This window comes from Melospiza georgiana, chromosome 14 (genome assembly GCF_028018845.1).
Source record: "Melospiza georgiana isolate bMelGeo1 chromosome 14, bMelGeo1.pri, whole genome shotgun sequence".
NCBI lineage: Eukaryota > Metazoa > Chordata > Aves > Passeriformes > Passerellidae > Melospiza > Melospiza georgiana.
The window spans coordinates 19,556,700-19,697,109 of NC_080443.1; the positions used below are offsets into that span (position 1 = coordinate 19,556,700).

Consider the following 140,410-nt stretch of genomic DNA (forward strand, 5'->3'; position numbering starts at 1 on the left):
CCTCCAGCTCCCAGAGACAGAGAGAGAGAGGAAGGTTTTCTTCCAGAGGAGGGTGGTGATGTGTTTCCATGGATGGACAAGAAAATGCATCGAGAGAAGGAAAAAAAAACCCAACTGAGTGGGAAGCCACAGGCTGAAAGTTGCGGGTGGGTGGGCAGGGAGGCAGGTACCGAGCACAGGAGCCTTTCAGAGGGGATGCACTGCCCGAATCCCGCGGGTTTCCATTACCAGCAGTTACACTGCTTGTTTTGTTTGGTTTTGTTTTGTTTTTTTCCTTGGAGTCCTGGCCAAGGTGGGTCTGGCTCAAAACCCCCGCTCCAGTAACGCTGGTGGTGAAATCCGAGATTTTGGGGAAGAGCTGAGTTTTTCCTCCATCTCGCAGGTTTTGCTTTATAAGCACTTGTGAGCATCTTTGAAATCATTCTCCAGCACAGCTCGCCCTTTAACAGTGGTGCGTGAATCCCCTGGTGTATTAACACAAACACATCGATATTTGCAGGCACACGGACCCGCACACGCATCCCGGTGCCAAAAAAGATTTCGGCACGTTCCGATCCAGGGGGATGCGCCAGCGGAGCCGGACCCCGCCTGCTCCGGGGGCACAACGCGAGGATTCCAGGAGAAGGGAAAAAACCCAGGGAGAAAAAACCCGGGGAGAAAAAACCCAGGGAGAAAAATCCCAGGGAGAAAACCCCCGATATCGGGGAGCGGAGCGCGGAGGGGCTCCCGGTGGGCTGGGAGGATCCCGGTGGGATGCGCGGTGCTGGAGGCAGGGGAGCGGCACCCGGCGGATCCGGACCCAGCCCGGAGCGCTGTCCCCAGCCCGGGGCGAAGCACAGCGCGGCCTCTCCATCAATAAACAACCACCGGCCCGTGCTGCAGCTGCGGCGCGCCCGGGCCGCCTCCGAGCGGGCTCTGCCCGGACCCCGGCGCCGCTCGGCCCACGCCCGGTGTCTCCCAGCCGCCCGCCCTCGGGGGATGCCGGCCCCTCTCCGCCCCGCTGGGGAGAGCCGGAGCGATCAATAAAACTGCGGGAGCATCCCGGGAGGCTGCGGGGGGCTGCGGCCCTGCTGGGCTGCGAGGCGAGGGCGACGCAGTTCCTGTCTCTTTAAATCCACCCTGCGCCCGGCGCCGGGAGAAAGCCGAGGCAGAGCAGCGAGCCCGGGATCCTGCTCGCTGTCGAGCGGGATTTGTCCCCGTCGGGAGCGCCGAGCGAGGCCCGGGGAGGCGGCGCGGGCCCCCGATCGGGCCGGGATGCGGGCAGGGCCGGGCGCGGCCCCCCGGCACTGAGCGTTGCGGCGCGGGGGAGGGCGCGGGGCGTGCGCGGTGCGCGGTGCGCGGTGCGGGAGCGGCCGGGAGCCGTGCGGGAGGGCGGCGGAGGAGGCTCCGCATTGCTGCTGCTGCCGCTGCCGCTGCCGCTGCCGTGCCGAGCCCCGCGATGCCGCCGCGCCCGCCGCTGCCCCCGGCCCTGCGCCCCAGCCAGCCCGGCCGGCGGCGGGGGGCTCCGCGGGGGCTCTGAGCATCCTCCCCCCGGGGCTGCCCAGCGCTCGCTTTTTCCCTTTTTTTTTTTTTTTTTTTTTTTTTTTTTTTTTTTACCCTCTTTCCCTTCTCTTGGCATTTGGCCTCCTTTTTTTTTTTTTTTTTCCTTTTTTTTTTTTTTTTTTTTTTTTTCCTCCTTTTCCCCCACCCCCGTTCCCTGCCTTGGATGGTTTTTAGGTGGAGTCGTTTGCACCAAAATCCAATAGCTGCTGCTGTTCTTGCTGCTATTTTTTTTTTTTTTTTAATGATCCTGTTTCCACAGCAGGGGAAGAGAGAACTGATCCTCAACATACTCCCAGAGAATGAATAATCACAAGAAACTGGCTTAAGCAGCTCCCTGGATCTGGTGCATGATTTCAATTGAGTTCGATTTGATTTAATTTTTTTAATTTTTATTTATTTCTTTTTCCCCAAGTCATCGTTCGCATTTTATTTCCTGCATTTCTTCCTATTCTTTTTTTTTTTTTCCTTTTTTTTTTTTTTTTTTTTTTCACCTTTCGGGAGATTTGCAAACCGAATTACATGCATGTCCAGTGGGGGAAGGTTTAATTTTGACGATGGAGGGTCGTACTGTGGAGGCTGGGAGGACGGAAAGGCTCATGGCCATGGAATCTGTACCGGCCCGAAGGGTCAAGGTGAATATTCGGGCTCCTGGAGTCACGGCTTTGAGGTGCTGGGGGTCTACACTTGGCCCAGTGGCAACACTTACCAGGGCACCTGGGCGCAGGGCAAGCGCCATGGCATTGGCATGGAGAGCAAAGGGAAGTGGGTGTACAAAGGAGAGTGGACCCATGGATTTAAGGGACGGTACGGGGTCCGGGAATGCACTGGAAACGGGGCCAAGTACGAAGGCACCTGGAGCAATGGATTACAGGATGGCTACGGGACAGAGACCTACTCGGATGGAGGTAGGTGATGCATTGATCCCTTCCTGGCTGGGGCAGGTGGGGTGGAGGGTGGTGGGGAGATGCTCCCAGAGGGGTTGGGGTTGGACTCTGGGAGTTTGCAACCTGCTGCCTTGGATCAAGGGATGCTCCCACCCTGCAGGGGAGGAGGAACCAGCCCAGCGTGGCACCAGCCCAGCTCTTTGCCACAGGTAGCCCCAAATGTTCCATGGGGTCTCTGGGCGCTGGGTCCTCCCTCCTTGCTCTCCTCAAGCAGGTTTTTGGGATGTGGAAGGGGCTGTGCTGGTGGAGGGATGCCCAGCTCTGGCCCAGAGGGGTCGGAGCACGGGGTGGGCCAGGCCTTGGGGACACAACCCAAGTTGCACATGGGATTGGCACTTCTGACTGCACCACTGGAACCTGTAGGATTTGCATGGGAACAACGCGGGGCAGGATGGAGGCAGTGTGTGTGTGGGGGGGGATCAGGGGTGGAGAGCTCCCAGCCAGGGGTGGGGGGCTCTGCTCCTCCTCCAGCCCCTCCAAAGGCAGCCCCACGCTCAGTGATGCCAGGGAAAAGACTTTAATTCAGACAAGAGTCTTACATTCCTAGTTTACGGCTTAATGCTTAGCGTAGGGGCTCAGAGGGATCACCAGAGCTCTTCTCTGCCGTCAACACGGCTTAACGAGATGCTGAGGGGAAACTGGGATTAGAGGAAAAACAAGAAAACCCAATTGGAGCGATCAAACCCAAAAAAATTGCTGGGCTAACAAGCTTTAGGGCTGAACTGGGAGAAACAGCTGGCGCCGTGCTGGAAGTGGCTGTATCATCCTCTCTCCTGGGCTGGGGCTCCTTCCACAATGGGAATTGCCACCATAATCCGAGGCAGGCCTACCTGCCAGCAGCTGGGGGGCCCTGGGCTCCGCTGGCCCCTGCTTTTCCCGGGAATGGAGGCCTCCTAAAGCAGCTCCCGGGTTATTTTTAGGATGTTATGGTTTTCCATACGGCTCCGGTGGGGAAATTGCAGCGTCGGGAAGCTCCATCGCAGCCCTGCTGAAAGGTGCTGCAAGACCTTGCTCTGGAAAGCCCAGTTTGCTGCTTTGTGGTTGCTCAGGGAGGGGAGGTTGAACCTCACCTGCAGCTGCTTTTTTTCTGTGCTCTCGCAGGGAGAGGTGGAACCGCCTCGGGATTTTTAATGATAATTCGGTGCCGTGTTGTTTTCTCCCCGAGAAAAAGAGAGCTGCAACCTTTTGTTTCAGCTGCCTGGAAGGATGCTGAGGACTGAGCTGGGATGTGTGTTTGGAAGCCATGGATAAATCCCAGCAGTCCTTCAGTCAAAAATAAAGCTTGGGCAGGGAATCGTCGCCGTCTCCCACATCCGAGGCGCTCAGGAGGGGCTGGGGGGGGGTTTCTGCTTGCTCCCAACGTGGGTGCTGTCTCCTCCTGGCACCCAGCCCCTGCCTGGGAGGTTTGAGGGAGGACAGACACAAGTCTGGACCAACTACAGGTCTCTGAGGGCTGGGTGTTGCAGGGCTGGCCCTGTCCCCGGCCACGCACGTGCCCCCGCCCCGGCACGCTCCCCATCCTCTGCAGAGCAGCGTTTTTTAGGGAAACCTGGGCAGCATCCCCACCCTGGGGTGTCTTAGCAGCAGTTTCAGCCTTTTCTGAGAAGCTACCCGAAGGAAACAGCTTTTCCTTCCATCTTGTCAGGCCAGCCCGGCTTCCCGGCGCTCGGGGACCCAAAAGCGACGTCGTTGTCGCGTGTTTGCGATTTGGGGAGGAGGGAAGAGGAGCGGCGCTGGGAAAGGGCAGGGTCTGTGGCAAAATGCTCCCCCTGGGACTCTGCAAACCTTCCAAGGAGGAAGGGATGCCGTGCTGGGGGAATGCAGGGTGCTGGTAACTGTGGATGCTCCTCCACAGCAGCTTCTCCCACCTCAGCTGGGCCACAGCCACCTCCAAGGCCACTTCCACCAACTCAGCTCCCAGCACCCCGAGGCCACGGCCCTTTCCATCTGCCTGGCTCCATTCTGGGTGGAAACCACCAGAGCTGGGCATCTCCAGCCTTTTTGGACAGCAAGCCTCGCTGAACTTTGTGTGTTTGGGTCCCAGAGGCCGCTGTGTGCGGGAGCGGTGGCACCGGGGAGGCAACGGTAGGGAAGGATGTTTCTCATTAATCTATTCCAGTTATTACCTCCAGCAAACTGAAGTACCCAAGAATCCTCGCCCCAGCATCTGTCACTTGCCACCCACAGATAAATATTCATCCCTTGCACATCATTTTTTTTTTAGCTCCCCATCCCTGGCTCGGGGATGGGGCCCTAAATGCGCAGCGATGCCCGGGGAGCCCCAGCACCCAGGGATTTGCTCCAGTTTTCCCATTGCAGGGGGAAGGGCAGCCTGTGCTGGGGTTGCTGTTGGTGTCCCTGCTGGATCCTGGGTGTGCTGGGTGCCGGGGGTGGCACTCGGTGGCCCGGGGGCTCCCGCCAGCCCCGCGGCAGCGCTGCCCCCGCGCGCAGCTCACCGAGCTCACACCTCCCACGCCGCGCCCGCCGCGCGCCCCACGCCCGGCCCCCCACGCCCAGCAGCCCCCCACGCCCTTCCCACTCGCTCCTGACCCCCGGGAGAGCAAACCCCGCTCCCCCAGCCCCGGGGATTGGTGCCCATCCACGCGGCCCTGGCACGGCTGGCACGCGGCCCCTGCGCCGTCCTGCTGTCCCCATGGCCTCATGCGCTCAGACATCCCCACGCTGCTGGTACAGCCTCGTCTTGCTGCCTAAAAAACCTCCTGGGCCCCTCCAGAGCACCTGGTGTTACATAAAGCAGGCTCCCAAGGATTGGGAGCTGGAGTTGAAGCACTTGTCTGATTCAGCCCAGCTGCGGAGTGGGAGCGGGAATTGCTCCCTTGCTCCAGGGAAAGGAGCTGCACCCACCTGGATCTGCAGCTCTGTGGGGCTGGGGATGCTGTCAGTGGGGCTGGGGGAGCTGGGGCAGAAGGCTGGAGACCTTCTAATCAGGTCTGGAGATCAAGAGACATCACAGCTGCTTCTGCCTGGGATGCTGTGGGGATCTCAGTGATTTCACCCTGGGAACAGCTGGAGTTGTAGCTCCAGCCTTCCCATGGGAATCCTCTGCCTTGGGTTTGGGCTGAGCTGCTGAAACCATCATGGCTTTGGTGGGGGTGGATGAGATGGGGTGGCTGAAGGAAGCCTCCCGATCTGTTTTTGCCCTTTCCATCCCTAGCAATGCTGGTTTCCTCCTCCTCCCACCTCTTCCCAGCTGAACAACTGGGATCCTGAACCAGACAGGGCTCTGGGATGGGACCAGCCCCATCCTGGGCACCCACTGCATCCCTGAGGGAACGGGACAGGCTGGGGGTGCCTGCTGTGAACCAGCCTCACCCTGTTGCCATCCTGTCCCCATCCTGAATGTCCCTAAACCCCTGTTTCTCGGGAGGGCTGCCCCGACAGGGCCGCGCGGTCGCACGGTGCTGTTCATCTTGTGTAATCTCCGTGCCCACTCACCTAAAATGAATCATCCTTTGATAGGTGAGGGAAATATAATTAGTGTTTGCATTGTTAGCACTGGCTGAGTAGGCAAGTGGGTTTTCTTGGCCCGGGCTGGGAAATGTTCCTGCCGTGGGGAGAGGGGATCACAGGGAGCTGCTGGGGTGGGGCCCTGCCAGCCTGTCCTGCTCCATGTCCCACTTTCCCAGCCCTGCAGTGCCACTGGTGACACCTCCCTGAGCAGGTGCACCAGGAGCTACCCACCAAATGGCCGGGGAGAGGCTGGGGAGGGGAAAAGCATGGAATATTTCCCAAAAGCCAGCATGAATTGCTGCTCCAGGGGCATGGAGCAGGAATGCTGTGTGAGACCTGCCTGCATGGGAAGGGGCAGCAGCCCCTCACCTGAGCAGAGCCGTGCTTTGGGATGAGCCACCACCAGCCAGGAGGGTTGGAATGGGACACCTTTAATGTCCCTTCCACCCCAAACCATTCCCAGATCCCACGGTGCCAGCAGCCTGGGGCCTCTCCCCAGCCCTGCCTTCCCCTGAGCTCCTGCACAGGGAACCCAGGAGAGAGGGCAAATTTCCCTCAGGAGCTATTCATAGCACGGATGTCAGAATTACCTTAAAAGTACCAGCTCTGCCTTGTTTTGCTGCCGGGAAGGAATTGTTGATGCACTTCAAACAGTGGGCGGAAACAAGCAAATCCAGGAGCGCCCTGATCCTCGATCCTCCCGCTCCTGCAGCACCCAGAGCTGCTCCCAACAGCCCCCCCCCAGACCCTGAAAATCAATTTAAAAAGTCAGGATTTTGGTGATGGAGCTGCTGGCTGTCTGGGTTGGGTCTGGGAGCTGCTTGCAGTGGTTCCAGGAGAGCAAAAGCGGAGACGTCAGGAGCTGCCGAGCGCAGAAAAATGAATCAAAATACTAAATGAAGGTTCTGACCAGCCTCATTAAAAATACATGCTATGAACTCATGGTAATTACTTCTCTCACTGGAACATGCTGCTTAGTTTCAGGTACAGCTCAGGACAGAGGAAGAAGGATTTTGACCTCGGAGAAAAGAACATGAGGCAGAAATTGCCAGACAGGCCTCAGCCCCTCACTCCATCTTCCCGGGTCCTTGATCCAGGCTGGGATTCTCCAGGGAGCTGTGCAGGCTCCCAGCCTTGGGGAGCCCAGCAAACCCCTCTCCCTGCCCACTGCCTCCAGCCCTGAAGCACAGCGCTCATGGCACTGCGCTGGGGTGGGTTCTCATGGCTTTGAATGCAAATCTCAGGGTATTTGCATGTGATTTGATATCCCATGGGGCTCCTCGTGGTTGGGTGACATCTGCTCCTGGAGCTGAACGGGTTTTTTTTCCCCTTTAGAAGCTCCAGCTTGTGGAATCATGTGATTTTGCAAGATTTTCAGCTTCGGTTTGGAAGCAAGGTTTCCACCCAGGCTATTGCAGAAAAGTCATTCTTCCAGGCTGGGGAAGCAGCAGACAAGAGCTAAAAATGCCTTCTGCTTAAAAAATGCCTCGATTTTAAAATGAACCTGATGAATTTTGAATGCTTTGAGTCAGGTAACGCTGACGTAGATGAATGAGCTGTATTAAAGCAGGCATGGCTTGGAGATAGAGGAGCTGGGCAGGCTGAGCTTGGGGATGGTCTCTGAGGGGTGAATTCTGGGGTTTGGCATCTGCCCTGGGAGATTTTTTTGTCTCTTTGGGTCTGGTTTTGGCATTCATTGAACTCCTGAGCAAGAAAGGATTTTTTTGTAGGAGTTTGCAGGAGTTACAAGAGAGTCTTGATGGTTATCTGCCCCTGGATTCAGCTTGTGAGTTGTGTTTAACTCACAATTAAAGTATTTTTAATAAAAAAAAAAAATCAGGAGCTTGCAGGACACAAAACTTGAAAGGCAAATGTTTGTATTTTGGGGCTTGATATTGGCTTTTCAAAGACAGATTCTGGCCTATGCATCAAAAATCCCTAAGAATTGCATTGGATGCATGAGCATTCCCTGAGAGCAGCCACTGCTTCCCCAACATTATTCCCTGAAGAGGTTGCACTCGCTCCCAGCACACAGCAGAGCATCATGAATTTTCATGAATGAGTGAACAGCCAGAGCAAGGCCCCTCATTTTGCTGATTTCCACAAGAAGATGATCACCACAAAGGTATTATTTCCTGCTCAGGGCATCACCTGGGGCCTGCAGGGTGTTTCCCTGGCAGCAATAATGGTCTGGAAGTGTCCAGGGCCAGGCTGGAGGGCTCTGGAGCAATCTGGGACAGTGGAAGGTGTCCCTGCCCGTGGCAGGGGTGGGATGGGATGAGATTTAAGCTCCCTTCCCACCCAAACCTCTGTGTGATTCCATGATTTATTTCACAGGGAATAAATGAAGCTGCTCTTGCCTCTTCCCTCCCGGAGCAGCCCCCAGCCCTGATCCAGGGGGGCTCAGCCTCACCCACCCCTCTGAGCATCTCCCACCCCTCAGGGGGATGCAGCCCCAAAGCCAGCAGTGCCCCCAGGCTGGGAGCAGCCCCTGCTCCTGGATCTCTGCTGGGAACAGGAGACACCCCAGAGTTTGGGGCAGGATTAGAGCAGGGGGGATGAAGGGAACGAGCATTAGCCTGACTCCACTCTGCCTTCTGAGAGAGGCACATTGGCCTTAATGAAGGTGCTGAGCAATATCCTGAAGTGCTTTGCATCCCTGGGAATAAAACCTCATCCTGCTTTGGAGCCCAGCTGAATCTGCAGGGATTCAGCTGCCCTGGGAAAACCCTGGCTCCATTTCACCAGGGGAGGATGGGGATGATGCCTCCCTGACTTTCCCTCTTGACAAACCCACTCCCAGGCCAGACAGTATGAAATGTCTTTCTTTGTTTATTTCCTTTTAAAAGTTGTGTTTCCCCTGACTGCAGGACCTGGAGCTTTTAAGAGGAATTACAACTGGCCTGAGGGGCACCATGAGCCCCATCAGAATCAGTGAAGCCAAGATTTTATTGTCTTTATTGTGGGTTTTTGAAGCCTTTCCTTCAGTTCTGGCTGGGAAAGGCACTTCCCAACAGGTTTGGGGAAGCAGGAGGTGCAGCAGCAGTGAGAAGAGGGAGGGGATGCTCAGGACAGGCTTGGTTCTTCCTGAGGAACAGAGGAAAAGAGGAACAGAGATCTTCCCCTTGAAGCAAATAGCTGAAATCCCTTGGAAAACATTCATTTCCACACAAGATTTATTTTTTTTAATGTTTCCAGTGAGGGAGGAGCCTTCACCTGCTGCTTGCAGAGCATCCTTGGGACAGGCAATGATGACATAAATGTGTCCCTGCATTTGGGATGGGGCTCAAGGACATAAATGTGTCCCCACGTTTGGGATGGGGCCCATACCCCCCTGAGGAACAATTTTGCCACCTGTGATTTTCCCCAAGGAGAAGGGCTCAGCAATCCCCGTTCCATGGGATTTCAGCCAGAAATACTTGTGTTGTTATTTGCATCCAGAGGAGGAGGAGCAGGAGGAGGAGGAGGAGGCGTGAGGCTGTGGAAATCCATCTCCTCCTGCAGCCCCCAGCTCCTGCAGAGCTTCTGGCTGTTCCAAACCCATCCCTGCTCAATCCCTACCCTTTCCAGACCCATCTCCTTCCTCCACACCTCACCCAAACCCAGCAGCTCCACTGCTTGATTCCTTTAGATGGAGGCTCCCTGCCCTTAGATGTACAAGCTGACCATGCTGACACGAGCTGTAATTTTTTTCCTATTTGTTTACATCAGATTTCATTCTGGCAGCCCTCATCCTCCTCATCCTCTCCTCCTTGGCCTGCCTGGCTGCCCAGGCCTGGCTGTGCCCACCCTGTCTGGATGCACCCAGCATTAGCACTATGACTAACACCCATCACGTGCTGCTGCCTGCGGATTCCATTTGCATACTCAAAAATCCATACTTTATTCCTTCCCCCTGTGTAAGCAGTTACCAGAGCATATTTTTGGCAAATTAGCAGCCACAGCAGAAGCATCTGACTGTGTTTTCAGCGTGGAAAGCCTTGGCAGGGCTGGAGGGGATCATTTGCTGTGGGTTCCCAATGCCTGTGGTGCTGGGCACAGGCAGGGTCGCTGATCCCCACGTCCCCAGGTGGGCAGGGCGGGTGGCACCTCCTGCCATCCCTGCCATGCCCGTGGGGGTTTGGGGCAGGCTTGGGGCTGAGGGCGGCAGCTGGGCACGGGGCAGGGCAGGGCATGGCAGTCACACAGCTGGGCACAGTGGGCAGCCCAGGATGGGAGTCCTGGCAGGAAATGTGTCCCCACATCCATGCAGTCACCAGGGGGTTGAGGGAGGGGATCTCCCCCTCTGAAACCCCACCTGAAGTGATTTTCCAGCTCTGGGGCTTCCCTGTGTGAGAAGATGTGGAGCTGCTGGAGCAATTCCAGGGCTGGAGCCAGGCTGGGACACCTGGGGGGGCTCACCTGGACAGGAGAAGCTCCAGGGAAAACTCAGAGCCCCTGAAGGGGCTCCAGGAGAGCTGGAGAGGGACTGGGGACAAGGAATGGAGGGACAGGACACAGGGAATGGCTCCCACTGCCAGAGGGCAGGGATGGATGGGATATTGAGAGTTAGGAATTTTTCCCTGTGAGGGTGGGGAGACCCTGGCACAGGTGCCCAGAGCAGCTGTGGCTGCCCCTGGATCCCTGGCAGTGCCCAAGGCCAGGCTGGACAGGGTTTGGAACAATCTGGGATGGTGGAAGGTGTCCCTGCCATGGCAGGGAGTGGGAACAACAGGAATTTTAAGTTCCCTTCCCACCCAAACCGTTCTGGAATTCTCTGCTCCTGTGCTCAGGAGTCCCCACAGAGTCAGGCAGAACATTTGGGGGCACATTTTCCCCATCAATTCCCTGGGATGGCCAGCAAGGATGTCCCCACTGTCGCAGCATCAGAGCTGAGGCTGGGTGAGCACCCTCCAGCCCTCCGTTCTCTCCTTCTCCCCTTTGGGATGGGTGTTCCTGGGATGATTTGTGTGTGAATCCTCCTGGGCTCTGTGATTCTGAGCAGCTGGAAGGGGATATCTGTAAAACTCCCTCCTCTGGTTGGAATTCAAGAGCCCAGCCTAATTATTGCCATCGGACATCTTTAATTAATGTGCTGCAGAGGCCACAGATAAGAGGGGGGCTGAGCACGCCAGCAAGGATCCTCTGTGAGATAAATCAGCAATTTGTAAAACCTAATTGCTTTGGCTTGGAAAAGTGGAGGGGCACTTTGGACCACGTCCCCCAAACCCCTGGGATTTTGGGGTGCTGGGGATTTTGGGGTGCCCAGCACAGCCGCTGCACCAGGAGGAACTGGCTGGGCCTCAAGGATGGGACAGAGCTCCTGCCCTTTGCAGCCTCCTGCTCCCATTTTCCAGGCAAAGCTGGGAAGCTGCACCCCTTTTCCTGATTATTTTATCTAACCTGGGAATACTGACTCTGCATGCTTGGGTTTTAACTCAGAGTTAGGGATGGAGAAGGAATTCTTTCCAAACTTGTCCAAATTTTTTCCAAATTCGTCTTATTCTGGGTGATTTGTGTTATTTGTGTTATTTGAGAAGAATTATTTGTGAGAATTATTTGTGTTATTAAGAATTTGTCTTATTCTGTGTGATAATGACACAAGTGTGTCCGCTGCCCTCAAAGCACTTCACAACATCCCAAATTCCTGCCTGGGTGTCTCCAGCAGTTATTTCTTCAGCAGTTATTTCTGAAATAGGGTTTTTCTCTCCAATCCATCCTTTGGGATAATTGCAGTTGTTTTCTCCTAGCTCAGGTTGTGCCCTCCCCTTAGCTCTGCTTGGCATGGACGTGGCCACTTCCTCACCTTTATCTTGACTTTCCATGTCCAAGACTTTCCTCTCTCTCTTTGTCCTTTTGGCCCAGTGCAAAAGAACCACCCAGAGGTGGGATGGATATTTGTGCCATCTTGGAGGCATCCACAGGAGTGCCCTGCATGGCTGAGGGAAGAGGTTGGGACATTTTCCTCCCCAGCATTCTCCTCCATCAGGGTGGCTTTGGCTTTTCTCTGGCTTGGGCAGCACAATGGGTTTGTGGCCAGGATTGCCTTGGATTGCTCCCTGCCTCCCATCCCATCCCATCCCATCCCATCCCATCCCATCCCATCCCATCCCATCCCACCCCACCCCATCCCATCCCATCCCGACCCTGTGAGGTGCTCACAACAAAAATCCTTGGAATTCTCCCTTCAGCACCTGAGCAGAAGATTCTATTCTGTCAGAAACTCTCATTCCACCCCTCCCAGCCCCACCATGCCAGATCCCTGCTGCACCTTCCCTTTCCATTCCCCAGCCTGGGGCAGCTGCAGCCGGGGAATAGGGGAATGTTGTGAAATCCTGATTCCTCTGCAGGGACAAGGAGGCTCTGGGCTCCTTGTGAGACCAAGCCTTGTGCAGATATCTGCAGATGTTGGGGCAGAGGTTGAGCTGAGCAGGGCTCATGGAGGAGGCGGCTCATCAGTGCAGATCAGGTGGCTCCAGAGCCTCCCATGATCCATGGCCACATCCTGGAGATCCAGGGTTTGAAACACCATGAGCCAGGGAAGGAAGGAGCTCTGCTGGCTGAGGAAGGGCTCAGATCCCTGACAGGAAGCTCTTTGATCTGCTGGTGGCCATGAAGCTGCCCAGATGTCTTGGTGGCTGTTGGGGACACGAGCGTGGCCTCTGGGGCAATCCCTGGGGATAATCCATGGTGGGGAAGGAATGACACCCCCAAAAACAGAGCTGGGAACTCTGAGGCCATCCCTGGGATAATCCATGGTGGGGAAGGAATGACACCCACAAAAACAGAGCTGGGAACTCTGAGGCCATCCCTGGGGATAATCCATGGTGGGGAAGGAATGACGCCCACAAAAACAGAGCTGGGGATGGGGAGTTGCTCCACGGTGCTGGCACAGGACAAGCAGGATGGAGTGGCTGGAAAATCCACTTTGCCAAGGAGATGCCAAGACTGCTCCTGGCAGCTGTGCCATTCCAGGAGCAGGTTGGGAGCCAGGCAGGGATGGGATGGGATGGGATGGGATGGGATGGGATGGGATGGGATGGGATGGGATGGGATGGGATGGGATGGGATGGGATGGGATGGGATGGCAGCACCCTGAGCACCTCAGTCTGGCTGGGACAGGCACAGCTGCACTGGGACCTGCTGTGACCAATTTTCCACAAGTGCTCCAGCCCCCAGAGCTTTGTTCTGCTCCCTGTCAGTCCCTCAGGTCTCAGCACAGGGCTGTGGTCCTCCAGCTGCTCCAGCTGAATCCAGGGAGGGGTTTCAGCTTCATGTTTGCCAGGAGATGAGGAGGCTGAGGGTCCTGTCAGGGCTGGAGTGAAGGGATTCACCAAGGGAAAGGGAGATCAGGATTTGGGCAGGGTGGGATCTGATGGATCTCATGCACGAACTGTTCTCCCTATGCCCCTGCCCACACTGGCATCTTTCCCTGAAACCCCCTGAATCCATCCCCAGGGAAGCAGGAGCACGGTGTGAGGACATCCTGAGGGCTCCCTGGCAGGGGAATTTGGGGCTCTGGGGGCGAATCTTTCCATTGTCCTGCTGAGATACTCTGGGATGGAGCCAGAAAGGGAGGAGAGGTGCTGCCAGGTGCCCAGGGAATGCAGGGACACCTTGGCAGGCTCTGCCACAGCCACCATCCCAGGCCTGGGGAGAGCTGTGGGTGCATGGCACTGGTTGTTCCCCATTCTTGGGGACACCTCAGGGGACAAGGCAGGCTCACTGCTCAAACCCCACACAGGAAACGTCTGCTGTGTCCCCTGAGCTGCATCTCATAGCTTGTCCCCCATCCTTCTCCCTGTCACCACCTCCTCTCCCTGCCCTGCCAGTGCCTGCCCTAATCCCAGTGCTAATCCTATAAACCCTCAGTAAATCCTGCCTGCCCCTGCCTCCCCACGTCCCCTCTCCAGGGCAGGCTCTGTGGGGCCCCCAGCTTGGGCGTGCTGGTTTTTTGGGGTGCACAAAGCTGCCAGCCCAATAATGTAATGCCATTGGAGCAGAGGGAAGGATGCCCAAATCCTGGGGGATTTGTTCAAAGCACTGGCAGCTAAAAGACAGTTGAAGAACCCCAAAATACACCCCAAAATGCACCCCAGAATGTGGCCAGGTGCTGGTTTCACACTCTGGGGAAGCAGCTCCTGTGCTCAGCATGAGCTGCTCCAGCCCAGATCCCTTCTGCACTTCTGAACCCTAAAACTGGGCAGGGAAATTCCTCAGGGAGTGCTGGGGTTGGACTGGCCCCATTCACACAGGGTTCTTTATTTCAGCAGGTCTGTTTAAAGCTCCCTGGGCTGGCACCAATGAAGGCCCCACTGCTGTGAGGTGCTGAAGTCTGTGCCCATCCCAGCTGTGCCCATCCAGGAATGTGCAGGAATCACAGCATTCCAGCAGCTCCAGGGCCCAGCTCAGAGCCACCCTCAGGGAATCACAGCATTCCAGCAGCTCCAGGGCCCAGCTCAGAGCCACCCTCGGGCTCCTCAGCCTGCCCCAGCAGGGCTCACAGTGCATCACTGCATCTCGAGCTGCTCTGGAGAAGATTAAGCTGACCTAAGAATAAAAACAAGCCCTGCAGTTCAACGGGCTGGGATAAGGCCTGGAACTGTGCCAACCTCTAGGAGGGGATGGGATTAGGAACCCTGAGCAGATTACCACCCACCCCAGCACAGGGAGCGTGCTGAGGTCCAGCTGTGTCCCCCAGGGTGGGTGAGCTCCTTGTCCCCCCGTCCCCAGTGCTGTGGTGGAGCCCTGTGTGTGTTTGGTGCCACCAGCAACCAGTTTAGAAACTCCAGGAAGTGCCCACGCAAACACAGGAGCTCCAACAGGGGCACAATTCCAAGGGGAATATCCAAATGGATCTCTCCCCATGAGGACTTTATTTCCATGGAGCTGCTGCCTTCCCCAGCACAGCGGATGAAGGCTCTGTGTGTATAAATAAATGTATTGTTATACATTATCCATCCACTGTGAGATGCCAGCAGCATGGACGGGATCAGAGTGTGCTCCTGGATAACCATTCCCCCATTCCACAGCTCTGCTCCTTTCCCTTGAGGGATTGATGCAAGGGGCAGTTTCTGGATGGTTTCTAACACCCTCATGCTGCAGCTGGAGTGCAAGCCTGCAATCTGGAATGGCTGCCTGGGGAGGTGGTGGAGTCACCATCCCTGGATGTGTTTAAAACAAGACTGGATGTGGCACTGGGTGCCAGGGTTTAGTTGAGTCAGGGCTGGGTTGGACTCAATGATCTTTAAGGTCCCTTCCAACCTGGTCATTCTGTGAATTCTGTGAATCCAATCAATTTCCCCTCCACAACCTGACATTGCAATCGCCATCCTGGAGCTGGGACTGGCATCCCAGAGCTGCAAAGACCTCCCGGAGGAGTTTGATGCCATGACCTCCCCTTCTGTTTCCTTTTGTCTCCTCCCCGCAGGGACATACCAGGGCCAGTGGGTCGGGGGCATGCGCCAGGGCTACGGCGTCCGGCAGAGCGTTCCCTACGGCATGGCTGCGGTCATCAGGTCACCCCTGAGGACGTCCATCAACTCCCTGCGCAGCGAGCACACCAACGGCACGGCGCTGCACCCCGACGCCTCGCCCGCCGTGGCCGGCAGCCCCGCCGTGTCCCGCGGCGGCTTCGTCCTCATGGCCCACAGCGACGCCGAGATCCTCAAGAGCAAGAAGAAGGGAATCTTCCGGCGCTCGCTGCTGAGCGGGCTCAAGCTCCGCAAGTCCGAGTCCAAGAGCTCCTTGGCCAGCCAGCGGAGCAAGCAGAGCTCGTTCCGCAGCGAGGCCGGCATGAGCACGGTCAGCTCCACCGCCAGCGACATCAACTCCACCATCAGCCTGGGCGAGGGCGAGGCCGAGCTCTCGGTCATCGAGGACGACATCGACGCCACCACCACCGAGATCTACGTGGGCGAGTGGAAGAACGACAAGCGCTCGGGCTCGGGCGTGAGCCAGCGCTCGGACGGGCTCAAGTACGAGGGCGAGTGGGCCAACAACAAGCGCCACGGCTACGGCTGCATGACCTTCCCCGATGGCACCAAGGAGGAGGGCAAGTACAAGCAGAACATCCTGGTCAGCGGCAAGAGGAAGAACCTGATCCCGCTGCGCGCCAGCAAGATCCGGGAGAAGGTGGATCGGGCCGTGGAGGCGGCCGAGAGGGCGGCCACCATCGCCAAGCAGAAAGCGGAGATCGCGGCGTCCAGGTAAGGGGGTTCCTGCCCATCCCGCTGTGTCTGAGATGGGATCCCACCCTGGCCACTTGGGGTAAATGGGGTGAGAGGTTTTGTTGGAGTAGAGAGATTTTTGTAAAGTTTTTTGCTCATGATGGGAATCTGCAGGTTGGTGTTACGTGGATCTCACGGCAGCTTTGGGGTTGCCGAAGCCTTGGAGTGCTGTTCAAAGCAGAGTGGATCCAAGCCCAGTTGTGCCTCTGGTAATTCCCAGTGGGCTGGGGATGCACAACCTCCCCAGGCCACACAGGGCAGCCTGAGCAGGGGGTGGTGGCACCTTGGTGGCTGTCACAGGCTGAGCGCTGTCACTTAGGGGGTGCTGGGTTATTTATCCCATTTTCCCCTCTCCTCTTGGATAAGCAGAAGAGCTCCTGAGTTTGCCCAATTCCTCTGCCTGACTCACAGCCAAGAGGAACCATCCCAGGGCTGGCCTGTGCTGGGAGGATTCCCAGCTATTTCCATTCCCAAAAGGGATTTTTTTGAGTGGAAAATCAGTCAAATATGTGGCTTCAGCCCTGGGGAGGCTCTGCTGGGAAAGAGCAGATCTGGGTGCCCTACAATGCCCCTTCTCCCTGGGCAGCCCTCATGGAACTGCTCAGAGATCCAGAGCCAGAATCTGCTGAAAACCAGCAGGAGGGAAGGGAAAATGAACCATGTCTAATTTAAATTGAAATAAGGTCCCAGCTCAAAGCAGGACCAGCTCAAGCACCCTGTAACTGGCTCCCAAAAGGCACCTGGAGCTCTGTGCCTTGCAGGGAGCTCCCAGACCAGAGGTGAGGCGAGGAGGAAAAGCTCCTCTGGAGAATTCAGGGCTCTTTGTATCACATTTTGGGGTGGTTTATTAGAGCATGTCATTCCTTTCTGTTTTCTGAGCAAGGGCTATATTTAGCTGCCAGGCTGGGAAAAAGGGCTGGGGTTAGGGGAAAAACCCAGGTACCTCCTCAGCCTCCTGTGCTGGATTAATTGTTGGGTCTGGAATATTTGTATGCAGAGTCACACTTGAAATCTTTATCAGCGCGTCTGCCAAGGGCTTATCTGCAATATGAATGAGCCTCCCGGGCCTGCTTTGGGAGCACATTTGGGCTTGATGATGTTTTCGAGCTGATGGTTAGAAAAAAAATGAAAAATCCCACTAGAATGGCAGGTAGGAAGCAGACTGCAGAGCAGTGGGAAGGCCAGATCTTCCCCCTGTGGTCTGGGGATGGATGGGAATGCCTCGAAAGGCTGCAATCCTGGAAATGTGGAGCTTTAGTGAGCAGTGGGATGGGTCCTGGAAATGAGGAGCTCCAGTGAGCTGAGGGATGGATCCTGGAAATGAGGAGCTCCAGTGAGCTGAGGGATGGATCCTGGAAATGAGGAGCTCCAGTGAGCTGAGGGATGGATCCTGGAAACGTGGAGCTCCAATGTGCTGTGGGATGGATGCTGGAAATGTGGAGTTCCAGTGAGCTGAGGGATGGGTCCTGGAAATGTGGAGCTCCAGTGAGCTGAGGGATGGGTCCTGGAAATGTGGAGCTCCAATGTGCTGTGGGATGGATGCTGGAAATGTGGAGCTCCAGTGAGCTGAGGGATGGGTCCTGGAAATGTGGAGCTCCAATGTGCTGTGGGATGGATCCTGGAAATGTGGAGGTACAATGTGCTGTGGGATGGATCCTGGAAATGAGGAGCCCCAGTGAGCTGTGGGATGGATGCTGGAAATGTGGAGGTACAATGTGCTGTGGGATGGATCCTGGAAATGTGGATCTCTAGTGTGCTGTGGGATGGATCCTGGAAATGTGGAGCTCCAGTCTGCCATGGGATGCTGGGTCTGAGAACCTGAGCATCCTCAATCCCCCAGTGGTGATGATCCTGGAATGCCATGAGAGTGGGATTGGAAGAGATGCTTAATGAGCTCTTGACATGTAATATTCCACCTCTAATTATGGGAGAGAAGGGGGGGAAATTGAGTCAGGAATGCCAGTTGTGAGCATCTCCCTGCCCTCCCAAGGAGGCTGGGTAGTGGAGGGTGGAGGATGGAGAGTGGAGATGGATGGGATTAGGTGGGTCCAGGGAAGGATTCCTTCCCAATATCCCATGTAAATCTCTGCTCTTTTACCTTAAACCGCTTTGTCTGAAACCTCCAATCCCTCAGCTCGAGCTCTCCCCCCTCCTGAGGCTTTTGGCAGAGTCCCTGAGCCTGCAGAACCAGAGCAGAGCAAGGTTTTACAGACTGAGATCCAGCTGGAAAAGCTTTCTTATTAATCTTAGTCCGATTTAATTTTAAAGCTTCCTAATGAAGGAAGCCTCCCCTGCAGTGCCCACACCAAACTGCATCGTCCAAATGCCACAAAGCAGAGCTGGGGGAGAATCCTGGTGCTCATTCCTGAGATTTTGGGGCTCAGGGGTGGAATATCCCCCCTCTAGTGACAACAAAAACTCAATTTCCCAGCCCTTGGTGTGGCTCTGTGTGTGTATTCCTTTCTGTCTGAGTTCACTCTGCAGCCTTTCCCTTGGTGGGGGAAAAAAAAAAATATGAAATATGTGCCCACCCACGGCTTTCATTAAATTTGTAGGAATTCAGTATTTTTGAAAACTCTGCCGCTCTGTCAGATTTGGTTGGAATTGGCCAACACGTTCAAAAGTTATTAGTGTGGGAGTGATGGCATATAGATATATAAACAGCACAATCACAGGAGTGAGCCCCATTTCCTGAGGAAAGTAGGCTAAAAACAGTGAGCTGGAGACAAGTTAATTGCTTTCCCAAAGTTGGTGGAGTGTGAGCAGAGCACAGGGATATCTGCACCTTTAAGGGATTTATTTTAGGGTCAAGAGGAGATTCTCCTAAATGTTCTTTGCTGCAATTTAAACGGGAGAGCACAAAATTCCCTTTGATTCTCTGGAATGGTTCAGGTGAAGTGGGCAGGGAGGAAGGGACGTGGATGAGGGTGAGGAAGTGCTGTTGGTAGCAGCTGGCCCATCCCTGGGAGGGTTCCAGGCCAGGAGAAAGTTTGGAGCAGCCCAGGACAGGGAAGGAGTCCCTGCCCATGGCAGGGGTGACATTGGATGAACTTTAAGGTCCCTTCCAACCCGAATCTTTCCACGATTCCATGATATTTTCAGAGGGGGACAAGGAGGGAGCTCTTTCCCAGCTGTTTAAAAGGAATGTTCAGGGTGTTCTCTGAGCGCTCTGGGAGATTTTCATTCCCTCTCCAATCAGCCAAGAGCCTGCACTCTTTCTGCTGCCACCCTGGAAGGGTGAAGGATGCACTGGACACCCCGAGCCCCATCTCATTAGTGCTAATTGACACCTCAGGCAAATTATCTGTAGGCTCTGGTGTGTCATCATGCACTAAAATAAAATATCCAGGCAACAAAGGTGGGCCAGGGAGCTGAGCCCAGCCCCTGGATTTTGGCATGGGAGGGATGGGTGCCCAGGGAATGCCAGGGGAGATCAGGGCTGGCTCCAGCTCTCCAGGATGGGTGATGGCAGCTCAGACAGACCCTACATCTGTCCTGCTTCCATAATTCAGGGGTTTGGAACTAGCATAACCCCATTTCAGGGCTTTGTAACCAGTGTAATCCCATTTCAGGGGTTTGGAACCAGTGTAACCCCATTTCTGTGGTTTGGAACCAGTGTAACCCCATTTCTGTGGTTTGGAACCAGTGTAATCCCATTTCTGGGGTTTGTAACCAGTGTAACCCCATTTCAGGGGTTTGGAACCAGTGTAACCCCATTTCTGGGGTTTGTAACTAATGTAACCCCCATTTCAGGGGTTTGTAACCAATGTAACCCCATTTCTGGGGTTTGGAACCAGTGTAACCCCATTTCTGGGGTTTGTAACCAATGTAACCCCATTTCTGGGGTTTGTAACCAATGTAACCCCATTTCTGGGGTTTGTAACCAATGTAACCCCCATTTCAGGGGTTTGTAACCAATGTAACCCCCATTTCAGGGGTTTGTAACCAATGTAACCCCATTTCTGGGGTTTGTAACTAGTGGCTGGGCTGGTTATGGAAGGAGGAACCATCCCTGGATCAGTCCCAGGGATGGGTGGCACGTGGCAAACACTTCACTCCTGTCCAGCATGGGGGATCTGCTGCCCAGCACGTTAAATGAGAATTCCTGGGAGCAGGCAGTGTCCTGGCTCCCAGAGGGAATGCTGCTCCCAGGTCACTCCTAAGTAATGCTCTCCCTGGCATAATTATAGCCCAGCCTTGCACCAAGCAGGAGAAAAATATAATTAAAGCTCCAGAGTCTCAGGAGGAGCTGGGCCACAAATTAGCACAGTGTCACTCAACTCCAGCCAGGGAAACTGGAGGGAAATGGGAAAAGGAAGGAAATAAAGACAACCTGGCAGTGAGGAGGGGACAAGGGGGATGTTTGCACTCAGCCTGGATGTTCCCTGAGGATGCTGCAGCCAGGGCTGAGGTCGAGCAGCGAAGTGCAGGAGGTTCTTAGAGCCAAGCAGGTATTTTTTGTGAGGAAAATGAGAAAAATGGAAAACACAGCTCGGGCAAACCCAGAGAAAAGCAAAGCTGCTGCAGCCCTGCTCTGAGAGTCACAGGAATCTGTAAAATAATGCATGTGAAAGTGTGCTTGTGTTCAGTAATGTCCCCAGTGGCTCTCCCCAGCCCCGGTAATGTCCCCATCGGCTGTCCCCAGCCCCGGTAATGTCCCCAGCCCCGGTAATGTCCCCAGCGGCTGTCCCCTCCCCGGTGGTGCTGCTGTTTAATGCTGTGCCCGGCCTGAGCCCGCAGCTCTGCCATTGTCTGGGCTGCCTTGGATTTCGGGCTGCTGCTGCTGCTCTTTGGGTGCCTGGGGGTGCTGAGCCCAATCCCGCCTCGTGCTGCCCCAGGGGCTCCTGCTGAGGATGGAGAGGGACAAGGAGGAGGAGGAGGAAGAGGAGGGGTGGGTTTAATGGCCCCAAAAGGGTTTCGTGTCCCTTCCTTGGGTCAGCACAGCAGGGACACACAAAGCCAGGCTGGGGCAGAGCTGAGCTGGATGCGGGGATGGCTGAGCTGATGCCCAGTGGGGCAGGGACTCTCACCAGCCCCTGTCTGGGCAATTCTGAGTCCAGGGAGGATTTCTCTGCTCGTGGCCCTCTGGAGAAGTGCTGCTGCTCCCTGCTGAGGCCCTGCCAGCAGCTGGAGCTGGGGCTGTGCAGGAGTCCCCTCAGCCCATGAGCTGGGCACTGATGGGGCACTGAGGGCATCACCCGGAGCCCCCAGGCCTCGTGTGGGGTGAGTGTGCTCCCTCCATCCCTTCCTGTCTCCCCATCCTCTCCTTGGGGGATGCAAAGGGTCAGGGAGGGAACACTCAGGGCTGGATGGAGGTGACTCCCAGGCTGGCAGCAGCTGGGGCAGGAGCTGATTCTCCTCACAGCACCTTTCCCTTGTCCCCCCAGCCCTCTCTGCCCCAAACCTCCCCTGTGTGACCCAAGAGGAGCAGAGCCTGGGCTGGCAGCCCCCACCGGGCTCTGCTGCTGCTGGGACTGAGCTTTCCCTCCTTCCCTGCCCCTTCCCTGCTCCTGCCAGGGCCCGGGGGATCCCATTAGGATCGGCTGTCGGTGCTGTTGGGGTGTGTCCCCTCAGCCGGGGTGACAAGGACACCTGTGGCTCATTCCCACCTCCAGCCTGGCTCTGCCATCCCGGAGTGTCCCGTTTGTCCCTCCCTGCGGGATGTGATGCGATGTGAGCACCGTGACTATTGACGTGCTCCGGCCATGCCAATTTAATAACTTCCTGCTCAGACGGGATTTGCCTCCTTAAGCCCTTTTGTGGCCGTGTCAGAAGTCAGGAGCAGCCTCTGGGTTTGTGCAGGGCCGGTTCGGTGTGTCCCCAACAGCCACCCCACCCCGGGGTGCAGCCTCCAGGGCAGGGCAGGCTGGACAGTGAATCCCTTTTGTAGGGATGAAGATTTGTGAGGAAAAACCTCATCAGGGTCATTTGTACTCCTGGCAGAGCAGCTCAGTGGGGTTTTGGTTTTCATTGCCCTCCCATCCCTCACCCAGCACCTCTGATCCCAGTTGGGCCATTCACACCCCTTCCTTCTCCAAGGAGCTGAACATGAACCAGACATCCCAAATCCACAGCCCAGGTGTGTCACAAACATCCCCAAAACCATTCCCAGCTTTGCCGGGCTGTGAAGTGGCACAGACACTCCCTCGGATTCTCATTGTCCCCGTGGCTCTGTCCCTGTCCCCGCCAGCAGAGACCTCCCAAACGCGGTGCTCTGTGACGGTGCCACAGCTGGGCACAGCTGGAGGGATGGCTCAGGCAGAGAACGGAGCAGGAGAGGGGATTTGGGATGCAGGAGGGACGTTTGGGATGCAGGAGGGGTGTTTGGGATGCAGGAGGGACATTTGGGATGCAGGAGGGACATTTGGAATGCAGGAGGGACATTTGGGATGCAGGAGGGACATTTGGGATGCAGGAGGGGCATTTGGATGCAGAAGGGACTTTTGGATGCAGGAGGGGTGTTTGGGATGCAGGAGGGGTGTTTGGGATGAAGGAGGGACATTTGGGATGCAGGAGGGACATTTGGGATGCAGGAGGAGTGTTTGGGATGCAGGAGGGGTGTTTGGGATGAAGGAGGGGTGTTTGGGATGAAGGAGGGGTGTTTGGGATGAAGGAGGGACATTTGGGATGCAGGAGGGGTGTTTGGGATGCAGGAGGAACGTTTGGGATGCAGGAGGGGCATTTGGGATGAAGGAGGGGTGTTTGGGATGCAGGAGGGACATTTGGGATGCAGGAGGGGTGTTTGGGATGCAGGAGGGGTGTTTGGGATGCAGGAGGGGTGTTTGGGATGCAGAAGGGGTATTTGGGAAGCAGGAGGGGCATTTGGGATGCAGGAGGGGTGTTTGGGATGCAGGAGGGGTGTTTGACATGCCGGAGGGACATTAGGGAAGCAGGAGGGATGGCTCAGCCAGAGAACGGAGCAGGAAAGGGGGTTTGGGATGCAGGAGGGGCAGAGCGGTGCCAGCAGCGGGGCCAGCAGATGGAGGGGACAGGGAGGGTGGCACGGGCTGGCAGCGAGGCGGGCAGGACGGGAGGTGATTCAGGGCTGGCAGCGCTGCCATGGGAGGGAAGGGGCTGCCCCGGAGCGCCGGGCAGGAGGAGAGAGCAGCGCGGGGAAAAGAGAAACTACCGGCTCCTCTTCCTCCTCCTCCTCCTCTTCCTCCTCCTCATCCCCGGCATCGCACCGCAGCCCATTGCAGATCATGGGAATTCATTCAATCCAGCCCTTCCCGGAGGGGAGCTGGGCCATTCCCGCCTGCCCGGCACAAAGTGATGGAGCCTCTCCCTGTTGCTTTGGGGGGAGCAGCCCTTCATCACCCGGGGAGGGAAAGCAAAATACACCAAAAACAGCAACACAAACCCAGCAGCGCCTGCTTTTCCTTTCTGCTGCTCTTCCTTTTCCTTTCTGCTGCTCTTCCTTTTCCTTCCTGCTGCTTTTCCTTTTCCTTTCTGCTGCTTTTCCTTTTCCTTTCTGCTGTTTCTCCTTTTGCTTTCTGCTGTTTCTCCTTTTCCTTTCTTTTCCTGCTCAACGAAACTGCAGCTCTGCTTTTCCCAGGGATTTTGGGCAGGGAAGGAGAGATCCCTCCCCTGGCAGCTGCTGTCCTCTCCATCCTCATCCTCACCCTCCCCGGGGTGGGGAGGGTGCTGGGATACCCAGTCCCACAGCTGGCCAAGGGCTGGGAGGGGAGATGCTGGCAGCCCCTCCCTCCCCAAAGTGTCCCTGCCATGTCCCAGGGATCCTGCATCCCAAAATGTGAGGGTGGAGAAGAACCCAGGGGAAGGGCTGGGGTCTCTCTGCTGCTTTCCCAGCCTGTGAGAGAGGTCTCTGTGCTTTTATTTTCTTCTCCCAACTCCCATTTTGGGTTTACTGGTTGCTCCCGCCCTCTTCCCTTCAGCAACATCCCCAACATCCCATCCTTGTTCCTCCCCACACCCTTTCCTCCCCAGGGAGAGGCAAAATTAATATCAGGAGGAAAACACAGAGCTGAGCCAAATTATTGAGTATTTTCCTTGCTGGTTTTCCTTCCCCTGAGTTTGGGATGCTGGGGGAGCACAGGGAATGGGCTGGGCTATTCCAGGCTCCCCTCTCTCTTATTCAGGTTTGAAAAGCCCCAGGCAATGAGGTTTCTGTCACCTCCTCCCCACAGGACAAATGACATGCTGTCCTGACTTCCTAATCCAGGAAATTAAAGGATTTGATGTAGACCCTGCTAAGCAAATTTCCCCCCTGAAAATCCCAGGGGGATTTAACCCATGGATCTGACTGATTATCCCTTCAGAGTTGTGACTAAGGAAGTCCCAATTCCTCAGGGTGGGGGTAGGGAAAGTGAGATTTTGTGGGGTGCAGCTGATTTTGGGGCTCAAACCCCATGCAGGCAGCTGGGATGAGGGAAGTGGCTCGTGCTGTGTGGGCTCTGAAGTTTGAGCAGGCAGGAGATGCTCATTGCTGTGGCAAAGGGGAGGATTTATTCCTTTTCTCCCCACAGTCATCAGGGCTGGGGCCACCTCTTGTCCCACAAAGGGGTGACAGAGCCCTGGGGGCACCCCCAGCCCCTCTCCCTCGTGTCTGAGCCCACCAGGGCTGGGCAGGTGAGGGGGATTGGGGGATTTGTGCCCCAGGAAGGCAAAGTGGAGAGAGGCCAGCCCTCAGGGGGGACAGTGGCCTCAAAGCCACCCTTCACCAAGGCCAGTCCTGGTGTTGTCACTCACCTGCCTCCTGCAGAGCTCCACTGCAAGTGACAGATGGCCAGGGATGAGGCTCCCTCTCCAGATGTTGATGTTCTGGCCAGCTGTAGATAACACCCAGGGCATCATCTCCCTGCAGAGCCCATCAGCTCTGTCCTTGCTGGGGGCACAGAGTTAAAAGGAAGGGAAATGCAGGGATCTGCCTGGCCCTGCTTATTCCATGTGCTCCTTGGCCGGGGAGATGCTGGGAGCATCCTGGTGCCAGATGTGCCTCTGGGTACCAGCTCCACCTGGCCCAGCCTTTTAAAGTCGATGGATTTGGATTTCCTTGGCATTTTTTGTTTGGCAAAAACAGAGATAAAATAAATAAATCCTTTTGGGGATGGTGGGAATGAGGTGAGCTGGAGGCAATCCTGGCATTTGATGCTCTCATCTTTCTCCACTGGGAGTGACCCAGCTCTGGGATGTGGTTTGAGCTGTTTCTCCCTGAATTTTGGGGACATGGCACATCCCTGTCCCCCCAATCACTGAGATTTTGCACCTTTCCATGTTGTGAATTCAGTTCTCCAGCAAAACTCCTTTTGGTCACTCCAAGGCAAGGCACAGGACATAAGGACACAGCCTGGGATATTTTTTTTCCCCTTACTTGGATTAAAAAATGAGATTTCAGTGTAAAATGGCAAAGGATTCCTCAGTGAATTCGCTCCCCATTTGTAACTCCAAAAATGTAAAGGTGGGGAAGGCTCTGGCTCAGGTTCCTGGAGCAGTGAGCTAAACAGGACCTGGCTCCAGCCCTGTCCCCATGAATTTGGGACACCTGGAGCATTTCATGTCCCAGCTGTCCACGAGCTCTCCCAGCTGCCTTGGGAATGATTTCCCCCCTCTAAAGTGACATTTCCTGCTGTAAAACTACAGGGAAACTTGGATTTGGCCTCCTGACCACAACATTTTACGTGCTTCTCTCTAATTTGCTTTCTTGGGCAGCAACAAACACATTTGAGGGGATTTTTTTTTTTCCCAGGATTAAAGAGTTTGAGTGTTTATTTTTCCTTAACTCTTTTGAGATGTGACTTCCAGAGCCAGTTTTGCAGAGCGTGCCATCACCATTCCATCCATCCCAGCCATGCCAGAGTCTCCTAATACCTTCCCTGGGAGCTTTCCTGCTCCTCCTCAGAGCCCAGGGGTGATCCGTCCATGCTCCCATCCCCAAATCTCCACCTGGAGCTGCCCAGGCTGCCTCTCTCTTTGCTATGCACAGCACCTGCTCCGTGTCTGGCTGCAAAGAGCCCGAGCAGACGTTCGGGGCTGCATTACGTCATGTCAGAGGTCACATTAAGCAGCTTTTTTTCCCCTTAATTAAGAATTCCAGCCATGGTTAGGGCGGGGGGGGGAGAGGGGGAAACAGAGGGGAAAGCAGACGGAGGGAGCAGGCTGGGAAGAATGCCTGCGCTGAGCAGGTAAATGGGAATTTCTCCACAGCCGGCTAATTGGTGTGGCTAATATCGCACCCCCTGAGGAGCAGCGCGGTGCTGCCGCCTGCACAAATCACAAATCTCAAATCACAAATCCCGGAGAGCCTGCTGCAATAGCAGGGAAGCCGCCAGAGCTGTGGCAAGAGCCAGGCTGGAATTAGGAGCGGGTTTTGATCGGGGTAATAAACGGCAGATAGGGAAAATAACAAGCAGGTTTTTAATTGCTGCCGTCCCCCCGTTCCCTCGGGGCCGTGTCTAGACAGGGCCTGGCCCCGGCCCTCAGGGGATGGATGCGGGATGCGCTGCCCCTGGCATGGCGAAGGGAGGCAGGATGGGCACTGCAGCTGTGCCCTAAATCAGAGAGGCTCCCGCAGAGGTGGAAACCAGACAGTCTGCAGTGGTTATTAATAATTCAGTCCCAATTTGTCCCATCTAGGAGAGCGCGAAGCCCAGCCAAGCCTCCCCTCCTGGCTGCCCGGAGCTGTTGCAGGGTTTGGGAGCTGGGGTCGCCCGTCCTGCCCCATCCCCGAGCGATCCCAAATGCTGGCGGAGCCGCAGCAGCGTCCCCAGGGCTCGGGGCTGGCATCCATCCCCGGGGAGCGGCGCTTTGTGTTCAGAGCTGGATGCGATCAGGGCTGGACCCTGCTGGGCCACAGGGACTGGAAAACAACCCCCGTGGAGCCCACACAGCCCAGGGATTCCCGCTGGGGAGGCTGCACTGAAAATCTCCTTTTCCTCACCTCGTCCAGCCATCCCTGCCCAGCCTCACGCCAGCCTGGGTTTTCCAGAAAATCTCTTTTTTCTCCTTCATCCAGCCATCCCTTCCCAGGACAAGGCATCCCAAGGCTTTCCTGACCCCGGGGGTTGGATGAGAGAGTCTCAAACGCCCTGCAAATGCTCTCTCTGAATTTTTCCTGAAGTATTTCCTTGCAGCTGGCGTGTGTTTTAATTGAATTTTGCCCTTTGAAAAATACATGAAGCTCTGTAATGGAGGGAGAGAAAACATTCTCTCCTATAGGAAGATAAAGATGCATTTAAAGAGGAAAAAAAACCAAAATAAAACCAGCCCCAAAGCTGCCTGATGAAGTATTGACCTGGAGACAAAGTGGATCAGATGGAGCCAACCTGGCCCCTTAGGAAAACTTGAGGCTGTTCATTAGGGATGAGCTCACTGGCAGCTTAACTCCATCCTCACCACTCCCAGAGAAGCCTGTGGGAAATGTGCCAATTTCCAGGTTTTCCATGAAAATAGGGACCACGGGGTCCTTTCATGGGGTGGGAAGGGTTTGGGACTTGTTGCAGCCTCGTGGTGCTCCTGTTGGAGTTGGGATAATGGGAGAGCTCTGGGTGTGGGGTGGAGGAGGGCTGAGCATCCCCATCCCTGCACAGGATCCCAGCAGTAAAGCAGGAATTCCATCCTTCCCTCAGCCAGGCTTTGGGGTCAGGGAAGCGAGAAGTTTGCTTGGAAAAAAGCAGCCAGAGCTGCCAATTCCCATGATTTTTGGGAAACAGACCTTCTTTCCCAGAAATCTTACCCATAGGATGCTTTTTGACATTCCCAATAATGTGGATTTCTCTCTGTGTTCAGCACAGAGCTCCCTTTGACCCCAAGCATGAGTTTGCTCAGTGTCTGCTGCCTGGTTTTTATTGGAATGTATTTTCTGTACAAAAACACTGGGAAAATAGGAATAAAGTGGGGAAATCCCTCCCCTGGATGGATTCAAACAGCAAATGGAGAAGGAATAACCAGTGATCCAGGTTTCTCATGGCTCCAGGTGCCATCCTGGCAATTCCAGGAGTCACATTCCCAGCTCTGAAACATTTCTGGTCTTCTGCAAACCCGTTCTAATTTCCAGCCTAATTTTAAAGCACTTTGTCCCACTTGTTCTCCTGCCAAAGCATTCCTGGAACCAAAACACCTCTCAAGCCTCACCTGGTTTGAATTTTGCTTCCTTCCTTCCTGAATCCCTGAGGGTTTTGCTGGGAGTTCACCCTTTTCTGGCCAAACCATCCCCCAGCAGTGGCTTTGCAGCACAACCCTTGGATCCACTCCTTGCTCACTCCAAGCCAGCCCAGAGTCACTGCTGGAATTCCTAAAAAGCCAAGTTCTTCCTTGCAAATCAGTTGATTCCAGCTTCTTATAGATTAGCTGGAGCTGATAAACTTGGCATTAGGAAGCAGGCCCAGGTATTATCCCTTCCCCTCGCAGCTCTGGCCAAATCACAGGAGATCTGCAAAGATTTTTGGGAATCTGGTTGGTTGGGATTTTTCCCTGCCTCCTGCCAGCTCCCCTTGCCAGTTTGACCACTTGCCCGCTCATCCTCCGAGAAGAGTGAGTCAGCTTGGCAAAAAAATTAATAAATAAAATATTCCAGGCCAGCCCCAGCAGGGACTCTCTGCCCTCAGACCCAAAATGGGGGCTCAAAAGCCACAAACCATCCTGGTCTTCCCCCTCTCTGGCTCTTCCCAATCCCAGTCTTGGCCTGAACACCCTCCCCCAGCTCAGCTTGGATGGTGAAGTGCAGTAAAATCCTGGAACCATGGAATGGTTTGGTTGGAAGGAGTTTAAAGCCCATCCCATTCCCCCCTGCCATGATCAGGGACACCTTCCCCTATCCCAGGCTCCTGGATTCATCCCAGCTGGAGGAGGAGGCTGGGGATGCTCAGAAGTGGGAGGAATTAAACAGCTCCTCTTGCATCACTCTTCCCTCCATCCCCTCATGAGCCCACAGGAACAGGATGATCTTTAAGGTCCCTTCCAACCCAACCATCCCATAATTCTGTTTTATGGGGAAAGCCCCAGCCTTATTTTCACCGTGCTCTCCAGTTTGGCGTCTCCATCCCGGAAAAAAATTTATGGCAGCACTTAGGGAAGGAGGAGCAGAGCGATGAGATCAGGCCCTGTCCATGTGTCAGGGAGGAAAAAACCCCACTTTTCCAGGGAAATAAACTCCAGGCAATTAAGTGGGAATTAAGATTTAGCACACGCCACGAGCAGCAGGCGTGGAGAAAGGAGACAGCTGGTAAATTTAGGATGTGACAAAGTCATGCGAGCACTAACTGGATTACTGGCATTTATTTGGGAATACTTATGGATTTTATTATGCAACGTATGGATCTCCATAATTCTGCTTTTCACTCCTGCCAGCGTCTCAGGGAGCTTTACAAACAATTAATCAGCAGCACTCTGGGGAATCCAGTGTGTTCCCTTTGCTCCAGGGAATCCAGTGTGTCCCATGTCCTTCAGGGAATCCAGTGTGTCCCCTCTGCTCCAGGGAATCCAGTGTGTCCTCCAGGGAATCCAGTGTGTCCCTCTGTTCCAGAGAATCCAGTGTGTCCCCACTGTTCCAGGGCATCCCGTGTGTCCCCCAGGGAATCCAGTGTGTCCCTGTGCCCCAGGGAATCCAGTGCATTCCGTCTCTCCCCGAGTGTATTTAGATCATCCCTTCATTGACGTGATTGATTTTTAACCTTTTCTGAGCCAAATCTCCGAGTTTTCATTTTTTAAATTCCCTGCACTTTCTGGGCTCATCCTGGGAGTCCATGGGGATGAGCAGATCCAGAAGTCTCAGGTGTTTTCCAGAGATGGAAATGCATCCACCCTCCACGGGTGGTGATTTTAATCCATTTAGGTTGGATTTTAGGAGGAATTTCTTCCTGGAAGGAGTGACCAGGCACTGGAACTGCCCAGGGAGGGCTGCAGTGCCCATCCTGGGGGTGTCCCAGCAATTCCTGAGGTGGCACTCAGTGCTCTGGTCTGGGGACAAGGTGGGGATCAGTCACAGGCTGGATTTGGTGACCCTGGAGCTCATTTTCCATGGAATCAATGATCCCATGATTCCATCAAGGGGGTGCTGAGTGCCACAGGGAGGAGCAGAGTGTGGGCCATCCCAGAAGCCCAGCCTGGGGTGGTGGGTCCATGTGGGCTCCTCCAGTGTCGCCTCCTGCTCTGCCACCACCCCCGTGTGACCCCTGGAAGGGCACAGCTGCTGCTCCAGCCCCCTTTCCTGGCAGGCAGAGAGGGCTGAGCGGCTCCAGGCGCCTCTCCAGGGAGAAGCAGAGTGTAATCCTGGCTGCTGAGCACGGGCCAGGCTCTCACAGACACTGTTAATCCTCAGCTGGGCCAGCAGGGACCTGGGAAAGTTCTGCAGAGAGGCAGGGACAGCCCCTGGGGGAGATTCAAATCCACATCCCTGAGAAGCTCCCCTGGAAGATGCCAGAGGTTTAAGGAACTCAGAGAGGCAGAATCTGAATTTTAACCTCTGATGGTTTAATGCACAGGTTTGATGTCCCAGTGTTTCTCACAGAGCACGTTGGTGACAAAAATGTGGCTGGAAAGAGACCTGGAGAGGGACTGCGACAGGACATGGAGGGACAGGACAAGGGGGAATGGCTTGAAGCTGAAAAGGGGTGGATTTAGATGGGATATTGGGAAGAAATTCCCAATATCTGTGAGGGTGGGGATGCCCTGGCACAGGTGCCCAGAGAAGCTGCCTCTGGATCCCTGGCAGTGCCCAAGGCCAGGTTGGAATAGTCTGGACCAGTGGAAGTTGTCCCTGCAGGGATTGGAATGAGATGGACTTAAAAGTATTTTCCAACCCAAACCATTCCATGGTTCCATGAAAAAAGGGAGCAGTCTGGACCTCCCCTCCCAGCAGTTTGCTGCAGCTCCTCCTTGGGGCATCCCTGCTCCTCCTAAAAGAGCAGGGCTGGGATACCTGACAGGGAATGGGCTGTGACAGCTTTGTCCTCTCCTCTGACCCCACCTGAGTGCTGGGCAGGGAGACCACTGAGTAAAAACCCATTTAAACCCAATTTTTGGGTGCATTAATCACAGAGAACCCTCAGGACCTGCAGCAGCACCACCACAGCCACTCTACCACCCCCAATAACTCTGGAAAACAGCTCAGATTCACTTCCAGGGCTACCCCAGAGCAGCCAATGGCTGGGGATAAAGCATTTATTAGAGCAAAGAGAGCTGAGAAGTGTCAGGAGCAAACACAGGTGACAGCACAGCCACACTCACACCCTGTTCCCCAGCCCTTCCTACCAAAGCAGGCACATTCCTGGCCCTGTTTTCCATTTTTAGGAGCCTGTCAGAAATGGCACTCCCTCTCCACACAGATGTCGAGAAATTAGAGGGAATTCAGAGAGGCAGAAAAAAAAATGATTAAAGGAGATGGAGGCCCTGATTTTGGAGGGAAAAGAAATCAGTGGAGTTATTTATAACCCTGCCTGCACCGGGGTGGGAGCAGGAATTTTTGAAAGTGCCTGGATAGCTCGGATAAGGGGAAAAGGGGGAAAAGCAACCTCCGGAGGATGCTCTCAGAGAAGCTGTAAATCCTGAGTGATGGGATGAAATGCCAGCCAAAAAAAGCCTCTGGGGAATCATCAGCGAGTGCAGGGGACAGTTGTTGATCCAGAGGGAAAAAGTGCCCTGATCAAAATGTGTGAAGGGATGGTGGAGGCGGCTCCAGAGCCGAACCCCCCGCTCCTACCTCTGCTCCCAGTATTTATTTACATCCAGCATTTTACGCAAAACGTGGGGGTGGGCGTGGAAATGTTCTTTTTTTTTTTATTATTTCATCCCAAAAAAAACGGGTTTGGTTAAAAAAACAACCAAACCAGCTTTAAATTCAACCCTGGAGGCTCGTGGGAGATGCACGGAGAGGCTGCTGGGACGGGGTGGGAAATGGGATGGAGGGACCCTGGGGGAACAAATCTGAATTTCCTGGGTGATTTCCAGGCTGAGGAGCAGCTCGGGAAGGTGTTGGAAAATCCCCCATTCCCCAGCCAGCCCCAAGCTCTGCTGGCAGCTCCTCCCTCACAGCCAAAGGGTTTTGGAGGAGCCTGTGGGGGAAATGTGGGGTTTCCCGTGGCAGGGAGGAGCTGCCTAACGGGGTGCTGCTGTCTCTGTTGCCTTGCAGGACCTCTCACTCCAGGGCCAAGGCGGAGGCGGCCGTGACGGCGGCGCAGAAAGCGCAGGAGGAAGCGCGGATCGCCAGGATCACTGCCAAAGAGTTCTCACCTTCCTTCCAGCACAGGGAGAACGGTCAGTCCCTGCCAGGCCCTGCCCTCGCAGCCCTGAACGCCCCCAAAGCCCCCAAACTGCCCTGGCTGGAGGCTCAGCCTGTGCCCGCTGCTCCCCATCCCCACCGGAGCTCCTGGAGGGGAAAAGTCCATGGAATACCAGGATTGGGGAGATTTAGGGCAGGTCTGTCAATATCCAGCAGTTCCACCTTGTTCTGTACTGTTTTCCCAGTGTTTCCTCTCTCTCCCCAAGTCTTTAGTTCATAGCCCTTGGTGGTTGCAAAGAAAGAGCCCAACAAGGGCACTGGATGCAAACACAGATGATCCCAGAGGTCACCACTGACTCTACACCCATGGCTGGTGCAGTTCCTGATTGCCTTGGAAAGGTTGGACCCAATGGGACCTGACCCTTCCCTCAGCCGTGCAAATCAGTCACTGGGAAAATCCACATTTGACCGACCTTCCTTCCTTCCTTCCTTCCTTCCTTCCTTCCTTCCTTCCTTCCTTCCTTCCTTCCTTCCTTCCTTCCTTCCTTTTCACCATTCTTTGTTGATTTATTCACATTTTTGGTCACCCAAAGCTCAGGGAGGACAGAGCCAAAGCTGAGCCGGGGTCGGGCCGGGGTCTGCAGCCGGCTGGGAGTGGGGACGCTCCAAGTCCCCCCAGCAATAATTAACATCATAATTAAAGTGTGGCTGGATTTATAGAGAAATTTCCCAGCCCCGAGCCCTCCTCGGGAGGCGGCTGTCATTGTTCTCCCCCTCCCAGCTCAGCGAGGATTACTCACTCACTGTAATTGCTCCAGGGGCTGCTGCGGTGACTCAGGGCTGCTCCCGAGCTCGGGGACAAGGGACCATGGGCTGTGCTGGCCCAGGCCGGCCCGGTGCTCGCCTCACCGAGCTGCGGGGGCGGCCGGGGACATCCCATGGCTCAGCTTTGGGGCTGCAGCAGCCTGAGCCGGGGCGCATCCCCAGGCAGGGCCGGTCCGAGCATCCCCCGCATCCCCCGCATCTCCCGGCCGCGGGAGGAGGCTCAGCCCGCTCCAAGCCCGCCCATCCCCGCTCCTGCCCAGCCCCATCTGTACACGGCAGATCTGAGCTTTCTCTGCGTGCTCCCAGGGGCTTCTCCAGCCCTGAGATGTTCCTCATCTCCATTTCCTCCTGCCAGGAGACTTTGCTGGTTTAAATCACCTCTTGGAAAGATATTTTTAGGTAATACATTTTTTACTAGCTCCTGGACGGGGCCGCGGCGCTTCGCTCGTGCTGGGGTTTGTGTGGTTGGAGCTCTGTCGGGGGGGTTGTGTGAGCCACGGGAGGGGAGGGCAGGGAAGGAAGGCGGTTCCACTCAGAGCGCATTAAAAAACAAACACAGCATCCCAGATGTGCCGGCAGGGCTGGCAGCGCCCGCGGAGCCGCTCGGGCAGGTGATGGGTGTGAGAGGCTGTGTCACCCACAGAGCCGCCACCTCGGGTTGGGGACAGCCAGGTGGGAGCTGCCACCACTCTGCCGGCATTGCAGGGGCTCTGCGTGCCCACCGTGCTCAGGATCGTGGGTGCTGGGTGTGCCTCCATTATTCAAAATTTTGAGTGCTGGATATACCCCCGTTATTCAGAATTATGGGTGCTGGATGTGCCCCCTTATCACAGGATTGTGGGTGCTGGATGTGCCCCCCTATCACAGGATTGTGGGTGCTGGATTTGTCACCCTTGTACAGGATTATGGGTGCTGGATGTGCCCTTCATATTCAGAATTGTGGGTGCTGGATGTGCCCTCCTATCACAGGATCGTGGGTCCTGGATGTGCTCCCCTTAAACAGGATTGTGGGTTCTGGATTTGTCTCCCTGTCACAGGATTGTGGGTGCTGGATGTGCCCCCGTTATTCAGAATTGTGTGTTCTGGATTTGTCTCCCTTTCACGGGATTGTGGGTGCTGGATTTGTCACCCTTGTACAGGATTTTTGGGTGCTGGATGCGCCTCCCATATTCAGAATTATGGTGCTGGATTTGTCACCCTTGTACAGGATTGTGGGTGCTGGATGTGCCCCCCATATTCAGAATTATGGGTTCTGGACGTGCCCTCCTCGTTCAGAACCCTGGGTGCTGGCTGTGCTCCCTTGCAGGGTGCTGCAGGTCCCCAGTGCCACCCACGGCGTGCTGCGGTGGGTGCTGAGTGCCACCCACCCCCTGGGTGCTGGCTGTGCTCCCTTTCCACGGGATGCTGGGTGCTGGATGTGTTCCTGGCAGGGAGGTGGGTGTGGGTACCACCCACCTGGCACAGCGAGTGCCAGGGGTGCTGGGTGCCCCCTCAGAGGGGTTTGTGGGTGCTGTGGGACACCACAGAGGGGTCTGTGCCCACCTCAGCATCAGCCCTGGGCACGCCTGTGCAGCTGCAGCTCCTGGAAGGTAAAGACAAAACTGTCCTGTTTCATATCCTGCCCTCTCACCCATGGTTCCCAAGCCCATCAGCCATGGGCATCTCCAGGTGCCCATCAACCCCAATTCCTGCACACAGCAGGATCACCCAGGCTTGGGTGGTGCTGCAGAACCCAGTGCCCCCGCTCAGAGACAGCAGCACACCGGGCCAGAGGCTCCCAAATCCCAAACGCGGCTCCTCAGCTCTGCCTTTGAAGCCTCGGAGGCCGGGCTCGGCTGCCTCCATCCCTCTGGAAATCCACATTCGGTGCTCTGCATCCTCCTTCGCTCTCACAACCCTTCTTCCAGGAACATCACGTGCCCCGGGGCTAATTTTAGCTCCGGATAATTGTTGCACATCCTCGGGTGCCGAAAGGGCCCCGGTGCATCCGCGGAGTTCCTGCGCAAGGAAATGCCTCCATCCCTGCGGGCTGCGGGGCTGGGGGGCAGCAGGGCCCCAGATGTGCCCCAGATGTGCCCCAGCACCCCCAGTCCTGCCCCTCCCAGAGCCCCAGACCTCGGGGATTAACCCAGGAAACCCCCTGTGGATTGGTGGTAGGGAAGGTTTGGGGTGAGGGGGATTTGGTGCCATCTCCCTGGTGTGGCTGTGGGGAGCATCTCTGGGGTTTCTTGTCCCCTCTCTGGGGCTCTGTGAGCAGCAGCAGTGGATGTAGCCAGGCTGGGGCTGGTTATGGGGCTGGACATCAGCTCTGGGGGCCTTGGAGATGGTGGGAACTTGCAAATCCCTGGAATTCCAGAAAAATCCCTGAACTGAGGAAGATGAAGCCCAAAACTTTGGGTGAGCCCATTCCCACCGGTGGCTTTCCAGCTTTCTCACATGAAATCCTCTATTCCTTCTGTGCCTCACCATCCCATTTGAGATCTTGGAAGGTGGCTGGGTCAGGAATGCCTGGGAAACATCCCAAAAAATTCTGTCTTTTATCCCAGAGACAGATATTCTGCAGGAAAACAGAGGGGTGAGCTCCACCTTTCTCCTTCTCAGCAATTTCCCACCCATACCAGGATTTTTCAGGGGCCCTGGATAAACTCCAGGAGATTCAGTCTCCCACATACAAACAGGGGAAAAATGAAGGCTGGACTATGTGAGTATCATCCCAAAAACTCGCGTCATTAGGAGACCATTTCCCATAAATTGCTTGGGTAGATTTCCAAGCAGTTTTTTCACTATTTCCCTCTCTGCCAGTCCTCCAATGGGGACTCCAGAATTCCCTGTGTGTATCCCGACCCTGGCAGGGGTGAAGGCACATCCCAGCAGCTCCCCAAAAAAGGTTCAAGAGAGAAAATTGCCCAGCAGAAGTGGAGAGGCCTGAGCAGGCGCTGCCGAGCGTTCATTTTTAAACGATGGCAGGAAAATTGAGCTCTCCCTTTTCAAGACTCGTTTCTTGTCTCACCATAGCAATCACAATTAGATGCATTTCAGGGGCATTAGGCACTTAATATATTTATCAAATTATTCACCTAATTTAGCATGGCTTTAGCTGGGAGTGACTGGAGAGGGGAAAAGGAGAATTAACCACTATTAGCTCGCTTGAAATCGTTTGGTGTTTCATCAGTGATGAACACACTGGAGGTTTTTGTTCCGTGTTCCTCCAGCAGCAGAAGACATTCAGCCCCTCCTGAGGTGCCCATCCCACGGTGACCCTGCCTGGGAAGTCTCTGAGCTGAAGGAATGAGGAGCCTCCAGTGGGATGAGGAGGGTGCGGGGTGCTGGCCTCAGGTGGCCGTGAACAACCAGCCCTGTCCTTCCATCCCATCCTGGGGCTGAGCAGGGAAATCTCCATGTCCTGCTGGGCTGTGTGAGGCAGGAAAGCCCTTGGATGTGAGGTTTGTGGGGTTTTTCTTGCACACCTGCCCAGATGTGGCCGTTTCCCTCCTGCACCTGGCAGATGAAAATTGAGGTGGTTCCCATGCAGGAAGGGGGTGAGGTTGGTGTAAGGTGATCCCAGGGTGGCACCCAGGGTGATCCTGGTGACACCCAGCACACCCAGGGTGGTCCCAGTGTCACCCAGCACACACAAACACAGAGCACAGGGTGTGCCACCAGCCGTGTCACAGATTTCCCTTCCCATGCTTCCAGACTGGGAACTGATAGGAAATGTGGTCAGATGGATCCCAAAAACCCATCAGAACCTCTTGGTGGCTTCTCCACGCCTCTGGGGTTGGAAAACCATTCCTATGCTGGTCATAGTTCTGCAAGGTGGGGCTCAGGGAAGCTTTGGTGTCACACCAGTGCTGCCAGCAGCTGTGATACTGCTGTCCCAATCCCACCCCGCTGCTCCCCACCACCCAACCCTCTGCTCCCCTTTCCTTACCACGAAAAACCCTCGGGGCATCCACGCACCAGAAATAATCCTGTTTCCTTCCCCTCTCCCTTCTCTCCCCTCCACGACTGCCCCCGAAGGGCTCGAATGCCAGCGGCCGAAGCGGCAGAACTCGAGCGATGACATCGAGGTCCTCTCCACCGGGACGCCCCTGCAGCAAGAGAGCCCCGAGCTGTACCGCAAAGGGACCACCCCGTCCGACCTGACCCCCGAGGACAGCCCGCTGCAGAGCTTCCCCGCCAGCCCCTGCTCCACGCCGCCCCTCGGCCCCTCCTGCAGGAACAAGAGCGCCCACTTCTCCAGGCAGGTCTCGGTGGACGAAGAGAGGGGCGGCGAGATCCAGATGTTGCTGGAGGGGCGCGGCGGGGATTACCTGCGCCCCAACAGCTGGAGCGAAGAGAAGGTGGGCGGGAGCCGCGCCGGGAGGAGCGGGACGATGCGCAGCGGGCAGCTGGGCTCCAACGCTGGCCCCGAAGACTACAGAGGTCGGAGCGGGGGACACAAACATTCGGCCTCCAACCACAAGCCGAGAGAGAGGTGGACAGATTCCCCAGCCACGGTTTCATGGACTTCCCACCACAGGTCCCACAACCACAGCTCAGGGAGCTCCAAGCTGCTTGAGCTGGACGAGGAGAAGATGAGCAATTACGAGATGGAGATGAAGCCCCTCATGAGGATGGATTCTTATATGCAAGAGATTCACACCCAAAAAAGACACTACAGCAAAGGGGGAGGCTGCAGGAGCGTGGCTGACGAGCACCGCGGGGAAGAGCGGGGCTTCGGGGTTCAGAGACTGAGGTCTAAGTCCCAGAACAAAGAGAATTTCAGGCCAGCTTCCTCTGCCGAGCCCACGGTGCAGAAACTGGAAAACCTGAGATTCGGGGACAAAGCTGAACCTCGGCTACTGAGGTGGGACTTAACCTTCTCCCCGCCACAGAAATCTTTACCTGTTGCACTAGAATCTGAAGAGGACAGTGGGGATGCGCTCAAATCCAGTACGGTGAGTGAGGGCACTGGGTGTGCAATTCTGCCCTGAAAGCCTGGGGCTGTTGTGGGGCTGAGTGGAGTCGGGTGGGAGGGAAATTTGGAAAATGTGAATTATCGTGGGTTTGTGCCTTGAATCCCCTCTGCTCCCTTCTCCCACTCTGCTGGACGTTGGTGTGGCAAGTTCCCTGCAGACTGTGCTGGGAGCATTCCCTGGGGGATGGAGTTTTGCAGCCCAGCCCCTGGGCCAGCAATAAAAATCCATTATTGCTTGGAATTTGGTGGGAAAGCTGCAGGAGCAGGCAAGGCATTGGTGATGCTTCCTTGGGTTATGGTTATGGCCACAGAGCTTCCTGCTGCTCCAGGACAGCCCCTTGTGAGACACCCCACACTGGGCTCCTCATTTTGGGGGAGATAAGGACGCTTTGGGCATGAAATGGCTGCTGGGAAGGTGTTCAGGAGAGAAGACAGAGTGATCTTAAAAGCTGCTGCAGAGTGGAAGGGAATGATCTGTTCTTTGAACAGAATTAATGGGCTTAAAGTCAAGGAGGGTGAGCCATTAACCATGGCTAATGAGGTGAGGGCTGTAATGAACTGCCTGGGGAGGGAGGGTCTGAGGTTGGACATCACAGCTCACACAGGACCTGGACAGAGCTGAACGTCCTCAGGAGAAGGCTGAGCTGGGTGGGGTTTTAGGTTTTTTGAAGTCTTGTTTTCTGAGGATTCCTGAATTTCCCATTAGAAGTTCCCTCACTTGTTGTTCCCACTGCTTGGCATTGACAGGAGAGGTGATGGGGTCTGCTGGGAGCACTGGGGAAGCCACCAGTGCCCCAAAACGTCCCTTATTGAGTCAGTGCCAAACACAGGGCAGGCCTGGAGGTGTCCCATGAGGATGCCCCAGACCTACCGAGGAGAAATGGAAAACCTGTCACGCTCAGGAGGTGACATTTCAGCAGGAAGGAGCTAAATCTCCCTGTCAGGGGAGCACAGGACGGTGCCTGATCACGAAACTGAAATGAATTTGTCAGTCAGGCTGAAAATTCAGGCAAGAGGCATCGAGGTGTGTGAGGTGTGGTGACATTTGCCGTGGCTGCAGTGTCCCTGCTCCTCCAGCACCTGCCAGCAGAGCCGAGCTGCAGAGAGAGGAGGGAGCAGCCTGGGATGCAGGAAGGATGGATCTGCCCCAGCTTTCCTGATAGAGCTGTGATAAATGCCCCCAGAACAGCCTGGGATGCAGGAAGGATGGATCTGCCCCAGCTTTCCTGATGGAGCTGTGATAAATCCCCCCCAGAACAGCCTGGGATGCAGGAAGGATGGATCTGCCCCAGCTTTCCTGATGGAGCTGTGATAAAACCCCCCCCAGAACAGCCTGGGATGCAGGAAGGATGGATCTGCCCCAGCTTTCCTGATGGAGCTGTGATAAATCCCCCCTAGAACAGCCTGGGATGCAGGAAGGATGGATCTGCCCCACCTTCCCTGATGGAGTTGTGGATAAATGCCCCCAGAACAGCCTGGGATGCAGGAAGGATGGATCTGCCCCAGCTTTCCTGATAGAGCTGTGATAAATGCCCCCAGAACAGCCTGGGATGCAGGAAGGATGGATCTGCCCCACCTTCCCTGATGGAGTTATGGATAAATGCCCCCAGAACAGCCTGGGATGCAGGAAGGAAGGATCTGCTGATAAATCCCCCCCAGCAGCCCTGGAGCTCTCTGCCTCCCCATCCCTGGGCTCAGCAGCTCCCACCCAGCACCGAGGGGGAGCTGAGCACAGAGGATCCACAGGAGCCATCCTGCAGCCCTGGAAAAGCAGAGCCATGCAGGCTGTCCTTGCCTGCCTGGGAAGCACTGGAGACATGACAGGCAGCATTAGGAGCCTGACAGGCTCCCAGAGGGGAAGAGCAGCAGCGGTAATTGCACAGACACAGCCTGGCAAGGCCGTGGGATGCGCAGATGTTCCAGCACCTCTGACAACACAACCTGGGAGACACAGGGCCCCCAGGAGGGATGAAACCACTGTTTCTCCTCGCTGAGAGCCACGTGATTTTGGGGAGATCAGTGGCACAAGCAGCTCTGAGCTGTGTCCCCACCCAGCCCATCAGATGTGCTCCCACCTCGGAGCTGTCACAATAAACCTCTCTCCACAAGGCTGGAGGCAAACTGCCACCAAGACATTCCTGGCCATTCCCAGCGAGTCCTGGCCACTAAGGAAGGGCCCAGCCTGCGTGGAGAAGTGCATGGAAAAGCCATTAGGATGCACATCCTACTTTGGAAGTGCTGGAGCTGCAGAGCAGCATGTTCAGTTTTCTCACATTCATAACCGAGGGTGGAACAGATGGCGAAGGTTTGGGAGGAAGCTAATGTAATACAGAGGAAGAGATAATATGTGGATTTAAATAACCCACAATGCCAGCAACAATTTGTTCTAGCAGGAATTGCACGGTGCTAGCAGGGTTTTGTTCCAGTGGCCTGGCAGAGAGGGGGTGGCTGGACAGGAGCAGGGGAAGGTGTAGGGGAGGAATGGGAGGTGCAGGATCTGTGCTCCAACCTCCTGCCCAAACCCGTGACCTCACCTGCCATCAGAAGCATTTCAGACTTCAGGGAGTGGTGAATCCCTGAGGAGGAGGAGGAGGGGAAGGCTGAGGGGGAAGGATTCATCCCACGGACCCCACATCCATCCCCACACAACACAGACACTCACACACTCCATCCTGCAAATCCTCCCTGAATCCTGCTCCAGCTCCACATACCCCCACAGCAAATCAAGGCTCCCCAGTCCCCCCGCAAAGCCCAGTTCCCTACACTGGCCTGAAATCCCCCTTCCCTGGGGCCTGGCAGGGCTGTGGGCAGGTGTGTGAGGGCCCACGCTGCTCCAGCCTCTCCCCTGGGTGCCAGCAGTGCCAGCTCTGTCAAAAGGAGGGGCTCCAAGGGCAGCTCCCAGCTCTCTCCAGCTGGACTCCCAGAGAAAGGAGCTGCCATGAGCAGGAGGGATGCTCAGAGCTGAGCACGGCTATTTTTGCCCTACCTGAGGTATCCCTGAGCAGAAGCGAGGTCACCCTCACGGCTTAGCTTATTTTAAAAATAATCTGCCCTAAACCAGCTCTGCACAAGCCATTCATGAGCCCAGGGCTTGGCTCTGTGCTGGAGTGGCAGCTCCAGCTTCCAGAGGCAGCACACCTCTGCCAGTGCTGGAACAGGCTGGGTATGCAGGTCTCACAAAAACACACCCCAAAATAATCACGGCTCCTGATTCCCGTCTGAAAAACAAGCTGGGAGCCACAGGGCCTTGAATCCAAGCTTTTCCAAAGCTGCACAGGCAGGGATGCAGACTCCACAAAGGAGTCTGTAGGAGCTGTAGGAACTTTGTCACTTTTCCCCAGTCCTTTAAAAGAAGCTCCCAGAACCACCCCCTTTGTTGGGGCTGCACACCAGGAATTGAAAAAATCCTCTCATAAAGGTCATTTCTTGAGGCCACGGCTCAGTAACATCGATGAAATTCAGCACTGCTTGGTGTTGGCTCTCAGGGGATTTGGGGTTTTGGGGTCACTGAGCCACACAAATGGTTTAAAATGACATTTAAGGCCACCTGATCTCTCTGTGCCTCTGTGGGCACTGACCCCAGCACCCAGAGGACAAACTCAGAGCAATTGTCAGCGTTGGGGCAGAGGAAAACGGGAGCCAATGTGCCAGGACCAGTGCCGGTGTTGTGGGATTAAGGGATTTACGGGAATGTCCCCATCCCTCCCAGCCTTAAAGGCCCATGAGGCACAAAGCCTGGGCCTGGGTGCTTCACAGAAGCCTTTGAAGAGAAGTAAAATGGGAAATGAAAAAAGGAATTGTCGAGAGACTGGGAAGGGAAAGGATCTTTCTGAAACGCCAGCGAGCGTTTTATCCACAAACCACAGCCCATGGCAGGGCTGGGGAGGAGGAGAAGGGAGCAGATCTCCCTCCCTGCAGGTGCTGTACATCTGCCGCTTCTGGAAAAGAGGAGAAGCGCTTTGGGCACGGAGCAGCTCAGCGGGAAGGGCCGGGCTCAGGCACCGCCTGATCCATCACCCCCTGTCCCCGCTCAGCAGCTGTGACCCCCAGCTCAGCAGAGCCTTCAGGGACCGCCCTGCTCTGAGGGCACCGGGGGCGTGAGGGGGCTCGAGGCTCGGTCCTTCAGCACCGGGGTGTGAGGGGGCTCGAGGTCCTTCAGCACCGGGGGTGTGAGGGGGCTCGAGGCTCGGTCCTTCATTATTGGGGGCGTGAGGGGGCTCGAGGCTCGGTCCTTCAGCACCGGGGCGTGAGGGGGCTCGAGGCTCGGCCCTTCAGCACCGGGGGTGTGAGGGGGCTCGAGGCTCGGCCCTTCAGCACCGGGGCGTGAGGGGGCTCGAGGCTTGGCCCTTCACGGTGCCCTGCCCCATCGCACCCCAGAGACGTGAGGGCTGCAGCCCAAAGCCAGCCCTGGCTGTTCTCCGCAGCATCACACAGAGCAAATCCCAGCCCAAATGCAGAAATTCCCGGGGAAAGAAGCGCAGCAGAGGCTCTAAAGGCATCTCCCGGCTGAGGGATCTCCGAGAGCCCTCCGTGCCCCTGCGGGGGTGGCGGGGAGGGATCCCGGCAGCCTCTCCCTCCCTTCCTCCCTCCCTCTCTCCTCCGGCAGCGAGCGGCTGAGGGGCGGATTTGCCAGCAGATATTGCAGGCAGGTTTCGCTGTCGCTGGGGAAAGGCAGGAGCACGCAGCCAATCTGCAGGGAGCTGCCGGGGCTGCGGGCACAGGGCTCGGCACAGCCTCCCCCGGCACGGCAGCGGGGATGGAGCCCCGGCAGCGGCACCTCCCCGCTGGATCTCCCCGTGCTCTTGCAATACCACACGAAATGAACGATACTCACACGCTGAGGTGTCCAAGGCAAAAAAAAAAAAAAAAAGCACGTTTATTTCCCGAATTCGATATTTATAGAATTCCAAAAGTGACCATGGATTGGAGGATGAAATTGCTGCCTCTCCAATCACACTGGTCAAACCAACAGTTCATCAATTCTCTCTTCCTCTAGAAAGGAATGCAAAACAATCATTATTGACATGAAAAGTGCGTGAGAAACTCCATTACAAAAATGTAAACATCAGAAGGCTTAGAACTTCAGAAGAACAGGGCAACACCCTTGCCAGAGCTGCCAGGTTATTCCTGAAGGGATTCATCCCAGGTGGAGATGAATTTCCCTTCCTTTTTTAGGCACCTTTAGCCCTAAAGGTCGTAAAATGAGTTAGAAATAAAACCTGGGTGTTTTCTCCACCCCAACCTGTTTGGGGTGTGAACATCCCCTGTGCATGGAGGTGTTCCCATTTGGGAACCTGGGGACTTGTTTGGCATTAACCTCCCTGGGATTAAACCCTGTGATTTATCCCTGTGGTCTTCCAACTTCAGGTTTTCCCATTTATTTCTTTCCCCATCAGGAGCTATCCCCAGGTCTCCCAACACAATCATCCCTGGGTTTTCCTTATTCCTGTCATCTCAAGCAACCAGATTCACCTCAATCCCGGCTGGCAGCTGTGTGCCCAGACAAACAGAAGCCATCATTTCATGGGAATAAGGAGGAAGAGGAGTCCTGTTGCCATCATAGCGCTGGAATGAGGCAGGGCTGAGCATTGCTGCAGGGGTTGTCTCTTCTTAAAACAAATAATAATCACAAACTGTTCCTCCTCTAATCCCTTTCGTGTTCAGACAACCTGAGGTAAATAATCTTCAGAGAGAAATGGTGTGTTCAACTCGACAGGGTCCTTTTCAAAGCCTTTTCATCTCCAGGGCCTTTGATGTACCAGGGAGCACCTTCTTGGCTCTGCTCCTATCACTGGCTATGGGGGTTGAGCCCAATTCCATCTCTTAGCTTGGAAAATTTGGAGCCAAACACTAGCTTTAGACTGCATTAGAACCAAATTGTGACTGCTGTTTTTAGTATAAAAATCTTAAAATGAGAGCTTCAAACATACCTAAACAAACACTGAGCACCTGGAAGGTGAGGATTGAACCAGGGGTGACAAATCAGTTCTTTAAGAGGCTAAAGGATCCCTAAGAGGATAACCTCTCATTTTTTTAGCCTTTTTTTCCGTAGAAGCAGGTTTTTCCATCCCACCCAACTCACTTTCACTCACACAAGCACTTTTAGCATCTCCTGGGCCCCTTCCTGGAGCCACGGGAGCTGCTGCAATCTGCTGGAGAAAGCCAAGTGGCTCCCTGATGTTTCCTTTGCTAAATGCTCCTTAACCATTTCACAGAGCCTGTTCCTGGCAGTGATGTGACAATTCAGCACAAATGTCACCGAGCTGCTAAGTTTGCAGCCCTTTCTGCAGTGCTGAGGCTGGAAAATGGTGCATATCTATGTATTTTATTTATTTTTTTTTTTTGCTGATCCAAGTCCTTAGTAATTACACTTAATAGATCCCAGAGGGATTCCTAGGTAACCTGCACTCTGGTTTCCATGGCAGAGAGGCAGAGCTTGTACCCTGTGATAACAGATAATAATGGATTGCTAATGCTTAAATTAATTATGCCACAATTGCATTTGTAAACCAGCTGTCCGTCGTATTCCCAGAAAAACTCCGGAGTTGCTACACAACAGTTCCAGGATAAAAACAAACAAGGCAGAGGGGCAGGGATTACTCTACAGCGACAATTACTGTTATTACTCCTGTGCCATAACCATGGCTTATTCCTATTTTAGTGTGTCCATGGGTTAAAGTCTAAGTTTCTGTTCTTTAAGCTTGGAAGCAAAGCTTAAAAATCCTTGGAGAGCCAACCTGTTGATAGAGAAGGATCCTTTTGCCCAGCTGATATTGGTGTGGATTCCCATCCTTGGCAGATGTTTTCCTTCTGTCCCCCTAGTTTTCCAGCTGAGAGCACAGCTTTGATGCCCTTTGTGTGCAAATCACAGAACCACGGGATCATTTACCTGGAAAACGCTCTGGAACTGAGTCCCACCATTCCCCCAGCACTGCTCCACGTCCCCAAGTGCCACATCCACACAGCTCTGGGGATGGGGACTCCACCACTGCCCCGGGTGAAGAATTATTCCCAAATATCCAAGCTGAACCTCCCTGGCACAACTGGAGGCTGATTCCTCTTGTCCTGTTGCTGTTTTTTGGGAGAAGTGAGCAGTGAAGGCTGAGCTCCCTCCCCAAAGTCTGGACCTCAGCTGCATCCCAAAGTGGGGGAACAGGGAACTGGAGCAGGGGCAGCGCTGGCTGTGCTGTTTTGGCAGGGAATTCCTCCAGGGAGCAGCCCAGGGATGGGGCTGAGCCCTCCCTGCCTGCGGGGCCGGGGCAGGAGCTCGTTCTGTGCCTCGGCGGGGCCGTGCCAAGGCAAACAATGACACTGATAATCGCCTGCAATCTGTTATTATATTACCAGCAGCTCAAAAACCCTAAAACCCAATAATCTTCTGAAATGCAGCTAATCCCTCCCAGCGCCAGCAAGGCCGGGCTTGGCACGGCCGGGCTGGGGAAGGGAAGGAGCAGCGAGCAGGGGGTGGTTGCTGCCTTTGGAAGCTTCTCGTGGCACAGGAGGAGAGGTTTGCCAGGAGCCGCCAGCCCTGGATGGGTACCTGGCTGCTCTCCGCAATCCCTGCCTTGGCTTGGCTGCCTTTGACCCTGTTGCTAAGCTACAAATATGCCTTTCCAGCAGGCTCCAGCATCCTCGCTCCCACCCACTCCCAAACGGCAGCTGAATCAGGCTGCTCGGAACAGAAACCATCCCCGGGCAGCCGGGAGCTGCTTCTTCCCGTTCCTTTTCCAGCAGCTCCGCAGAGCCACCCAGGGAAAGCTCCCAGGGGGTGCCCAGCCCTGTCCCCACTCCATCCCAGCGACATGGGGAGTGCCAGGAGGGGGCAGCAGCCTGGGGAAAAGCGTTTGGAGCATCCCAGGGCTGGAATGCAGCAGGAATAGCTGAAGATCCCAGCAAATCCAAGAAAAAGCAACCACCCACCTGCTGCCAGCAGCGCTCACCCTGTGCGAGCCACACTCACACTGTGGCACCAGGGATGAGGTGCCAGGATGGGTGAGGTGCCAGGGATGTTTTCCTGACCAGTGTCCTGCAGAAGGTTGTGTTGGAGGGCCGCCTGCAGTGCCCTGAGATGCTGGGATGGTGGTGGGGTCCCACAGGGTTGTCCAGGACGTGCTCCAGGGGAAGCAATGGATGCTCCCCAAGGGACTGAACCTTTCCTGGGACGTCCAGCCCAGCTGGGGTGGGGTGTGCACAGGGCAGCTGCAGTGGGGTTCCTGCAATGCTTTCCAGGTGAAATCACAGAATCCTGGCATGGTTTGGGTTGGAAGGACCTTAAAGCCCATCCCATCCCACCCCTGCCACGGCAGGGACACCTTCCACTGTCCCAGGGTGCTCCAAGCCCCATCTAACCTGGCCTTGGACACTCCCAGGTGGTTCCCAGGAGCTTCATTTGGTCCATATAAACTCAGGAAAGGTTATTAGAGCATTCCCAAAATGTTGCCTGAACATGGACCCCCATGTGCTGGCTTGATGTCCAGGATACCTGGAAAACAACTGCAATTATTGGGAAATGTGCTGGACACTTCAAACCATCCCCAAACCACTCTAAGATCCCATATAATCTGCTTTTTTGGTGTTTTTTTTTTTTTTTTTCCCTTTTCATTGACCACCTGATAAACAACCAATTTTAGTTCTGTTTTTAAGGCCAGAGTTCCTATGGGAGTGGCATGGGATGATCCATGATCCATCAGGGGGTTCAGCCAAGTGTTTGTTTGGCAGCTTCAAAAATCCTCCAAGGGTTCCTGGGCACTTTGGGAGGTGTCAGCTGGGATCTGCTCATCCCCAGGGCTGCCTGGACTCCCCAGAGCAGATTCTCCTGGATTCTCCCCAGGTTCTCCTGGAATCCCTGCAGAATTCCAAGGATCCATCTAACTCCTGTCCTTCTCTTTCTCTTGCAGGGTTCAGCTCCCATCCTGGTAGTCATGGTGATCTTACTAAATATTGGAGTCGCCATTTTGTTTATTAACTTTTTCATCTAATTCAAGACTGTCTTGTTTGCAAAAATAACAGTTACATGTATGAATGGGGGAAAAAAAAAACAAAAACAAAACAAAAAAACCAGAACCAAACAACAACAACAAAAAAAAAAACAAAGGGAAGAATCATAACTCGAACTGTCCTCTGACAATTTCCAAGTCTTTTCACAGAAGAACAACAAATGATCGAGTCTCACTCACAGTTTGCCTTTTTTCCTGGGTAATGTTTTTTGGATTTTAGCCAAAATTCTTTGCTTGTATAACACTATGCTGTGTGGCATGGCAAAATGCTATCAACACTCTGCCCCCCCAACACTGGGAAGGATGAGAAGGAATCCCAACAAAAGGAAAAACCTCGCTTCCCTTCCCCTCACCCCCCCCCCCACAAAAGAAAAAAATTGTCTTTGTAACAACAGCAATGAACCCCAAAATGGAGATGAGACAAGGGGACCATGGGGAAGGTTTGGGTGGAGTGGGGATGGGTTCTGGGATGCTCCAGGCTGAGCTTCCCAGGGAAATCCAAATGATAAATGGGAGAGAAAAGCAGAACCAGGCTTTTCACCTTTTGGAAATGGAGGAATGCTGCTGTGAGAAGGAGGAGAGAAGGAGCACAGGGAAGGAATGAACCCTGGCTGGATGGGAAAATGGCAGAACAGGCCCCGTTCTGATCCTTGTTTTTAAAACAAAAATTGGCTTTTTGCAGAATTCCTCGGGGCAGGGGTAATAGGGAACACGAGGTGTGAGCAGCAGCCCCAGCACCCTCCTGCCTTCACTCCTCCTCCCCAGGCTGCTCCTCACCCATGGCAAGGCAGGAAAACCACCCAGAGCTACTTTTAATTCACAGCCAATTTCTCCTGGCTAAAAATCCCCCCCAAAAACCCCTTGGAGGCACCTCCAGCAGCACGGATGGAGTGGCTGATGGTGCTGTGCCGGTGAGGAGCATCCAGCCCATCCCAAAAAATGTGCACAGGGAGCAGGGTGGGGAGGGACAGGGGACAGAGGGCTCAATTCCAATCCACTGAGGATGACAATAAAACAAAACCAAGTAAAAATCCGACTGTTTCTCAAAGGCACCTGGGGAGGAGCACCTGGAGCATGTCCCAGAGAGGAGGGAGAGGGTGGTGGGTTTGTCTCTTACATCTTGCTGTGGACTGTTTCAGACATCATGCTTGGGCTCTGAGCATGTAGTATTTTGCACTTTGTAATGCAGGATGTATATTCCAGCTTCCAACATGTCCCTGTATTAAAAAAAAAGGAAAAAAAAAAAAGAAAAAAAAAAGAAAAAAAAAGAAGAAAAAAAAAAAAGAAAAAAAAAAAAGAAAATCAAACCAAACATCATTGGCAATGGCAGCCTCTAAGGATGTATTTTCTTTCTTTTTTTTTTTTTTTTTTTTTTCTATGTCACTTAATTTGTTCGTTTCTACCATCTTTGTACTATGCCTGCCTTGATTTTTGTCCCCTCCCTGTCCCCACGGATAATCTGCATACTCATTAAAGATGCGTATCCCTGTTCTGAGCTGTCCTGGTGCCGATGACACAGCGTGCTCTCAGCTCCAGCCCTGGGCACGGCGCTCCCAAAGCTCCCGTCCCTGCCCTCGGTGCTCCCCCGCGGCTCCTTTGGGATTTGGCAGGGCCAGGGACCAAACCCGCCCCTCATCCCCCCCTGCAGCTGCAGCAGGAGAAGGGCGCAGGAGGGCGGCAGCTCCCGAGGGGGGTGAGACCCTCCCAGGAGATTTTGGGGGTGGGGAAGGAGGGAAAAGCCCTCCCCGACATTCACGTCCAGAGTTGTTGGATCCAGCCCGGACTCGTGGACTCAGCTTTGCTTTGCTTCTGTTTTAGCTGTTTCTCTGCTACCTTTTCAGCAGATTTCTTATTACACTGCACTGGATTGCTATATTTTTAACCAGAAATAAACTAAGGATTAGAGCATGTGCCAGTTAAATTCAGTTCTTTTCCTTACATGGTCTGATTCCCTCCTGTCGCAGTTTTGCTTCCTCTTCTCCTTCCTTTCCCTTTCCAGGCACAGGGCTATGGGTGGACAGGGGAAAGGATAATTTTGAAATTCCATTTTCCACAGTAACTGTCCATCATCTTCCCACCTCTTCCTTTTTTTGTGTTGTTTTGGATTTTCCTTTTGGGTCCTTAGTCATAATTTTTTTTTTCCCCTCTTCAAGGCTTGCTGCACACTTGAAATGAACCAAAAAAACACCATATTGGGATTGCAGCCTTGGGAATTCACCCCTGGGATTTGGAATTCTGCTTCTACTCTTTGGAAAGACTCTTGAGGACTTTTTTTTTTTTTTTTTTTTTTGGTGCATTCAAGTGCAAGACACAAAGGTCCTGTCAGGAGCAGGTTAAACACAGCCCTGCAGACACAGATATTTAGATATCTGTGAAACAGCACCAGAATGCCTCTTGTTATCCATCAAATAAAAGCACTGCTGGTTTCCTGACTGGATTTTTCCCACTGCTGCCTGCCCAGTTATTCCTGCTCTTGCCCCTGGACCAGCACAGGATTTTTCAGCTCTCTGTTCCTCTCAGTCAAGCTGAGGTTTGCTCAGAAGGAAAGACAGCCACAGACTAATATTAATTGGCTCCCAACCCACACGGTCCAAAATAATGATTCCTTTCTTAATCCCGGGGAGTTGAGCAATTTGTCTCAGTCCTGGGCTTTTCACATTTGCCCAAGGCCAGAAATATTCCTAGGAAGTAGCCCAGAGAGAGAGGTAATTCAGTGTATTTGCCTGTCTTATGAGCCTGGCTCCTGCAGATCTGCCCAAGGCCCATTAAAATGCCCATCAAGGTGGGCCATAAATCCATGGAAATGATCCAGCCCTGCTGCTTTATGTCCAGGCTGGCAGCTGCACTTGGTCAATTGAAGGTTTGGATCATTTTTTAAGGCTGCTCTGGAATTTTTATGTTCTGCCAGCACGAGGAGGGGCTGGCACAGCAGAGCCTTTGGGAAGGGAGATTTGGATCCCACCTGTGTGAGAGGGGCTGCTCCAGCACTGCATCCTTGGGAAAAGCAAGAAGGAAGGAAGGAAGGAAGACAAACCCCCTGTGCCACGTCAGCTGCTCCCAGCCCATCTGGTGTCTGGGTGGTTGTACCCAAGACCCAGATTCCAGCAGTCCCCAGAGCCCCAGCTTCCAGAGCTGCCGAGCTGTGGCAGCATCCTGCCAGGAAAACAGCCAGACTGCATCAGAGGGGGAGGAGCGACAGCAGAAACAGGGTGGGACCCACGGCAGAGAGCTTAATTGAGACCTAAGGACTAATTCCACTTGGCAGCTTTGGCAAGTGCAGGGAGCACGGAGAGCAGGGATTTTTGGAAGCTGTCACACAGACAGGGTGGTGGCTCCAGAGGGCTGTGCTGAGGCAGGACAGAGCAGGGGTGGGATGGGATCTCCTGAGCTGGGGTGAGGGCTTTGCAGGGAACAGAGTCCTGACAGCTTTTCCTGCTTCAGGAACAGCTCAGCTCCTTGCACAGCTCCTGAATGACTGCAGCAGTTGAGGGATCATCGAATCATGGAATGGGTTGGGTTGGAAGGGATCTTAAAGCTCATCCTGTCCCACCCCTGCCATGGACACCTTGCACTATCCCAAGGTGCTCCAAGTCCCATCCAACCCGGCCTTGGGCACTGCCAGGGATCCAGGGGCAGCCACAGCTGCTCTGGGCACCTGTGCCAGGGCCTGCCCACCCTCCCAGGGAGAGGCAAATCCCCCAAAACTCTTCACAGAAAGATGTGAACTCACCCAGGTGAGAGGACAACAGGGTGAGTGACTGAGCAAGCCGAGAGATTCCTTCCTGGATTAACAAGAAATGCTTTCTCCTCTCCCAGATGATCAATAAATGCTGTTTTCTCCTCTCCCGGGTTATCAATAAATGGTTTGTTTCCACCTCTCACCTGTTATTTTGCGGGGAAGGTCGCTCCCTGCCAGCCATGTTTTTATCTCACCAATTAAAGCTCCCTGTCAGCTCTATTTAATCTTCCTTCTGTCCTAATGAGCCCAGCAGATCCCAGCCCTGCTCTCTGGAGAGCTGCATCCCTGGGGATGGCCCTGCCACAGCAATACCCAGGGCACCTGGAATTCCCTGCACGAGGCCAGCCAGCCCTGGTGGCACCTCCAGGCATCACTTGGCTGCTGCAGCACCACTTGGATCCCATCTGCTGTCCCCAAGGACACAGCACTGCTCTGCTGGGAAGGAAGGGATGCCTTGAGGAGAGGGGCTGAAAAGCAAAGCCTTGGAGCAGCCCTGGCCTCAGTGAGGTCTGCAGGTGGACACTTCACTGGTCATCAGAAGGTCACCTGCAGGACAGCTGGGCCAACAGGGGGAAAAACTGAACTGGGACATTCCACAAAGGCAAAACTACAGTGAACAAGAAAAGGAAGAGTTTTCTGTGAGTGCATCTCTCAGGTAAGGCAGGAAAGGATTCCCAGGTTTTTCCAGCCATCTCACAGCTGCTGGTGCACTTTACACTGCCTGCAGATCTCACAGCAGGAACTGCAATCCCTCTTCCACACCAGGAGGAAAACAGGAACACAAGCTGGGATGGGATTTACTGAGCAAAACAAGGTGATATAACCAAGTGAGTTTATTGTAGGAACACCTGGAGACACGTCCTGGCCCCAGGGAGGAATCTGGGACCAGTGAACCATTGTCATGTGCAGTTTGTCCAGACAGACCCCAGACAACTATGGAACAACAGAGTCAGTGTTGTACAGCCCAGAACAAGTGCTTGGACAGCAATCCTGTTCCTCAGGAGCCTTCCAGAGCATTCCCAGGAGTTCCAGCAGATCCAGAGCATCCATCCAGGATGGTCAGCCCAGAGCTGGGAAAGGCTGGAGCCAGCATGGACATGGGGCTGAGCACAGCAGGGCTGGCCACTGCTCCCAGCACGTTCCTTCCCTCCTGGAGCAGCCTCAGGACGTCTGGATGGGATCTTCATAGAAAGTCTTGGCCATGGCATGAGCCACCTTGAGCACCTTCTTGTCCTTGGCCTCGGGGCCCATGTGGCTGCGGGCCAGCCCCAGCCAGTACTGCTCTGTCCTGGCCAAGTACTGGGCCTGGGCCTCCCCAGGCTGCACTGCTGGGTGCTGCTGCTCCCCTGGGCAAAGAGAGGGACACACAGGTCACACACAGCTCCCCAGGGCCACATCAGCCAGGCCACGTGGGGCTGAAGGTAACAGCCTGAAAATCTAGCAGCAAGCAGGAAAATTCCTCTTTTATTCCAAGAGCAAAGTGTTAGGAAAGCTGCTTCTGCTGGAAACTCACCTGGATGCCAGGGAGACCTTCAGGCTCCCACAGAACCAGGCACTGCACTAAACCCCACTTCAGGGCAGTATGGAGACAGCATTCATTAGTAATTACCTTCCTCATCTTCACTCTCCTCTTCAGAGCTCTCCTCTTCTTCTTCCTCCCCTCCCTCTGCACCTTCCACATCACCATCCTCCTCTTCATCTGACTCTGACTCCTCCAGCCATTCCTGGGTTTCTTGGATGAGAAAGGAAAGAGAGGCACAAAAAGAGAATTAAGGTCCAAAGAGAGAGTTAAGGTCCAAAGAGATAATCAAGGCACAAAGAGCTAACCCCAGGTAATGCCCATGTGCTCTGCAGGACCCACTGCCCTGAGACACTGGGGACAGGCAGGAGCATCCCTGCTCCCTGGAGGAGTGGCCAAGGCTGGCACAGCAGGATTCCCAGGATGGCCCATGCCACCACAGCTCTGTTTACAGCTCTTGGATTTCCACAGGGCAGAGCTGACTGTCCAGTGACCCCAAAGCTCTGGCCCACACAGGTAAGCCACTCTTTCCCATCCAGGGAAAACCTCCACTCAAAGGTTCTCCACCAGCCCTGAGGAAGCCCCAGAGTTGTTTTCTCCCCCAGTGTTGCTGCCCTGAAGGCACAGGCAGAGCTCCCAGCACAGAGCTTACTTGGATCCATCTCCAGCAGCACCTTCCACTGGTCCATCCTGTGCAGGTCGATGCTGTGCAGGTCACTGAGGGTCACCTGGCGGTCGCCCACCTCGAACATGCCCCCGTACACGTAGAGCACCCCGTGCTTCACTGCCACCATGGCACTGGAGCGCGGGCACGGCTCCACGGGCTGGCCCAGGGCTCCACCTTCCTCCTCCTCCTCTTCCTCCTCCTCCTCTGAGCCAGACCTATCCTTGTCTTCTGCAGCTGCAGGGATCACCTGCTTGATGGTCATGACGGTGCCATCCTCTGCCACCACCTCCTTGACGATCTCCAGGGGGCCCTGGGGCGGCGGCAGCGGCAGCTCCTCCCCTCCGGCAGCCTCGGCCTGTCTGCCACGCCTGCGCTTCCTCCGCTCTGACTTGGGGCCCTGAGAACAGCAATTGAGGAGATTTTGTGGGATTGCATGCAGCTACCAGCAGTTCATACAGACAGCACGGAGGGAAGGAACTGTTCCTTTTTTCACCACAATTTAAAGTCTCAAGTGATCAGTGCAGTTCCTCCTACAGCATGAGCTTCTCCCAGCCTACAACAAGGAACAGCGAAGATCCTGGAGAACCCAGGGTGTGGAATTGCTCTCTCTGTTAAGAGAGGAGCAGCTCTCCTGCTCCCAGGTGCCACAAACACACAAAGGCCACTCTTCTGTGACAAGGGAAAGTACCCCACGATTTCCTGAAATCACAACAATTGCTGGGTGCTAAATTACAGCCCATTACCAGGCAGCACTCCAGGTCTTGGAAGAACTCTCTGAAAGGGCTGGAAAACAATCAGTTTGGGAAGGCTGAAGCAAGCAGCTGAATGGCTGTTTGCCTGTTATTATGGGATTGACTTCTCCATTTGGAGAACAAAGCCAGGAAGGGGCAGGGGGAAGGAGAAGCTGAACCAGGTTTGCACCTCCCTTGGCCTGTGAGAGCGGTTCAAACACAATCAAAGAGCTGAGCTGAGCTCTGAAGCTCTTGGAAACAAGGTTAATATTTCATCTCTTCTGGTAGCTCATCAGCACTGGGGAGAAAAGGGAAGGGTTTGATCCCAAAATCTTTTCACAGCAGCTTTGAGTGAACTCTGCTCATGTCAGACTCATCTGGCCTGGAGAGGGCTTTCAGCAAAACACCAGAAATATGTTTTCAAGCTGCTCTGCTTCATTTTGCATTCCACAATAATGGGGCAGCTTGATTCCTGGAGGAGAGGGATTGCTCAGGTGCACCCTGAGCTACCAGAAATAGAGGATTTCTTTAAAGAGAGAAAAATCCTTGCTCCATCCCTGGAAATGTCCAAGGCCAGCTTGGAGCAGCCTGGGCTCATGGAAAGTGTCCCTGCCCATGGCAGGGTGGAATGAGAGAATCTTTAGGGTCCCTTCCCACCCAAACAATCTGTGAAATCTCAAAAAGGCCAAACCAGCCATAAAGGATGTGCCAGGTGATGAAATGAGTGAATTCTTTAACCCAGACCTTGAGCTGTGCAGGGAACCAGCGATTCTTCCCGATGTCATAGAAATAAATGTCATTGAAGAAGTCCCCCTCGATGCTCTCCTCCTCCTCCTCATCCTGCACCCCCCCAAACAGGAGGCAGCGGTTGTTGGGAGCAGCAGCCACAGCAAAGCCAGACCTGGGGCTGGGCTTCACTCCAGAGGGGCTGAGCCGACTCCAGCTCCACCTGTCTGCAAGGAGAGCACAAAGGTGAGCAGCAGCACAGCAGAATCCTGCCTGGTTTGTGTATAACAAGCTCTCAGAACTCCAGCAAGGAATTCTGATGCCTTGGGAAGGCTGAGCTGGAACAGAGGCTGGACAGAGCTACAGAATAAAGCAGGGATTTATTGAAAGGATCTCCTCAATGGATACACCTTGGGCAGCACAAGAGCCCAGCCAGGGCTGCACCCAAGATAAACCAAAATGGCCCCAAAATGAACCCAAGATAAACCAAAATGGTCCCAAAATGAACCCAAGATGAACCAAAATGGTACCAAAATGAACCCAGGATGAACCAAAATGGCCCCAAAATGAACCCAGGATGAACCAAAATGGCCCCAAAATGAACCCAAGATGAACCAAAATGGTCCCAAAATGAACCCAAGATGAACCAAAATGGCCCCAAAATGAACCCAAGATGAACCAAAATGGCCCCAAAATGCTCGAGCGCTCCCGGGGTCTCTCCCTGGGATCAGTTCTGCTCCATTTGCACCTTGCAGTTCATTGTCCCATTCCAGCTTTAGCCCCTGCATTCCCACCCTGCTTGTTTTTCTCTCTCCAGCCCACGGTGTTTGTGCTCTTGGGGCTGAGATTGGGATCATTTGTCCTTGGTGCCCAGCTGGAGCAGGAATTGTTTTGTGTCCCTGCTCTGTGCACAGAGCTCAGCATCCCCTGATGTGAGCCCAGACCCACACACTAAAGCAGCACAGAATGTGAAAAATAGAAAATCTAAAACCTGAGGCATCAATTCCATGCCCTGTTTTGGACATTCTCATGGCACCTTCAGGATTTTCCAGAAATTTCTGGACCAAGGAGACTCTTGAAAGTGTCTGCACCTTTACTGGTGGGTGAATTCAGCCAAGGCCTGATCAGATGCAGCCTTCAAGCACCAAAAAACATCCCTCAGTTTTTCCATGGAGCCTTCCCACCTTCTATCAGTTCCCTCAACCTCTTCTGCCACCCTGCACTGCTGCCTTACCCCCCAAAATAAACACAGATCATCCCAAAAACCCCAGCCAGGCTTTAAAAGAGGGCTCAGCAGCAGGACAAGACTTGTGCTCTATCCCTCTGCTTTTCTCCAATCCCTTCTACTCTGACTTCAGAGCAAATCCCTGAAATTCAGGCTGGGAGAAGATTGCCAGGCCCTGTGCTTCTGAAGGAACTGCAATCCCAGCAAGATTAAACTATAAATAGGAATAAAGCAAACAGGGCCTGGAGTCCAGACAGTGCTGCTGACCAACCCTCCTCCCCAAACCCCATCCCAGACAGCCAGGTTTGGAGAAATCAATCACAATTTCAACATTTTAGAAATTCAGCTCCAAGAAAATTGTCTCAATGCCTGAGTCAGGGAGGAAATCTCCAAAGGGAACTGATGGAATTCCTATTCCAATCCAAGCTAACCAAAGAGCCACCATGGATCAAGCTGTCCCACCAGGATTGTACCCCATGGAATGGGCCCAGCCTGGAGCAGGGACATAGCTGAGTGATTCTCCCTGTCCTTATCTCAATCCATGAGTCTCCCATTGGGTTTTCTCTCCCTTCTCCAGCTGGAGCAGCTTCAGCAGGTCCCTGGCACACCCAGGAATACCCAGCAGAGGGGAATTCTGCAATCCCAAAGATTTTCTGTTGTGAACAGGAAAGTGCTGATCAAAATGTCCCAGAAACAGGAATTTGGAAATGTTGTTTTAATTCCCTCCCACATACAAACTGGGGGAAAAAAAATCACTAAAATCTCTTTTCCTGCATTTCTTCCTGAGCCAACAGTGGGGCACAGAGGTTATCACTGAGAGGGGAATTTGGTTCCAGTTTTTTTGTGTTATTCCAAGGAAGGAGAGGATTTGCATTCCCAGGGCAGTGCTCACCTTCCTCCTTGCCTGTCCCTTCAGCCTTCAGCAAGAACATGTCTGTGTGCAGGGTGCCTTTGTCCACATCCTTCTTGATCCTCTGCAGGGAAGGGAAACACAGAGATGCTCAGGAAACAGCTTCAGTGGCCAAACCACAGAGGGATCCAACTGGAAATGCAAACACAGGCTCTGGGCAAGGAGAGGCCCCTCTGGAGCACCAGGCAGCTCCAAACCATGGGATTCAAAGCAGGGATAACTCCCTGGATGTGCCAGAATCCTGCCTGTGGCAGCAGGAATGGCTCTCAGGCTGCAGCTTGGGATGTATGGAGACTGTGGGATGCAGGAATTCTGGCACCCAGAGCAGAATAAATTGTCACAGGGGACTAAAACCAACTGGTTTGCAAACAAAGGAAGGGTGGGCAGCACTGAGGAAACAGAAGAGCCAAGGTCCTGCCTTTTACTCTGCCCCAGACAGGACCAGCTGCTCTCAGGGCTGATTTGACTCCTGTGAAAGGAGAATTCCCACCCCCCAGTGGGACATGACAACTTTCCAGGGCCTGCAAGGCCCTCTGGGATTCTGTTCTGGATGCTGAGCAGAAGCTCTGCTGTGCAGTGGCCCACCCCTGTGAGCAGCCCAGGCTGTGGGTCCCTGTCATCCCATGAGCCAGCACAGGAGGGACAGAGGTGACAGCTCTGTCCCCCTGCAGCTGGCAGCTTTGCACAGCACTGAGCAACAGGTTCATCCTCCTGAACAGAAGCAGAAACTCCCATCCCTACAAAAGGCAGCAGCAAGGACAAGGTGAAAGCTCAGCAGAAGCCATGAAATGCCTGATTTTCAGTGTGATTCCCCTGCTCCTCTCCCTGGATTCCAGTGCTCATGGCAACAGCAGCAGCCCAAGGCAGCTCTGTGCCACACCACCACAGGAGCTGTGCTAATAATGTCATTAGCCAGCCATCCTTCCTGCACTGCTTCCTTGCCATTCCCTTCCTCCTGGGATCAGGAACTCTGCTCCCAGGATGGCAGCAGGGATCAGGAACTCTGCTCCCAGGGTGCCCCCAGTGCATCCCAGCAGTGCATCCCAGCAGTGCACCCCAGGTCCAGCCCTCAGCAAGATGAGCTCTATGCAGACCACAGGATGCAGGAATTTTGACACCCACAGAAGATAAATAAATTGTCACAGGGGATTAAAAGCAACTGGGTGCAGCCCTCTCCTGCTGCACAGCTCTGTTGTGCTGCAGGATATCCAGTTCCTGGGACTGGTGCTCAGTTCTTAGGGAGAGGAGAGGGAAGTGTTCTCCAGGCACTGCACAACCCCAGCCAGGTGAAGTGTGAGGAGCACAGCACTGCCTGAGAGGCAGGAGAGCAAACACAGAGAGCAGCTGGTTCCCAACCATCCAAGCTGTGTGGGAAATCCACATTCCTCTCTCCTGAAAAGCTCCCTGTAGTAAACACACTGTGAGTGCACCATGACAAAGCTCCCTGGGCTCAGAGAAGCCCCCTGAGGTGCAGTGGGAGTCACTTTTTGTTGTCACAGACACTCCATCCCCTCCCAGCCAGGACAAGTCAGCCCTGAGCAAATCCTTCCATCACTCACAAGAGGTTCCTGCTCCCCCCTTGTCCCTGGTGCTTTCCAGTGCCAGGTGTTTGTTTTCCAGGAAAATCTGGCTGGGGTACCCTCAGTGGGCAGCCTGTGCTTTGCACATGCAGGGACAGTGGGGAGGTGCAAGAGCTTTACAGGCATCAGCTGAAAATTCAACTCTAACAGACTGCAAAGGAACTGAGGCACAGAGAGCTTGAGGGGTGGAATCAAGATTCCCTAAAATTGCCTGATAGGAGATCAATAGTGTCAAAGAACATCCAAATAGCAGAAGTGTTCAGCAGGCAGAGCTGCAGAGGGACCAGTCCCACCAGACCTCACAATTCAGCCTCTTCCACATCTCCCATCAAATCCACTTCAGCTTTGTGACAAATGCCACTAAAAAACCCCAAAACAACAAAATCCCCACAGCCCAGCCATGCCTGGCATCCCAAAGCCCTGCCCACGTGTAACTCCAGCCCTCCCCTGGCCTGTAGGCTGCACCTGCAAGGTGGAGCAGCAGCAGCTCCAGCCCCTCTGTTGCCTAGCAATGGAGCTTGAGCCAGCCCAAAATGCAGCTCGCTGCAGCAAGCCCCATCCCCGGCACAGGGAAGGGCTGAGGACATCTTTAGGATCAGCAGGAGAGCAGCTCTGAGCTCCTCTGGGCATTGGGAGGTCTGTTCTGGGCAGGGCTGGCAGCACCCACAACATCCCTTCTGTAGGAATTGCAGAAATTGCATTTATCATCCCCAGGCTGCTGCTGAAACAGAACAGAGACACCACAGAGCTGAGAATCCTGCTCTCTAAAATATCAGGCACCAGCACCTCAAGGCAGTCACACCCAGGGTTGGAAAGCTCCTTTTTAAATTCATCATTTGCAGCCTGGTTTGCTCAGGAAAATCCACAGCAAAGCTGAGGGGAGCAAGGTGCTGGCCCTGCTCTGCAGGTCCTGCAGTGCCTCACAAACTCACTCCATCTTTCCTGCTCTATTTTCCCAGCCAGTAAAGAGACTTTTTAATCAGGTCCCATGAAGGGAATTCAGCCCTGGACTGCCATGTTAGTGAGAACAGACTCTCCACATCACTTCTGCAAGCACAGGGAATCAAAGCAGGCACCAAAACTCTGTTCCTGCCTTCCCAGCTCCCTGCCCATCCCAGGACAGCAGTCCTGCCACGTCACCTCCCTCCTCCAGCAATGTGACAGCCAAATGATGTCCCTATTCAAAAAGAAGAGCTATTAGGATTTTCCTCCCCTCTTCCCTTCAAAATTTCCCATCCCATGTGTGACTTAGTCCTGCCTCTCCTTGGAACACTCTGCATTTGATGAATGGTGCTTTCCTTGGATATCTGCCTGGTTTCAGATGTAAAAATGTCTTCAAACTCCCCAAAATGTCTTCACAGCAGCCCTGACTGGAGCATCTGCCCCTGTAACTGGAGACAAGGAGCAAGTCCTCTCCTGTAGCTGCCCAACTCCAATTAAGTATTGTTTTCTCCATGTCTACCTTCTCCCAAGAGCATCCCAGGCAAACACATTTTCTGCACTTCAAAGCAAACCCAGACACTCAGCTCCACAATCAGCTCTAAGTGAAGACACAATGAGAATTAAATAGCCACACATTACCAGAAGTGGGTCTCTCCTAGAGGGGCCATATCCTGCTGAATTTAATTTTCAGGAGCATGCTGAAGGCTGCAGAGAAAATTCTGCTCAGAGCTTTGGTCAGTTTGTGCTACAAAAGCAGAGCCTGGCAGGAATGGCCCATCAGAGAGAAGCACACAGAGCTCTCCACATGACAAAGCAAGGAGATTTTTTACATCTGTGGAAAATGTCTTGTTTTAATGGAATGTCTGTTTTGCTTTAATGGAGTGCCTGTTCTAATGGAAAAGCTGTTTTCCAAGCTGCAAGAGAACCTCCTCTAGCTCCCATCCTCACCCAGTGCCCTGCCAAAGGCTGAGAGCAGCTTTGCATCCCCCCATCCTTTCTCCTTCATCTTCCCCAGCTCACACCAACCCAGAGCAGCAGTGGAACAGACCCAGCTGCAAACATGTGAGACTTTTCTATCTCCATGGGGCACCTGGAACCCAGCTGCTGCCAGGAGAGCTCCAGAGCCAGCAGAGCAGCAGCTCCTGCTCCCTGCCCACCCTCAGGAGTGAGCACAGCACAGGAAGGGAAGGGGACAAAGCCCCTCAGGTGCAGAAGGCTCTGTGTCGTTACTGCTGCTGAATCCAAGGCACATCTGACGAGGCAGAGCCCAAAGCTCAGGCCCTGAGGAGGCACAAATGCTTCTAAATATACAGAGACACCAACTCCCCTCTCTCCTCTCCCTGCTTCCCTCCTTTGTTCATTTATTCCCCTCAGAAGAACAAGGCGTCCTCCTCCCCTGCTGCTTTTCCACGGGAGCAGCAGGATCCAGGCCTCTGCCTCATTCCCAACATGAAAAGCTTTGGCAGGAGCTTCTGCTCAATGAAACACTTCCTTCCTGCTGCCCAGCATGGCCAGGGATACCTGCTCACTGAGGAATGTGCTCTCTGGTAAAAATTCCCAGGATTAACAGAGCAAGGAGCAGAGCTGGGAGAGCCTGGTGCTTGTCAAAAGTCTTTTTTGGCTTATTGAGTTTGCTCCCTCACCTCTGCCACTGATGGCACAAAATAAAAGTCTCTTGGCAACTGCTGCTTTTAACCTGCAAGTGCTGAAGCACGAAGGAGTACCTGAGAATGCTTTAAGTTGCCAAAAAAATGTCATTTCTCCCAGTTGCTTATTCCTCCCTCAGTGACATCAATTCCTTCTGTTGGATAAGAACAGCAGGGAGAATAAAGAAGTCATCTGAACCAAGATTAGCCCCTCAATCAGCAGAACTGCATGGAAAAAAGGCAGAATGAGAAGATGTAAATGAGAAGATGTTCTGGTCCCCAGCCTGTGGACAACACCTGCCAGCACACAGTGTCCCCTACCTGCTTGGAGTAGCCCCCATAGATGATGATGTTGCCCTCAGGGGTGGGAATCATTTGACAGCCAGACCTTGGAGCAGGCCCCATCCCTGCAGGAGCCAGCTTGCTCCAGGTGAAGGAGTCCAGGTTGAAGGTGTACACATCGTTGTAGTAGATGAAATCTCTGCAGAGAGCACATGGGGACACTCAGGACAGGATAAAACAGCATTTCAGGACAGGATAAAACAGCATTTTGCTCACAGCCCCCATTTCCACAAGACAAGGATCTGACAAGATTGAGAGGCTAAAAACGCTGGACTGAGCTGTGGCTACAAGCTGCTTCAGTGCTACAATGATTTCTCCCACACCTGAAGACTTTAAATCAAGATCCTTCGTCTTTCTAACACAAAAATCCAGTTCAGTCCCAGTCCTGCTGAGGATAACTCTTCCATTCACACCCAGATTTCTGTCACTGGTGAAATTTTGTTGCCTTTCTCAAGGAGGACTCAAACTCCCAGGCACCCCAGCCCCCCACCTTGCACTCTCATGGAAACCTCCAAAGATGATCAGCTGCCTTTTGCACGCAACCATCCGATGTCCACTTCGTCCAGAGGGCCCTCCTGGTGCCCTGAAACACAAAGAAATTCCATTTCTCAGCAAAATCCCCTGCCCTGGTAGTGCCTCAGGCCACTTTGATGGCAGTCACTGGCAGCTGAGCTGGCTGAGCTCAGCCCCTCCTGGAAATGGGCACCACTGGCAACGTGGCTGCCTCAATCCATGGCTGCTTTTCCCCAGGACAGGATGGATGCTCTTCCAGGAACTCTTGGGACTGCACAGGCAGTTCTATTCCTAGAGATAAACCACCCTAAGAGCACCCAGAGTCTTTCCAGTGATGAGTCAGGAGCTGATTCTTTAGCAGAGTTTAATGAACAGCACTTCACAATTGCAGGGAAGACACTCCAAACTGAGATGTTTTCTCCAAGCACCAAGAGACAAAGCCTGGCTCTGCCATCCCCCTCCCTCAGAGTCTCAGGAAATCAACACCACCTTCACTCATCCACCTGCAGTTTGGGTACGACTCCAAACCAGTGAAAACACTCCATGAATTACCCAGATTTCCTCAAGAACAAAGGCACTGCAGCAAAACAAGTCATCATTGTCAGCATGATCCCACTGAAGGAGGCAGGGATAGATGGGAAGGAATTCCTCCTGGCACAGGTGCCCACAGGGCAGGGATAGATGGGGTGTTGGGAAGGAATTCCTCCTGGCACAGGTGCCCACAGGGCAGGGATAGATGGGATGTTGGGAAGGAATTCCTCCTGGCACAGGTGCCCACAGAGCAGGGATAGATGGGATGTTGGGAAGGAATTCCTCCTGGCACAGGTGCCCACAGAGCCAGGGATAGATGGGGTGCTGGGAAGGAATTCCTCCTGGCACAGGTGCCCACAGCAGCTGGGGCTGCCCGTGGATCCCTGAAAGGTCCAAGGCCAGGCTGGACAGGGCTTGGAGCAGCCTGGGATGGTGGAAGGTGTCTCTGCCCATGGAAGGGGAGGAACGGGATGGGATTTAAGGTCCCTTCCAACCCAACCCATTCCATGACTCTGTGACTCACTCCATGACCCTACACACTCAAAAACAGCCACACACTCCTGTTCAGCTCTCCCAAGCTTTCCTGACCTTTCAGTTAAATGTCCAGCTTTTATTTCCAGGAACAAGCAACACCCCCTCCATGTGTCCCATCCACAAGGCTCCCGAGGAGCTGGGCAGCTGGACACCAACCCAACATGGATCCATCCTCCTTCCTCCTCCTTCACCCCCAGCATCACACAAAGACAACAAAAACAACCCAACAACCTTCCAACAGCCAGCTCTAGGCCAAAGAGAGTTTGCTGTGTGTTCTCTGCCCCCATGGATGAACCCACCCTGTTTTCCCTCACTGAGGAGTCTCCCAAAGCTCCCAGCTGGCACCAGAGCTCAGCCAGACTCCTCCACCAGGCAGCCCTAAGGTGGGGAAGTGATTGCACAATCAGGGCCTCAATAAATAAAGCTGAAAACAGCAGCATAACCTAAAGCCACAACCCCTGGCCACACCTGGAGTGGCAGCAGGGAGCTGGGAATGTGGGGATGGATTTCTGTGGAGAGAGAAAATGAGGGCCCTTATTCACCATGGAAAATGACAACCTCACCCTGGTGATAATGAGAAACTCCACCAGAAGAGCAGCATTTGGGGAAGACTGAATTAATATTGATTGCTTGGACTCTTTATTCTAACAGAGAGGAGGTTTTTCCAAGCATTTACTGGAGCTTTAGTATCACCCTGCAGAACAGCACCTCTGGTATTAATTTCATCAAGACTTGAAATCATTATTTTCTCTTGCTGTAACAAAGTTCCTGTGTCATTACTCCAAAAGATGGCACTTTTTAAATTATCTCTTTATTTTTTTTTAAGAGGAGGATGAATTAAACCCAACATGAGCACTAAAATCCTGTTCTCAGAGAATATCTTGTGCCTTGTTTCTCAAACACGTTTCCTCTGAGTTTAAAATCAATAGAAGTTTATTTATTGATGTGTTTTAATAAAGCTCCCACCCATGTAGATTTAACTCCAAGTCACAAATGGCACAGTCAGGCAGGACTGGCAGTGATGCAGAACCTCATTCCCACTCCAGGAGGTTCTTCCTGCAACTTGTTTCCCCAAACACAAACTCTTCCCTTTTACCTGTTCCAGTGCTCCTGGTCCCAAAGAAACACTTTGGAAATGGCCTCCCAGACTTTGTGATTAATGCTCTCTTTCATGGGGCTGACACCAGAAGGCAGACATGTAGGAGGGAGCTGTAAATTCTCCAGATTTTTTTTTAAAATAGATGAAAAACTGGCTAAGGACTGGCTCCACACATGTACAGCATGAGGCTGAGCTGAGCTCCTCCATAAACAATTTTCTTTTGCCTGTGGAGTTACTCTGGGATTTGTAGTAACAAATCAGAGCTGCATTCAGCCCCCAGATTCATGAATTACTTGTCCCAGTGGCTACAGGATGCAGGAGTTGCCTCTTCATCCCCAGGATGCTCAGGAGAAGCTTGGGAGTGCTCAATAATAATAAAAGTGGGGATGAAGAGAACATTCCATCACAGGGCACCTGAGGACAGAGCACTTTTATCCTGCAGAGGAACTGAACTCAGGGTTTGTGTTGTTTTACACCAGTGGCACACACAGATCCTGTCCCCTCATGTCTGGACACTCAGGTGGAAACAGAGAAGGGAAAACACAACTGGCACAGAGCCCAAAATCCTCAATTCCAACCCCTCACAGTTGTACACCTGGATCCTGATCTACCAAAGAACAAACTCATTTCTGGGCTGACAATCTACTTGTTTTACACCAAAACACCCTTTTCTTTATGCACCTGGTGGGGCAGGACCTGATTTTTCTGGTGAGCAAGGAGAGGCATCCATCACACCCAACCCTATGCTGGGCCATCTTCCCCTGCAGGGACTGCTCCAGTTCAACAGACACTGGTGAAACTGGGAAATTTCCAGCAGCACATGCCACCAAATCCTACAGGAAGCACCAGCACCACTGCAGAGTGTCACTGAAGGGAGCTGCAGGGCAGGGATGTGGCAATTCCCAAGCACAAGCCCCAGGGATGCTCCCTGCCTCTCCCTGAGGGAGGGCACTGGGACTCACAGAGCTGACTGGGAATGCTCTCTCTAGGGAGGAATGAGGCAATTAGGTTAAAATATTGCTGCTCCAAGGCAGGGTAACAACCAGTTCATGGACTGAGGAAACCTCAGGCATCACACACACAAGATAAGGTGGCTGCACTAAGTCAAAGTCAGCTGCTGGCACGGCTTCTGACGGGCTGGGATTTGCTGTGTTTGGATCATCTTTGTGCATGCAAAATGCAAGGAAAACACAGCTAAATCCTGCTAAATTTAGCAACTTTTAACTCTGTCAGGCAGCCTGGCACCACTGTGCTAGGAGAAAATGGAGCTGCACTTCCCCAGCACAGGGAAGTTTTCAGAGTTAGGCAAGGTTTTCTCTTCCATTCAGAATCAATACCTACTTTGAACACAACAGGGTGTAAATAGGGGTTGAAATGGGATCAAGCTGGACAGATTTGGTGCTCCCACCTGAAGGAAGAACATGGAGCTCCCAAGTGATCAAAAGCTGCTGCTTTTCTCAGTGCACTTTGAGGGTGACCTGGAGCTCCAGCCCACCAAAAGCTGTGTTCTGGTACAAGACAATCCCAAAATCCAAGAGGAAGCCAATCCCAAACTCAAACCCAAATCCACTCCCCTGCCTCTCAGTCCACTGGATGTCACTAGAACTCTTCCCTCATGCAAATACAAACAGCAGCAGCCAAAGCAAGGAGCCAAAGGTTAAAGAAACATCAACACAGGACTTTGGGCCAGATCCACTGAAAACATTTACACTTTCACTCCTGTCAAAAACTTTTGGCACCTGTTTCCTTTGACAGGCCTGGCTTGTTTATCCTCAGGAATCTCAAGGCAGCAAATGGCAGGAGTGAAGTTGGGTAGATAAAAAGTGGCTTCTCCAGTGATGTTAAAATTGGGAGACCCTTATACAGCCCCCACTGGAGGAGCCCAGGAAAACAGAGCAGCAGTTTTGGACATCTGCACCTGCTAGGACTGGGAGCAAAGAGCTGTTCATGATACTCTTCCCTTCAGTTAAGCAACATCAAGGCAAACCCACACCCCAAAAATCAGGATTGAAATAAACCAGCTTTGGTCTCAACAGACTTGGAACACATCTCTCATTCCCACTTCTTTCTAGGGGTGTCTTCTCCAGCCCTCTGTATTTAAGGGAGAGCTGGGAAATCAGAGCACTGAACCACGAATCAAACTTGGATCACACTGGCACAGCTCCTCATGAGGCCAACAGCAAGGAGTCACTGAACACCAGGATCTCAGGGATCAGAAATCCAAATTTCCTGGCAAAAGAAGGAGGGCCCAGCACTTACTTGATCTGCTCCCAGGTCTTGGTGGCCAAGTGCAGGACCCAGAGATCTTTGTAGTGGTAGAACTGCTCCCCGTTGGGAGAGGCAAACTCGCCCCCAAAGATCCAGAGCTGCCCCCCAGCCGTGGGCACCACAGCTGCCTGCAGGACAAGGGACAGCTGGGTCACAGAGGGTTCCAAACCAGGCACACACCTCCCCCAGTGCCAAACACACAGCTCCACATCCCAGGGAACAGCAGCAGCAGCTCTCTGGGGCTGAGGGAAGGAGAATTTGGATTAAAGTGTTCAGCACATCTTCCCTAGAGCAAGGCAAAGGGGGCCTGGCGGGCTCTTCCCACCTCCTGGGGGAAGTTCAAAGTGTCCAAGGACACATCTTGGGATTAATGCAACAAAAATTGTTCAACTCTCTCTGTTCAAAAGCAAACTAAAGAAAGAAAACAACAACAACAACAAAAAAACCCAAATACAGAAGGAAATGTGCAGCATTTGGACAAGAGGAGAGACTGTTGCTGCTTTGATTGTGTCATGGCAGAGAGGGATTTTTTTTTATTATTATTTTTTTTTTCACAGAGTAGCACCAAAACACCTCTGGCATGCAAGATGCCAGTTAAAAGCAGGGAGAAGAGCAAGACTCCACTTCACTGAAGTTATCTGTGTTAGGACCAAGGAAAAAGGAAGGAATCCCAAGAAGCAAATGCTGTGGCTGTGCAAATTTCAATTTGTGTGTTCTCCAGGGTACCCATCACAGCTCAGCATTGAGATAATGCTCTCCTTCCTCACAAGGCTTCATTCCCTGCCTGTCTCTCCCAGCAAAAAAAAAAAAAAAAAAAAGATTTTCAGCCCCACAGAGGACCATGCCCTGCCATAAACCAGCCCAAACATGAAATGATTAATTAAGAAAATCCAGGGTGTGCTTTCAGGCAGGATTTGTGGGAACATGAAGTTACCTAAACAAAGGGGATGTGTGCCTGAATTCCATGGGCATCCAGTGCTTAAAAGCTTCAAGGGAAGGTTTATGCAATAGCCTGCTGATACTTGTGGTGACCTTTCCAAGAGCTGGCTTGAAATTCATGACAAAACCAAACCTTTTTCCTTGAGCAACTGCCAAAACCTGCCCATAGCTCCTCTCACCTCAACTCCAACAGTGGATTGTGTGTCAGAGACCAGGGATGACAAATAAACCTAAAAGCATGCACCTAGCAGCCACAGACACACTTCTGTTTAGCTCTGAGCTATACATTAAATACAAAGCCACAAGGAAGACAAACCAGCTCATGAGGCTGAACTGTCCCCTGTGAAACCATAATTAATTATCAGACAGAAACACTGCTGAAGCAGGACTCCTCAGTTTATTGTTGTTGTAATCCAGCTGCAGCTCCTGAGCTCTCCCTTTGGCTTGAGCTGCTCGACAGCCACCTGCTGGCTGCTGGAACGTGGCCTCTGAAACCAAGCTCGACTTTACACAGCACAAAGCAGCCCAAAAATCAAGGCAGAACCTTCAATTCAAGGATGCACAGCTCAGAGCAACACTGGCACTTTATAACAAAGGGATATGAACCTAACTGGGGTGTTGGATCTTACCAGGGAGCTTTGGGATGGGTAGGAAAAGGACACTCACATCCTGTATGGCAGCTTTGGGAAGGCACCAGTCACCCACTGGCTGCAGCAGGTAAGAAAATCCCTCAGCTGGTGAGGGCCAAAGACCTGCAAAAAATACAAGTCTTTGGTCCAGGTTGTGCTGTGCAGGTGTTCACATGAAGTAAACAAACCCAAATTCCTCATCCTCACAAGCAGCCAGTGACCTGGATTTGCAGACAGGTGCACAAGAGCCCAAGTTCTCCCTGCTGGCAGCAGGGGCATGGCTGGGATGTGCATGGATGAGGGCTGTGGCCATGAAGGGAACAATGGATTTTGGGCAAATTCCAGTTTGAAAATTTTGGGCCCCCTGGGATTATGGATTTGAGCTGGTCCTTGTACAATACAGCAAAGAATTAATTTCTGAGGAAGAATCTCCCCCCTGGCTCTGCCAAATCAACAGACACAACCCCAAATCTTCATTCCACACTGAGCACTGCCAGAGGACACCCAGTGACCAGAGCACCTTGGACAGAAAAGCTGAACTGACACCACTGGCAGCCCATTATGAGGAGAACAGAGAGGCAAGAAACCCCCAGGAGGTGCAGAAATTCAAGCCCTCCTCCCAAATCTCCCTCAGAACAATCCCAGCTGCTGCTCTGGCAGCCAGAGCTTTACCTGGTGGGCACAACGCCTCGGGGGTGGGTTGGGGATGTCCAGCTTGGCCCAGCTGTTCTTCCTGATGTTGTAAATGTACAGCTCATTGTACAGGTAGGTCTGTGAGACAGGGAGGGAAACAGCAGCTCAGCTCAGTTCAGCTCAGCTCAGCTCTGCACAGGGGATTTGGGGTGAAGATTGCAAAGCACAACCTCCTCAGAGCTCAGGGAAGGACAAACAGCTCCTGCACTGCACTGGGAGGCAGCAACTCTTCCACTGGGCTGGAATGTTCCTTCCCAAACCCTTGGTGAAGGCTTGAGATATGAGGATTTAAAAAGCTGGAGCTTAACACAGATGTTCAGGTTAAAGGTGCTGAACTCCAGAGCAAAGAACAGCTCCAGGTGGTAAAAAAAGCAGAATTGGTTCAGCTCATCACACTGGGTAACTCTGAGGTGGCCAAATATCCCTGCCAGGCTGGAGTTTTCCAGAGCAGTTTGTGTCCAAGAGCAAAATAACCACTTGCAACCTGCAGAAATTCAGGAAAAAGTGCTCCTGAGTGCAGTAATTTGCTGCTGTTCCCATCTCCAAGGCAGCCAGCAGCAAAGGTGCAGAAATATCTTGTTTTGAGAAGGGCAAGAGATTCTTCACTAGTTATCCCAAATGAGGGGCAGATATGGCTACAATTAAGTCTGGAGAAATTATGAAGCTCTGAAATATTGATGCTGAGACAATCACTCTGACTCCTTAATGGGTTCCAGAGTGTCTCCTTCCTGCCAACTGCTCAGCCATGAGACAGAGCCATGGCAGAATTAAAAGGCTATTTTGCTCCCATTCAGGGACAAATACATATTTTATGACTCTGCCTTGAATTTCCCTTCAAATGAGACCCGTGCAAATTACAGGAAAAGGAGGGAGGGGGGAGATAAAGAAAAATAAAATGAAGTATACATTACTTTTTGGCCATTGAAATATTCACCTCCAAAAAGGATCAGCTCGTCTCTCTCAGGGTGAGCACAGAAGGAGCAGTTCAGCCTGAAAGAGGATAGAAAAAAATAAAAAAAGATGTGAAAGTCCTTAAATCCCTGAATCTTGGAGCTTCTAACTCAGGCACCAGCACCTCTGCCCTCCAGCCCCAAAGGTCTCTCCATCATCTGCCAAATTACCCTGCTGAGATGTTCACCCCAGGGCTAAAAACTTCTCCAAAGAAATTAATTTCTTCAAAACTTCCAGCAAGATGAATGGGGCACTGTCTGAGAGGCTCTCCTATTTCAGGAGCACACGTTACTCTGTGATCTAACTCCCCCTTTGACGTGAGCTCCTGAATTTTAATGCTGGGGTGGCAGGAACAAAAATGACTTTTATGAGGGCACAGAACTCTGGGCTGTCTCCTCTCCATTTATCTGTGTCATTATTCTGCACTTGCTGCTGGTCACTGCTCTCCTGAACACCCCAAGTTTCTGAACCCCACTTAACAAAGTGGTTTTCACCTCATGACACATCCTTTTGCCTCTGAATTCCCTTCAGCCCTCTAACCCAAACCCAGAACTCCCTGTTCACTTCTATTTTCCCTCAAAGCCCTGAAATCTAACCCTGCTTTGCCTCTTTTGTGCTGATGTGATGGTTAAAAAGTGGATTTTGATGCCCAAAACCAGGCTTTTGGTCTCTTTATAACCATGAACTCAGTATTCCAGCTGTTTCATAACTCCAGATATCAGCTATACCTTCCACTCATGGGAAATAACTTTACATAAAGAAATTACATCAAAAGCACTCCCAAGTGGCAGCCAAAGCTTCACACAATCTCTCACCTGGGTGAGGGGGGTGGGCAGGATGACTCAATTACTTGGGTCTTTTTAGCATCCAAACTCTGGAATTCTGCTATCAGGGCTTCAAGATCCTCCTGGAAAGAAAAAGCCAGACATGAGCAGCTTGGCATGCACTGAAGCACTCGTGAAACCAGCACTCACTCCCACAGTTTCCCTTTCTTAAAAAAAAAAAAAAAAAAAAAAAAAACACCTGCCCAAATATAACTGGAAATCTGCTCCCCAAAACTGCTGACAGGCCAAGGGCAGAGGCAGGACTGCAGCCATGGGAGGTTCTGAGCCAGGGTCTCTCCTACCACCCCACTTCAGGTCACTTTGCTGAAGGTGTGCTCCAAGCAGGGATCTCCAAAGCCTGGGAATTGTGCAGCATGGCATCAGCTCTCCCTGCAGCCAGGAGACTCCACAAGGACACCTTCCATGCCTTGGAGCTTTGAATGAGGCCATTAACATCACTTTTTACCAGGGAAAAGTCACTGCTTTGAGGCTTAAACACAAGCAGCCTCTCTAGGAGTGCGAGAAACAAAGGTTCTCATCTGCTTTTAGGGTCAGAAAAGGAAAAGGATGAAGGGGATGGAAAGCAAGAAGGAGCCTTAAACTGTGTGACTGCTGTCACACACAAGGGATCGGAGGAGATTTAAACAAGATTCTGCTTGGAATGTGAGAATGAGGGACCTTAAATCCCACCCATGGGCAGGGACACCTTCCACAATCCCAGCAGGCTCCAACCCAGCCTTGGGCACTGCCAGGGATCCAGGGGCACCCCTGAAGTCCAACTTCAAGGAGTTTTGGACAAAGCTCTCGGGCACATGGGGAATGTTGTGGTATCTCCGCAGGGCCAGGAGCCGGACCGGATAATCTATGTGGGTCCCTTCCAACCCATGGCATCCTTCACGTTCCCGGGGCAGCCCAGATTCCCGTTGGATTCGGTCTTTTGTTCCCAACGCTGCCCTCAACCTTCCCCTGCCCCAGAGCGGCCCCGCGCCCTCCCTGGCGCCCGTCACCTCCTCCTTCTTGGCTCGGCGGGACACCTTCTTCTCCATCTTGGCCAGCGTTTTCTCGGCGCCTTTCCCCTTCTTGTCGCGCTTGCCCTTCTTCCCCATGGCGGCGGGGACGGGACAGCCCGGGATTCCAGCGGGATCACAGCGGGACGGGGCCGGGATACGCCGGGATCACTGCGGGATCACAGCGGGACGGGACCGGGGAGAGATCACAGAGGAATCACACCGAGATACCCCGGGATCGCACCGGGATTCCAGCGGGATCAGAGCGCGACGGGGCCGGGATACGCCGGGGTCGCACCGGGCTGCGATACCCTAAGATCACGTCGGGATCGCACCGGGATACCCCGGGATCACACCGGGATCGCACCGGGATACCCCAGGACCACACCGGGATCACGCCGGACCGGGATACCCCGGAAGACCCCGAGATGGGGTCGCTCCCTGAGCCGCGCGGCAGCGCCCTCTGCCGGCCCGGAGGTCGGATGGCGCTGAGGGGGCGCTGAGGGAGCGCTGTGAGGGCTCCGCGGGCTGCGGCCGCTCCGACCCGGCATCAGGAGACCCGCAGGGCCGGGGAGAGGGGTTCGTGCAGCCCCGCACACCGGCCGGCACAGCCCTGGCACGGCTCGGACACGGTGGGGTTGATGCCCGCCCTGAGGAGAGCGTGGAGCCCACAAAATGGCCCCCTCCCCTCACACAAAATGGCCCCCCCTCAGGGGAGGGGAGGCGAGGACGTGTTTCGAGGGACGAATTAGGCTCTGCTCAGTGGTGCCCACGGGCAGGAAAACAATAATAAACTAAACCACAAGTTCCACCTCAGCGTGAGGGTGGCAGAGCACTAGCCCAGCTGCCCAGGGAAGTTGTGTAGTCTCCATCTCCGGAGCCATTCCAAGCCCACCTGGGCATTTTCCTGTGCCACCTGCCCCAGGTGGCCCTGCCTTGGGCTGGATGATTTCCCTTCCAACCCTAAATATTCCATGATTCTGTGATTAGGAGGAATTTCTTCACAGAAAGAGTGGTTAAACATTGGCAGGGCTGCCCAGGGAGGTTTGGGGTCCCCATCCCTAGGGGTGTCCCAGGAATTCCTGGATGTGGCACTCAGTGCTCTGGGCTGGGGACAAAGTGGAGATCAGTCAAAAATTGGATTTTATGATCCTGGAGCTCTTTTCCAACCCCAGTGATCCTGGGATTCTGTAATTTCATCACCTGAGACACGAGCCAGGCCTGGGGAGGCCCTGTGCAGAAATAAAATAAAATTAAACCACGGGCAGAGTTCCCCAGGGATTGGGGCACTGTGCAAGTGTTTTCATTTCCAGCTGCAGACCTTTGGGAATGGGGTTTATCCAGGCCACTCTCCAAATCCTGAGTTGTTGGAGAGCCAAAAGAAGTTCAGGCACTGTCAGACAGTGCGACAGTGCCAGGCAGCTGCTTTTCCCCTCAGTGGTGGAGAAGGAATAATGATGATTTATGTGCTATTTCACACAGAAATGCTGAGCCCAGGGGAAAATTCCCAGGAAAACACCTGCTTTGAACACCAAAGGGTGTAAATAGCAATAGAAATACATCTTTTAGCTGCAAGTTCATCCCACTGTGTATCAAAATCGCCACCATGATTGTTTCTTGCGGAGCAGAAGGAATAAAATCATTATATTTTTCACTGCATTCCCACAAAACCCCTCATTCCCTGGAAGCAGGGGGAGTTTTCACCACCCCAATTCAGAGAGGATTTCCACTAAGGTACAGTGGAACCTTCAACACCCACTGATTTATCCCAAACATCCAGCACGTGCCATGGAATTACAGGATCAATCCTTTGCTGGGAACATCCACCTACTCTTGAACCCGGGATCAGGGAAAAACACAGCCCTGGAGCACGGGGGGAAGAGCTGGGAAAGTTATTTTGAGGTTGCAGACAATGCTCACCATGAGCAGCACTTTGTTTTTCTGTTTGTTCTGAAAACATTGTGGTTCCAGTCGAGCTGCAGCGTGTCCATGTTTATGTGCAGGAAGGGGAACAGAAGCCCTGGAGGCACCGGGGAAGGGACATTGCAATTCCCAGATGTGGGAGCTCTGCCGAGTTCCCTGGCCCTGCAAACGGGCTCGGAAGTTCCCCCGCTGCTCCTTGGGCTTTAATCTGTGTGTGAAAACACATCCCCCCCTGGTGTCTACAGGTCAGCAATTCCTCTGGGTCCAGATCTTCCAGCACTTTTTAGGGAGGCTTTGAAATGAAAAAGCTGCATTTTCAGGAAATTAACCCTCAAATCTTCACCTGCTGAGGCAGTGAGAAGTCTTTCACCTCCTGCACACCCAGCTCTACTCACTCCCTTTTGGTGCTGCATCATTCACGGTTATTTCCATAAGCTCAGAGATTCTCTGAACTCAAATTGCTTTCTTTTCTTTATTTTCCATGTTTCTGGTGCAGTTTGGAATGTGTGGGGTCACTCAGAGCTGGCTCCCACGTGAGGCAGGACACTGCTGGTGTGAGTTCTCTGATCTCTTGAACTCCCCAGTCCAGCTTCTCACGGGGGATGTGAGAAAGGAGGACGGGGGACAACCAAAGCTCTGCTTTGAAAATGCAAAGCACGACAGGAGCGTGAAACAGGGCAGGAACTCCTCAGGGAATTCTGGGCTCCACTTTTGAGGAGTTACTGTGTCCACAATGGTGACTTCAGGGATGAATCTTCCTCAGAAAATTGGGGGTGAAGATGAGACTGAACACCTGATAGCACCAACCTGCCCTAAAACATCCATTTAAAACTCCAGCACTGACTTAGGTGAGCTCTTTCCACAAACTTCCCATCACCCAGGATGGGAAAGGCCACTCCATGTTCCCACTGTCTCACCAACATCTGCACACAGCTGGCAGGCAGCTGTGGCTCCGGGCTGGGGCGCACACACACACACAGAGCTCCCACGCCCAGATGTCCTACACTTGTTTCTGGTGTGTCTCAGGTTTGGTCCCTGCTTTGTTTGGAGGAACATAAGCTGCACTTTGGCTGTGTTTGCACATTTCGTGCTCTGAAGTCGTCCTGTGCTGTTGTCTCTGGCAGCCCCTCTCCAGCTCTGACCTATACAAAGCCCACGTGGTTCGACTTTGTTATTTTTTTATAGTCTGGAATATGCTCATTCAACAGGATGGTAAATCCAGCTGTATCAGCAAAGTAAAGAATAACAGGCATGAGAGCCTCAGAAAAGGCTCAAAAGCTTTTTCCCACAAGTCTTCTTTGTGCTCCAACACTTGATTTATTTTTCCCTTGTTAATGCTTTCTGAAGCCAGTAGCAAGGAAGGAATTAATGCCACAGATTAAGCGGGAGGACATGCTGACAGCACAGGAACTAAATCAACCAAAAAAGCATTGCAATGGTTGGAATTGCTGGTGTTGGAGAGTTCTGCCTCTGTCTGTATGGAAAGAGGAGGATAAAGATAAACTCTGCAAACAGAGAGAGCTGTGGGGCTGCTGATGGCAAGTGTTTTATAGAATCATGGAATGGTTTTGTTGGAAGAGATCTTAAAAACCATCCCATCCCAAAAAAAACCCCAGAAAATCATGGAATCATGAAAGTTGGAGCAGGCCTTTAAGATCATCAAAGCAGCACCACATTCACTACCAGCCATGTCCCCCAGTGCCACATCTATGTGGTTTTTACACAATTGCAGGTGTAAGGACTGCAGCACTGCCCAGCGCAGTCTGTGCCAGGGCTTGGCAACCCTTTCCAGGAAAAAACGTCCCCAATATCCAAAATATCCAAATATCTAAATCTCCCCTGGCAAATCCTGAAGTCATTTCCTCTTGTCCTGTTGCTGGAAGCAGCTTCATGCAGGAAAACTTCACAAAATGAATCAAAATAACCTTTGTTCTCCAGGCTCAGGCTGCAATTTTCCTCCTCCACACAGATAAAATAGGGAGAAATCCACCCAAAATGTGCCCTCCAAGCTGTGGTGGCAGCCAGAGTTGGTCATTTCCAAAGGCAGATCCAGCTGAGGGACAAAGGTTGTCCATAACCGGGGTTTGTTTTGAAAAAAGTTGAGAATTCTTGTTTTTTCTCCTGGCTGTGCTGACAGTCCAGCAGAGGCCCCTCATTCCCTGCTTTTTCCAGAGAACCCGGAGCTGGCTGGGAGCTGGCAGGTGGCTGCTGCTCCATTCAAGGCTCGTTTATAACCAGGAGCTGATAAAATCTCCCAGCCATTGAATTGGCTTCCTGGATTTTCTGTTTGGAAATCGGTGCTTTAATATCTCGAGAACAGAGGAAGCCAAGGAAGGCAGAGGCTTCCCTTGAGGGAAGTACAAAGCGTGGCTCTATCCAGATACACGTCCCAAGGGACATCCATCTAAATCCATCAGCAAATTGCCAGGCTTGAGGCCAAAAATTCCCCGTGAAGCTGTGAAAGCCCTTACTTTTGCCATTCCAGCAGGATTTCCTTGGGGTTTCTGCACTTTTTGTGAGAAAAATCAGAGCAAATAAATAAGATTGTCTGAGCAAAGGAGGCTGACACTACCCTCCTCTCTGATCTCTAGTTTTAACTGGTTATGGATTGGGGGAAATACAGAATTTGTGATTTGAGTAAAGCAGTCTCTGACTGTGCTGGGATCCTGCATGCAGCACCTTCTGTGCCAGAGCAGAGAGATTGTGGAATTATTTCAGCTGCTCACCAGGAGCAGCTGCCACAAGAGAGGGTTCTGCTCCCACTGTTCACTGGTTTATCCCCACCCTCTAAAGCATCCAAATCCCAAAATTCCCCTCAGGGAAAGGCTCTGGTGACTCAGTCCCAGCACACGTGGGTGCTCACATCTGAGTAAGCACAGGAGGATGGGCTCTTGGAGGAATGGCTGTTTCCATGCTGCTCCAGCCAAACTTCCTCAGGGAGCAGCCAAATTTCTCTGCATGTGTCACTGCCCTCCTTTGCCTGTCCTTCATCAGACACCAGGGGTTGCAGCAGGGCTTTGGTGCTGTTGTTTCATCAGAGCAGCTTTGGGGTGTTTCAGTGTGTCCCCGGTGTCACTGAGCTGTGACAGGATTCACCAGCCCAGAACCAAAGCTGCTCCTGGTTGAAATGCTCCAGCAGCTGCTCCCAAAGGCTCTGTCCAGCTCTTGACACATTTTCCAGGACACTGACCCCCATCAATCTGCTCCAGCACCACAACATCCATGAGAAAGCAGAAATCTTACACTGTCTCTGTGTCTGTCCCAGATCTTCTTTAATTAGGCTGGTGAACCATTAATTAGGCAACCTAAGCTTCTTTAGAAATGCTTAATCTTCCTGGGCAAGCAGGGCTAACAATATCAGGGATGGATCCAGCTGACACCAGCTGAAACTGCTTTTCCTTACCTGTCACTAGCCTTGTTTTGCTCTATTCCCAATTTACTGATGAACAAGTTTTGATATTTTTCTATTCATTTATGTCCCAAGCTGACCCAGAAGCACTTCAATGCAGGTGTCATTACACAGATCCCTGGGGTCAGGGGTTTGTAGGGGCACAACTTGGGGCTCAACCCTATATCTCTGATCCTACTTTGAGATTTCTAAAGAAATAATTGAGTGAACCTGAGAGAAATGAAGTGAGTGAAAGGAAACCTTAGAAAATCAGGGGTGAGGAGTGAGAAGTGAGTCCTGGCCAGTGAGATCGATCGTATTGCTCAGAGAACAAACCAGCCAATAATACCTTAAGATCCCCTGCCCTTACGCAAAGGACCATTTTTTTCCTCACCAATATTCAAATTCGGAGTCTGATGCAACCCGGGCTGGAGTGGAGTCAGGCTGCAGTGGCTGCGGAGCCCCACGAGGTGTCAGCGCCAGTGCAGCCCCGCTGCTGCTGCTGCTGCTGCTGCTGCTGCAACACCCGGCCCTGCCTTGCATCAGCTCCGAGCACGGCTCGGCTTCCAGGGATGCGGATGTGCCGGCTCCAGGCACAGCCTGGAGTCAGGGGTGTGGGTATCCCCTGGATTCAGGGATGTGGATATCCCCTGGATTCAGGGATGTGGATATCCCCTGCAGTCAGGGGTGTGGGTATCCCCTGGATTCAGGGATGTGGATGTCCACTGGAGTCAGGGATGTGGATATCCCCTGCAGTCAGGGGTGTGGGTATCCCCTGGATTCAGGGATGTGGGTATCCCCTGGATCCAGGGATGTGGATGTCCCCTAGACTCAGGGATGTGGATATGCCCTGGAGTCAGGGATGTGGATATCCCTTGGATTCAGGGATGTGGATATCCCTTGGATTCAGGGATGTGGGTATCCCCTGGATTCAGGGATGTGGGTATCCCCTGGATCCAGGGATGTGGATATCCCCTGGAGTCAGGGATGTGGATATGCCCTGGATCCAGGGATGTGGATATCCCCTGCAGTCAGGGATGTGGGTATTCCCTGCAGTCAGGGATGTGGGTATTCCCTGGATTCAGGGATGTGGATATCCCCTGGAGTCAGGGATGTGGATATCCCCTGCCGTCAGGGATGTGGGTATTCCCTGGAGTCAGGGATGTGGATATCCCCTGCAGTCAGGGATGTGGGTATTCCCTGGATTCAGGGATGTGGATATCCCCTGGAGTCAGGGATGTGGATATCCCCTGCAGTCAGGGATGTGGATGTCCCAGTTCCAGGAGGCCCACAGGGAAATGTTCTCCAGTGAGCAAAGCATGTTGAGATGGAGAAATCCTTTGTATTTCAGTTTCTCCAGCTTCAGGACATCCTCAGGAATTTGTCAGTGGAGAAAGTACTTCACTATTAATCCCATTGTTTTGCTGAGAACGTGTCTGAGCACATTCAGGGACACCTCCTCTGCCATGAGGTGCCTGCACAGCCCAGGGCTGTTTTTTGGGATACCCCATCTCCAGAGAGCCCAGGGCTGTTTGTTGGGATACCCCATCTCCAGAGCAGAGCCACAATCTGGCCACAGTCCTCAGCACTGTTTGCCCTCAGAAAGCAGATATAAGTTCACTTTAAGAAATCCTTAAATGTTGTATGGACATCCAGTTATCTTCCAGCCAACACTCAGTTCCCAGCACAAACCCTTCCTCACAGAGCTGAGAACATTTTAGAGACGTTTCCCTTAGATGGGGAAGGAAATGCTGGGGGCAGATGAAATCAGCACTGAGACACAGCCAGGCTGGGGCAGGGCAGGGTTTAGTGTCCTGCTGGTTTTTGTGGCAATCCAGGGGAAAATGTCCCCATCCAGGTGTTCTCCAGCACCAATTTTCCTGTGTCACTTGCTGAGGGAGCCTTAGGAGCCTGGGCTCAGTGGCTCACCTGTGTTCAGGGGGAGAGATCTCCTGGCAGGGAGGGTGAGGATTGCTTATATATTATCAGAAAAAGGTTTAATTTAAACATCACAGAAAAATCAATGAGCTCCAGCACAGTGAGACATGGGAAGAGACTGGTTGTGGCATTTTCAGAGCTGTATTTAAGCCCCTGTTGGAGGGCTGGAGGGAATCAAGCTGTTCTGTGGAAAGGTGCACCTGGATCATTTCTCCCTGTCCTGACATGCCCAGCTGAGGAGGGAAAGGACAGGCCTGACCCTCAGTGTTTGATTTTTACCTCCCTCAGCCCTGACAGCAGTGCCACTGTTGACATTAATTCTGCTTTATCTCCACACCACCACTGACCCCGGCTGATGGGTGAGTCGGTTTTCCCACAGCTGATTGGCATTGCTGTTCCCGGTGGTGCTGTGACAGCCTTTGGGATCAGAGGGATTTCCTGCCCTGCCTGCTGCTGTCCAGGCACTGGACAAGGCTTTACCAGTCAGAGCAAGGCTGGGGAGGATTTGGTGAGCTCTGCTCCAGTTCACTCTGGTTCCCTGAGCCCCTCAGCAGAGATAACTCCTTACATCTCTTGTCTTGCTCAGCGTTTACCCTCAGGAAACGATGACCCTGGCAAGATTCCTTGTGGTTTTGCAAAAGGAAAGAAAATATTTGTTCATTCTCAGCAGCTTAAAAAGGTACAAGTGGGTGTGTTAACCACTCTCTTGTGCAGGAATGTTCTCCTGAAGCAGTAACCTGCAGGAGGAGGAGCTGCTGTAGTGGGGTCAGTGCAGGAGACACAGGAGAGCTCTCCCCCATGGTTAAAATTATGTTGAATTTGCCTTCTCACTCTTCCCTGTGAGCCCCCAAAATCTCAGCAGAACCTCTAGGGATGAGTGGCAATTTAGGGACCATGAAATGTAAACAAAACTTTGCTTTTCCTTCCAGCAGAACACGGAGTATCATCTGCAGAGCCCCCCACCTCCTCCCAGCACTGCTGCTGCATGACTGCCCACATGGATTCAAAGTGCAGCAATTTAGATTTCAAAAGATGACATCACATGCACTCCTGAACACGTCTCAGGGTGTTTTTACAGACATGATGTCACAGGTGATTGTCCCATATCTCTCTATCACTGACTCAGTTTTTGAAGAAAAGGTCTAATTTTAACCTGCAGCCTCAGTTAAGTGTTTCCATCCTGTTCTCTCTGAAAATAACCACCTTGATTTCCTGATCTGAGATGTCATTTCTGCTGCTAGAAAAGACAGAGTCACACAGGAAGGCCAGCCCCGGGTGTCAGGGACACGTCACAGCTGGGGTTTTCTGTACTACCTACACAGAAAGCAGAGGTTTTGTGATGCCCACATGAACAACAGCCTGACCCACCACACTCCATCCATCCGCTGGTGAGGCAGGTGGGAATTAGATCCCATTGCAAAACCAATATTTACTGAGCTCCTGCTGGGCAGCTCTGTCTGGCATTGCTTGGAGTGCAAACGGAGTTTCTATGGTGGTTCCTGGCACCCAGCACAGCTTCACTCTTCCCACAGGGTGAACTGGCACATCCTGGGGAGTGGGACTGGGATTGGGACTGGGACTGGGATTGGGATGGTGGCTGGGTCCCTGGGGCTGGTGGGCTGCAGGGTGTCCATGAGGGGTTCTTCCTCCCTTCCAGGCTGTCCCCACAGCAGCCAGCAGCAGTGCTGGGTTATACTCTATAGCAGAATATCCTGAGTTGGAGGGAATCCAGAAGGATCACTGAAGTCCACCCACTGGATTTTACACAGCTGCTTTTCCTGCAGTTTCCCTGAGAGCCCAGGGCAGGCCCCTGGAAGAGGAGGACACAGGGAATGTGTTTGTGCACACCAGCTGCCCACTGCCCTCTTTCATGGTGCTTTCATGGACAGGCACCTCCTGCTCACTTATGGCACTGGGGCATGTCAGTCCATGAAAAAATTTTGTTATTTCAGGACACCATGAAATCAAACAGCCCACACAGGGCAGTGAGTCCTTCCATGTGGCACTGCTGCCACGGGACATCCACTGGAGAATCTCCAGGAAGGTTCATCAGTGGGAATTGGTGAATATCACACAAATGCATGAACCAGTGATGCTCTGGAGTGCAGAGCAGCTGTGAGGAGAGGCTGCAGCTCTGCCCAGGCACAGACTTGCCTGGAGAAGGGCTCAGCTGGAGGCAGGCATGGGCTGGTGCTGGGCTCATTCCTCCCAAATCTCTCACCTTTATCCCCTGCAGCCCCAGGGCAGCGGGGTTTGAACAGGCTGGGGGATCTTTATTGGGGAGAGGCAGTGAGTCAGGCCCAGCCAAAGCTCTGCCTGCGTGCTCACAAATCCCTGCAGCCCCAGGTGAAATCATGGCAGCTTCCCCCAGGTGCTGCAGGCACTCTGGCTGCCCTCAGAGCAGGGTTTGGAAGGTTTTACATTCCAAAGGTTGTGGCCCTGTGCTTCCCATCACCCTCTGGGATTCTGTGTGCAGGGATTTCTTCCTCCTGCCCACCACCAAACCACCAGCAGGGAATCTCCTCCTGACCTTCCTTTTCCTGTTTCTAGGACCAAATCCCTTTTCCTGTTTCTAGGACCAAATCCCTTTTCCTGTTTGTAGGACCAAATCCCTTTTCCTGTTTGCAGGATCAAATCCCTTTTCCTATTTGTAGGACCAAATCCCTTTTCCTGTTTGTAGGATCAAATCCCTTTTCCTGTTTCTAGGACCAAATCCCTTTTCCTGTTTGTAGGATCAAATCCCTTTTTGGTTCCAGGCCAATTTTCCCCTTTGTCTCCAGTTCCACATCTCCTCCCAGGCCCTGTTTCTGTCACACCTGGCTGGAGGCAGCCACCCCTGAGATCTATTTTGTCCTTGTTGTGTTCTCTGGGTCTCCCCATGTTCCTCAGGGGGATGGATCCCCATCCCAGCAGGATTTAGGGAATGAGGCTGGAGCAGATTTAGGAGCAGATCAGCCCTCAGTGATCCTTGCAGGGTCAGGCCTGGCGCCTCTGAGGCTGTGGCACACAAAGCAGCGTGTGCAGCTCCACAGAAAAGCTGGAATTCATTTCATAAAGCCAAGGAAAATCAAATGAAAGCCTCCTGCCCTGCCTAATCCCTTGCATGAATCAACAGAGCTGCAGCATCCAAAGGCTCCAGGCTGGAGCCTTTTTCCCAGTGGAGAGCAGGCCACAACAGGCAGCTGGGAAAATCCAAGAGTTGCCATAAATTCTGTTCCTGAGGGAATCTTCTGCAGCACAACTTCCCTTTCCTGAGGCAGCTCTGCACTCAGTCCCTTTCCTCCAAAAAACAAAAAAGGAAGGAAGAAGAATCTGCAGTTTTGGGGGAAACCAGGGCAGAGCCAACTGTTTCCTGCTGCTTTTTCTGATGCAACAGCCCTTGGCAGGGTCTTGCATCAGTCCCTGAGGATGCTGCAAGCCCATGGCCAGAATGAGGAGAGTCACAAAGTGCTTTTCAGGCTGATTTTTCTGTGTGGAGGGCAGGAGAAATCCAGATGGTATTTGGCCCACACAGCAAGAAGCAAATCCCAGAGAGAATATTTTGCAGGATTTATGGGTTTATCTTGTTTGCCTTGGGTACAGGAGCTTCTCTCAGATTTGGTTTCCTGATTAAGACAGACAAAAACCTGTTTAACCTTTGCTCAGCAGTGATAGCACCTGCTCAGGAATTCCATGGGGTACTAGGAAAAAGGCTAATTTTGCTTCAATTTCTATTAATTTTAATTAAATGTGGAAGATGAAGAGAGAATGGTTTGAGGCTTGCAGGATTTCTAACTGGGTAATACCAGGCTTCTGGTTTTTCTAGAAAATATTAGAGGTACCTGAAGAAAACAAACATAAACAAGGGACAAAAGGATTTTCCATCCCCAAATGTTCCTCTTCAAGAAAAAATTGTGACCAGCAAGAGTAATTTTTGATTATTCAGAGGGTCTGGCAGACACTGGGATTAATGTGGCTCTAAATAACTTTCTTCTGTGAGCTGGGATTTTTATTTTGACCACGTTATTTCCTCTACCTGAGGAAGGACTGCCCAATTAACAGCCCAGACCTTTCCATGCAGCTGCTCCCCCTGGAATGGGGCTGCCCAGAGCTGATTCCTGCAGTAATTGCACAGCCTGAGCCATCATGTGAGAGCTTAAACCCTTTACATTGTGGGGAGCCAGTGCCTCGTGGAAAGCCTCTTGCAGGCAACTTTGTCAGTGTGGATTATGGAGCTTTTTTTCCCTTAATGCAAACCCAGTGCTGGCACTGGGATAAATCCCATTTAGCAGGAGCAAGGCCGTGGACAGACAGACAGACAGACAGACAGACAGACAGGAGACTGCAGCCACCAGCAGGGAACTCAGCCTGCAATTCCTGCAGTCCATCAGGAATATCATGGAAAGATCCAGCTGCCTCCAGACATGCAGGAAAAGCTGAGATAACCCCAAAACCTTCAGCTTCATCTTCCCCAGAAAGGTTCCATGGGCTGCTGGCTTTAGAGCCACCAGGTGATACCAGGCTTCTGGATTTCCCAGAAAATATTAGAGGTACATAAAGAAAACAATCACAAACAGAGGGGGAAAGGATTTTTCCATCCCCAAATGTTCATTCTCAAGAAAAAACTGTGACCAGCAAGAGTAATTTTTGCCCTGGTGCCTTTTGGCTGCTTTTGGAAGCCGGGGCCAGCAGGAATCTCCTTCAGGTCCTCACAGGCTCCAGGAGGGTTTGGGATATTCTCCACCACAGGGCTGAAATCCCAGGGACTGCTGCTGGCACGGGCACCAGGGCCCCTCCAGCCACTGAATTGTGTTTTAGCTGAGCTGCTGGCTCTGTGCTCCCACATCCAACGTGCAGCAGCTCATTGCAGCACAGAGCTCCCGAATTCCTGAGGTGCCCAGACCTGATTCCTGTGCAGCCCAAGGGATGAGGCTCCTGCTGGTTACACAAGGGAGGAGCTGTGTGTGCAGAGGGGCAGCCCCTGCTGTTCTGGGCAAGTCAGAGCAGAAATGACCTCGCTGAGAGCAGAGCCAGGCTCCTGGAGGTGTTGACCAAACCAGGCAGGAAGTGGCTCCAAAGTGGAGCTCACCACACTCCTGGAATATTGCAACATGCCGAGGGTTTGCTTAGGCTCAGGGCTCTGTGCCTTTCATTCCTATCACTCCTTTGGGGTTGTTCTGGGAGGCTGCAGGGTTTGTCACCTGATGCTGTGACAGTCTCTGGACAGGTCCCTGGTGATGCTGGCACGATGCAGACACGTGGGATGGGAGCTGCCCGTGGAGATGGGTGAGATTTAACCTCCAGCCCCAAGCATTCCATGGTTCTGAGGGCTGCAATGATTCTGAAGGCTGCAATGAGCTGCTGCATGTTGAATCTGGGAGCACAGAGTCACCAGCTCAGCTACAACACAATTCTAGTGGCTGGAGGGGCCCTGATGCCTGTGCCAGGAGCAGGGTGGGGGTGAAGCTCCTGCTCAGTCCCTGGGATCTCAGCCCTGCCAGGCTCTCTGTGGTGGAGAATATCCCAAACCCTCCTGGAGCCTGGCCAGGCATGGCCAAATGCACCCTGAGCCTGGGGTGGCTCTGTGAGCTGTCCCTGTCACCCTGGGGACACACACAGTGACAAGTGATGCCAGCTCATGCAGAAACACTGGGAGAGCAGGAGCTGGACATTGCAGAGCTCCTGCCCTGGCTGCAGAGGGAGGCAGGGAACCACTTCCAAAAGGAGCTGTTGGAAAGAGCTCTTAATTAAAAAAATAATTATTTTCCCTACATAATGTGTCCATAATCCTGCTGTTCCCATCTCCTGGGCACTGTCCCTCACTCCTGCTGCCTCCCAGCTCCATCCCAGCTCTTTGCTGGCTGCCACAGCTCCAGGTGCTTGAATGCATAATTGGGTTCAGCTCCCCCAAATCCAGAACAGGCTCTCCAAGGCTTGCATTGCACTGGCCTGAGGCAACAGGGACATTTTCCCAGCAAACCGTGCTTGCAAACTGGATTTTGGGGACAGGGTCCAGCATGGCCACCCCAGGAGAGCAGCTGAAAGAGATTAATTAAATCAGGACATTAATTAAATCAGGAAAGAGGCTCAGGCAACAGGAATTGCCATTTCTTGCTTCCCTGGTCTCTGATTCGATGGAGGGATCCAAATGTGGATTCATCTTTCCCGTTGTGCAGCTTGGATGAAGAGCAGGGGAATTTCCAGCATTTATTGTCCCAGCTGATTGAGACAGAGCTTTCAGTCTGTTCTGGGAACATGAGCAAGACCTTTCCCAGCAGGGGAAACTGAGGCACAGCCAGAAACAACGGTGCTTTCTGTGGATTTTCGTCCTGCCCACCCCACTGGGAGAATTGCAGCCCAAGACAGGCAGGAAATTTGCATCTCCAGGAATTATGCAGGGGAAAAATCCTTATAGAAATCTCTGAAAAATCCCTCTTACATTTCAAGGTCTGGAATCAGGGAGTTGAATAGATCCTTTTGTTAAAGATCTTTAACACCCATTTTTCCATAAAAAACCTGTGCTGCTGAGCTCTGACAGCTAAAAAATAAATAAATTAAATAAAAATAAGTCTCCAGCAAAATCATCTGGAGAGACACCTTTATTTCCTGGCTTTGCAGGTTAAAATCAGCAACTCCTTTAAAAAATGGTAAAAAAAACCCTTCAGGCAGTTCCACGGCCTCAATATTAAAGGAACAATTTTGTTGCTGGGTGTTACTTTGCTTCAAGGAAGTTTGTCAACATCAATTCTCCTTGTCTCCAATTTCCCTCATACCTGGAGCTCATTTTCACTGTATGAATTTGTTTCCCTCCCAGGATCCCTTTATTGGTTCCAGCCACAATTCCCTGTCAGCTCCTTGTTTTGATTTATCTGTGCACCCTTGAAGCTGCTCCGGGCCCGTGTCACACCCCACCCTTCAGTGGCTTCTTCCCAACCCAAACAGATTTAGGGCCTTTCATCTTGCACACAAATCTTCAAAGGAACAACAGTTTTATGGGCTTTGCAATTCCCTCCAGTGCTGGGACATTCCCACCTGCTGCTCCAAGGGCTCACCCTTCCTTGGTGGCATTCCCTGTGTTCTCCACAGCCCTCCCACACAGCAGCTCCTGGCTTTGGGGAGAAAATATCCTGGGTTTGGTCTGAGGGTGGGAAAATGTCAGCCTTGCTCGCTGTGTGTTTTCCAGAGGGATGTGCTGCCCTCTCCCAGCACCTCCAGCCCCAGGACAAACCCAGCAGCCACAAGAGCAGAGCTGGGGACGTGTCTGGACCATGCTGGGGCCACATGTGGCTCCCATTCCAGGAAAAACCCTCCAGGAGCCTCCCTCTGCCACACTGGCACCACTGTGAATCCATGTCTGTTCTCTGCTGTGGCCGCTCCATCCCTGGGGGTGTTCAAGGGGCTTGGAGCAACCTGGGCTGGTGGGAACAGGATGAGCTTTGAGGTCACTCCGTGGTTCTGTGAGGGCACAGTGGCACCAGGGGAAGCAGGAGCCAAAGGGCCCAGTCTGGTGACAACAATGGTGATCTGCAGGGAATGCCTGGAGCAGGAGTGTGATCCCACCCCAGGTTTGCCCTGGACTCACAGAGTGCCCCCCAGATAAAAACCCTTTTGTCTGTGCTGTGGGAAATTAATTCAGTGCACAAAGCAAAGAGCTCTGAGCACATCCCCAGCCCCAGGGGGTGCAGACATTTCCTGCCTTTGTTGGGTGTCCAGGTCCCCTCCTGCTCCCACCCAGAGCCCAGCCCTGAGGGGTCACTGCTGGGGCTGGAGCAGCATCCACAGATCCATGGGGATTGCTCAGATCCAGTGGGATTTCACTCCCTAGCTCTGAATTTCCTCACTCTCCAGCCTGTCCATCTCCTTTTCCAGGAGATGATCCCTGGGTGAGCCCTGCAGAGCTCCCTCTGTTAGTAACCACTTCTGTCAGTGCTCCCTCTCTCCCAAACAAGAATTCATTCCCTTTTCCAAACCCCAGGGGAAGCTCAGTGAGTCCCTCCTTGTCACACCATACCTGTGGAATTTGTGTGACATTTGCTCAGCCCATGTGGTACCACTCAAGTCCCACTTCATTGGGATTTCCCCACAGCTTTTCCTGCCCATTTCTTCCTCTGGGATGTGTTTGTGTCCCAAGGGAACACCCCCAGCACCACCCTCTCCTTTAGGAAGGAAAACCTTGGAGTTCTGCCCCTCTGCAACCCAAAATCAAATCCTGCACCAAGCCCTGGGAGCCTGAGCATCCCTGCCCTGCTCCTTTCCCACTGAAACTCCTCCTCTCCAGCCTGGAATGGACAGGGGAGAGGAATTGCAGCACTTTTCCCATAAAAACGTGGTCCCTTCCTCCTGCTGGACATTCCCTTTGCTGCACAGAACTATGGACACACCCTGGGAATTGGGATATTCCTCCCCTGCTCCCTCCTCGTGCCCAAAGCTCTCCCACTTCCCCATTCCCTCAGTTTTAACCTCAGGAAAATGATCTAGAATTTAAAAAGGAGGATGGAGGTGGAGGCATGGAGCTCTCATTGCTCCTAAATCCAGCTGCAAAAGGAATATTGGGAAACCCAGGTGCTGATGGATGTGGAAAAAGAAAATTTTCTGAGGCAAAGACCAGCAACCAGAGTGTTGTAATTCAGCTTTCTTTGTTAAAAAAACAAAACAAAACAACCCAAAACATAGAACAACCCAAACATTGAACAGATTTGTTAAACCACAGACATAAAAGAATCAAGAAATACTACCAAAAAAAAAAAAAAAAAATTACATTGCAAGAGACATCTTGTTGTCCAAGGCCATTGGGTTCAGGAGCTGCTGGCTGCCCAGCCCTCAGTCAGTGGAACTGCTGTGCTGCCAGGAACACAAACATTGGGATACACAGCGCTTACTGGAGAAGAATTAAGACTAAAAGATATTTACCCCTTTCAAATAAATATAGTGTCATCTACAGATATATTTAAATTAGTAAAACAGTTTTTTTAAAGCAACCAAATATAACAAAATCGTAAATCAGGTTCAGGTTTTCTTGTGTGTGTTAAGAGCTTTTCTTTTTTTTTCCTGTGTTTAAAAAAAACAACAAAAATACAAAGCAAAGTGTCTGAAAAGTCAGATTCTCCACAGGGAGTGGAGGTCACCCTCCCTTTGTTCTGAGGGTGGGAGCGAGGTCTGGGAACCCCTCAGGATCCTCCTCCCCAAGGGTTTTGTGGGACATGGACCTGCCCCATCCTCTGAACAAACCAGGAGGTTTTTCCCTGCCTGATGTTGATCCCAGCACAGCCACAGCCCAGGATGAGGGGGAGTCCCTGTGCTGGGCTCCACATCGGCCCTGGGGAGGAACTCAGGTGTAGCTATAAAGTCTCTTTTAGGCAGTTTAGAAATTAATTCAGTGTTTAAAAAAATACTTTTTATTTTTACTCATTACCACTTCCACAGCTGGAGGAAGCAACACCCCTTCTCAGGCAAGGAATAATCAATCCTCTGGCTATGGGATCCTTTGGGATCACCGACCCCAAGCCACATTTCCTACCACTGCACCATCCAACGGGAGCTCAGCAGCATCCCCCACACATTCCCAACCCAGTTCCAGTTCCAACTGGGAAGAACTCGAGCCCAGGCAAAGCCAGCACCATCTCCTCAAGGAGACACCCAGAATGAGGAGCCCCTGGAGCTTCCCTCAGCACCGAGGGCTCCAGGATGTCCTGGCAGGGATGAGGAGCAGATTCCCATTCCTGCAGGGATGAGGAGCAGAATCTGCATCCCATGAGCAGATTCCCATCCTTGCAGGGACGAGGAGCAGATTCCCAGCCCTACAGGAGGAGGAGATTCCCATTCCTGCAGGGATGAGGAGCAGAATCTGCATCCCATGAGCAGATTCCCATTCCTGCAGGGATGAGGAGCAGATTCCCATTCCTGCAGGGATGCAGGAGCAGATTCCCATTCCTGCAGGATGAGCAGATTCCCATCCCTGCAGGATGAGCAATTCCCATTCCTGCAGGGACGAGGAGCAGATTCCCATTCCTGCAGGGATGAGGAAGCAGATTCCCAGCCCTGCAGGATGAGCAGATTCCCAGGCCTACAGGATGAGCAGATTCCCATCCCTGCAGGGATGGAGGAGCAGATTCCCATCCGTGCAGGATCTCCCTCCTTGGCACCAGTCATGGCTGGCTCTGGCTGAGGCACAGGCTGGGATTCAGTCCCTGGGGTCCCAGCCAGAGCTCAGCACCAGCCTGGAGCCACCCTGCCCTGGGGCTGTCCTTTCCCAAGCTCCAGGAGCTGTTTGGTTCCAGCCCTTTCCCAGTTTGAGTCAGGAGGTTGCAGAGTGGAGGGAGGAAGAGCTGGCATCCCACGGGAGCAGCCCAAGTTGTGTAAGGACAACGTTTGGCAGTTTCCTCAAGGATTTGTTTTGTAATTTGATTTTCCATTAAAGCCCCAGAGCTGAAGGCACAGGTACCTTCCCAGGCTGAGTGGAAACATTCCCTGGGATTCCCTGCAGCCAGACCAGGGCTCTGCCACGGGGAAAATCCCTCAGGGCTGGGAAGTCACAGCTCCAGGGACCAGCCCCACTGCCCCTGCCTGGACCCACCACGGAGCAGCCCCTGGAGGAGCCCAATTTATTCCCTTGCCTGAGCCACCCACTGGGAGAGGCCTTGGACAACAACAAAGCCACTTCCCAGGAGTCCCAGCCCAGCTGAAGGGCCTTTAAAGTTTGTTCAACTGTGCCAGAGTCCCTTTGAACTCCGTGGCCACCAAGGGGGCTGTTCCAAACAAAAGCCTGTTTACCAGAACACGGTGTCTGAGATGGAAACCACTGCAAATTCTGCAGGAAGTTTTAAAAAATAAAATCATTAAAAGTCCATCATGATGACATAAATCCCCCTGGTTCTTGCAGGGCTGGTTCCCCTCCCAGCTGGAGGAAGGGTGCATTTAGAAAGAGGAACCCAGTGGGTATGGAAGTGCCTGGCCAGCAGCTCCTGCTCTGTTTAGCAATCCCTGCAGGATGCAATCCTGTGAACACCCCAAACAACATCTGCCAGCCTGGGAGCCTGAACTCACAACAACTGGAGAGGAGCAGGAACTGGAATCTGGAGTCAGCTCACAGCACAGGACCATGGCACAGCCGTGGGATCCATGACCTGCAAGGTCTTTTCCAACCTGAATTCCATGGACAGAACAACCCCAGCAGGACTTGCAGGGAGCTGTCAGTGGAACAGATTCCTGTGGAACCTCCTGGAGGTCACTGTGGCTGCAGGGTCCTGGTGGGGAGGGTTCATCTCCCTCCCTGCCTGACCACGGGCCCCAAAGAGCACAAAACAACAGGGAAATCCCACCTCCAGTGCTGGCAAGGATGGGAAACTGGGAACTCTGTCCCTCCCCTGCCCTCCCTGACACACCTCACTCCATGTCTGAGGAAAACAAGCAGCAAGGTTGTTCCCAGGGGTGAGTTCTCCCTCTCCCATACCCAAACCCATCAGAACAGCACAAGCTGGGGGCAGATGTTGCTGATGCAAGGGAAGAGCTGCCACACCAGACAGCAGGGGCTGTGGCAGCCATTTCCATGATTGCAGAAACTGTGGTCTTTTCTTTCTAAAATGAAATTCAGTTTTACCCCATTCCTCATTATCTCCCAAACCTCCAGGAAAAACCAACCCAAGCTCTTCCAGCCATGCCACCAAGCTCTGGTGGAGGGCAGCTCTGGGGGATCAATGACTCCAGGGTGAAAGAAATCAGCTTTTTGGCAGATCAGCTTTGAGATGTGGAGCTGTGAGCTGAGGCTGACCAAATTCAGCCTTTTTGTGGCTCTGTGCTGGTACCTGGTTTAGTTTCTTCCTAAACCTCTATTGCCAAGGAGATGCTGATGAGATGCCCACAGAGGTGGGATCAGAGCCTCAGGTTAGTACAAGAGAAAATCTTCAGCAGCAAGTGAGAAACCATGGAAATCCACGAAAAGCAAAGCAAGCCAGTTAAGGATTTAATTAAAATCCATTGATTGCTTAAAAATTACTTTTTAGTGTGACAGCTCCTCTTTCAAAGCAGTGTGAAAGGGTCACCAGGAGGGCACTGTGATGGTCATCACCTGATGGACATGTCCAAGCCAGCCTCTGTGAGGGCTGGCCCCAATGCTGAGCTCTCTGTGGAGGGCCCTTGGTGCCAGCTGACTCTGGGTTGAGGTGGCTGAGATTCCAATGCCTTTGCTTTGCATCCCAAGGAATTCTGCTGGTGGATTTTGGCACTGAGAGCCCCCACGCTGAACCCAGGCCCTGCAGGAGCTGCCCTGAGACCTCACAGCCAAAAAACCCTGCAGCTGGAGTGGCAGGTGACAGACTGAGGTCCCCTCTCCATGGAGCAGGTCCAGCAGGAGCTGTGATTTCCCATCACTCCTCAAAACCACCTCAGCCTTCAGCTGGAAGAAGCCAAAACTCAAGTTCAGATTTTGTGATTCATGACCTTATTTATGCCAAAGTCTCTCCACTGGCATTGGACCTGAGATGCTCCAACTCATTGCACTGGCCAAAAACCTTGGGGTCTGCCCCCTGGATATTCCCAAAGCAGCTGCAAATCCTCATGGATTAACTCAGCTCCCAGAGAGCTGGATTGGGAATCTCCATACTGTCACTGGGAATGTCCACAGTGTCACTGAGCTGATTTGGGAATCTCCACACTGTCACTGGGAATCTCCACACTGTCACTGGATATTTCCACACTGTCACTGGATATTTCCACACTGTCACTGGATATTTCCACACTGCCACTGAGCTGATTTGGAATCTCCACCCCAGCTGCCATGGAATAAAGAGCTGATTGTCTCCCCTGTTCTGCCCCAGAGCAGGACACAGGGCTGGAAAAGTGGGAGTGTGGAGCTGCACCTGGACATGGCCACAGAGCTGGGCAGGAGCTGCCCCTGCCCTAATAACACAGAGTGAGTGAGCACCAGGGTGTCCTCAAAGCCCCTTCAGCCCACAGAACTCTGCCTCAAGGAGAACCCAGTGGGAAGTGACAGCTCCTGGAGCACCCCAGCTTCCCAATGGCCAAGATTAAAAGAAAATGAGGAATAGTTCACCAAGCCACCTGCACAAAGCACAAAGATCTGCAACAGACACAGCAAAGCAGCTCCAGTGGGGGAAAATCAGAATTCCAGGTGATGTCAGAGCACAGAGGCACAATGAGCAAATGGTTCAGGAACTGCAGCTTTCCAAGGGTGACACTTTGGAGCAAAGAAAGCCACGTGTCCCTCAGGGGACAGTGCTGACTACTGGGGAACTACAGGAATTCTGGGGTGCTCAGGGATGGGATGGCACCACCCACAACAGCAAACCAGGATTTCACATGCAGATCATGGATTGTGCTCAGGGATGGCTCCTGGAGCAGGAGGGTGGTGCTGGCATCTCATCAAGCCAGACCTGATGCACAAAGGAGGATCAGGCCAGGCTCTGCTCCTTAGAGCAGAGCTCACTTTCATTACTCAGAGGTGGGCAGGCCCTGGCACAGGTGCCCAGAGCAGCTCTGGCTGCTCCTGGATCCCTGGCAGTGCTGGACAGGGCTTGGGGCAGCCTGGGACAGTGGAAGGTGTCCCTGCCATGGCAGGGGTGGCACTGGATGGGCTGTAAGGTCCCTTTCCACCCAGCCATTCCATGATCTCCAGCAGCCCCAGGAGGCTCCAGCCAGCCAGGACATCTGCCCTGCTCCACAGCCCAGAGCCAGTTGGTCCCATCTCCGTGGCACATTCCAGAGGAAACACAGCAGGACAAAGGGAGCAGCCCCGGGCAGTGCACAGAGACCCCAGGGAATGTGTCAGGGCAATCCCCACCCCTGATTTCTCTCTGCAGGTGGTTTAGGGGCAAACATGGCTCCCTGAGCAGGGCCATGAGGAGAGAGAGCACAGAGCTGCTCATGCCATGCTGGATGAAAGCCTGGCACAGAGAAGCATGGAATGAGCAAGCCAAGGACTTGGCCTTCTGCTGACTGCAGCTCCTGGGGCTCCCAGCAGGAACTCCCCCTCAGTGCTCACTGCCAGGGATGGGCACTGTGGGGAGCAGCATCCTGGAGGGCTGGCTCAGCAGCAGGGAGCTGCCAGGATCTGAGAGTGGTGATCCAAACCCAGAGGGTGGCAGGGCCCTGAGTGAGGAGCACAGAGACACTCAGAGCCCCCTACATCCAGTGTCCAGCAGCACATGGGGGTGTGAGTTTGGGGCAGTGAGACAACATCAGCCAAGCTCTGCTTCCCACCCCAACCTGGGCCAGGTAAGGCAGCTCAGGACCCCCCCAGGGCTCTGTGGCAGCCCCAGCTTCCCCCCCCAGGCACTCTGAACACTCAACCCAGGCTCCAGCAGATCCCAAAGCAAAGGAGCCCCCAGAGCCAAGCACAGCCCTCACACACACACAGAGGGCACAGGCAGCACCCCCTGGCAGTGCCCTTTGCAATTCCTCCTCCTGGCTCGTACCAAGGACTCTCCTGGCTGCTCTGCAGGGCTGGGAGGGGCTGCAGGGGCTGCAGGAGGTGAGCAGAGCCTTGGGGCAGTGGTGGCAGCAGGAGGCAGCTCCGGTGCCTGGGACTGGGGATGAGGGGTCGGATCCTTGTGTCATCTCAGAATAACCTTGTGCGTTTCCTCGAGCTCAGAGTCCCTGCTTGTCCTGCCTAGGATTCCTGAGGAACCACCTCCATCAGCTTCTGGCACAGCACGGTGGTGGAGACTGCAGAGAAAGCAAAGGAGAGGTCAGGGATCACCCCCAGCACAAACCTGGGTCCATGAGGGAAGGGCTGAGCCTCTGCCTCCCCACCCTGAGTCCAAGTGCAGCTGAAGGCTTGAAATATTCCAAGAATTCCATTCCATTCCATCTATTCAATAAATCACTTTCAAAATTCCTGTGTTTCTCAGCGGACATTTGCAAAATTATCACTGTCTGTTCCCAGAATATTTTCAATATTCTTTTTACAATCCTTTGGTGGAGGAAAACAATGAATATGGTAATTTACTACCCAGGCATTGCAAAAATGGCTTTTCCAGGAACTGAGCCCAATACCCAGGATAAAAAAGTGAGGGTGGGACAGAGGAACAGAGAGAGAGACAGGGGGAAAAGAAGAATAACAAGTGCTGAGTGCTGCTGAAAGCTTTTTTCTTCCTCATGAAACACCCAGCTAAGGCTGGGCACTTCTCCTTGCCTGCTTTTCTAGGTCAGCCCCTTGCAGGAGAGCAGGGAAGCAGCTGCTGAGCTCAGTTACTTGGGCAGCAGGGATTGACTTTCTGGGCTCAGTTGCTGAGGTTTTGTGTGCCAAGCACAGCCTCTCCATCCCTCCAAACACACCCTGGCCTTGTGGCAGCTGGTGGAAAACCCTGGAGCAGATACCTTAAAAACATCCAGGGGAGCTTCCCTTCCCTCTGCTCTGCATCACAGGGGGATGCCAAGGAAAGCTTTGCCTGGATCCCAAATGCCAGCACTGCCTAAGCCATGGGTTGGGACTAATTGTGGATTTTCAGCTGTCAAACTGAGGCCAGCTGTGCTCAATCCTTCCTACACCACTGGGAAGGGATTCTTTGCTGAGCAAAGGCTTGGCCCTGAGCTTTTCTATGAGCAGGGAATTCTGCTCTGCTGCTAAAAACTTCTTTGGCAGGATTAAAACCCCCTAAAAAACATGGTCATGGTCCCAAACTTTGCCATTATTGCAAATCGGGAAGCATTTGGGACGCTTGGCACACATGGCAATCATCAGAACAAACTTGTTCCCATGAAAGAAGAATGGAGCAGAGCCAGGATTCTGGAAGCTCCTCCAGAGGGAGCAGAGCCTGCACTGCAGCACAGCACTGGGAAATCTTTTGGGAGCCAAAGCTGCTCCTCCCTGGAGATACTCACAGATGCCTTGGAGAACCCACTTGGGCTTGTTTTGCCACCAGACCCCGAAGAAGTAAATGGGGATCCCACTGAGGATGATGGCAAAGCCGATCCCACACTCCTTGGGCGTCATCCAGAAGGAAACGGCGATGAGGAACAGGCAGGCCAGGATGAAGAAGATGGGCAGGCAGATGTTCACCTGAGCAGGGAGCAAGGGACAGCTTAGGATATGTGCCAGGGGAGGCTTTCCAGAAGTTTATCCAGCCTGGGAGGGGCAGAATTATTGTCTCCCCATGGCCAAGAGCCTTTCTCAGCACCTTTTTGGACCTCAGTTCCATAATTCCATATCCAAATCATCACCAAACTCCAAAGCCAGCAGAGACACAGCACGAGCTGGGGCTGTTTCCCAGGGGACTCCAAGCAGGGCACCCACCAGAGCAGCCCAGCTTTGAGAAGAAAAGCCCAAAAGCTAAGGGAAGAGGCAGCACAGATTCCCTTTGGGAAGGCACCAGGCCAGGCCCGTGGGTTTGTTTCCCTGTGGGTGCTGCTGCCTGGCACAGACCCGAGCGTGCTGTGGGATGAGGGAGAAACTGCTTTTGGGGGAGAGGCACCGGGGGCTGACAGGATCTTGGCCTCCCCCCAGATGGGACACGGAGCTGCCAGGCTGGCCAAGGACACTGGGGACAGAGCTGGGCACGGGGCTGGCTGCTTTAGCAGAAAACTATTTTAGGGGAATTCCATGGGGGTACAGAGTGTTACACTGAGAGTCAGCCTGGCATCTGTCCTGGCACTCATGGAGAGTAATCCCACCACAACACCCTGTCCCTGTCACCCAGAGTGCCCTCACTGTGCTGTCCCCAAGGCAGCTCTTTATGCTCCTGCATGGATTCGGCAGCAGGGCCACCTCCTTTAGCCACAACACAACATTTCCTGCAGTCCCAGCCCCTTTCCCATGCAGGACCAGCAGCTGAGCCTCCCCTGGTGCTGGGAAGGAGCTGGGGAGGGGTCCCCTGGCAGTGCCCACCCCGTTCTCACCTTGATGGGCCTCTCCAGCTCTGGCTTCTTGTAGCGCAGCCACATCATCCCAATGATGGCCAGGGCCACACACAGCCAGTTGAAGAAGCTGAAGAAGTTGATGACTGAGAAGATGTTGTTGGAGAAGGCATAGAGCAGGGTCATGACACACTGAATCCAGGGAAAAGGCCATTAGGAAAGGGAGCAGGCAAAACCACCTATGTTACAACACTAAATGGGGGTATTTAGGGGAAATATCTGCCAGGAAAGGGATCCCATTGACTATTTTTTACTTATTTAAGTTATTTTCAATTGGTGCCTGGAACCATTTCATAGGATCATGGAATGGTTTGGGTTGGAAGAACCTCAAAGCTTGAAGGATCTCTAGTTCCAACCTAATGCCACAGAACCTATCCCAGGTTCCTCCAGGCCTTGTCCAGCCTGGCCTTGGATACTTCCAGGGCTGGAAGAATCCAAGGCAGAAGTGGACAATGAGGAGACGACGGGAAGGGTCAATCTCCTGTGGGCACATGCAGGAATGGCTGTGGCTCCATCCCAGCCCTGCTCCACCCCCCAGGGCTCACCGTGAACACGAGGGACGGGACGGGGGTGAGCAGCCGGGGGTGGATCATGGACAGGATGGAGGGCAGGTGCCCCTCTCGGGATCCCACGAAGAACAGCCTGGAGGGGACACAGACAGAGAGGGGACACAGCTCAGTCACAGCCCTGCAGGGCTCTGTGCTCAGCACAGAACCAGCGAGTGGGGCCAGCCTGAGCTCAGCCCTGCTGGCCCCGAGGCAGGAGTGGAACAGCAGCACTGGAAGAGCTGTCCCTGCTCACCAGGGACATGGCCAAGGAATGCAGGAAGGATGGATTGCTACCCTGCTCTCCAGGGACAGCAATTAAGTGACTCCTCAGGCAACCCAGGGATGTGTCAGAGCCAGAACCATCTCAGGCCTGCCCCTGCCCAGCCTTTCACCCCTTCCCGAGGGATTCTCAGCCCTGAAGTTTCCCAACTTTCTGCTTCTCATAAAATGCACTTTCTCAGCAGCCCCGAGCCCTGAGCCTGTGTCTGGTTCTGTTTATTGACCTCACCAGGACTTTGTCTGAGGAACAGAAGACTGACACTACTGAAAGGTTGCCTTTAATCTGGTTTGAAGTCTGACTTTGTCTTCCTGCATTCCCCACGTGGCCTCCAGGCCCTCCAGACTTTGTGTCTGCCCACAGCCACTCTCTGGAGGAGAACTCCAAAGGGTGAGGAACTGAGCACAGCTTGCAAACAAAAGCCACAGGATTGAGCAAGGAACCTACCGGGAAGAAGTGAAAAGAGATCCATTGACAGACCCAAAGCATGAGAGCCCAACAAAGACAGGGATGATCCAGGACATGACACCCAGGTGGTAGTTCCCAAAATCCTAAATGGGAGACAAGAGACATTTCACATTCACAGTGTCCCAAAAAACTCATAGCTACCTACAAATAGTATTTGGAGAAATCCCAACAAATGCCACAGCTCAGTGCTGAAGCTGTGACAGAGTTTCCCATATTCCCACGTGCTGCTCCCCTTTCCTGAAAAAGCCGACTGTGGAATTGCTGAAATACATCAGCAGCCAGCCCTTCCCTCGGGGCCAGGACACGACACTTACCCACAGCTATCGGAAAGTTCAAGACCAAACGGAAACTGTGAGGAAACTCAGACAGCAGCTGCTGCCAAGTGCTGAGGCAGGAGCTGGGAGCCAGCCCTGGGGACACACAGGGACCTGGCCCTGCAGCTTTTTGTCGCAGCCTGAGCCTGTGCTGCTCCACTGCGGGTTTGCACCAACAATATGGGATTGATTTCCAGCTTCTGCTGCTCCAGGACAGGCTGCACAGAAGAACAGTTCCAGGCTGCTTGGAGAACCTGGGATGGTGGAAGGTGTCCCTGCCCATGGCAGGGGGTGGGATGGGATGAGCTTTCACGTCCCTTCCCACCCAAACCATTCCATCCCTGCAGCACAGGCTGTGGCTGGAGCAGAGCCTCTGTCCCAACCCAAAGGATGGAGGGTGTCACCTGAGGGGCTCAGCTCATCCTGGGCTGGGAGACTCCTCCTGAAGCCCTGAACAATCCTGGTCAGGCTCAGTCTGCAAGGTCTGCTCCCTTCTGAAGTCATCAGGGTTCCTGACCACACTGGCATTTTAACTAATAGAAGTATTATTTTTCTCTCTTAATTAAAACAAGGGAGATACGGAGAGAGAACAATCCAGTTCAGTGTTGACTGAGTGACCTTTCCCCACAAATATCAAGCTCTGGTAACTGATGGGCAGTCACAAGGCCAGCAGCAACCTTCCCTAGCTCAGAAGGAAGAGCAGCACTGAGTGCCACCCTCACTGCTGCCCAGGATAATCCCCTGGGGATCACGCTTTTCTTCCCTGCTCTTTATCTCCTGCTCCACATCAGAGTTTCTGCAAGCAGCCCTGAGCAGCCTGGAAGGAAGCAGGAGATGTGAGCAGTGATTCCAAGGCTGACTTCACCTGCCCAGATGAGTCAGGCTGGAGCAGAGGGATCTTACCACGGCCACGGCCTCAGACGTCAGCATCTGCTCGGTGCTCAGCGTGGTGAAGTAAGCCAAGTTGGTCAGCACATACACCAGCGTGACCACAGGCAGGGAGATGATGATAGCCAGGGGCAGGTTCCTAGGGAAAAAACATCCATTGTCCTGGAGCAGCTCTGAGGAGGGACTGCCACCCTCCTGAGCTCGCTCTGAGCCCCTCTCTTCTCTGGCTTTTCTGCTGTGCAGTGTCCCAGGCACACACTGCTCCCAGGGACAGGGGATATCCCCAGGGGAACAGGCTGCCCAAGGAGGGGGGAACTCCCCATCCCTCAAAAACACATTGAAGCCATGGTTAGTGCTGAACATGGTGCTGGTTCACAGCCTTAAAGGTCTTTTCCAGCCCCAAGGACTGAGTGGCCCCTGAACTGCAGATGGAGAGGGAAGGATGAGGGCAGAAGGGATTTTTTGCATGGAGAGGCCCTGGCTGCCTGGGCAAGCAGGAATCCAAGATCACTTTTAATTAAAAATACCCAGTGGCACCAGCATGGGGATTATCTCTGGGCAAAGGAGCTCCCTTGTGCTGGGGGGATTCCTGGGGGAGATGGGAATTTCAGGGATGCACTGGGCAGTTCTAGGCTCTACCTAAACTCAGCTGTCTGGACTGAGGGAACTCAGAGAAAAGGAGTTCAGGCACAGCCTAAGTAAGTCTGTGAACAGCCTGTGTTGGTACAAATATGCCTTTCCCAACAGTTTAATTTCATTTGTGAAGGGAAAGTGCAAAAGGAAACCCTGCTTGGTGCCACTCTAATTGCTCCAGCAGAGCTCCAAGCTGCAGGAGCAGAGTCAAATACCAGGACTGCATCCAGCAGACACGAAAATAATTGCAAAATGCAGCCCCCCTTTTGCTGTTTCTCTGGGAGGGGGTGGATCCAGCCCTGTGCTTCCCAGCAGGACCAAAGCACCCCCAGGGGCAGCCAGGAGGGGCTCTTGCACAAGTGCCCTCAGGCTCCCAGCAGCTCCCAGGCACCTTCCCAGGAGCAGAAGGGATTTCTCAGCACTGTCCTGCTCTGCTGAGGGCCCCAAATGACCCCGAGAGGCACGGGCAGAGAAGGAAGCAGCTCTTGCTCAACAGGATGGGAAGAGCACGGGACAAACACATGGACAGCAGCACAAACACATGGACAGCAGCACAAACACATGGACAGCAGCACAAATGCTCAGTGGGAGTTGAACCAAGGCAGCAATAAAGCCCTGAGCGCTCTTGGCTGGCCCATAACTCACAGAGGTGTCAGGCCAAGGAAGCAGAGATTTCTCCTAGCACTGATAACGTGGCACGGGAGAGCAGGGAAAACAACAGCCCTGCTCCTGCAGGGATTATTGTTCCCTTTCCCTGATTCCAGGGAGGTGCAAGGTCATTAACTCATCTTGTTTTCTCTTTTTCCAGATGAAGACCTTGGCTTCCTCCTGTGTTAAAAACACACGAGGAAGGGACTTCCCCAAAACAGCAGCTTTTCCACCAGGGAAGTCATGCCAGGACTCACACCTACCTGTAGGGATTTATCATCTCTTCTGTCACAAAATTCAAGTAATTCCTGTAATTTCAAAAGGACAGGGGTTAATTCTGGTTAAATAACCCCTCCAGTTTAACTCATCTGCACAGGGATTCCAGGAGGGGCACAGGCACTGATCTTGTGGGAAAATGAGGATGGCTGATGTCCAAGGCCAGGCTGGACAGGGCTTGGAGCAGCCTGGGGTGGTGAGAGGTGTCCCTGCCCATGGGATGATCCTGAAGGTCCCTCCCAACCCAAATCATTCCATGATGAGGATGGCTGCAGGTGGCCTCTTTTCACAGCAAATCGACAGCAGGTGCTCAGAGGACTGACAAGGGAGCCCTGCAGGAGCTTCAGTTTGGAATAACTGGAGCTGGAATTGAGCTCAGTGTGGAAAGGAGAGAGGGCTGTGCCTTACCATCCTCCATAGGCGAAGAGGCCGCTGTACAGAGCCAGCACGATGTTCCCAACGCCCACCTTGGTGCCCTCGAAGGATTTCTGAGGGGTCAGGTTTTCCACATCACCTGCAGGACACAAACCCTGCTCAGTGCCACGGGCTCTGAACCCCAAAGGCCTCCAGAGAAACCTGGAGGCAAGAGCTGCTCTTAGGATGGAATTATCTTCATTGTCACCCCGCTGCTTTTTGGGTTATGCTGAGCACGTTTTCCCTCCAGTTTTCCAGGGATCACTCCAGCTGGGTTCATCCCCACATGATGACCCCAAAAACTCATCTTAAGCAAGGACTGACTCCTCCAAACTTTCTCACACTGCGACGTGCTGTCACCAAGGTGATGTCCCAGGGCCATCCTGGGGACCTTCCTGCTGGAAGATGCTTTGCAAACAGAGATTGTCACATTGTCCTCTCAACTCCAGGCTGCTGGCCTTCGATAAAGCCCCAGGATTTCCTGCACTTCCACCAGCCACCCAAACCCCCAGAAACCCAGGATTTCCTCCAGTCCCACCAGCCACCTGATAAAGCAGAGGCCTGTGGCAATCCCTTTGATTGAGGGAAGTCAGGTTCTGGGGGTTTGGATATCAGAAGTCACCTTCTTTAGGGCCTGATGATCAAAAGTTCCTGTTGTGGATCTGCTTTTGAAAGAAAACGCCAGAAATAGAAGATTTGATTGTGCCTCTGGTCCCAGCTCTCCCTGAGCAGCCCCAGGTTTATTTATTTTGCTTTCAAATGCTCTGCAGTTGTTTTGTTCCGTGTCTTTGATGGAGGGGCTGGCTGTGGGACAGGGATGGCAGAGCCACGCTCCCAGGCTGAATGCAGGGAGCTGTGGTGGGATCCAGAGGGGCACCTCTGCACCCAGGGGGAGCCCATGTGATTCCTCTTAGGGCACAGAGCTCTCCTAATCACCCCAGCAACTGCATCACAAGGCAGTCAGCAGGGCCTGCAGCTTAACCCTTCATCCCTTGGCACTGGGCACCCAGGAGGTGCTGCTGGAAAAGCTCAGGGATGCTCCTCAAAGCTCAGGTGAGCAAGGCTCCTCCTGCCCGGATCCCAATCCCTGTTCTCTGCTGGAGTCACCTCTTTCCCAGCAGCTCCTTGCACCAGAAAGGTTCTTCCCTGCATCTCCCTTGGGATGTGCTGGATGTATTTGATCCTCCTCAGCAAAATGCACCAATCCTTTTCAAAAACAAATCTGAGCGCAAGAGGAGAGCCAGGAAAAGCAGAGACTGATAAAAGGCTGAGTTTAACCTCAATTCTTCAATTCTTGCCTTGCAGGTTCTGCACAGAATCCCAATTTAGCCCAGGTGAATCAAAGGGCTGAGCAGGAGGGGTGGAATGTGATCCCCTGCATCCCTCGGGCTCAGCTTTCCCCACCTCATTTTCTGCCCTTCCTGAATAATTACCAGTCTGGTTCTTTCCAGGCCTTTTGTTATGGGAATAAGAGACACACTTTGTTCACAGTGCCTGCAATTAGCTACTGCAACAGCACATGGATGGACTGGGAGAGCAGGAGGCTCTCCAGCATTTCAAACACCCCTCAGGATATCTCTTCTCAAAGGTCTCAGGCTCTCCATGTTCCCACCCTCATCATGGACCATCACCCTCACCACCCAGGAGGATGCTCCCACCTGGGAGCAGCAGAGCACCACTCCATTTCTTGTCCACAGGTCTTCCAAAATCCTCCTTGTCTGTCACAGGCAAAACCCTTTCAGGCCAAATATTTCTTCTCCTGAGGCAGCCAACACCTCGCTGCCCTTCTCACCTCACCTTTGGAGAGCTGGAGCTCCCCAAAACCTCCCAGTGAGTTGTTAAATTTCTTATTGCTGTGCCCCAGGGTCAAATGGATTTAGCAACATGTCAGGACACAATTAAATTAAACCACAGGAGTGCCCCTATCTCACCATCCACAGCATGAAAGAATTCTTCCTTGTAGCTAATCTAAACCTGCCAGTTTAAAACCTCATCCCCTTAACAAGCCCTGCTAAAAATCTTGGTATTATTTAGGTTTGATCCTAATTTGGACCTTTGATCCAGCCCCACCCTGTGAAGCCAGGGGAGCAGGGAGAGAGCGGCCATGCTGCACCATCTCCCAGGCACTCCATCCTTCAAGCCTCGACAATTCCAGCCCCAGGCTTTTGGATCTGCCTGAAATTAAGGTTACAAATGTGCAGGTGAGGCTGCCAAGCACGGCCTTGGGGCATCCCCAGCTCATCCCGGGCTCCAGGCACTGCCCTGCCCATGCCCGGCACCCCGGAGAGCCCGAGCCTGGTTTGAACCGGCTGTTCCGCCGCACTCTGCTCTACAATTAACCAAATTAAGGTAACGAGCTGTGACACAATGCCCATTTGCGGCTCCTCCAGCTGCCAAGACTGCGGTAATTGTGCCGGGTCAGCCGGGGCCCTGCCGCGGGAGTGCTGAGGGAGGGCCCGTGAGGCGCTGCGTGTCTGTGCCCGGCCCTTCCTTCAAAAATGTTCATTTGCTCCCCGGTCATGTCTAGTCTGGTTTTAAGGTTTTAATAGCACAGCAATCTTCTCCTGCACAAAGCATTGCAGGATAATTAAACATTTTCAACTTGCCCCAACAGCGAGGAGAGGGAACTCGGCCATGGGGAGAGGGAGCCCTCAGCACGGGGAGAAGGAGCCCTCAGCACGGGGTGTTGTACCCAGAGCACCAAAAGAGGAGGAAAACCAGGGAAAATTCAGGGAACTGAGTCAGGAAAAGAATCGTTTGACACCTGATTAATGTGATTAATCTGCAGCAGGAGGCTGCTGTGATTTACAGGGGCAGGGTGTGGCAGCTGTCCCTGCTGACAGGGAGGATGAGGAAGGAGCCTCCCTGTGAAGCTCCTGCTGGAAAAGCATGGCAGGTGGTGGCATTGGGGTGCCAGGGGACAGCAGCAGCAGGGAATGCTGTCCCTGCCATCCTTCTGTGCCCTCAGGATGTTCCGTATTCATTTGGAGGATTCCTGGTGGGAGCCAGGCTGGGCTGGGTGAGGACATTCCCCTGCTCGGGGCTCCAGACTCCCCTCACAGCTCCAGCCTTGTGCCAGGAGCCCTGGCTGACCATGGAACCTGGACTGCTTTGGGTTAAAGGAACCTCAAAATTCCTCCCATCCCATGGCAGGGACACCTTCTACTGTCCCAGGCTGCTCCAGGCCCTGTCCAGCCTGGCCTTGGGCACTGCCAGCCTCAGCTTCCCTCAACACCCCAGCCAGCTCTGCCATCCCCACCCCAATACTGCTTGTAAAAAGCTCTTTAAAAGTAATATTGGGGTTGAAAATCCTGAACTCTGCTGGGAGGGCTCTGAAAGTATCAGAAGGAAGATTCAGACCTTCAGTGAGCAGAGCTTGGCTCTTAAAATGCAATTTTTAGTACTCCAGGTGCAAGGAAATGTCTGGCACTGTGGGGTTGAGACATCTGGGTGCTGCTTTCACTTATCAAATCCCTTTTGCTACAAAATGCTCCTTTGGCCTCTGTATTTCTCCCTGGGGGTTATTTTGGCGGCTCACAGTCCACATTTTTTTCTCTGCCTTTTTTTTTGGATGAAGAATCCCATGATTTAGAGAGAGAGAAGGAAGGAAAATTGAGTCTCTGTTCCTTTCCTCCCAGGCTTGGAGCACCCTGGGACAGGGGAAGGTGTCCCTGTTCATGGCAGGGGTGAGACTGGAGGAGCTCTGAGGTCCCTTTCCACCCAAATTATTTCATCATTCTGCAAAAAACAAAAACTAAAACAACAAACAAACAACCTACTAAAAAACTAAACAAAAACCCAATCAAAAACAAAACAAAACCCCCAAACAAACCAACAAAATAACAAGGTAAACCAAAACACAATGAAAAAAACCCCAAATTAAACCCAAATCTCGTGCCCAGCCTAAGCTCTGCTCTGGAGTTAAACCTGCCTGCTCTGTCCTTAACTGACCCCGAGCTGCTCTGGCAGATGCAGCTCTGCATCCCTGACAGCCCAAGGGAGGGAGGCAGAGAGAAAAATGCTGCTGCCACCAAACAGCTCCTGGAGGCACCACAGACCAGGAATTTCCCAGTCAGGATAAAGAAAAGGGACGATAAATAAAGGGACAATAAATCCAATAAAAGCAATTCAATCAAATCAGTGTTAAATTCTGTTTCTCCAAGTCCCAAAGGCCCAATTCCAGGTTTTAAGCAGAGCTGCTGGTGAGAGATCACAGCAAGGGCTGGAGCTGCATCCCCGCTTCAGCTGCCTGAGGGCACAGAAATATTCCAGAAACCCTGAGGCATCATCCACAGGAATAAATAGATGTCAAACGTGTTTGTGATATATTTATTTCTGGATTTTTGACTTCAAAATACTGATCCTCTCTATGTTTTAAGTTATTTCTATAAGTAATTTATTTAAGTAAGTTATTTATTTAAATTTTATTTATTTATTTCTATTATTTGCATGCTATAATCTGAGGGCCATACACAAGATTTTACAAAGCAATACCCAAATCCAGGACTTTTCAAGCCACTCATTTCCAGCCCCAAAAAGGCTTTTAAAAGTTTCACTCTTGGATTAATAAAATAATTTCAGCCCAAGCAGCTCCGTTCCACTGAGTCAACCTCCAAGCACTTGAAAGGCTGAGTAGGAAACCAACTTCAGCCTCCTCCTTTGGAAAGGGCAGGGAAGGAGTGATGGGAAACAGCTGCTGACAGGGAAATGTTCTTTTTGTGGGCAAAATTGCCACAGAGTCCTTTGTCCTTGAGAGATCCCTGCTCTTCTGCAAACCAGGAAAAGAGCCAAGGAGAGGATAAAAAGAGAAAAAAGCAAAGGCTGAAGGTGGGAGGTTAATGCAGAGAGACTTCTGTGAAATCACAGAAATTTCCACATTTGAGCTAAAAATGTGGTGTTGCTCCTCTGGTCTGTTTATGGATACTGGGAACACAAACCAGCAGTGGGACAGGAACCAGTAAAACCAGTTCACTGTCCAGAACATCCCAGGAATACACAACCCCATCCCCCTGAAAACTGGGTGCAGATCTCACCCCAAAAGTGCTGCCAGCTTGGATGGGGTCACCCAGCTGCTGGTGGGAAGAGTCTCTGTCCAAAAAACCAACACTGGAATGGGCACAGGGTGTGGAAATGTGGGACAAAGCTGGAGGACAGGGAAGTGCTCTCCCACTGTCACTGAAAATGGGCATTTTGGTGCTTTTTTGATTTAAAAAAATGAAGAAAAAAGACAATTTCTTGCTGTATCCCTGCTAAAAGCACAGAGTGACCTGGAATGACTGAAAGGAAAATGGAGCAAGGTGGGAGCTGAGGAAGGGACAGGAAAGGAGCTTGCACATTCTTAAGGACTTAGCAGAGAGCCTGGAAATTCCCAAAGGATTAATAAAATCCATGCTGGAGCCAGGCAGAATCCCAGCTGTGGGATTCTGCAGAAGCTGGAATGGGCATTGGGACAAAGTGGGAGCCAGGATCTGCTGTGGATCCTGAGGATCCCACTCTGATCCTGTCTGGTTTGAGGGTTGGCTGCTCAGACAGGGAGAAGTTGGCTCACAGGTGTCACTGCCCAGGAACTGCTTTTGATCTCCCTGCCAGGTGGATCAGCAGGAAAAGAAATCACATGGAATTCTCTGCCCTGCAAGGTCTGCACAGCCACAACCACCCGAAACTTCAAAGGAAGGAAAACAACTCCTGGGACACAGGAGGGGAAGAGGGGATTTATTGTAACAGGGCAGAAATCCCTTCTAGGTTACAGAGAAATCAAGGAAAATCTCATGGATTTCCACCTGAGGAAGCAAGGCAGAAAGTGGCTCAGCCTCCCCAAAAAGGCCAAAAGTACAGCACATTCTGAAGATGCAAATTAAGATTCTATCTGCAAACAAAGCCCAGTTGTAAAGATCTTCATGGTAAAATGTTAACCAGCTCAAAGAGATTTATCCTGATTTATCCCTTTCCTCCTGGGAGAGAATCAGGTCCAGCAGAGCAGGCTGGGGAGCTGGGCAGAGGGAGGAGGTGTGTTTTCTGATAAGCCTCAAACAATGTCCCTGTTGAGTGTCTGCACTGAGCTGGAAGAAAATAAAACCTCTGACAAAGCAAGAAATTCTGCAAAGACAGCACTGGCTCCCAGAGCTGAGACAGGAATTACAGACCCACGAGCACACAGACTCACCCCTGTGCAGGGACACAATTCCCTGGAGATTTTATCCCCTCTCAGCAAACAAGGACAGGACTGTTCCCCAGGACACATTTATTCCCACAAAACTTGCACAAAAAAGCCACACTTTGGTTTAACTGTGAGTTAATCAGGTTTGGAACAAACTCAGATGGGTTTGGAACAAACCATCTCCCTGCTCTGAGAGGATTTCATGGGTGCATGAAGCAAACCAGCAGAAGCACCAAAAAATCTGCTTTATCTTCCCATTTCTGTCTCCTTTTCCAGGTGCCAGTGCCAGCTGAGAGCTCTGATCTCTGCTCCTTTGGGCTCTGTGTCCCTGGGTGACCCAGAGCTGGCCTGAGCCACTGCACACCTGGAACAGGATGAAGGGAAATGTGCAGGGGGAGTTTGTGGAAGGATTAAGATGACTGGAAGAGGTTTGCACATGCAGATAATTCTCTGTGAGCAAAATGTTACAAAGAGATTTCCCAGTGCAGCAGCACCAACATTTTCACTCCCAAAGGGAGAAATCTCCCTCTGTGTAACTGGGAAAGAGTTTAAGTGGTTTCAGGAGCATGAAATCAAGCCTGGCAGTGATATAAAATATAAAATCCCACAAATAAAACACAAAACCCCAGACTGTGGCAAAGCTGGGAACATCCCCTAAGGACCTGAGAGAACGGGGAGGTTTGTAAAGCTCTGGAACACCTGGGGCTGGACTCCTGGGCTCTGCCCCTCATCCTGCTTTGCCCAGAAGGAGCAGCACTCACTCAGCCCCTCACCCTGCTTTACCCAAAAGGAGCAGCACTCACTCAGCCCCTCACCCTGCTTTACCCAAAAGGAGCAGCACTCACTCAGCCCCTCACCCTGCTTTGCCCAGAAGGAGCAGCACTCACTCAGCCCCTCACCCTGCTTTGCCCAGAAGCAGAGAAGGAGCAGCACTCACCCTTTGCCAGCTGCACGAAGCCCAGGATGATGATGAGAGCCAGTGCCAGCAGCTTGGCCGCAGCGAAGGCGTCCTGCACACGGGTGGCAGCCTTGACACTGTAGCAGTTCACAGCTGTCAGCAGCACTGAGGGGACACAAGGGACAAGGTCAGCATCCAGGGAGACATGCCAAATGCACCAAAAAGCACAAAGAATCTTTGGTGGGATACATGGAAGGAATTCCTCCCTGTGAGGGTGGGGAGGCCCAGAGAAGCTGTGGTGGCCCCTGGATCCCTGGCAGTGCCCAAGGCCAGTTTGGATGGGACCTGGAGCAGCCTGGGATGGTGTCCCTGCCACGGCAGGGGGTGGATGAGATGTTCTTCAAGGTTCTTCCAACCCAAACCATTCAATGATTCCCTTTAGCTAAAACAACCAACAAGAGCCTCTTCCCAAAAGAGAAACTCACTGAGAGCTCTGCAGCCTCCCACTTCTCAACTGGACCCTTTATGTTGGCAGTAAGTGCTCTGAATAATGCCTGTGGTCCTTGGGACATGGAATGGGATTGCTCCATTGGAAAACTCCTGAGGGCTCAGTATCTGTTTGCTGAGAAGCTCCTGCTGCCCACATGTTGCCCCATGGTTAATGCAACTACTGGGGTTTACTTCCCATCTTTCTTTGCCACATTCCCCCCCAGCTTCTCTGCATCCCATCCTGCCAGTGTGACATTCCTGCCAGGCAGGGCACAGCCTGGACCAGGCCTTGATCAAAGCCTCTGCTCCTGGCTGAGCTTCACCTGCTGCAGAGCAAATAATGGCAAAGCCCTGCTGCCCTCACAAATCACTGACTATTTTGGTGCCCTGCTCCCTCCCCAGAGCTTGCTGCTTATTATGGACACAGCAAATGTCACACTGAGGGTGGCAGTGCCCACGTGCTGGCTGCCCTCCCTCCAGCCCAGTGACCCCTCACTGTCCCCTGGCCAGCCCCAGCCTGAGCAGCTCAGGGAGGAGCAGATCCCAAACCTCCTCCTGGGGCTGGAGGCTTTTCCCTGCAGGATCCTTTCCCAGCTCCCTCTGCCCCTGTGCAAAAGCTCCTTCCCAGAGCCTGCAGCTCCTCTTCACAGCAGCTCCTGATCAGAGCCAAGCAGCTGCTCCCCAAAACATCCCAGTGCCTCCCCTGAGGGTGTGAGCTGGAGCTGGAGCCCACTTCAGAGCCCAGAGCTGATCCCAGAGGGGCTGGGCTCGGAAGGATCTCACAGATCCAGTCCCACCAATGCCAAGGGCAGGGACACCTTCCACCATCCCAGGGTGCTCCAAGCTCCATTCAGGCTGGCCTTGGGCACTGCCAGGGATAGCCTGTGCCAGTGTCCCAGGATCACTGGGTCCTTCCCCCACCCTCCCATACCCAGGATCTGCTGCCGTTCCAACACAGGAGCAGCTCAAGTGTGGAGCAGTGAGCGCTGTGTGTGTCAGGAAGGAAAGCACAGGATCCAAGCCATCCCACAGGGGTGACAGCCAGCAGCAAACAGGGACTGGAGATGGATTTTGTGCCGTGCCCTTGGAGCCCCTTTGGGAGCGTGGCTGAGGCTGAAATGACCCTGAGCTGTTTCTGGGGAAGCAGAGCCACACAGGGGACACAGGACAGCACGAGCTGGGCTCTGGCCAGGAGCAGGGCTGAGTGACTGTGGTGACAGATGTGCCACACCACTGTCCCTGTGCCAGGCCCCTCCAGGAGATACGGGACAGGGACAGGTCTGGAGAGTTCCCAGCCCCTGTCCCAGCCCTGTCCCCACAGAGGGACACTGGGACACGTCTGCCTCTGGGGACAGGGCAAAGGGACACGGTCAGACAGCAGCAAGGAGGAAACACAGCTTAACCAAGTGACCTTAGAGTGCTACAGGGGAAAGGAAACACAGGGAATTCTCCCAGCAAAACTCCCAACCCAGGCAGTGAAAGCACCTCCAGTGAGTGCTCAGGGCAGCAGGCTCTGGAGCAGGATTCCCTTTGACCAGCGATTATGCTAAAAATAAATCTGCCCTTGTTTACAGAGGGATATTTAGAGGATGAGCTCACCCATCTAGGACCACACTGCTGCTGCTGCTGTCGTGGTGAGGACAGCCCTGAGAGGTGTGACAGTGACATTCCCTGCCCCATTTAGGCATTCTATGCCTGTGACAATAAATGCTTCACCCCCACTTCAACACTGATTTTTAGGGGCTATTTTCCCTGCTCTGGGTCTCTACAGAGTGCCCTGGAGGGTGGTGGTGAAAATGAAAAGCAAAAGTTTCCTACAGACTCCAAGTGTGTGTTCAGCCCCAAAGCCCCATCAGTGCAGATAAACAGACTCCCTAAAAAAAGAGAAAACACTTTGGGATCAGAGAGTAAACAGGGCTGGAAGTTTCTGCCGTGGTCATCAGCCCTGCCAGTCACATTTCCTCAGCTTTGCTTTTCCCCCTTTCCAATAATATTTTTCTTTCCTAAAGAAGCACAGTAGTTTCTCCACTGAATCCCCCAGTCTAGCCCATCAGGAAGAATCCTACAGACAAACAGGATGAAAGCTTTTCCATAAAACTCCAGGACAAATTCCAGTGGCTGCTGAGCTTCTCAGGAGGCTGGGATTTCTTAGAGCAGCAAGTTTGATAGCTTTGATCCCAAATGCTGCCCTGGCAGGCAGGGGCTGTGGGATCCTCCTGGCAGCGCTCCCTCACCTCGGCTGAATCACTCCAGGAAAAACACAGCAAAGCTGCACCACAAACCAGGGCACTGACACAGAGAGCAGGCTGTGCTGCCCTGATTCCTGCAGTGTTTTCCTAAGGCTCCGGCCCCTGTCAGCCAGCAGAGCTTTGCAGTGACCCATCAGGGCTGTGCTCAGGAACCATTCGAGGAACGAGGATTTCAGCTGACCTGACGTGCCACGGCCTGGCTGAGCCAGCCCCTCTCCAAAGCTTTACATAATTGGGACAATAAGTGTTAGAAAGCTGAAGGGATGGCAGATGGACAGGGGGTGACTTTTCAGAGAATCCCACACTGGTTTGGGTTGGAAGGAACATTAGAGGTCCTCTTGTTCCAATCCCATGGGCAGGGACACCTTCCACTATCCCAGGTTGTTCCAAGTCCATTCCAGCCTGGCCTTGGACACTGCCAGGATCCAGGGGCAGCCACAGCTGCTCTGGGCACCTGTGCCAGGGTCTCCCCACCCTCACAATAACAAAAGTTTCCCCTACACCTAATCTAGCTCAGGTGATTAATTACTCATGACTCTGGCAGGAGAGATCCTGGTTTTTGCTCTCCAGGTGTTGTTCATCCCTTCACCCCCTGGGACTGCTCCAGCCCAGCCTCATTCCAAGGCAACTCAAACCACAGAGGGAAATCTGAGTTTCTAAATACACCAGCAGGTCTGGCTTCAGTATTTCCTCTGTCCTGCAGTTCCTGCTGGCTTCAGGCATCTCACTGAACCTGCTCCACTGGCACTCACCTGCACAGCCAGGGAATTCCCCACTCCTGATAGGAACAAGGACAAACTGATTAATGTGACACCAGACAGGACTTTACCCACAATTCCCATTTTATGGCTGTATGCCTCTGAAGCTGCCTCCCAAGCTCTCTCCCAGACACAACTCCTAGAGGACAACAGGAAAAACTGCAGACAGATAAATGGATCAATCCCTCCTAGAACACATCCATGGAACAGCTCCTGTGTCCAGGGAAAGGCAGGACGGGGAGAGTGAGGCTGTGCCAGAGCAAACAGAGGGAATGGAGCAGGCACAGCTGAACCTGGGCTGCCACTTCTGATGCAAGAGCCTTGGCATCGCTCCTGTGCACAGGCACAGCTGCAGCTCTCCCAGGACAGGGGACAGGGACAAAGATCCAATTCCCACATGGAACTGCCTGGGGGTGACACAGCTTGCTCAGCCCAAGATCCTCCTCAGCAGCTTTGCAGGTGAAATCTCTGGAATGAGCACAGGAATGAAATTCCCAGGGTACTGGCACAGACATTTGCACAATGTCCCTTTTGTCCCTAATTCCACCTCCTGGGTCCAACCTGTGGTGCTGGCAGTGTGATTCCATGTACACCTCTGGAAGGTGTGGAAGTAGCTCCCTTTAAGGGACTAAACTCATTAAGTTGCTCTTAATTCCCATGGGATTCCTGTTTGTGGTACCACAGGACCCAGTGATAACACACAGCAGGTTGGGAAGCTGTGGAAAATAAAGGGAAATTGAAGGGAAAATGAAGAGAAATCCCCTCCATCAGCTTCCCTGCCAGGAAAATAAGGCCTGTGAACTGTTCTGTCATGCATGGCTCTGTCTGTAACCCACACTTCCAAAGTGCCTGGTCCTTGCCACTGTAAGGTGATGCTCCCATTTACCATCTGCCACTGGGTGATGTTGATTTTCCCTCACAATCACTCCCAGAACATTCCTTACCCCATCCCACAGCAAAGGCTGCTCCTTTCCCTCCACATGAAATGCAGGTGACAGTTAATCTACACAGGACAAAACAAAAATTAAGTTATACTGACCAGGGTGGATTAAACCCATGGGAAAATCAATTCACCAAGGCAAAAACACCCCACCAATTTTATACTCCAGCAGCTGGGATGTTACAGTGTCTCCCAAAACTCTGTGGTGACTCTTTGCAATTGCACATTCCAACGTGGGACAGGCAAGGTCACAGGCAGAAAATGATTCAGGATATTTCAATTTGGCAGGTACTGACCTGCAAGGTGGGGAAGGGAAAAAGCAGAGGGAAAAACTTTGCAGATATTTCTGCAAGAACAAATCCCTGGAGAAACTTAACACCCAGGGCAGTCAGTCCTAGAAAGGGAAAGGCCTGGGGGCACATGAGGCTGTTGGAAAGCTCCTGGCCCCAGAGCAAACGTGTCTATATTAAAATCTACTTATAGTAATCAACATCCCTGGCAATGCTTCCCAGTTCCCTTTTTATTCCTCTTTCCAAAACAGCAATCAGGGAATGGGTGCATCAACAAAGGAGAAGGCAAACTTGCCCTACCAGGGGGTTTAAAAAAGAGATCATCACCAAACCCACACTGAGCCAGGAGCTCTGGACGTCCCAACAAACAACCCCAGGCACCCTGACCAGGTCAATACCCCTATCCCATAATAACAGCAGGACACTGACACAGGAAAACTCCAAAGAGCTCCTCAGTGTTGGGAGAGGTGGCTCCTATCTAGAGGCAGGAGTTGCTATTTTGGCTCTTTGGAAGAAGGTTGTGATTTACTGCCAAGGTTTCCAGAGGACATGACACAGCAATTCCACCAACAGGACATTTTACCTCAGGAAAACAAACAAAATACAGGGAGAAAATATATGGAAAAGCTCTTCCTATTTCTCCCATTCCCATCAAATTAACCATCCCAAACTAACTCCATGCTCACCTCACAGAAGCATCTTCCCAATAGGGAGCAGCACCTGCTGCTATTTTATGTGAAAAAAATCTGAATTTCCCATCCCTCAGACCGACCCTGTGACCACATCCGACCCTGGGACCATGGAACTCTTGGAATACTCAAAACAAGGGATGCTGCTTTAAATGAGGCTGACCCTGGAGGGGTTTTCCACAAAAACCTTCCCAATTTGTTCATGCCAGAGCAGAGAGACTCAGAATGATCTCAGTGATAACAGAAATGATTCAAACCCAGTAACATTTAATGGGGTAATTGTTGTGAGAGCCAGGAGAGGGATGCTGGAATTGCAGTGGCTGCTCCCTGTGTGTTTCAAGAGCCCTCCAAGCTCTCATTGATTTCTGGAGAGTCCTGTGAGTGTCTGAGCCTGTTTTCATTAATGCTGCTCTAATTAAACACAGATTAAAAAAGCAACCTCAGCCCTGCAGCCTCTGCCATCCAGCAGGGGCTCCACAGCCCCTTCCTTCCAATCCCCTCCAAGGGCAATTTGCTGATGGAGCTTTAGTCCCTTAATCCACCTTTCTGGAGGAGGAAAAGAAATCTTCAAAGCTTCACACCCAGCTTGTCCTGGCAGATTAATTAAAAGCAGCAATGCTGCAGAAGGAACCCATCTCAGGCAGACAGGCCCTGGGTGTGTTTTGTGTTTGCTTTTCACCAGTTAATTCCTGATGAGGTGAAAATCCACACACCTGTAAAAGAGCTGAGCCTGGCAGCAAAACCTTGATGTCAAATAAAGATTCCTGCTCCCCACAGGGTCTGGGATTTCTGGGTGGAATGCTGACACTGGATATTACCTCCTGGACAGCTTGGCAGCTGCCCTTGCTTGGATTCCTTCTCTCAGGACAAGGGCTCCCAAACCTGCCTCCTGCTCATCCTTCCACCCTCTGGCTGCTCAAAACACAAGAGACAAATGAGGAGTTCATCAGCATTCCCTGGAGTTCCAGCCCTGCAGGAGGAATGCCCAACAGCAGAGCTCAGAAGTAGTGAAGGAAGTTTAGATAAATTTTGAGGAAGATTAAAATTCCCTGGCTTTGATATTGCTGTGCTGGGGTTATTAGTGCCAGATTTGCATATCTAATTAATAAGTGAGACACAAATTCAGAAGCAAAATGTCAAACTGCTGATCTAACAGTGAGGAGGAAGAAAAAATTAAAACAACAGAATATCCTGAGCTAGAAAGGATCCACAAGGATGAATTATCGAGTCCAATCCCAGTTTCCCACTGTGGAGCAGATTTTCTTGTCAGGAAATCAGGGAATTCTAGAAGCTGTGTGTGGCTCTCAGGGTGTGAGGATGTGTGGGATGAACAGCTCAGGCACTTGTGGAACACCAAGATCCAGCTCAGGGCTGGCAGCAGCTTCATTCCTGTCTCCCTGATGCACAGGGAGTGAATTTACTGCACCAGACCTGGGCAGGTGCCTCTGTGCAAGCAGGAAATCTGCAAATCAACAGTGGGAAATGAGGAATAGCCACAGCATCTTTAATTAATCAGATCAACACTTTCTACTCTGAGCCCTCTCTGGAACACACAGGGGTACTGGTGGTTTTTACTGATTTTTGTTAGGATTTATTAACTTGAAGTGTTCACACAAGTGGCAGCAGGATGGAAGGAAAACCTGAGCCCTCACACCTGAGACAGAGCACAGGATCCAAGGTTTAATTCTTTGCCATGTCCAATATTGACATTGTAATGTAGATCATCAGATATGCAAATTCAGCTCCTCATAACATCAGATATGCAAATTCAGTCCCTCCACCCACTACAGAAGGGGTAAAACTGGTTTAGATGAGCCCAGAAGTGAGAGAATTCAAATTATTCCTGTGTTTTCACACAAATGCACAAACTCTGTTTCCTGAACTTCCAATTTTTGTGTACCGAACACTCAGATGGATTTTGTGTTATCAGTTTTAAAGTATCAACCATCCAATCTCACAGCTAAAAGAGATGCTCAATTTCTGAATCACCCAAGTAACCTGCAGCCTGCAAAGTCTTCAGCCAAATTTGGGGAACATGAAATGAGCTGGGCTAAGGATGAACAGCCTGACCCCTCCTGCCCCAGGAAGATTTCCCTGGAGTGGATTCCCAGCTTTTATTTGTGGCAAACACCACAGGCACTCCGGGTGCCCATGAAAGAAGCCCTGCATACCAACTGTGTGTAGATTACAACCTCCAGGGCACAAAATACCTATTTGTAGGGAAATTCTCCTTACCACCCACCTTGTTTTCCTCAGCACCTTCCAGGGGAACAAAATTCCCTCTTCCAACCATTTTTTCCTTTCACTCAAGCCTGTGATTTAGGTTCTCTTAATGCATTAATTCACTCTCTGAAGTTCACGGTGGCAAACTCTGAACAACACACGATTTATTCAACCCTTCAGCAGCAGCAAAGTGGAAACAAATAACTTTAGTTATTCCTCCTCTTACTACAAACTGTGCAGCCAAGTGCATTTTGTGTGGAGATACAAACTCTGCAAGGAATAGAGCAGGGACTGTTCTGCAAGGCTGCATTTTGGCTACTGTACCCCAGCCCCAGGTCCCAAATTCCTCTGCTGCTTCCCAAGCTGCTCTCCCCCATTTTGAGGTAACTCATTCATGTATGTGCTGCAGCCTATGCACAAATAGGTCATTATTTTTCTACTCTAGAGCTTTTGAAAAGACTAAAAAAGTCTCTCTCTGTGCAGTTTCTGTTTGAACAAAGCTGTTTGTGAGTCCCCACAAGGGTTGTGTGGCTGCCTGAGCCCCTGGAGCAGATTTATTTCGTTTATTGTTCCTGGGTCACGGTGTGGTTTTGGCACCGGGGAGATGAAAAGCTGATTCCAAAACTTAAAGTTCCAAAAATCAAAGTTCCCAAAAGCTGCCCTGCTGAAGGCGCTGCAGGATGAACAAACCTCCTGGAGCAAAGGAGACAACCCCAAACTTAACCCAAAGCATAAACAAACCAAGAGCCAGCAGTGCAAGGGGGAGCAGAGCTTAAAGGAGAAACACATGGGGATGATGCAGATCTGGAGAACTCCAAACCTTTCCCTTGGCAGCTCAGGATAAAGGTTCAAGAACAAATTCTGCCCCAGGGAAAGCCTAATTGTTACCAAAGGAAGGCTGGAGACTTTTCTTGCAGGAGCATAAACAGGAATGAGAGCTGGCTCCAAGGAGTTTTGTGCTGCAAATCCTCACCAGTGAACAGATCCCAACGTGGACAGGTCTGTTTAACCCTGCCCCGGGCTTTGAGCAATAAAATGGGAACAGAAACTCGTTTTGGGAATGATTCTGAAGATGAAAGTCACTTTTGGTTAGAAACACATCCTCAAAGGCTTGGCCAGCTCCATCTGTGCTTGCACGGCAAAACTTTGCCATAAGGCAGCAAGAAAACCCTAAATTACATCCTAATTCCTTGGGTTTTCAGCAGGGAACACAAATGGCACGTGGATCCCTGCCTCTCTCCTGAGGAAACCACAGTGCAGACCAGCAGCAAAGCTCGAAAATCAGATTTCCAAAAGGCAGCACACCCATCAGCAGGGCTATTCCCTGACCACCTTACAGCTTTCTTAGTTAAATGATTAAATTTCCCTAATAAACACTCTCCACACTGTAAAAATTTGGATGGAAATCCACATGCCTGCCCAGGTACCTTTATATTCCTAAAAATTCACCTGGGGACTGAGCAGTTTCAATCTTGCCTGAAGAAAGCACAGGGCAGTGTCCTGCCTGTTATCAATCCTATAATTAACCATATCATTTACCTCCCACAGCCCGGGTCAGGCTGGCTCGGACACATTTCCAGCCAATCTATCTTCCCATAACGACCGTGTGCTGCAGCTTTGGGATGCCTGAGATCCTCGGAGGGGGAAGGAATCTCACACAATCCTAGGAAAGGGCAGCACACACGAGCAGCTTCCTCCTCATCACCCAAAATGCAAAAATACAGAGATCACCTGGCTGTGAATTTGTACAGTGGATAAATCATCTATAAACCTCTCACAAAAATTGTATCTCCTCCCAATAAACATCTCTATAAAGGCATTAAATTCCAGTGGAGCACAAAGATTGAATGGGAGATGAGGAGGGAAGAGACAGGGCATGGTCCTGGATTTAAAGGATTGGGAGTTTGGATGGGGTGACTTTGCAGTCACCAGAGGAACAGAAAATAGGATTTGAATGGCAAAACTGCAGACCCCAGAAGAGCAGAGAGGTGATGAAAGTGCATCAGGAGAGATCTGAGTGCCCTGGCAGGGCTCTGTGTGCCCAGGCTGGCATCCCTGGCCCTGAATTCACCCCACCGTGACCGAACACCCCTGCAAGGCACCGCCCCAGACACAGACAGACAGACAGACAGAGATAGAATGTTTGCTGGCAAAAGAAACCCCACAGCCGCAGGTTTTGAGCGCGCTATCAGCGCACACACGGGCGGGAAACATCTCCTCTCACATCTGGTGCTGAAAGCAGCTCAGGGCGTGTTCAGCACCAGTTGCTGGTGACAGATAATTGTTATCCTCACACCAACGTCCACAGGGCCCTGCAGAGCCGGGGGACAAGGGGGTTTTACCCTACATGGTCCTGGGGAAAGCACAAGAAATCCCATTCCAGCTCCCAGGAAAAACGCACGCTGCATTTATCACACGCTGCTCGGGAATCAGAGAGCATCACTAGCCCACAGCTGCCTTTCGGGGAATTTTCTGCTCAATTTATTACGGGTGGAGACTCATTTTCTGCTGTGGCTATTCAAGGTAGCCAAAAAACCATCCCAGGATGCAGCCAGTGTAACACAGGAGGGATGGTGCAGATTTTTAGGGGAAGGTGATGGGGAGTGAGGAACCACGTGGAGTAAGGACAGCGGGGACCTGCAGAGGGTCACTGAATCACGGAATGGTTTGGATGGGAAGGGAATTTAAAGGTCATCCCGTCCCATGGGCAGGGACACCTTCCACCAGACCAGGATGCTCCAGCCTGGACACTTCAGTGAGCCGGGGGCTGCCACAGCTTCCCTGAGCACCATGTGCCAGGGCCTCCCCTCCTTCCCAGGGAGGAATTCCTTCCCTAAACCCCATCCAGCCCTCCTGCCTGTCACCCGAACGCCACCCGCCGCTACTTACGGACACACAGACAGGCCACCAGCTTGGCACCCTCGTCGGGCACGGGGCAGGTGGGGAAGATGGGCTTGAGCAGGTAGGTGGCGAACACCAGAGCCACGATGTACTGCGAGGAGGGCCGGATGATGAGCAGCTCTATCCAGAGCTTGAGGAAGGCGGGCAGGGAGCCGTACACCTCCAGCATGTAGGCGTAGTCCCCGCCGGACTTGGTGATGGTGGTGCCGAGCTCGGCGTAGCACAGCGCGCCCACGATGGAGAAGGCGCCGCACACGGCCCAGACCACGAGCGAGAGCCCCGGCGAGCCGGCCTCCCGCAGCACGCCCGTGGGGGTGACGAAGATGCCGGAGCCGATGATGGTGCCCACGATGATGGCCACGCCGTTGAGCAGGGTGATGTTCCGCTTCAGGGTCACCCCCTCCGCCGAGCCGCAGGGCGACGGCGAGCGGGCACAGCCGTTCTCCTGCGCCCCTTCCAGCATCTTCTCCATCGCCTGCTTCTCCTCCTCCTGCGGCAGCGAGGCGGCCGAGCCGGCCGGGCTCCGCTTCTTCACGGCATTGCCGGGGGAGCTGCCGCCGCTGGCGGACATGGTGGCGGAGCGGCGGGAGCAGCGGGCGCGGCCACGCCGCCACCTTCGGCCGCCCCTTTTGTTCCGGCGGCGGTGGGCCGGGCTGCGTGCCGGGGGGAGGAGGAGGAGGAGGAGGAGGAGAGCGGCAGGAGGAGGGCAGGAGCGCCGGGGGATGCTGCAGCGCCCCCGGGGTGCCCGCTCGGGCTCGCATCGCCCTCAGCCCGGGCTCCTCCGAGCGTCCCCGAGCCTCAGAAGGGCACAGAGGGAGGCAAATGCCAGCCCGCGGTTCGGCCCCGGTGGCACTCGGTGCCCGCAGGGGAGGGGTGTGAGCGGCGCTTCCCCGCCCGGCATGGGCGCTGGGCGTTCGGTGTGCTCTGTAAAGGAGGTCCTGTAGAGGAGAGCGGGTCCCTGTGAATGTAAACATGTATACACACATGTATGTATGATATACAGGATATAAACACAAGTATGTATGATATACAGGAGATATAGACACGTATGTATGATATATGGGATATAAACACATGTATGTATGATATACAGGAGATACAGACATGTATGTATGATATACAGGATATAGAGACACATATGTATGATACACAGGATGTACAGACATATATGTATGATATACAGGATATACACACATGTATATATGATATACAGGATATAAACACATGTATGTATGATATACAGGATATAGAGACACATATGTATGATATACAAGATATACAGACATGTATGTATGATATATCGGAGATACACACATGTATGTATGATAGACAGGAGATACAGACACGTATGTATAATATACAGGGTATACAGCCATGTATATATGATATACAGATGTGTATGTATGACATACAGGATATACAGCCATGTATGTATGATGTACAGATGTGTTTGTATGTATATCCTGCCTCTCCCAGCCCCATCCTGCCCTGCTTTTCTATCCCAGTTCACAAGCACAGGGCGAGGCCCCTGTGCTGCATCACCTGCACCTCTGCAGAGGCACTGCGGGCATCAGCCCCTCCTGGCAGACACCAAGATCGCCAAAATGGCCTCTCTGAAACATTAGTGAGTCACCAATCTCAAACCTGACAAATGGCAAAGTCACCAAAATGCTTGTTTGTGAAACAAAAATGTAAAATAATTCACATAATTCATCTTGGCAGTTGTGCAGGTAAAAAAAGGCAATATGTGCCTCACTGAAGGCAAGGATAAATCACTTGGGTACTACAGTAATGCCCAAAGAGCCAATCCCTCAGGAAATTCAGATTCCCTCTTGCCCTGGTGGGAGGAGAGGAGCTCAGAGGCTCCAGCCTGGAAGCTCTGATTGCAAACATTCCCTGTGAGGGTGGTACCTGTGAGGAGCTGCCTCCCAGGCAGGGCTGTCACACGAGGAGCGGTGCCCGAGCCCCAAACCCAAGGCTGGTTCATCCTCCTGGAGCCCCCTCTGTGCACGGTTCAGACAGGCAGGAGGTGGCCTGGAAGGTTTTCTCCAAGGGAACTCCAGGGAAAAGCGAGATGGACATTCTGGGGGGAAAGGGCACATTTCAGTTACATTTCAGTTACATTTCATCTCCATCAACACCACTTCCAGCCATTCCAGAATCCCAACCAGCCCAATCCTCGGAGCACTAATCCAAACCTGACATCTAGTGGCTGCTCAGGGGCTCAAATATCTGCTGCTGACTTTAGGTAAACATCCAAATTCTGGAAGGAAGCAAAACCAGAAATTACCTTGGCACGAAGCACGTTCCTCCAGTTTTCAAGGAGAAATGGGATCCTGAGGAGGCTGAAAAGACTCTGACAATTAATTAAAAATAAACTACAAAACATTTATCACAGGTTTTCTATAACCTCAAAAACCTTTTTTTTTTACTTTACTAGTTTACAATTACATGTCATTTTTGTTACTGCATTTCATGATTTATCCCAGGACCATGAAATCATGAAAAGAACCAGATACTTACAACAAATGGGATTTTCCCTGTGTCAGCCTTGGTACATCAGGATGCAGCAGACAGGACAGGGATTGAAATTAAGTATTTGCTTCACATGTGTTTTCACATGAATACTCAAAATTAGTTATATATTTGGGGGAATAAAATCATTTATCAAGGGATTTACTTCTCCAGTGCTCCAGGCTGAGTTCCTCAAGGCCAATAATGACCTAGAGCCAGGATCTCCTGAGCTGGAAGGACCCACAGGGATCAAGTTCAATTGCTGGCCCCAAGAATCCCACCATGGGCATTTCACACCTGGTATGAACCCACAGAGACATTTCCATGAATGGGACACAGTTGTCCTGTTCTAATTCTTCCAAAGGGGAATTTCTTCCTGGACTCAGAGCTGAGGACTGAAATGCCAGGCTCCAGAGGCCGCGGGACAGCAGCCACTGAACTGCCCTGTCCCAAGCCAACCTCGTGCTTAACTCTCTTACAAATTATTGCAAGTTATTGCATGGGAGTTCATTCTGCAACTGTTTTTCCATTTGTATTCCTGAGAAAACACCAGCCTGGCACTGGGGCGTGTTCCCAGAGCCGATATCTTCAAAGCACCTGCCAGGGGCGGTGTTGTTATCAGCTGGCCCTGAGCATTACCTCTGCTCGGGGCCCCGAGTTCTTCCGCAGGATCTTTGAAGACTATTTGATTATCCAATCAGCTCTCCATGTGCTAACACTCACAGCTTGGCACATCAAAAACGAGCAGGGAAGGAAGGATTTGTCAGAAGCACAAACAAGGAGCAGGAGCAAATGGGCCATTTGTGAGGAGGGATGGGGATGTTTTGAAGCAGTTATTTGGAAAAGCTGCCTTGATCCTGCTGGCATCAATCCCCCATTTCTTCAGCAAACATCTCAGCTGCGCTGATAAAGACTCAGAGCTGCCTTTCCTGGCTAAATGGAAGGGGTGGCAGCTTCTAGAACCATTAAATGGTCACAAGAGCTGAGCTGGCCTCACTCCTAACCACCCAGACCACTCTTTCTCCAGAAGAAAACCCAGCCACTCTCTCCACCCACCAGCACGCTTGAGGAACCTTCTAGAAACATTACCTACAATTATTTTAGGGGGATCCCTTAACCAGGAATGGAATCTCCAAAGAAACTTCTTTGGGTTAATCCAGCTAAACAAAACCTGTCTGGGTGAGAGCTGGACTCCAGGTGTGGCTCAGCTGGGAGACAGAAATGAACACTTATTTCACCCAAAGTTCACAGAATCATGGGATGGTTTGGGATGAAGGGACATTAAAGCTCACCCAGTTCCAACCCTGACACCTCCCACTGTCCCAGGGTGCTCCAAGCCCTGTCCAGCCTGGCCTGGGACACCTCCAGGGATCCAGGGGCAGCCACAGCTGCTCTGGGCACACTGAGTGAGGCCTCCCTCCCTCACAGTTATGATTCCTTCCCCCTACCCCATCTAAACCCACTCTCTTTGATCAACTTCTAATTGGTATCAATAATTTAATTTATTTAAAGGGTTTTTTAGGGTTACTTGATAGCATTTCTGCAGCCACAAGCAGCAGCTGGGTCACACCACCCAGCTCAAGGCTCGGATTTATGACAGGACAGAGGAAGGAGCTCAGCTGACAGGTCCAGCTGAATGGGCAGTGGCCAGAGAAGCAGCTTAGGAAAGGTCCTGGAAGGCTGGAATGCTGCTGGAGATGGCCTGTGGCATCTGGCTGGGTGTGATCAATCATGGGACACCCTCCAGCAGCACAGAGAGCTCTTTGTGCTTTCATTCTGACACAGCTCAGCAGAGCCTTTCAGGCCTTGGAAGTATCACAGAACATCTGACAGCTGATCAGACTCTGCTCCTAATGAACTGGGGCATTCCCAATGAGGAATTCTAATCTTTTTTTGACAGGAAATCTGATTTTTTTTTTTTAACTCGAAAAGCTTAATTACACAACGAGATACAGGCATGGGTTTCTCTGTTCCTTTATTGTAGTTGCACACTAATGTAACAGTGTCAAATGCAGCAGCTGAAGGGTTCTATACATCAGGGAAAATCTCTGGGGAAGGGCCTGGATCCCAGGAAAACAAAGCATTCCCTGCTCCAGGTGTTGTCTGCAGACTGATTTCAGTTATGGTCAGCCAGGTAACACACATTAAATACACAATGTCATAAAGGCCACAAAAACAAGATGCACAAAGACAAAAATAAAAAGCCAAGATGTGCCAGGAAATACAAGTTAAAACATCCCAAATTAAGGCATGAGGGGACCCTTCATCCAAAGCTGAATTCCAGTCCTCTAAAACCCTGTGGAGATCAAAGCAAACTCCAGTTCTGGAGTTCCAAAGCCAGGGGAGACCCTCCTGTCATCCCTGACAGAAAAGGCAGCACAAAAGTGGGCAGGAACGCCTGAAGAGTGGAAGTTCTGGAATGCAGGAAGAGGGATCAAACACTCCAACACCAAGGAAGTTGTCCCCACTGTGAAGTGACTCAGGACAAGGTGAGAGCAGTGCAGAGGAATCCTGAGAGGCAGCTGGGATGAGACCAGCACAGAGATCCAAAACTCCTCCTCCCTTTGCAGGGAGCTGTCCCAGAATCATTCCTGGGACAGTCTTTAATTGCTGGGCTTGCTGCCCCAGGAATGCCTCCCAGGGCAGCATTTATAATAAAGTGACTCTTATGCAAGGAAAATACAAATATGTGCTTTGACCCTTTTGTATTGTGCCACCCAAAAGAGCCCAAAAATTCCTTTTAAACTCAATTGTGCAAAATCAGCTCTAACCCAACAATCCAATCATCTCTCCACACAGAACTGAGAGAATAAGGCACAGGAATTCTATCCCATCTCTTGATTTAAACACAATTATTTTCCTAAAGTTTACATTCACAAGGTCAATAAAGTCATTGTAACAGGAAAGTTTAAAACTGAAAAAAAAAAAACCCCAAACAAATAAACATCAGTACATTAATTTCTAGATTAATTCCAACAATGTGCCCTGCAGCTGAGCTCCTGCCTGCCTTAAGGAGATGCTCAAACACTACACATAAATGCAGGACTCAAGAAACAGCAAAAAAAAAGGTAAAACCCTGTAAAACTTCTTTTTGTAGCACAGTACAGTTATTTTTTTATCTACATTAACCCTGTTTTCAGATATTTGAAGTGATCAGTGCTATAATTGGAATTTCTTTATTTTCTGTCAGTAAAAATAGGTGTGATTTGATGTAAATATGGACACAGCTTAACTGCATCACTGGTAATTCCCTATTCTCTAACAAAGCTTCCATGGCAATACTTGAACAAAGCAAATCTCTGCGAGAACTTTAAATAAATCTCTCTGAGAACTTGAACTGCATCACTGGGAAGGGAATATCCCACACTCCCTCTGATGGATGCAGGGTGGTTCAGAGGGATTTACACATCCAGGAGGAAAATCTGATTGAATTGAGCAAAGCATGGAGAGCTCAGTGGCTGTGAGGCTGCTGTAGGATTCCAGAGCAGCTGGAGTTAAACAGTTAAACCCTGGCAGTTCCCTAAATAATCTGGTTTTGGGGTTTCTTTGGAAAGCTGGATCAACTATTCTTCTGAGTGGATAAGAGAAATCTAAAACCTCAGAGAAAATTACAAAAGCAATTTAAAAACTGAGCATTTACCAAAGCTTTTAAAAAGATCCATTAATAAATGATAAGGAGATTGATGCACTTACAGCCCAATGCTGCTGAGGCAACTCTGGTTTTAAATAGAAGGCAACATTAAGATGTCTTTGTATTACAATTTTTCTATTAATGAGTAGAAAATATCTGAGCTGCTGTCATCTTTCTCCAGGTTCCTCCTCAGAAAGTGTCTGCAAGAACAGCACTGAATAAATATCTCAAACTTAATGACTGGATCATAATTGCTATACATTCAGGCAAAAAGTAAAATAATTCTTTTCCTGTTCCCTGGACTGTAGATATTCCTTCCAGCTTTGTTTTGGAATGTATCATTCTCCAGCAAAATCATCACTGGTGTGGTTTTGCAGCTAAAAATCTGAGTGATGATGGCAAAGCCTGCAGAGTTCAACTGAGAGCATGGAATCAGAAAATCGTGGAATGGTTTGGGTGGGAAAGGACCTAAAAGCTCACCCAGTGCCAGCCCTGCCATGGCAGGGACACCTCCCACTATCCCAGGATAATCCCAGCCCCATCCAAAGGGAGATGGCACAACCAGGATGGAAATGTTCCCCAGGCAGGGAGGGCTTGGGGAAGTGGTGAAACCAAAGAGTTCCACTGAATTCCCAACAGGAAAAATATCCTGCAGTGGGACAGAGGGAGATTTCCTTCCTTCCAGCACCCAGAGCCACTCAATTGAAGTGGCCACAATGCAGGGACAGAGGCACAACTGTGGCACCAGAACAACAGCCTGAGGTAGAGCTATTGAGGAAGGAAAGGCAGGACCTGGGCACTCCACTGCTTCAAGATGATCTCAAATTAAAATCATCAGGTCACACTGAAAAGCATTAAGGTGCTTTGACATCAATTCTTGGACTTCAAAAAAAACCAAAGTACCAATTAGAAAGCTGGATTTAGCATTGCCAAGCCAGGTTGTGGCTTCACTGAATCCCATCAGGAATCAAACAGAGGGAGGAAAGATTCCTGAAAAGATTCCTGAAACACAACCCATGGAGATGACACAGACAGAGCTGCTCCTCATCAGAAATCTGGTGCAGGAATTTAATCTGCTAAATACAGCAGAGCATACAGGCCAGAGAGAAAAGTGCCCGAGAGCAAATTAGGTTTAGTGGGATGTGAGAGGTCAGTGATCCATGGGGCTGCTGGGTCACAGCTCCTGGGAAGGGCTCAGAGCTGGCAGCTCACACAGCAGCTCTGCTTGGTCCACAAATCAATTCCCACCCCACTGGACCTTGTTACCATAAGGTGCAATAAAAACAAACTGGTCCCCACTGGTCCTGAGGCTGGGTGAGTGTTTTTATAGGAAAATTCATCTCAAGGCAAAACTGAAGAGAGCTCTGGTGCTCTGAGTTACTGAAATAAAACCCTTTCTCAGTGCTGTGTTTTGTCCACACTGTCCTGGCACTGCTTTGAGGAATGGTTTGGGTTTTTGCCCTCCTAATCCCACTGGGAGGGTCAGCTGGGCTTTATCTAATCTTGCCTTCTGTTGATGTGATCAGTTTCCTGGGATCAATTGGACATTTTCACCTAATCTGCTGTTCTTGCCAGTCTTGAGACACTATTGAATTCCCTTCTCCTGATAGATTATTAACAGGGGAAAACAAAAGCTGCCAAAGCTTCTACAGTTGTTAAAATGTTTTGGAAAACATCTTCTGGCTCCTGGTGTCATTACAATGGGATTCTGTGGCACCCACATCAAACATGGAATGTGCAGCCAACAGAATGGAAAGAGATCCTGGAAGTCATTTTTGTCCTTCTCCTCTCACCCAAGGAGAAAGGAAGAAGATAAAATGTCTCTGAGACAGCCTAGTTCCCTTCCAGCTCTCTTCCCAGACATCAAATAATTCCCTAAAAGGACCTGATCAGTCCTGATACTTTTCTTTGCTTCCCACATCCTCTTTCTTTAAGAATTTTTACCCAGGATTACTAATTCATGCAAGGCACTGAAAGAGCATTTGAAGAACCACAGAACAATCCAGAGAAGGAGCAGGGGAGGATCTCTCCTGTCCTTATCTTTAACTGCCTTAATAATCCCTTCTCGACCCCTGCCTTAGAACAAGAGTTAATATCACTTCTTAAAAAAAAAAAATCAAAACTAAAACCCCCCAGAGCTTTCCTGGGGGCAGTCAGGGAAGGGCTGGATGGCAGGGGAGCTGCTGGGGTGCTGCTATGGGCTGAGCTGGGGGCGGAAGGACGAGCGCACGGTGCGGTCCATCAGCGGCTGCAGCGGGCGGAAGTTGTCCACCATCCTCCTCTCCTCCTCCCCGTGCGACGAGAACAGCAGCGTCCTGAAGGCCTCCAGCTGGGAAGCACAAAGGGCCACTCCTGTCACCTCCCAGGAACTCCCCAAATGGGGAATTCGTGGCAAAGGACAGGAGTTTGTTCTCAGAGAGGGGAGTGAAACCAAAAGTAGCGCTGGGTCTGTGTTCTCAGGGGTTTTAGCACCCACATAGGATGGTAGATCGTCCTGTTACCCACACCAACATAGAATTATCAGTCACCTGCTGTCCTCAGGGAAATCAAATCCCAAATGTGGCACCAAAGTTAGTGCTAGGTTTGTGTTCTGAGGGGTTTTAGCACCCACATTGTCTGATAAAGATTGTCCCATTACCCACATCAGCATGGAAGGATTATCAATCATCTGCTATCCTTAAGGAAATCAAATCCCAGATGTGGCACCAAATGCAGCACTAGGTTTGTGTTCTCAGGGGTTTTAGCACCCACATCTGCGGGTATCCACACCAACATGGAAGGATTATCAGTCATCTGCTATCCTCAGGGAAATCAAATCCCAAATGTGGCACCAAAGTTAGTGCTAGGTTTGTGTTCTGAGGGGTTTTAGCACCCACATTGTCTGATAAAGATTGTCCCATTACCCACACCAGCATGGAAGGATTATCAATCATCTGCTATCCTTAAGGAAATCAAATCCCAGATGTGGCACCAAAGTTAGTGCTAGGTTTGTGTTCTGAGGGGTTTTAGCACCCACATCTGCGGGTATCCACACCAACATGGAAGGATTATCAGTCACCTGCTATCTTTAGGGAAATCAAATCCCAGATGTGGCACCAAAGGTAGCACTAGGTTTGTGTTCTGAGGGGTTTTAGCATCCACATTGTCTGATAAAGATTGTCCCATTACCCACACCAGCATGGAAGGATTATCAGTCATCTGGCATCCTTAGAGAAATCAAATCCCAGATGTGGCACCAAAGGTAGCACTAGGTTTGTGTTCTGAGGGGTTTTAGCACCCACGTCTGTTGACATCCACACCAACATGGAAGGATTTTCAGTCACCTGCTATCCTTAGGGAAATCAAGTCCCAGATGTGGCACCAAACGTAGCACTAGGTTTGTGTTCTCAGGGGTTTTAGCACCCACGTCTGTTGGTATCCACACCAGCATGGAAGGATTATCAATCATTTGCTATCCTTAAGGAAATCAAATCCCAAATGTGGCACATCTGAAAGATCTATTCCCACTCAAATACTTCATCCAACCTCCATTTACAGACTCCCTGGCACCCAGAAAAGAGGGAACCCCAACAATCCCCAAGTTGTTGTCTCACTGGTTTACAACTGGGATTAAAATAAAGCAGCAGATCAGCTTTTAATGCTCACAAGGCCATTCCAATGGTAAATCACTGCTATGATAGTGAAGAGCCAAGAAAAAAAAGAAAAAATGAGAAAATTTTCAGTTTAAAGGAATGCCACACTCTGCCTGCAGTTCTCTGTTAACAATCTCCATGTCACAAAATCTTCCCTTTTTCCCTTCTCTCCACAAAAAAGGCTGCATCATGCTAAGGAGAGCAAAATTATGAGAATTCCAATAAGTTCCTAAAACCCCCCAAGTTTTCAAGGGGCAGCTTCCAGAACTGTATCACATATCAAGATAAAACTCTTGAGAATAGATGGAAAAGTTGAAAAAACATCTTGGAGAGGTCTTTCAGTATCAGTGGCTGCCAATGCCAGGATTCCTCCCCAAATCCTGGGTGGAAACAGTCACAGATCTCTGAAAACACTGAGAATGTTTGTGTTTTCACAGAGAATTGCTGGCAAACTGGTTCTGAGCACCTTTGTGGCAGCAAGAGGTGTGATCTGAAAGGAAAATTGAGATTTACCTGATCCTCATCCACCTCGATTGGCTTCTTCTTAATGATCCACGTGACTGACTCAGTGAGGGGAGGAGTGGTCAGGGAGCCAGCGTAGGTCCAGTAATCAGGGCAGGAAGGGAGCAAGCACGAGGGATCAAAGACATCAAACTCGATCACAGTGTCCTAAATAGCAGCAAAAAAAAACATTTTGAAGGATGTTTTTAAGGTGTTTTGAGAAAAAACTGACCGAAATTTGAAAAAGATCTTGACAGTTTGGTTAAAAATTGCGTTGTGTGTGCATGGGAAATGGGATGTTGGGAATATTAATAATGCTATTATTTGAAACACCCCATATTTGTGTAAAATTGGGTTTGATGTGTAAGGGGCAGCTCGAAGCAGACAGAAGTTAAATATTTCTACTGTCCCCACATTAGGAATTTAGTGCAGGAGAAACAAGAAGTGAGAAGGATCGGTGGCCTAAGGCTTTGTGGGAGCTGATGCAACCAGGAAAAAGAAGGAAGAAGTGGTGGGATAAGTTCAGGTAGCTGTGCCAGATACTTAAAGACTGCAAACAAAAAGTGTTTTACTTTTCACCATGTGATTTTAGGCAGCAGGAACAGGACTGAAGCTTAATTTAAATCAAACACTGCCATCTCCAGAATGTTCATTCCCACTTGTGGGATATCAGGAGCTTCAAAACCCACACAAACATTGCTCCAAGGGGAGTTTCAGGATATACTGGGGGATCTTGGCTAAATTTCTTTTAAATTCACATGCTGTAAATTATTATATTATCACAATAGATGTACATTCAGATTTGGGGAGGTCTTCTGGCACTGAACTGACATGTTTGGTGTTTATCTGGCAGAGCTGTCACTGCTCTGATATAAAAACTTGTTTTATTTGGATTTTACAATCTCCTTGCTGTGAGAAGCAGTGGCACAGCGACTTCAGCTGGATGAGATTAGAAGCTGAAGTGGTCGGTGTGGTTTTTTGAGTGTACTTTCAGAAGGGAACGGGCAGGGGAAGGAGGAAACGCTTCTGTCAGAGACTCAGCGCTCCCTCTCCTGGCAGGAGCCTGCCAGGAACGATCCCATTCCCTCAGCAGAAAATTCAGTGTTTATAAAAAAGAAAATAACCTCCTCGAAGATCAGACAAAAATCAAAGAGCCTTGATCCCACAATAAATAAACTCTCACTTCAAGCATGTCCTTGTAAGGGAAACAATCTCAAGAGCAGCATTTCTTCAAGAGGTTTGGAAAGCTTCCAAAGTATCCAATTCCTCCTGAAAAATCAGCCTCCCTTCCCACTTCCAAGGGTCCATCAGCCCCCTCCTCCCAGTAAAATTTAAGGAAGAAAGATTTTCTGGGTGTGTTGTGGTTCTGCAAGTGTTCTTTCTGCTGGGTGACAATGGGTGGGACACCCCAGAGCACTGACCTTGTGTCTGACTGCTGGCAGGGCATCCACCAGGGTCTGCAGCCCCTCGTGCCGTGCTCCCAGCTGCAGGGACAGGGAGGGGTTGGACAATCAATGAGCTGATCAATAATCAATCAGTTCTACCTATCAGCCTTAGGATTTTTTCATAACAATCACAGGATATTTAGGGCTGGAAGGGAGCTCTGGAGATCATCCAGCCCAAGGCAGGAGCAGCTGGAGGAACACATCCAGGTGGGTTTGGAATGTCTCCAGACAGGGAGATTCCATATCCTCCCAGGGCAGCTGCTCCACCCTCAACAGAAAGTTCTTCACATTGAGGTGAAACTTTTTTAGTTTCTGGCCATTGCTCCTTATCCTGTCACTGGCACCATTGAGCAGAGCCTGGCACCATCCTCTGACACCCCTTGGGAACATTGATGGGATTGATGGGATCCCCTCTCAACCTTCCCTTAATTGCCCTAAATTGGCTTTAACAGAATGCAAATGGAAAGGCCCCATCACAGCTGGTCCCACAGAACAAAATTACCTTTAAGAACACTCCAATAACAGCCAGGCCATTCCCTTCCATCACAGCTTCCTCAAAACTCGGGTACTCCACAGCATTCCAGTGCACCAAGTGCAGCTGAAAGAGAGAAAAGGGAGAAATCAGCCCCTGCCCAGAGCACAGACACCACACCTGACTGCTGATCCTGGCAGGGTCAGGCACTCAGGGAGCTCCTCAGAAACCACAGAAATGAGGAACAAAGTGCTCTTGGTAAATAATGGTCCTTCCCTTCCTTTTTTCTCTTTTTGCTTTAAACAATAGTTAGGACCCACTGCATTTAAAAGAGGTTTAGTCTGTGGCAGCCTCCAGGAATGCTGGTCACAGGCACAGACAAAGCTCAGTCTTCCATCTCTTTCCTCCCTTCCCAGGAGCAGAGCAGCCTGTCCTCCTGAGGAACAGCCTCCTGCACACAACAACCTTCCTCTGCACTGCTCACAGCCAGTACATTGAGGGCTTTTGTGTGATAAATAAATGCCCCAGCCCAAAAACTCAATCACAGCCTCCCTGTTAATGAGGATCTTGCCAAGCTGGCAGCAGCACCATGAACACACCAACAGGAGAGAAACTCTGCTTAAAAATAACCCATCATCACTTGACAACTTCTCCTTTGGCAAAGAACTCTGGTCAAAGCTGTCACAGTTTCACATTTTCACTGACTTCATCCTCTTTATTGAAGCTTTCTTCCTTAGCAGTTACTTAAGTATCAAAGTTTTGCTATTTTAGTAACTGTTCATCAGTTGCAAACAGAAAATAAGGTGTTGTTTTATAAGAGTATATGTTTGTTTCTCTGAAAGATTTAGTAACAATAAACAAAGTGATTTTTCACTTTCAGTCCAATTTTCAGGCTGTTCTTCTCCAGAAAACACAGTAGAGATGAATTTTATAGAATAAAACAGCAGATGAGCTGTAGCACTTCAAAATAAACTGCAATGCCTGAATTTGGGAGTTTTCACAGACACACCTCAATTTGGGAGTTTTCACAGACACACCTGAGCTAAGTATTTGCATTATTGAGGACTTCTTCTCATACCTCTGCTGGGTAAAATTTACAGTCAACTGTGTGCTCTGAGCCCCAGTCATTGACAGCTCCCCAGTGGAAGTGGAACTGCTTTAGCCTGTACTGGTTTTTCAAGGGGCCTCCAACGATGACTAGAAAACAAAACAAGACACACATGTTAATAAATATGATTTAAAATTGGCCAGACAAGTCAATCCTTGGAAAAAATTGCCCAGGAAAAAGTGCAAGGTGGAGCAACTCAAACAGTGCCTGACTACACTTTGCCATGACCACATTACTCAAGCAAGCACATTCTGGTTCTCCCCGCACCAAACTGGAGATGAGTGAAGTCTCCTCATCCATCTCCCCTCGAGGGAATGTTTTCCCAGCTGGCACCAAGGCTGGCACAGTCACAGTGGTGAGTGTCACATTGTCACCCCTCTGTCACAGCAGGAGTGTCAGGACTGCCTGACCAGGTGACACAGCAGTGACACATCTATTAAATGCATTCAGTGACGTTCCTACAAGGATCTGTGAAAAATGTTGACATTTCTCATGACAAGACTTCAAAAAGCAAATAATGCCAGACAAATCTGTGTATTGAGTCAAACGTTCAAGTCTCCCGCAAGCTACAAAAATCCCAACATCTTTTTCTGCTTCAGCACAGCTTCCAGACTGCACACACAAGGGCCAGCCAGAAACATGTTTTGTTGTGCCCACAAGCTGTTCAGGAAGGATTTAAACATCCAGTCTGCCACTGGGCAAGTTTCTGAAAGATTTAATGCCCTTTTCATCAATGAGTAAAGGTCAAACTTCATTCTGCTCTGCTGATTTCAGAAGGCCTCCCATCCTTCTGCAAACACATGAATGAAGTCCATGCCCAGCTTTCTGCTTCCACTCATTCCCTCCCTTACTGGACCAAAACCATCCTGCAAAGTCATCTTGCTAATTATGAAATGAGAACATGTGGTAAATGAGAAACCCTAATTGCTTCCCAAGGGCTAATAACACTTATGGAATCAGGGAACCATTTAGGTTGGAAAAGAGCTTTTCCAAGGGTTCACCCAGCACTAAACCATCAGCAGCTGCTGATTTTTACTGAACTTTAGGACATGGGGAAGTTTTACAGCAAACTTTGCTATAAAGCACCTAATCCCAACACTGCTCTTGGAAATAAGTTAATCACTTCCATGCTAAGGAGAAAACAATGAGAGGCATTAAGAGATTTTCTTGTATTATTTTTTTCCTGAAAGCCAGCCAGCAGGTTTGAAATCTGAACCAGACAGGCCTGTGTGTGAAAGAGGAATAAATTAAAAGGAACTGGGCAAAGTGACATTGAATTAATTTCATCCCCTGAATGAATGCAATGCTGACCATCACTGGGAGATCACAATGCCCCATCTCTGAAGTGTCCAAGGCCAGGCTGGACAGGGTTTGGAGCACCCTGAGGGACAGGAGGGTGTCCCTGCCACGGCAGGGGGTGAAATGGGATCAGCTTTAAGGTCCTCACCCAAACCATGCTGGGATTCTGTGCTGGAGAAGGGGTGGGATAAGCATGTGGGTGACACAGCCAAGCCTCTCAGAAGTGAAGTTTCTGTGCTCTAACACCATCCACTCCTGTGTTTGTGATGATGCAAACCCATAAGTGACTACACATTTGTGTAAACAACCACATCCACCTGAGTATTTGCCTCACAGATAACTTCAGGCACAGACACGTGTATGGACTCAGGTTCCTGCAGTGGTCACCAGAAAGTGACAGGAAACAAACAGAAACTTCAATCCCTTCAGGAGCATCTCCTCTCAAATTACAACCTTGACAATTTCAAAACAAAACTGAAGTTTGAGGGGCTCTAACAGCAAGAACCACTTCAGGTGTTTCCTGCAGCCCTGGCTCTGGTTCAGCCTCGTTTCTGGTGGCACCACACACAGACAGAGCACATGCTGTACATACCTTCCCTCACCCTCTTCTTCCTCCTGCTCTACCTTCAGCTTTAGCCCAAGTCTTGCATTGCAAACCCCATCTCAGGATTCAGGCATTTCTGGCTATCCTGGGTGTCTTTCTCATCTTCTCTTTCGACTGTGGTGCTTTTGTTTGCTCCCAAGCTTTCTTCTCTGGATTTCTATGATTGTTAGACAGAAGCTGGCAGTGAGAAAAACCAGAAACAGCAAGAGTGAAGAGAGAAAGGTGGAGGAGAGAGGCAGGCACCTGAAAACTGGGGGTTATACAGCAACACCTCACTGTCTGTTGCTCTCTGTCATTTTGGAGCCCTGTCACTGATTGATGCCATCCTACCCTTCATGGACTTAAATTCATTTAAGGAAGATGAGGATGATGAAAAGGCAGCAAATGCTCACAGGGAAAGATTTACCTCAAGGAAAGTCTCACAGACAAAGCAGGTAAGATCTTTCAGAGGTGAGCACCTGATGATTGCAGCCTTGCCTTTATGCCACACAAACTGCTCCTGTGCAATTAAATATTGCATCTTTCTGAATCCCCTACAGGCAATTCCCCTTCCCACTAAACACTTTTCAGGATCTTATCCTCAACAGATAGTGGGGTGTGGCTTAAAAAACAAGAGGCCGTTTGATGAAAAGCAAAGCCAATCTAAAGTTAGTAAATGAAAATCACTGATGAGGTAACAAGTGATGTCTGTCCTCTAACCCAACCTCACCGAAAAAAAAAAACAGCACTTCATGATATCAGTGCTTAAATGAGCAAGGACAAGGATATTCCCTCTTGGAAATGGATATTCGGAGTGAACAGCTAGAAACAAGATAAACAAAACGAGCCCCAAACACACACAAGCTCCCTGCATTCCACCACCGCTGTTTGTTGCTGCAGTGTTTTATCAGCCTCTTTCCAAACATCAACCACAAATGTTGTTGTTGTGCAGACCAAGTGTTTGTTTGTGTGCTGGAGGCTCCCTCCCCGAGGGCATTGCTAAATCCCTCAGGAAGCTGGAGGAGCTCTCATGGTGAGCAGTCATTTAAAACATAAACGGCTCCAATCCAACAGGTTCAAACTTGCTCAGGGTCCTTCAGTTTTCCCCTGCAGGACACATTGAGCAATCCTGTGCTTCACAACAGCCCTGACCAATTGCTACCAGCTCACCCACCTTTATGAAATACCTTTATATTCTCCAATATCCTTCGGTAAAAGCAGCTTTTAGAAAGAATAGTGGACAGAAAATCTGGGGTATGGGAGCAATATTTTGATTTTAAGTCAATTTTTTTACTCTGTTGAGCTGCTCAGGTCAGAGGTTTGTTCACATGAAATTGCTGGAATGCACGGTTGGGTTTTCCATGCTCTCCTGCTTCCCCTAAAACAACAGGGATACACACACACACACCTGCTCCTGAGGGCAGAGCCCAGTGTTATTCCATTCCCTAGAACCCCACAGAGATAAGCCTGTGTGCTTTCCAACTGCAACTCATTTGGCCGCTGATTATTTCAAGTGCAGTAAATATCTTTATTAGCCCCACAGAAGATAAGTGGCAGATTACCTCAATAAAGAGCAGTGAGGGAATCAGGTTTCACATTGAGTAAGTACACACAGAAATGGCTGAAGATTGACTCGTGTGGGTAAAGTTTATTACAAAACCTACAAGGCAGGGCACTGGGGCTTGTGAAAGGAGTTTCAACACACAGCAGGGGATTTGTGCACAATGCCCACGGGTAATAAAAACACTGTAAATGTGAAGTCTGTATGGAATTTCTTCATCGTGATTCCCACCACTTTAAACCCAGCATTTTTTTACTGTACTTTCATTTTCAACATCAGGTCTTACATCACACAGGTATTTCTCCTCTCTTAACGAGACATTAGATAGATTTTTTTTTTTTCCCTGAGATTTTACTTACTTGATCTATCAGCAGAATCATCAAACTCCACCAGGAAGGAGTAGCCATTGTTCCAGATGTGCAGACAGGTGGTGGGGTCGTAGCTGATTTTCAGAGGCTTCAGGAAGGGATCATAAACACTGTCCCTCCACTGGATGTTGATGGGAGACTGGCGGGTGCCCCCGGGAATTGTCAGCGGGCTCTGCCACAGCGGATGCACTGCAAGACGAGGGGCAGAGTCAAGCTGATGCAGGATACAGAACTTTCTGGCAAGGGAAGGTGCTGTGTCACCAAAGGCTAATTCGAGTCAGCTGGTGCCCACGAAAGCAAAAGAAAAATAAAACATTCCAGCTGCATGACTCAAAGCCAAACAGGGAAGTGCAGTAATTTGACTTAGAACCGTGTCAGTACCTTTCTGCCTTTGCAGAATGCTCTGCAAAGAAACGGTCCCCTTATTTCCCAGAAAGAGAGAATGCTTCCCCATTATTGCCAGATTTTAAGGCAGCTTTGTTCCACAGCTTTCTTTACACACCAGCACCATCAGCTGAGCTGGGAGTGCTCCAGACATGGGATAATTCCCACTGGGAAGCAAAACATGCTCTAGAAGAAAACACAAGCAGAGGGGTTACCCCACAAAGAGGGGTTTAGAGCTTCTGCAGCAGGAGTAACCCAAACCACACCGATCCTGACCAAAACTGCTTCGTGCAGATAGCTCCTGTCAAGCCCAAACCCAGCAATTCTGGGGGCAGCTTGGGTCTGGCACAATCAGAACAGGTACATGAATTACTTCCACAGGACTTTATTCTGCTTAAAACCAGAACTGCCGCCTGTGTGGAGCTGTTCACTTCACCCGGTGACCCGCACACAACCCGAACCCCAAATCGCGATGCTTCGAGCATCACTTTACAGGCTACTTCACTGGATACCTGGGTCTTTTAAACAAGCAATTGAAAATAAATTAAACCTTCAAACCATTCACACGAGGGGTGGCCTAAAAACTTCCCTCCCGCCCCGGTTTCCCTCAGTGAAGTGCAAACTGTGGAGCTCCGTAAGGTCAACTCAGGCAAAGGCGGCGCAAAACACTCCCCGTATTTATTTAAAACGCCGCCACTTCCTGAAGCTTCAGCGGAGGACAAAGCCAGGCAGAGCTCGGCGTCTCCCTTTCCTACACAGAGCTGGGCAGCGATGGCGGGACAGCGGCAGGGCGGGCAGGGGGGCTGAGGGAGAGCGGCACTCACGCGCGTCTCGCAGGCGGTAGGAGCAGCAGGCGCCGAGGCTGCACCGGCGGCTGCCCGGCCGGGAGGAGCAGGAGGAAGAGGACGAGGAGGTGACGGCGGCCGCCCAAGCGCGGCGGAGCAGCGGCAGCATCGCGGCGGAGATCGCGGAGCCGCCGCCCAGCCCGACCCGGCTCGGCGCGGCCCCTTCCGGCACGGCCTCCCCGCCATGGCCCGGGGGCGGGCTGGGCCTGCCCTCGGCGGCTCCTCACGCTGGGACAGCCCCGCAGCAGCGGGAGCAGCTCCGGGCACGGTGGGGATGGGAATTTCCCGTGCTCAGGGTGGGCCCCGTGCCCCTGTTAAAAGCGCGTCCGCTCACAGCGAGCGGGGCCCTTCACATCAAAAGCGATTCCTTCGCACCGAGAACATCCCCTCAAGAGTATCGCCTCACCCAAAAGTGGCTCCTTACACCAAAATAGTATTTACTCCCTCATGCCAAAGTGTTTCTCCTTTATCAAGTGTTTTCCCGCACATAGAGTGTTTATTCCCTCGCATCAAAAGTGATTCTTCCACATTGACTACATCCCCTTGCACCCAACAAGCATCGCCTCACATAAAAAGCACATCCCCTCACACCAAAATAGTATTTACTCCCTCACATCGAAGCGTTTCTCCTTTATCAAGTGCTTTTCCTCACATACTTATTTAATCCCTCACATTAAAAGTGATTCTCTCATTGAGTACATCCCCTCACACCAAGTGAGCACCACCTCACATCAAAAGTACATCCCCTCACACCAAAGTGTTTCTCCTTTATCAAGTGTTTTCCCTCACATATAGTATTTATTCCCTCACATCAAAAGCGATTCTTTCTCATCAAGTACATTCCCTCACACCAGATGAACATCACCTCACCCCAAAAAGCATCCCTTCATATCAAAAGCGCATCCCCTCACATCAAAAAAGTATTTATTCTCTCACATCAAAATAGTATTTATCCCCTCACAACAAAGTATTTCTCCTCACACCAAGTGCATCCCCTAATGCCAAAAAAGTGTTTATGCCCTCACATCAAAAAAATGCACAGAGGTGAGTGGCCTTGGCACAGCAGGGTTCCCTCTCCAAGCCACATTTAGAAAAGTTATGAAAAGTTAATATTTACATTTACTTTTTTTGGTGTCAGAAAGGCAAAAATAGTCCCACCTTGGATGGTGAAAGGGTCAACTCAACTGAACTCAGTATTCACCTGGCCCTGCCTGAGGCAGAGAAATCTCAATGAAACTGATTAAAACCTTCATCACTCCTTCTGTTCCAGCTGCCAGTAAAAAACACATAAAAGATAAAATTAAAGGAAAAAAGGAAAGCCTGTAGAAAGCTGAAAGCATCATTGAAAGCACAGAGATAAAGTAAGAGCTCTAATTTTTGCCAGTTCTCTTGGGCAGCCAGGAGCAGAACACCAACCCTTCATCTTGCTGTACAATCATATTTCTTAATTACTCTCTTGAAATCATTTTGAAAATCTGCATTTCTCTTTTTGAGATTTTTTTTTTGTCTTGTACTTTTGAATTTTCACAAGGAACCTGATATAACACTGAGAATGTTTTACTGAAATGAAGACAGGACCAGATACTCAAGCAGAGTCAAGCAAGAAGTGTTTGCCCTGTTTCACCAACATTGCATAAGAAGTTTCCATTGCATTCACAATATAACATGTTTAAAGTACTGAGTTGAGTAAGAGCAGGTTGAAATCTGACCAACAATTTGCTTTGAGTGGCTGCATGATCACAAACAGATCATCAGGAGATGTACAAACAGCTTGTGATGTCAGGATGTTAAACCAGGTTTAAATTTCATTTTACTTCCTCCCTGCAGTATTTTTTGTGTAGCAAAACTGCAAGCAACTGAATTTTTTGACTCTCAACATTTTTTAGGGTGGCTAATTGAACTATTCTCAAAAGAAAGCCTCCTGTAGCTTAAAAAGATGGATAATCAATGAGATTGAAAAGACCTGCTGCCATAAACATCATAATCCAGTCAGTCTTAATCACAGTTTAACAGTTTAATCATGGTTAGGCAACTCTTTAGGCATCTCCTGGTCATCAGGACAGACCAGATGGGCTTCAGGTGTTTTATATTCAGCATCAACAAGAGATACTGGGGCTTATTCTCATCTACCAACAAACTATTGTCATTCCTCCACCATTCTCCCTCTGTCCATTCTTCCAGGATGTACCCTCTAAACACACCTGATAACCTTGGGCAGCTGAGAAATTACATCTACACCTGGTTGTGTAATTACAGAAAATCACAGAAAATTACAACCATCCCTTTTCTGTATGTTAAAGCTGATGAAATAAAAAGCCTCAAACTCCACTGCTTTATATTCTGCCATTGAGACAACCTAACTTCATTAAGCTTTTTGGTGGTTTGATCCTGCAAGGTTTTGCAAAATGCAAAGTTTTTTTACAGAGATTTTTGCTAAGCTGAACAGAGCAAGTCACTTCTTGTGGGCTGAGCTGCACAGCAAAAAGGAAGTTAATGACACACTCTCAGCAATGATGGGCTGGTGAGGTACACAACTAAAGAGAAATAACTTTGACGTGCAACACTTTTATTTCCCTCCTGCATCACTCACAGAATCTCCACACAATTTTTTACATGCACTTACTACTTCTTCCTGAGCATGAAGGTCAGTAAAACTTCAAGATCCAGATGAAAATAAAGGTTTTAATACTTGAAAACAAAAATACCTGTTGAATCAAGTGTTTTCATTTTTTTACAAATGAGATAAACCAGGGCAAACTGTGCAGTGGGAAGAACTGAGAAACCCCACCCAGGGGAAGGAAATAAAGCCCTGTTTGCCATAGCAACACATTCTGAACAAGAAAATAAAATATATATCTTGCTGAAACTCAGTAAAGAACCCTTTTAAACTTTAAAGGACCACAGTTCTGCTTCAGCCACTGGGACCAAATATTGCAGAGGAAATCCAAGATAGGTTGATTTCCTTGTAGCTTTTTTGGTCTGAATCAAGATTTTGGAGGATAACAGCACTGCTTGGCTCAGGCCCATCGTGACAAGGTGCTGAAAGTGCTGCTGAATTGATGTCAGATGGGGGCTGTGATTTAGGCCAGTTTATTGATAAACAGCCCAGAGCTCTTTATCAAACAGATGTAGCTGACAGGGGAGCACAGCAGACTGGGAAATGCTGAGTTTTCCTCTGCCTCCACAGTGTTTGGCTGAGATAGGAGCCTGGCTGAGGAGGCAGTGGCTGAGCCCAGATAAGGGGGAGGTAATTCCAGCTGGCAAGGTAAAGCAAACAGAGGCTTTATCTTCTCCTGTATAAAAAACACTTGCTGAAATTATGCATGCAGGCTTAGGATCTCAGCCTGGAAAGGGCTTGGAAAAGGAGCTCCTGGACAATTTGGGGAGGCAGTGTAGTTGTGTGTGCAGGCCTGGAGATGGCACACCTGGATTGCGTGGCTCTGCAGGACTTGTACAATTCTTTGGGAAAAAAAAATCCCAAAACTTGAAGGATTCTGCTTTTCTTTTAACTACTTCTAAAAGGGCAAGAAAGGAAAAAAATTAATTCAGGTCTGCTCTGCTAATAATTACTAAATTTGGCTTAAAAATCCCCATGGAGAGCACTTCCAGCAATTATTCTCAAAAACGAATGTCCAAATCCTCCACCTCCATGTGTCATTACAAGATACCTCAGAGCTCAGCACAGACACTCCCTGGTCCCCCACACCACTGGGAATTTTGACATTCATGCCACAATTCCCCCAGTGAAGTGCAGGAAAAGCCCTTTGTCCTTGCAGGGTCACAAGGGGAATCCAAAACCTGCAGAAACTGTCAGCCTTTGAGTTGTTTAACCCTGGTGTGAGTAACTGTGGAGTAACCCCCAGGCTGCCTCACCCAGAGCTCCTGTGCACTCCCTGCCTGCCAAAACCAGCCATTCCAAAGACAGGGATTTCCCAAATCAGTTTGTTTTGGCATTTCCTGCATGAATGGCACAGAGGAGAGAAAGGTTGAAGGAGTAAACAGTATTTGTCTCAAATTGAAAAGAGGAATGTGAGTAAAAAATAACTACCAGTTGTGGCTCATTCAATCAGCAGTGCTGCTTGGATGGAACAAATTGTCTGATCCCTCCTTGGAATGGGATCCCCTCTTACCCTGGGTAACCATGAAATGCTCGAGGAGGAGCCCAGCTCTGTTCTTTGGCAGAAGTTATTATGCTGAACAAATTTACAGAAGAAAAAATAAGAAACAAAAGGTTTTTCTAGCTATAAGAAATTACTCTTTGCTATTCTCCAGCTGACATTATCTGCACAGCAGTGAGTAGACACAATCTCTGCCTGGCCCCATATTATCTGGAAGCAAGTTAATCAGTATTTTAAATAACTAAATCTTTAACATCCTCCAGGAGTATCTTGCACTTCAAAGTGATTTATTGGAGGTCTGTGCAGCATATTTGGAGGGGTTTGTGGCTTGTTCTAGGCCTCATTTTCCAAATCAAACATTGCAGTGGCTATGAAATTCCCAGTCAGAATCAATTTATGCTAAATGTGTTTTGAATTATGCTCACTAACAGTTTGCATTGAAAGCAGCCAAGCCTCCCAAGTAATGATTGCTTTTTGTCACAGGTTGGAGTAACAAAATCCCGGTGCCACTGACAGCAGAAATAAAGAACAAGGTGGAACCCTGAAATTCCACAAAGTATTTTCACTTCTTTCATTCTATCCACTCTTTCAGCCACATTCCCAAATCCCCCTTTTAAATTCCCTAAGAAATAAGAACAACACCCAACCACAGCAGCT

General features: G+C 51.6%; 4 protein-coding genes across 5 annotated transcripts; 1 reads left to right on the plus strand and 3 right to left on the minus strand.

Moving 5' to 3' along the window:
- Positions 1–1,665: 1,665 nt before the first annotated feature.
- On the plus strand, positions 1,666–49,045 carry JPH3 (junctophilin 3). Its single transcript, XM_058033989.1, has 5 exons — positions 1,666–2,447; positions 15,367–16,144; positions 32,250–32,374; positions 37,185–38,104; positions 47,022–49,045. Exons 1-5 carry the CDS (start codon positions 2,066–2,068, stop codon positions 47,100–47,102), a joined length of 2,286 nt encoding a protein of 761 aa, XP_057889972.1. The 5' UTR covers positions 1,666–2,065; the 3' UTR covers positions 47,103–49,045.
- A 2,651-nt stretch (positions 49,046–51,696) lies between these two features.
- KLHDC4 (kelch domain containing 4) lies at positions 51,697–71,430 on the minus strand. Of its 2 annotated transcripts, XM_058034084.1 has the most exons (12): positions 71,136–71,430; positions 70,120–70,211; positions 69,265–69,343; positions 68,333–68,431; positions 66,084–66,220; positions 61,638–61,730; positions 61,127–61,286; positions 56,620–56,701; positions 54,521–54,729; positions 53,031–53,442; positions 52,469–52,591; positions 51,697–52,205 (listed from the first exon to the last, which is right to left on the minus strand). In XM_058034084.1, the coding sequence occupies exons 1-12, from the start codon at positions 71,232–71,234 to the stop codon at positions 52,021–52,023; spliced, it is 1,770 nt and encodes a 589-aa protein (XP_057890067.1). In that variant the 5' UTR covers positions 71,235–71,430; the 3' UTR covers positions 51,697–52,020. The 2 variants fall into 2 exon arrangements, with proteins under 2 accessions (XP_057890067.1, XP_057890068.1); XM_058034085.1 differs by lacking the exons at positions 68,333–68,431; positions 69,265–69,343; positions 70,120–70,211; positions 71,136–71,430 and adding an exon at positions 67,661–67,685.
- A 15,552-nt stretch (positions 71,431–86,982) lies between these two features.
- SLC7A5 (solute carrier family 7 member 5) lies at positions 86,983–117,959 on the minus strand. The gene is made up of 10 exons (XM_058033967.1): positions 117,281–117,959; positions 106,793–106,918; positions 99,693–99,798; positions 99,272–99,316; positions 97,743–97,866; positions 96,505–96,608; positions 95,778–95,874; positions 95,215–95,364; positions 94,201–94,378; positions 86,983–93,042 (listed from the first exon to the last, which is right to left on the minus strand). The coding sequence occupies exons 1-10, from the start codon at positions 117,861–117,863 to the stop codon at positions 92,987–92,989; spliced, it is 1,569 nt and encodes a 522-aa protein (XP_057889950.1). The 5' UTR covers positions 117,864–117,959; the 3' UTR covers positions 86,983–92,986.
- Positions 117,960–124,269: 6,310 nt separating this feature from the next.
- CA5A (carbonic anhydrase 5A) lies at positions 124,270–135,779 on the minus strand. Its single transcript, XM_058034321.1, has 7 exons — positions 135,615–135,779; positions 134,398–134,595; positions 130,566–130,684; positions 129,518–129,613; positions 128,992–129,054; positions 127,583–127,738; positions 124,270–125,766 (listed from the first exon to the last, which is right to left on the minus strand). The coding sequence occupies exons 1-7, from the start codon at positions 135,742–135,744 to the stop codon at positions 125,632–125,634; spliced, it is 897 nt and encodes a 298-aa protein (XP_057890304.1). The 5' UTR covers positions 135,745–135,779; the 3' UTR covers positions 124,270–125,631.
- Between the last annotated feature and the right edge of the window lie 4,631 nt (positions 135,780–140,410).

Coding starts and splice junctions, on each gene's coding strand:
- JPH3 (XM_058033989.1), top strand. CDS start 2,066: ATGTCCAGTGGGGGAAGGTTTAATTTTGACGATGGAGGGTCGTACTGT. Junction 2,448..15,366: donor AGAGACCTACTCGGATGGAG/GTAGGTGATGCA, acceptor TCCTCCCCGCAG/GGACATACCAGGGCCAGTGG. Junction 32,375..37,184: donor CTTCCAGCACAGGGAGAACG/GTCAGTCCCTGC, acceptor CTGCCCCCGAAG/GGCTCGAATGCCAGCGGCCG.
- KLHDC4 (XM_058034084.1), bottom strand. CDS start 71,234: ATGGGGAAGAAGGGCAAGCGCGACAAGAAGGGGAAAGGCGCCGAGAAA. Junction 61,287..61,637: donor GGTTTCCATGAGAGTGCAAG/GTGGGGGGCTGG, acceptor TGCTCTCTGCAG/AGATTTCATCTACTACAACG. Junction 54,730..56,619: donor AGGGACAGGCAAGGAGGAAG/GTGAGCACTGCC, acceptor CTCTCCTTGCAG/ACAGGTGGAGCTGGAGTCGG.
- SLC7A5 (XM_058033967.1), bottom strand. CDS start 117,863: ATGTCCGCCAGCGGCGGCAGCTCCCCCGGCAATGCCGTGAAGAAGCGG. Junction 106,919..117,280: donor GGTGGCCTGTCTGTGTGTCC/GTAAGTAGCGGC, acceptor GTGTCCCCTCAG/TGCTGCTGACAGCTGTGAAC. Junction 95,875..96,504: donor TCTCTTTTCACTTCTTCCCG/GTAGGTTCCTTG, acceptor TGTCCCCTCCAG/GCTGTTCTTCGTGGGATCCC.
- CA5A (XM_058034321.1), bottom strand. CDS start 135,744: ATGCTGCCGCTGCTCCGCCGCGCTTGGGCGGCCGCCGTCACCTCCTCG. Junction 129,614..130,565: donor GTAAATTTTACCCAGCAGAG/GTATGAGAAGAA, acceptor TCTCTCTTTCAG/CTGCACTTGGTGCACTGGAA. Junction 125,767..127,582: donor TCGAGGTGGATGAGGATCAG/GTAAATCTCAAT, acceptor TGTGCTTCCCAG/CTGGAGGCCTTCAGGACGCT.